The sequence below is a fragment of the Poeciliopsis prolifica genome, unplaced genomic scaffold, assembly GCF_027474105.1.
Source record: "Poeciliopsis prolifica strain line A6 unplaced genomic scaffold, Auburn_PproV2 SCAFFOLD001, whole genome shotgun sequence".
Lineage (NCBI taxonomy): Eukaryota > Metazoa > Chordata > Actinopteri > Cyprinodontiformes > Poeciliidae > Poeciliopsis > Poeciliopsis prolifica.
In genome coordinates, this window is record NW_026562376.1 from 7,832,739 (window position 1) to 7,975,567 (window position 142,829).

At 37.7% G+C, this 142,829-nt stretch overlaps 10 protein-coding genes across 13 annotated transcripts; 6 read left to right on the forward strand and 4 right to left on the reverse strand.

The window, feature by feature from the left end:
• Positions 1–3,002: 3,002 nt before the first annotated feature.
• Positions 3,003–23,641, reverse strand: dapk2b (death-associated protein kinase 2b). The gene is made up of 12 exons (XM_055037565.1): positions 23,508–23,641; positions 22,831–23,001; positions 14,596–14,817; positions 12,753–12,891; positions 10,822–10,951; positions 10,479–10,527; positions 10,361–10,387; positions 10,123–10,275; positions 8,699–8,744; positions 5,076–5,165; positions 4,885–4,965; positions 3,003–3,969 (listed from the first exon to the last, which is right to left on the reverse strand). The coding sequence occupies exons 2-12, from the start codon at positions 22,905–22,907 to the stop codon at positions 3,892–3,894; spliced, it is 1,092 nt and encodes a 363-aa protein (XP_054893540.1). The 5' UTR covers positions 22,908–23,001; positions 23,508–23,641; the 3' UTR covers positions 3,003–3,891.
• A 212-nt stretch (positions 23,642–23,853) lies between these two features.
• tbc1d2b (TBC1 domain family, member 2B) lies at positions 23,854–39,990 on the reverse strand. The gene is made up of 13 exons (XM_055038697.1): positions 39,577–39,990; positions 36,911–37,061; positions 33,231–33,378; positions 31,704–31,858; positions 31,363–31,616; positions 29,244–29,654; positions 29,028–29,138; positions 28,743–28,936; positions 27,445–27,939; positions 27,244–27,361; positions 26,728–26,913; positions 26,323–26,444; positions 23,854–25,856 (listed from the first exon to the last, which is right to left on the reverse strand). Exons 1-13 carry the CDS (start codon positions 39,916–39,918, stop codon positions 25,661–25,663), a joined length of 2,883 nt encoding a protein of 960 aa, XP_054894672.1. The 5' UTR covers positions 39,919–39,990; the 3' UTR covers positions 23,854–25,660.
• Positions 39,991–43,745: 3,755 nt separating this feature from the next.
• On the forward strand, positions 43,746–47,242 carry LOC129365518 (hematopoietic SH2 domain-containing protein homolog). The gene is made up of 8 exons (XM_055038761.1): positions 43,746–43,890; positions 43,971–44,113; positions 44,515–44,681; positions 45,193–45,282; positions 45,590–45,752; positions 45,842–45,976; positions 46,300–46,956; positions 47,051–47,242. The coding sequence occupies exons 1-8, from the start codon at positions 43,746–43,748 to the stop codon at positions 47,093–47,095; spliced, it is 1,545 nt and encodes a 514-aa protein (XP_054894736.1). The 3' UTR covers positions 47,096–47,242.
• Positions 47,243–50,348: 3,106 nt separating this feature from the next.
• On the reverse strand, positions 50,349–66,199 carry cib2 (calcium and integrin binding family member 2). 2 transcript variants are annotated; one of them, XM_055038936.1, is made up of 6 exons: positions 66,113–66,199; positions 53,006–53,040; positions 51,793–51,904; positions 51,198–51,345; positions 50,902–51,097; positions 50,349–50,795 (listed from the first exon to the last, which is right to left on the reverse strand). In XM_055038936.1, the coding sequence occupies exons 1-6, from the start codon at positions 66,158–66,160 to the stop codon at positions 50,774–50,776; spliced, it is 561 nt and encodes a 186-aa protein (XP_054894911.1). In that variant the 5' UTR covers positions 66,161–66,199; the 3' UTR covers positions 50,349–50,773. The 2 variants fall into 2 exon arrangements, with proteins under 2 accessions (XP_054894911.1, XP_054894901.1); XM_055038926.1 differs by lacking the exon at positions 66,113–66,199 and adding an exon at positions 54,652–55,113.
• Positions 55,319–58,813, forward strand: lrrc61 (leucine rich repeat containing 61). The gene is made up of 9 exons (XM_055038888.1): positions 55,319–55,555; positions 56,459–56,554; positions 56,623–56,769; positions 56,871–56,931; positions 57,258–57,343; positions 57,429–57,494; positions 57,600–57,668; positions 57,799–57,924; positions 58,156–58,813. The coding sequence occupies exons 1-9, from the start codon at positions 55,528–55,530 to the stop codon at positions 58,260–58,262; spliced, it is 786 nt and encodes a 261-aa protein (XP_054894863.1). The 5' UTR covers positions 55,319–55,527; the 3' UTR covers positions 58,263–58,813.
• idh3a (isocitrate dehydrogenase (NAD(+)) 3 catalytic subunit alpha) lies at positions 59,207–64,941 on the forward strand. 3 transcript variants are annotated; one of them, XM_055038828.1, is made up of 11 exons: positions 59,207–59,289; positions 60,795–60,869; positions 61,008–61,091; positions 61,242–61,356; positions 61,514–61,701; positions 61,863–61,996; positions 62,083–62,185; positions 63,043–63,107; positions 63,310–63,394; positions 63,575–63,727; positions 63,811–64,941. In XM_055038828.1, exons 1-11 carry the CDS (start codon positions 59,275–59,277, stop codon positions 63,892–63,894), a joined length of 1,101 nt encoding a protein of 366 aa, XP_054894803.1. In that variant the 5' UTR covers positions 59,207–59,274; the 3' UTR covers positions 63,895–64,941. The 3 variants fall into 3 exon arrangements, with proteins under 3 accessions (XP_054894803.1, XP_054894812.1, XP_054894820.1); XM_055038837.1 differs by having other exon boundaries at positions 59,218–59,289; positions 60,807–60,869; XM_055038845.1 differs by having other exon boundaries at positions 59,251–59,289; positions 60,743–60,869.
• A 1,175-nt stretch (positions 66,200–67,374) lies between the features above and the next one.
• dnaja (DnaJ heat shock protein family (Hsp40) member A) lies at positions 67,375–70,675 on the forward strand. Its single transcript, XM_055038818.1, has 8 exons — positions 67,375–67,510; positions 67,831–67,970; positions 68,796–68,970; positions 69,066–69,170; positions 69,264–69,491; positions 69,586–69,816; positions 69,906–70,006; positions 70,104–70,675. The coding sequence occupies exons 2-8, from the start codon at positions 67,839–67,841 to the stop codon at positions 70,317–70,319; spliced, it is 1,188 nt and encodes a 395-aa protein (XP_054894793.1). The 5' UTR covers positions 67,375–67,510; positions 67,831–67,838; the 3' UTR covers positions 70,320–70,675.
• Positions 70,676–71,996: 1,321 nt separating this feature from the next.
• LOC129365604 (ras-related protein Rab-8B-like) lies at positions 71,997–75,546 on the forward strand. The gene is made up of 8 exons (XM_055038916.1): positions 71,997–72,251; positions 73,383–73,443; positions 73,543–73,603; positions 73,689–73,766; positions 73,905–73,994; positions 74,083–74,148; positions 74,732–74,782; positions 74,864–75,546. The coding sequence occupies exons 1-8, from the start codon at positions 72,128–72,130 to the stop codon at positions 74,954–74,956; spliced, it is 624 nt and encodes a 207-aa protein (XP_054894891.1). The 5' UTR covers positions 71,997–72,127; the 3' UTR covers positions 74,957–75,546.
• A 399-nt stretch (positions 75,547–75,945) lies between these two features.
• Positions 75,946–95,136, reverse strand: LOC129365624 (transient receptor potential cation channel subfamily M member 1-like). Its single transcript, XM_055038950.1, has 27 exons — positions 94,932–95,136; positions 88,025–88,101; positions 87,175–87,370; positions 86,883–87,096; positions 86,465–86,589; positions 86,214–86,385; positions 85,436–85,610; positions 85,219–85,342; positions 83,161–83,233; positions 82,632–82,732; positions 82,132–82,305; positions 81,897–82,031; positions 81,716–81,766; positions 81,460–81,600; positions 81,346–81,375; positions 80,959–81,251; positions 80,629–80,857; positions 80,409–80,540; positions 80,195–80,326; positions 79,977–80,105; positions 79,643–79,894; positions 79,383–79,557; positions 78,248–78,268; positions 78,006–78,150; positions 77,698–77,903; positions 77,455–77,587; positions 75,946–77,376 (listed from the first exon to the last, which is right to left on the reverse strand). The coding sequence occupies exons 1-27, from the start codon at positions 95,001–95,003 to the stop codon at positions 76,080–76,082; spliced, it is 5,004 nt and encodes a 1,667-aa protein (XP_054894925.1). The 5' UTR covers positions 95,004–95,136; the 3' UTR covers positions 75,946–76,079.
• Positions 95,137–119,687: 24,551 nt separating this feature from the next.
• On the forward strand, positions 119,688–142,666 carry klf13 (Kruppel-like factor 13). The gene is made up of 2 exons (XM_055038900.1): positions 119,688–120,566; positions 135,820–142,666. Exons 1-2 carry the CDS (start codon positions 120,089–120,091, stop codon positions 136,125–136,127), a joined length of 786 nt encoding a protein of 261 aa, XP_054894875.1. The 5' UTR covers positions 119,688–120,088; the 3' UTR covers positions 136,128–142,666.
• The last annotated feature ends 163 nt before the right edge of the window (positions 142,667–142,829 follow it).

The following is a 142,829-nucleotide window of genomic DNA, read 5'->3' on the forward strand; positions in this document are numbered from 1 at the left end:
AAACAGAAGCTGGTGTCAGTCATGTCCTAATTTACCAACTGGATGTTTTTCTCTGAAGACATATAGGGAATGTGGTGTACTGTTAGTCATCCTGGGCGCCACAGATTCACAGCTTTAACTAAAGGTCCATTTCTCAAGTCTCATATTTTGTCCTGAAAGGGAGCAGTAGTCATCCTCCATGCAGTAATGAGCAATCCTTGTCACCTCCCTCGAGTCTAATTGTGCAGGTACCAGTGAGGCAGATCACAGAAGATGAAGCGCAGTGGGAAATGAGATCACTACCACAGAAATGCCACTCAGCGTTCAAGAGAACAGAAGACACTCCTCGCCCTCCCCTTCATTTGCCCACTCCCATTTTGTCTTATTTCCAAGAATAAGTAGGCAGACTGTGCTCTCGTAGGTATGAATAATGGAAGCTGCCGGCAGCAGGAGCTCATTTCCAGTGAGTGATCATCACACCGATGTAAGACCTAATGATCACACAGACAAGGAGAGAGGCTGGCATGCATGATTAACACGGTCAGTTCTGTCTCCAGAGCCACGCTGCCTCTGCTGTCACATCATCAGACCACTCTGAGTGCACAGCATCAAAAGCATCCAGGAAAGTATGTCTGATCATGAATCACTGAACTCAGCACATGGGAGCAAATAAAACAATCATTAATTCTAAATAAAATTTTATGAAATATTTACATTATCCAATATCTTCATAGGTAATTTACAAATATATTATCTATGTTATTTTCCCTTTTTTGTGGCTATGTCAAAAGAACATATGATTTAGATTTTTTTCTGCATTTATTAATATTTCATTTAAATAATACACAAAAACTTATTTACTAAGTTGTGACACATTCGGCTTTTGGTCACTAGGTGGCACTGTTGTACAAAAAAAAAGAAAGCATCTACGTAGAGAACGTTCCCTCTTCCTTACAATTATGTCAAGCTGACTTTGAAGATACACATCTCTCAAAATAAATATAATCGATTTTATAATTTATTTAATAAGGTTTTGATAAAAATATTCACAGGTATATTTTCTTTTTTTTTTTTTTTTGGTGTATTCTGATTTAGAGTCTGATGTTCACAACAGCATTTTTACAGAGCGTAGTGAAGGTTTGACTCATGCTGAAAATAGGAGATCTCGCAATATGAGCTGATGACAAAGCTGTGTCAAACTCTGCTCTAAAGACATCCTGAAGGACATGGTTTTGAGTTGCACTGAGGTTTTTGATGGCACGCTTTATTTGTCTGCCGGGATAAGCCATGCTTCCAGTCATATTGACATAAGTCTGCTGGAATCCCACAGAAGTGATCCCAGCACACCAGCTGTGACTCATGTTACCATGAGATGCCTCGGACTGAACTGTAGCGGCTGACTGGAAAGCTCGTCATCTGAATCTAACCCAGTGACAAAGACCTGAGCTCATATATCAGCGAGAGGAGAATGAAACATTTACATTAAGCTGTCTGCTTCATCAGGCGTTGTACAGATGATAGGCCTGAGCAGGCAACAAATGTTCTCTCTTATCTCATCTCATGCCAGTAACTCGCCAGCTGTCATTACAGAGTACCAGAACCTGCTAACAAACCAACGCTATGTCCAGGCAGTCATTACAGAAAGGCTTTAACTGCTTTTCATTCGGCGATGCAGGCGGATTCTTAAATCTACCCAAGAAATCAATTAACAATTATTTAGTTGTTAAAAAATGTTTAAATTAAAGCATACAAATTTAAAAACGTGTGACTTTTTATGGTGAAATTTGTGCTAAAATAATTTCAAGGTTAATTGTTTCTTAATTGGGTACTCATGGTTCTTTTGGACAATTTTGGGGGGTTGTGATCCATTCTTAAATAATCCTGTGCTCTGCATTTAACACAACTTCTTCCAAAGTTGTGAGTAAACAATTAATTAAATTGGACAAAGGTTTTCTTTTATTAATAATTACTTTGAAATGCCCTGATTTGTTTGTGTTGTGGACTAACGTCTTCGTATATGTTGTCCATGCCTCCTTGTCCACCATGTCACATGCAATAGGATAAACAAATTCCATGTACTTCTCTGTACGGTGTACTGATTTCTTTGTTATTAGATCAAAGTGCCAGATTAAAAGTTTGCTTTTCTTTTTCCTTTTGAGAGAACCACAACAGCAAAATCCACCATAGAAACTCTTACAACAGAGAGTATGGAAAAAGCAAACAGGAGAAAGATCAAGGCTAAGTCTGAGCTCTCTGTGCAGAAATCCACAGGGGTTCTTGTGAGGAACTGCTTCAGTAAGTTTGTCACAGTTAGTAAAGTGTCTTCTTTGAAATACTACCTAAAAATCATGTGATGTATGAAAACAATGCCATTTTTATTTGCTTTTTCAACCTGTTGTTATGAAGTTGAGTCTTTCACTCAAACCAGTTTTTTCAAATACAACTTAGAGAAACTTCACCTCTCACAGATGCCAGAGAATTTATGAAACCTGGAAAATTGGAAAAGGGAATATTATATTGATGCCAGACTTCACAGATTTATGTTAATCTCTTTTCTTAAATATTTCTTTAGCTTATGTTCATGCAGGCACATGACTGGGCTGTTTTCAGTAGCATTTCCTGCTGTTTTTCACTGGGCAAACATACGACTCCATAATGTGTCTGAGTAGACCAACAATGCAGCAGGATTCTGAACAATTTCGCAGTAAATCTACATACAAGGCTGATGAAGCCGAAACTGGCCACAACAAGCTGATCCACTTGTTGGTTTCTCACTATTTGTACAAACTGGCCTACTTTATGCCATCGCCAACTTGTATTTAGTTCAGGTCGATTTATCCGTTCAATCTCCTTCAACCCAGCTGAGCCCAAACACCCTTGATGATGTGACAATAAATAGCTGAGAGAAAGTAAAAAAGCTGGAGATATAAACATGCAAATGTTCCAATACCCCTCATGTTTGATGTGTGTGTGTGTAAAACTATTGTTCAATTACATGCTTTTGACCACACTTTTACATAACATTAAAAGGAAAGTATTCTTCAGTTTTATTACACAAAATATCAGTTCATACAGGTACAGCATGAAATGTGTTTAAAACTATAAAAGCCCAGATGAAAGTCAAAGTAAACTTAAGACATTTGTTGGAGCTACAGAGCTTCTATGTACACCATAAATACATAACAATATAACGATAATTAAAACAGCAAAATTAGCTTCACATATAAAGATTTATATGGCATCTTTATGTACAAGTAAGGAAAAAAAGTGTTTTTTAATACGATAATTTACAAGTATACAGTAAACAGGTGGTTCTGTATACAAGCTCAAGAATTATTGCTGAGCTCGCAAAATGTACAGGACAACAGTAAACACTATTTGTGCAGACAGGGCTGCGTCTAAGCAGAAAAACATGTAAACATTTGGTTACAAAGATCTGCTACCAATATGTGATGCTCCGAGGGCTAAAACTTTGAAATTCCCAATACTTCGGATAGCAGCACCAACATGTAACCAGTGAAAGAAAACGGCAAGAAAAAAAACAACAAACAAGAAAACAAACATGTGACTCTATCAATAGACAACAGCTGAAGCACTTTTTGAGGCTGCAGTCATGAGAGGAACCCCTTTGCATTCTTGTGCAAGTGTGAAAAGTTCCTGTCAACAGTATAGCTGCTGTAAATATTCTTCTGCCAGATAGCATCTTCGATTAAGATGCGGCTGTAATTCGTGTCACACGCAGCAGAATGTGTGCTCATTTTGTCAAAAACTAACCCAGACGTTGCCTTAAACAGCCGTAACTCAAACACATCCGGTTGCTGCACAACTACTGTGTGCTTCAAAAAAAAAAAATAAAATAAAATGGTGCAGAGTCACTGTTTTACACCTGAAATAGGGCTTAACCAGTACCCTTCAGGAAGTACTGCTTCTCTTTCTGGTCTTAGGCCTCCTCTTGAGAATTTCCTCCTCTTGGTCACTTTCACAATCCCTCTGATTCAAACAAAAAGAAAAAAAAGTTGTTTGCATCATTGATAATGTGACAGCAGCAGAGTTTAGAAATAAAAATATGATCTTTTTTAAGGAAAATACAGAATTATAACTTAAACTATTGTATTCTAATCCATGTAACAATGTTTCTGCATTACTGCTGCACATATCTTCACATTTGAACCGCATGAAACTATGTATTGAGATGCCCTAAGGTTCTTCCAAAGAAACATCTATAGTACATCGGTAGGCATATATGTACTCAGATATAGACTAGTGAAGACGCAAGTAAAGAAAAGAATTTCACCATCTGCACCAAAGAATGTCTAATGTATCTGAAAAATATATTTTTCAGAAGAAAACTTTTCTCAATTAAACAAATATACAAAAGTTACTGGGTATTTTTTTTATCCACTCCAGTTTAGTACCATTTCTCAGAATACAAATTCTTGCTTAAATATTTGTTGTTTTGTATTTAATTAGATACAGCCAGATTTTTTGGCAAATATTTATTTGTTGAGGAGGCAAAATAAATATGCTTGCCTCTTTTGTTTAAAACAATCTCATCTTATGCAGAGTGGAATTTTTTTTATTTGTTCAGTGTGAGATTCCACATCTTCATCACTATTGCAGACAAATTCGTCCTTGTGTAATTACAAGATCATAATTATGTTTGGTAAGATTGCTGATCTTAAATTAAAAAGAAAGATGCTTCTAGATACATGTATGCAAGATTAGGTTAGGTAAACCACGCAACACTATTTCCAGTCTCTGACAGAAGCAAAGCCTTTGGATGTGAAATAACAGATTATATATGAGAGCAACAGCAGTCTAAACTTGCATCAGCAAAGTCTGGAGGCAGCTTTCCAAAATTATTTCTCTGCTGCAAATGGTGAACCCTGGCAACGTTCTCCTCACCTGATCCTCTTCAGGCAGCTTCTGACCCTTCTTCATGATCCTCGTTAAGTGGTTGCACAAAGCCACGATTCGAAAGGACAGCTGAACACATCATAAAAAAAAGATATGCAATAACAAAATTAACCAGGTGCAACATTTTCTACTGATGATTTAAGAATTAAATCTGAGTTGAATCCTCATCATGGAATTACCTTCCAGCGTCGTCTTGCATACTGCCTTTTGAAGTTCTCCAAGTTGACCACTGAAAGCCTCTTCACCATCGCTTGCCTGGAATTAAGAGGCTAAAGACACACAACATGGGATGACATGACAAAGAAAATATGTGAATATTAAATGTTTTATTCTCCTAGCATCACATGTTAACAGCAAGGGTCGTGCTAAAATTGCTGTTCATAAATGAGTTTATAGTTAAAAAAAAAACGAACCATTTCATTTCAGAGTTAAAGAAAGAAGACACAAGAATGTGAGGAAAACAAATTAAAGTAGAATTAAAGAAATATATTTATGCACCAGAGATCTTATAATGGGTGATGGATTCTTGTCATCTCCATGAAAGAAATACGAAAGGTAAACAGTTTTAACACTGAACAAAAGTGCAAGTTTAAATAAATGAAAAGCAAAAATAACATGTTTTAACAAATCTTTAAGAAACAATAATTACCATCAAGTAAAATAAATAAATACATAAATAAAATAGGAAAAAAATAACTTTCTGACATCATTAAATTAAGAAAAGTGCTTGATTTTGTGCTCAATGTGAAATACTTTCATTTTTAAAGAACCAACATCATTACAAGTTTTAAAAGCATTTCAGAAACAAACTGTAAATCTATGAAAAGACAAGAATTTCTAACAATGTCTGAGTTCAAGCTGGCACCATTAGGAAATTAGATAAGCTTATTTTTGGACAGGGAGCTGAGCCTGTTAGTAGCTGGTGTGGGTTCGAGCCTGATGTGAGACAGACGAGCTGAGACAAGGAGCGCAAATGAGTGATAACGAACTGAACCCATCAGTGAACAGATAGAGAAAACCAAGCCACTTCTTCAACTGATAAACCTAAACATTGCTCAACTTTGTATAAATAGTCTATTTCCAATATGTTCTCATTCATCTCATGTTTATCAACTTCTATACCTGCAAGACCAAATGTTAACAAGTGATACAGAGAGTTCAATCAAATTAAAAGAAGTAGTAGCTTTAAATAGTTTTTAGAATAGAGGAATTAAGAATATTTAAAATCAATGAGACAAGTCAGCTGCAGATGCAAAACCTAAACTCACATCCAGCTATGGTGACACCAGCTACTCATGACATTCCTGGAAATTTCTGGTAAAATCATTTCTTTAGAACTTAACACCATATAAATATTTAAATAAATAATACAGGCAGGCTGTCTTTGTGCTACTTCCTACCTGTTCATTTATATTCAAAGAAACTGAATGAGTAACCATTTTCTCTTTTAGTTTATCATGAAAGCAAAAAACAAAAGTTTTTTTTTTCACAAAATTCTTGTACCAAAAAAGTGTTTCTAACATATATTAATTAACTTTTATACCTTCATCCAGAACCATGGTTCTAAAACTGTAATGCAAGTATCAACACCTGCAATAATTTTTCATTCAGTGGAAATTTTGTCATTGATCATTGACAACAAATTAACGGAAATGAAGAAACAACTCAAAAAGAAATATGACCAGGTGCTGGTGACTTTGTTCCATTTATACCAAACCCAACTTTGCTCTTCAAAACCTTATAAAGGTTTTGAATTCAGCCAAATTTGACTGAATATGTTGAGAGTATGAGATAAATCCCTTTCACACTTGTACAGTAGTTTTGACATTAGGGACCTTCTTGGTTAATTATTCTAATCTCAGTTTAGATTACGGCTAAAAAATTGAACATGTGATTGAGCGGCTTTCTTCATCTAAACAGGCACTGCCAGATGATAACATAGTTCTTTCTTATTTGCTGTTTGGTGTTAAGAATGTTTGGTCGTTTCATGCCAGACTTCTTGGGAACAAACTGGGATGTTAGCAATCATTCCTACTTGCCAGGAAGAAGTTTTTTCAGTAACATTAAGGGGTATTTTTATAGTTTATAGGTATTTTATGTCTCCAATCCATGAGCAGGAGCTTGCCTAAGGTTAAGTTTTTTACTTCTTACTTTTTTTTACTTCTGAAGATCAGAAGTAAAAAGGATTTGACATTAATGTAAGGCTATCTTAAAGCTATGATAATTACTGAGCATGTTGTAGAGACAAATAAGAGTATGCTTAATATAGATGGGATCAGTTTCAGAATCTGCTGCACTTTAAGAAACTTTTTCCATGTAGTAAGTTTAAACAACATCATAAACATTAAAAAAAAAAAAAAATCTGATTGGCTGTCTTTTTAAATTGCTGAGTATGCCATGTTTTACTGCTGTTATCTCAGGTTAAAAACGACTTAACATTTCCTGAGGTGGCACTTTATAAAATGTTGGAGGACAATTTGTCAAGAAAGAAAATTTGCAGGCATTCAGATTCATAAAAAAAAAAAACTTTAGCTTTTAGATCCCATGAGGATTTTTTAAGAATAATATATCTGGCTTCATTCCTACATTAGGCAGACTCTCATGCATGGTTTGGCCTCTGGACACAGTTCAGGTCCGCAGGACTCCTGCAGCAGAGTCTGGTTTACGTCTGCACTCAGACCGCCGTTCTGGATCCTCCATTAAGTCCCTTAGGAGTTGACAGAGATCCCAGTTCAGCTGCAGCCTCATAATGTCCAGTTGGCTCTGCCTGATGTTCTCCAGAGTGACATTTTATCACCATGATGTCCTCCATTTTACAACTGCCTCCATTTTACAAAATTCAAAGTGAGTCTGAGAGGGAAGTTTCCTCACAGCTTTGCTCTGCCCCTTGTACTAGGCCTCCAGGATGTAGATGGAGGACTGCTTCCACGTCACATTGCAATGTGCTGTGGGGACCCTGCACTTCCAAAGGCCCCTTCTCCATGAAGCCGATGTGCCTCACCACACAAGCAAAGCACTCCACATTAACGTATGTGTTGTTTTGAGGCAAGCTGCAGTGTGACTGGATGCTGTACTCCTTCAGATGTTTGCTTTCCAGCTTTTCGGTTTTCTTCTTGGCTGAAGACACATTGCCATCCTCCTCCGTTTGGCCGCAGGACTTAAGAAGGATTGAAGGAGGAAGGGGGGAACACTGAGTGAGAGGCAGTCACACAGATCCATCTTGAAAACACACACTGTGGTGAAAATCCCAGTAGATGAACCACAGTGGTGATTAGTGCATGAAGATGGTAAAAACACAGCAAACGTTCTTTATGAGTGCATAATGTTTTCTGGTTTCATGCTCTGATCCAAACAGGACGGTGGGACTTTACAGCAAAAAAAAAAAAAAAAAAAAAAAACACAGTCCACATGCATGACAGCAACCATTGTGAGGGAACTTCCTCAATGTCGCAGGCTTTTGCATTTACTCGCCACCAAAATCTGTGATATCTGGTTTCGGTTCGAACATATTTAGACAAAGAGACTTTTCACACAGCCTCAGGGTCTATATGATGCCGTGGGTGTGAGTTGTGAAGGGTGAAATAAATATCCCAGGTCGGAGTGAAGACCAGAAGCATACACAAGCCGCGGGTGCAAACTCGGGGACTCTGAGACTGCAGTCAAACATCTTTGAAATTTAAATGATAAATCTATGAGTAATGACTCCGTTACCCGGACAAGGCATTTGACATTAGCAACCTCCTTTGTTTCATTTTCAATAAGCCATGAGTAGAACAACAGCAAACACGAGTCCACCACATACCTTAATCCACGGGTGATTCAAGGCTTCTTGGATAGTCATTCGTTTTCTGAAATTGTCAGAAAAAGGGCAGCTGAGTAAATAAATCTGTCACACACTAGTCTGTCACACACTAGTCTGTCACACATTAGTCTGTCATGCATTACAATTAAACTCTCTAAAGAGTTCAGTCAGATGAAAAAGCTCTCAGGAATATCATGTTTCCAAAAGGATTATTTAAATGGAAACAGATGTTAGAAATGATATCATGCAAATAAAGATAAGTATTATTTTGTCTATGATAGTTAGCTTATGTTTCTGCCGCAGTTTGTTTTACTGACACCATACATAATATTGTCATAAACTCAAAGTACACAATGTGTGTACAACTTAAATTTCTTCATATTAATGTGACATTTTGAACTCATATATAGACATGCTCCATTGGAAATTAATGTGACCACTACAGGGTTATGCATGATTGAGAAGTGGAATAAGAAGGTTAAATAGTTTTTTTTTGATGAATAAAAACTCTGAAAAGTGTGCATTCAAATTAATTTCCACAGCATGATGCTGCCACCTATTCTCATTGGAGAGTATGTGTTTGGGATGGTTTGCAGTTTTCTGCCCAAATAATTTTGCATCAGACGTAGGTGGACACTATTCGTTAGATGACTAGTGAAGACAGCTTAGTGCATTTTATTTAAGGGAATCAGAATGCAGAGAACTGAAGACAAGTACTAACTTCATTTTTCAGATTTTGTCACATCTTTTTTGAAAACATGGATATTTTACATGATATAAAATGTGTGGTGCATTTGTCAAACTTATACAAGGCTCCTGGATAAAAACTTGTTAGAGTCTAAAAAATATTATACTTGGCCTAAAGTTCACTTTCCATAAGACATACCCGTAAACATACAACCAGATCAAAAATACAATGGTTTCAAAGCATATTCATGTGTTGGAATGGTACTGTCAAATTCCAGAGCGGTATTTAGCTGATCATCTGTGGCAAGCGTTAAATATGCTTTTCATCCAGTCTGACTGATCTTATTTTAGAAAAGAAAAGAGAACACATTCAATTTACAGAAGATGGTACAGAGATACCTTGAAAGACATTCCGCTGTTCCTGCAGTGAAATGTTCCTTCTTCAAAGTGTTGACTCAAACAGGATGAATATAAATTTGCTCTGCAGTTTTTAGATTTTTAATCGTTAAACACTTTTCACATGAAGTATTATTTTCCATGCCAGAATCATGCACCACCATGTGCCACATAAAAGCCTAATAAAACACACTGAAGTTTGCAGTTGAATGTGAAATCATTCATATGGAATTAATACTTTGGCAAAGCACTGTGTGCCATGAATCTGGACTGACTGATGTTTGACAGCAGATCCCCTGTAACATGTCGGATTGTCCCTCAGCTGTTTGCCATTGTTTTACCTCGTGTCCTTTTCCAGTAGCTGCCTGATGAAGCTCTTGGCCAGCTCGCTGGTATTACTGAAAAACTCTTCATCAAAGTCGTAGTCCACCGCTGAGATGTTTCCCAACGTTTCCTGCTTTGTTTCACCGAGGAAAGGCGAGATGCCGCTCAAACTGAAACAACAGCACAGAGGTATTTACACACTGACCAGGACCTTCTCCACATAATCCCCTCCGACACACTGAGATACCAACTCACAGAATGTAGGTGATGACTCCGATGCTCCTGTGAAAACAGCACAAGATTAATCCAAAGTTATGCACAGCGGCTTGTTGAGTGGAAGCCAGCAGGGTCAGACATAATTAGAGGCTCTCACCACATGTCTGCCTCCAGTCCTAGCTGCTCATAGTTTACTATCTCCGGAGCTGAAAATAGACAGAGCAAACTTAACTTTGCAGACTACAAATCAGGGGTCCCCCAAAGTCGGTCCTCGAGGGCCAACATCCTGCGTGTTTCAGTTCTCTCCCTGATTTAACGCTCCTGGATCAATTCCTGGTGCGTTCAGTTTGGGGACCCCTGGACACTACCACCAAGGAGAGAACTAAAGCATGCAGGATGCCGGCCCTCGAGGACTGACTTTGGGGACCCCTGCTACAAATCGCCAGGCGACAAGCAATTGGAGATCGAAAATATTCCAGAAGGTAAAAAAAATCTCTTACCCACAAATTCAGGTGTTCCAAAAATGTTTTTGAAATCTGCCCCAGGTTTTATTTTGTGTGCCAGTCCAAAGTCTATGAGTTTAATGCGCGGTAAAGGGACACTCCTGTCCAGCAGCATTATGTTTTCAGGCTACAAGACAAGCACAACAAAAGCAGATGTTTTTTAACAGATTTTTCTTTTTTGTTTGTTTGTTTTGCTGCTAAGATGAGATAATGAGTGAACAGGTAGTCAACTCAAGTTACCTGGATAAAACTGCCTTTATATGTATGCATTAAAGAAAAGCAGGTATTTGTGTTAGTGCAAATTATACAACACATTTTCAAAGGTTCTTGTATCTATTAGCTCACTACAGTTTTGCTACAGAGCGTCATTTTATGCATTTTATGATATGCATGAAATGCGTAATCACATAATCACATGGAAATCTTAGAGATGCAAATATTCTAAGCACAAACTGGAAGGCGGTTTGTAGGCCTCTCGGTTTGCTGCTTTTTCCACACAGGATGCCAGCAAAGGTTGGTTGAGTAATGTGATACAATTTTGGTCAGATTCTGCAAATATTTCTCAATTCAAAAGCTGTTTACTCTTTGTGGCCTATGTAAAAAAAAAAAAGGTTTGTATATAGCTCTGACACATGAGAAAAGTGGCTCAGAAAGCTCCATTTCAACAAAAAAAAGAGATACATTTTAATCCCCACATATAAAAAACAAAACAAAAAAAAACATCCATTTTAACCATTATCCAATGAAGAATTTTTTTGAAAATGAAAATTTAGCTGAACAAATCTTGGCTTTTTTTTTTATTTTTGGGTGGAATCTGAAAGTTTAATCCCGGCTGTATTTAGCAGAATGAGGGAAAATGTGGAAGTTGGGGTTGGAAGTACTTTTCCTGATTTCCTGAGCAGAGTCTGCCAGCAGCTAGGCATCCTTTTCATCAAATACCCCATAGCTGCTGAAGCATATTGGGTAACAAGATGCATTTACAAAAGAGCAAGCAATGAATCACTGTGTTGCAAACTGAAAAGCCATTGTGTGGACTGATGCTTTTTCATAAGGGCGATACGGCTCAGAGCCTATCAGCTGTTCCCAAAGCAAGTTAACTGCGTCCCATTTTTATGAGCCCAGAACTATGCATAGTGTAAGCAATATAATAAAATATGACTTTATTCATAAAAGAGGATCAATATTGATTTGCAACTTTTAAAAATATAAAATGTTTCGAATGATGAACTGGAACTGGATTACTCCCCTCCCCGGAGAGTCATTTAAACTTTATTTTATCCATTTTTAAGAGGAGAGACTCAACCAAGGGGGCCATAATATGACCCAAACTGGACTGATTGTGAGGTGAAATCGCTGGGTGTTCCTCAGTTGTTAAACACTTCCAGCGTCTTATTTCTGCCTTTATGGGAAAGGCATCTAAATTGTATGTCTGTATCACATTTGGAAATGCAAAAAAAATGTGAGGGGGGAATAAATAACTACAAATCATCCTCTTTCTGCCTTCCAAACATAATACACTTTAGCATTGCTTCAGTGGAAAATGAAGGACCAGCTGGATTTATCATGACTGAAAGGTTGAGGTTTAGGTTCAATATACATGAGCACTCTCTCACTTTAGATGCAGAAAATAAAAAAGTGAAAAGGAGAGAAAAGAAATGGCCAGCAATTTTAACAAACCTGCGTGGGCGACCCGGATCTCTGAGAGAGAAAAGATAATCTTGTGGTGTTGCTATCTGACAGTCTAAATGCTTACCACCCCAAAACAGGAAGGATATGTATTTCAGAGTGGTGAGACATTGCCTCAGAAAAATTAAAGACTTGCTAGTTGAATTTCGCACAAAGTTCTCAAAGCTCCAGACAACATAAATCTTGTTGAGGGAAAGGATTTAATTGTGGGTAAAATCTAATAGTGATGGAACATACTGTACCTTTAAGTCAAAATGTGCAATCCCCTTCGAATGGAGGTACTGCACCCCGTCTAGTATCTGTTTAATAAACTGAGTGGCCTCCTCCTCACAGAGAGACTCTTTCTGAGCCAGGAAATCAAAGAGCTCCCCTCCGGAGACCCTGCAAACACACAGACATGTACACACTTACTTATTGTGGACTCAGATAATCAAGAGCAAGGGCCTCTGCACTCATTTATCTAAAGTGTGCTCTCAGGAGCTGGATGCCCAACTTCTGGATGCCTTAGATACAGAATATATGTTTGTTGTATCAACTCGGAAGACATTAACTCTACATATAAATCACCGTTTTCCCTCCATAAACCTAATGAAAAGGGTTATGGTGGTTTATGCATAAACAGAGAACAATCTTGCAGTTAACAACCTGTTCAGTCTGTGAGTCACTCAACAATAATTGGATTGGTTTTTTCTCTGCTCCTAATTAGGCTCTACATTTTCCCAGGCCCTCATTGGACACAAAAGGGGCCTGCTGGGACATAGGCATTATTTTCTTTGTCAGACCATTTGGTTCCATCTCACACACATGATCGTTTCCAGTCAAAGGCTTTAAACAAACAACAGCTTCAGCAAACAGTTCAAACAGTTAGCAAACACCAACGTTCAAGGCCAGTGAATTGCGCTAGTTATTCAACTTAGGAATAGATTTTTTTAAGAGATTGCTCTGGCACTGATAAACATTTGAATCCTTCTACATTCTGTCTCATGACAACATTCCAACAATCATTTTATTATGATTTTGCATGACAGACCAACACAACATGATGCATTGTGAAATGTTAGGTCAGTAACCAATTTGCAAATAAAAATCTGCAAAGTGTGGGTTTCAATTACTAAATTATTTTCAGTACAAAACATATCCATCAACAGTGACCTCATTAGTACATATAGTCCACCTGTTTGTCATTTAATCTCAGTATAAAGTGATCTGTTGTATGAAAACTTAAACATAAGGCCAGGAGGGCAAAAGCATCAATCAAACTATCAGCCAATGACAAATCTGGAGGAGCAGCAGAGTTTGATGGAGGGACAATCTTTATCCAGGATAACAATCGTCATTCAGGCCTAGAATCTCACCTTAACGGGGAAGTGATTGCTGAAAGATGGCTGTCATAAATCGTGTTTAAAGTTTGCTGCTAGCCTCGGGGAGGGCAAAGCAAACATCTGAAAGAAGTTACTCTGATCAGATAAGACCAAAATTCAGTTTCTTGGTACACATGGCAAGAAACAAACATGCAGTACACCCCATCATCACAATAAAACATGGAGGTGACAGCATCATGTTGTCGGGATATGTTTTATCAACAGGGACAGGGAAGCTAGTCGGAATTGTATTAGAAGCTGGATGAGGCTAAACTTGGGCCAGTCCTGGAAGAAAACCTGCAAATGCTTGACTGAGGTGACAGTTCACCTTTCATCAGGACAACAACCCTGAAATACAAGCAGAGCTACTGTGGTTGGGGTTAAATTCAAGCAGTATTAGAATGGTCAGGTCAACATTTACGTCAAAATTTAGGATCCGAATTGCACTGCTCTCCATTCAGTCATGGTATTTTTTGCAAAAGCTTCACATGCAAAGCTTTGTGCACATTTATTTGCAAAACTTTGGGGGGCAAACACAAAATCCCCTTGAATAGTAATTGAAAGTGCTGCTTAACACATAATAAATGCACTAAAAATAAACTTTATCTATGCAATGTCAAAATGTGAAAAAAACTGAGCATGTACATCTGAAGCTAATTTGTTTTAACCAAAAGAACAGAAGCATATAAGCCACAATGGCTGACTGAATCGTGCAGTGACTCACAGTTCGAGGATGAGCACCACGTCTGTGCGATTCTCATACACGTCATGCAGCTCTACAATGTTTGGGTGTTGGATCTCCTGCAGGATGTCCACTTCTCTCTCAATCTCCTCTCTTTTCACGCCCCGTCTGCTGACTCGACTCTGGCGCTTCTTGATGAACTTGGCAGCATACGCAGTGCCTGTGCTCTTCTCTTTACAACGCCTGACGACTGCAAACTGCCCACTGTGGACACAAAGGAAAAAAAGCAAGATTATTAATAATTAGCATGATAAATATGTTCAGTCGTTTGGTATATAAGTTTGGAGCAGGTGCCATTTTATGACAACAGGACATGGCTAACCAAATACTGAGCAGGAACCCGTGTGTCAAAAAAGTCTGAAATATTCTGATGTAGTTCATTACTTCCTGTTTCCTGATGAGACAGAGAACAATCAACCAGGCTGATTGTGTGGACAGAGTCTCTCACCTCCTACTTCATCCAACTTCCTGCCAAAGCTCTTCCTTCTTTTCCAGCATCTAGTCCACTGAAAGAATCCCACAAACTCTGAACAGAGGTGCAGCTTTCAGACTATCCACAATTGGTTCATTGTGTTTTTGATGTGTTTTGCTGCTGAATTCTGACCCTTAATGGATGAGCTGACTGCTCCTTTTTACTTGGTTATACGTCTAACCTTTGCTGTCATGTGCATCCGTAAGGTCTTTTCAGTCACCAACATAATGAACTACATGTATGAAAAGATTTCCAACACAACATCCAGTTAACATTATATAGGAAGCCTAAGACTTTGTTTTGAGGGGATTCTCAGACTAAAGTAATCCCGCTGCCACTCCTGCTGCTTCAGTCATATCCTGTTGCTGTGGACTGACCGCCTGACTCTATACATCCCGACTGGGAAAACAAACCTCTGGGTCACTCGGCCATTGTTGTTCGGTCACACAAAATATGAGAGGAGTACATGGGCATGTTTATGAAAAAATGCTTGTATCTTTTGCAAATGTTGTACACACCTAATAAAGTCATTTTTTGTTACTGATGGGCTAAATTGCATATCTGCTAAGAGCTGGAGTATCAAATTTACAGATTTATTTACACAATATTTATGAATTAAACATTTTCTTTTGAGATGGTGCACCTGAAGGCGACCTTACATCAGGCAAAATACTGACTATCAATCACAATACTGTAGTCATAGTTCATGAGTCTTCACAGAGTTTTTCTGTTTTCTCATATGCTTCATGTTATTTTATTTTTTAATGAGGCTGATAATGACTAAGATATCAAGTAATACTTAAACTGCTCCTCCACTCTTGTAATCGTTTATTCTGAGTATCGTGATTGTTTGTACCTCGTCAGACCAGCAGAATCTGTTGCTTGTGCTACACTGATGCCTATCATTTTCTATAATTTTAGCATTCATAACGAACCTCCCACGTAGCAATGGCTAGTTTTACATAACACTGTGGTTCTACTTGGAAGCAAAAGAATACTGGCTCCAGACTTACTCCATTTTGGAATAATAAAAGTTGTTTTGAGAGATAAATTCAACTCCTTAATCTGTGGAAAAATGTTCCGGTTTCTAGTGGTTTGCTGGTATAACAAACCACGAGAAATGACTATTTCCTGTCTGAGCTGATGAAAGTCAAGAACTTTGTTTCCCACCACATTTTAAATGTGTTTAGATCACGAGATGATGTGTTACTTGGTGTGTCCCTCTGTTAACATGTCCTCTATTTGCTGCAGAGTGGGATGGGTTTGATAGGCAGGTATGGCTGAGAAGGTTTCTCACACAGTAGCAGCTGTGGCTAAACCTTCTTGTGTACCTTCAGTAAGTGCTTACACAGGCAACACTGGTGCATCTCAGAGGAAATGAATACAAAGCAAACATTGTGGCATAAAGTTACAGCTGATTCTTTGAGTCCTCTTCAACCACAATGTTGTGTGAGAGTTGCTGTTTTACAGACACACCCAGCCCAGCTCTTATTCACTGCTGAAAAGACTCCTCTGTGAACCTCCCACCTAGAAAATAACAAAATGCTAACTAGAATTACTTAAGCACCTGATGGGAGAAGAATTGAAAGTTCACATTATGCATCACAGAATGAAGCATGACTGCAAACTAAACAGCTTACAAACCCAAGATTTTAACAAGTTCCATTTCTGGTATTTTGGTGGCTCTTAGTGGCTAATTGCTACGTACTGCAATTAGTCACTCTAACCATTATAATAAGTAGAATTTTCCAAAAGGATGACTTGTTCAAGCACATAGATCTTTCCTTTCAGCACAAGCAAACAAACACAGAAGTGCAATGGGAAGTGTTTCAAACATTCCCAGTATAGTGAGAAACAGAGGGAGGAAAAACTATCATGCTGGGTTTCATATACAACTTAAGTCAAACCGAAGTTGTTCTGACTGCAAACTGGAAGACCATCCGGATATGCTAAATGTTGTGTAATTCATAACCTAACCACAATTTGACATAGAAGCTAATAAAAGTTTACTCTGTTGCATTTTTCAGTATTCTGACAAAATTTTGCAGTGTTATATTGGAGCTTTTACAATATTCCAATCATGTAGCGGCCATGCTGGATTATGAAGTTGAAATGGGGGACAAACATTTGACTTTCCTACCTGGAATTTCAATTTTATTCTTTTTCTTTTTCATCTTTACTATGTGCCTTTTGTTAATAACACAAAATGTTGTAAACCAATTAATGTTTACCTCAGAATACCAAACAGAAAACATCTAAGTCCTGTTGGGTTGCTGTTTTGTGATATTCTGGGGAATCTTTAGACATACTGATTGGGTTAGCATTCTCACTCTTGGTATACCAAAATTCACCATTAGACAGGTGAAGACATTAATGGGTGTTCTACCTGTGAGTCTGTTGAAGAGGAATGCATTTCAACTGTTGATTTGAGCTGCAGATTATTTTCAAGAAGTCTTTCTATTAAAGCCCTAAAGCTATGGCTTCTTTTGAAGGTTTGTATTTCACGTGGACATGTTTCAGCACAGAACACAAGGGAAAGTGAGGATTTAAATTACAACATTGCCCCAGAAACTGTTGCATATACATGCCTCATTGGAAAAATAACCACAGAGTGGTTGGATGGGGACTAAAGCAGTTTGGAAACTCAAACACTCTCTCTGTATGATCTGTTCGCAGGCCATCTCCACCCCTGGGCCCTCCCTGAAAGGCTGACCCTGATATTGAAGACCATCATTATGTGTGAACTGAGGAGGAGGGGATTAGACCTAAGGAATTTCTTCTGCAAAAGCATCAAATGGCCTGAGGGGAGGAAGTGTCACATGGCGAGCAATCCAAGGAATCTCCTCAAAGTGGATAAGCTTGAGATTGACAAATGCCATTAAAATATGAGAAAGTGTCCAAACCAGGTGTCAATGTACAGGCTTTGTTAAAGTGTGGTTACAAAGTGTAGAGTAACAGCAGAGAGAGGAGCGGTGGTGGCAATGTTGTTTGTCTTTGTATTTAAGCCGGTCAGTGTGGCTGAAAGTGTCACGTCGCTCCATAGTTTCCATTTCCAACAGCTGACGGGCCATTATCCGCAGACAAGGTGGAGAGAATGCTCGGACAAGCGGCGCCGACGAGACATCAAATGTACTTCTCAGCTGAGTAACTGCTGGTTTTGCATGACAAAGACAGTCAGAATGATAGCTGATCAAAAAAAACGATCATTTCTGTCATCTGCACACCAAATGTTGAGGTGCTCTGGGGGAAACACATGAATATCTTCTAATGGGCGTAAAAACGCTAAAATAGACTAACAGACACATATTTGCTCTAAAAATTGTATCTTTTGATGTTCTACACCCTGAAAATGTTCATAATGTCTTCAGAATGATTAATTATCAGAGGAGCTGCAGCGCTGCGTATGAACTGACCTCTGTCAAACAGGAACTTTAGGAATTCCAGAAAGTTCTACATGTAGTGTGTTTTTTTTTTTACTCAAAAGCAGCAATGTCTGTATTCCAGAGAAAACTACACACACTCTTTTTCTACTCCTCACAAAAATACATGCTTGCTGACTGGAGTAAAGATATATGGTGTGCAGCAGAGCTTTGTCACAACCATATGTAAATTCTTGTTTATTCATGACATCTGAGTCTGAAATGTGTGTTGCTGCATCATAAGTGTGATTTGCTACTTCTTCAAACTGACAATGCTTCTCTAGTTAGTTTCTTTTCCTGAACCTTGTCTTGTGTGGCAGGACAGAAATACAGTTTCCTGTAAATAGTTGCTTAAGAAATACATAGTTTGCATCTTATTTTATTTCTGTAACAACTGCATTTGTGGTTTTGCATAAACAACAGCATATAAAATAGTTATTTTAATTGTGATATTTATCCATCATCTCATATGACCAACCAAGTTTAGTATGAAATATGATTATAAATACAAAAAACTCAAAAACATTCATATTTGTCTCAGGAAGGAGTAAAGGGGAGGGACACCATTGCGTCCTTCCACGCTCAGGAAGAGAAAACTCACTCCAGATACAGTTTTCTGAAATAATTCAGTGGGTTTAAAAACATAACTTTTAGGCCCTTGACTAGACCACACTAAACGACACAAGAAATATAAACAAAATAATGGAGGTTATTTTGAGGAAAAAACATAACATTAATATTAAGATCGTCACTGACCAATATTTTCTTCAACAATTCTTTTATCATAAGAACAGCAAACGCTAAGAAAAACTTACCTCTTTCCCCTGACTTTTAGAGAAAGTAAAGGGACTGCTGTGAAGTGTTGCTATTGTGGTTTAATACATTTGACTTTTTCCAACAAATCAATTAGAAGAAATTTGTTCAGATAATTCCATCTCTTACTGAATATCTCCTCAAGTGATCTCTTCTTAATCATATAATAAAAAACAAACTGTGAGGCCCTCTTCTGTGATAAAGGGCCTCACAGAATTACTAAATTAGTAGAAAACGATGGGAATCAGTTGCTGCAGCTTTCACAGTCACCAGATCTTGACCAAGTTGTGTACTTTGGAGAAGAAGTGACTAATAAACCCCGCAGACAGAGTAATGTTGTTTGGACGAATGTTTTATCCCTCAAGATGCATTCCAGAGACTTGCAAAATCACAGCTAAGCTGTGCTGACGTTGTTCTGGCAGAAAGTGGTGACCCAACACATTATTAGGAGGTGATTTATGGATGGTCCCTACGGATTAGTGTTTATGTCAGCTTGAATAACAGAGTTGGATCTGTACATAAAAGATCTGTACATATAGCCATGTGTAGAATACTGCTTGTATAAAACAGTGTCAAACCTGTCAGGATGTTGTCAAAGAGCAACGGCCAAATTTATAGTGACGTCAGTCAGGATTTCATCATGAACAGAAAAGTTTAGACATCTTTTCTTCCTGTTTAGGCATGCAAAGAGAAAGGGTGCTTCTCTTTTATGACAGCAGCTCACCAAGTTTTTGTTGTCTCATCCAACCTTTTTCTTGATATAACAGCACAACTAGTTTCATGATGACGGGCTGGTTTCCAGTCTCAAAGTACAGCAAGTGAATCACTAACTATTTCAAAACTCATACAGAAATCTGTGATAATGTTTTAAAGATTTAAAGAGGGTTTAATAAGATGCCAGAGAAAGTGTCATGGTGATCAGGGTTTTATCCAGCTGTGAGAACATAGGTAAATACAACAATGCTCCTCCCCTAAAAGTGGTGAGTTGGCTGGGAATCGAAAGGCTACTACACTTTCACTCCCTTACCTGCAGACATATTCAGCTTTCCAAACAAACAGTCATTCTGTGTAAAATAAAAGATCGCCACCCATCATTCTTACCAAGTTAAGCAAAAAAATACATCCATAATCAGACAATCTTCAGCTGGAGTGGCTCAAACCAGTGACTGAGTGTTACTGGTTATTCAAATCAGTGATCGCACTAAATGAAATGCAATCTCATAACAATGACCATTTGTATATATCAATAATTTAATTAATAATAGATATAGATGACACTGGCAACACTGAGGGAAGAAAACTAAATTCTACATTTTAAATGTTGGTAACATTTACATAATAGATAAAAATGAAACTTATTGTTCACAGGGCTAACCCATTTTCCTTCTGACATTTGCTTTTGTTACAGCACACGAAGCAGGGAAATGTGATGTTATTACATAGATGACAAAACAGTGACAATGCCTCACATCAAACGACTTACACCTTCAAGCTTGGGTTTGTTCAGGGGAAAGAACACAACTGCCCTCAGTGGTGCAAAACACCACCCAAAGTAGACCAGAATGATGAATTATCAACCCACTACCTCGTAGCTCAACATCTCCATAGAGCACACAACCTACTGATCCCCCAAAGTTTACCTTTCGGTTATCTTATTCAACCGTTCCAACACCTGAGGAACAGTTACTCAAGTGGAAAGCTCTGAGTCATTAAATGTACGCAATGTTGATTCATTGATTCATTTTATTTGGGAAATTGTCACACCTATGAGGTGTAAAACAGAGTTGGCAACTTATTGTGTCTCTTTAAATTTTTTTGTTTTCACTTTCTGTGGTTTTCACCACAGGATTCCAGGTTCTCATGACTGTTCTTCAGAGCATGTCTCAAGATAAATTCAGAGCAGAATTCTCATGCTTCAGCACAACTGAACGCACAGTTTACACAGTTTTACAAAACGCACATCCTTGTCAGTAATGTAGATTTTTTTCAGCTGATCTCAAAAGAAAACTTACTCTTGTAAAAATGACCTAGATATATATGTGTGTGTGTGTGTGTGTGTGTGTGTTTTGTATTCAGTTCTTTAAATTTTAACAAAACTTGTAAGCTAAACTTTCTCACATTGTGCAACATAAAGGCCACAGACTTTTTTTTTCTTTGGTGAGGTGTGGGGGTACTTTGTAGACAAAAACAAAGTAGATCATAGTAATTGTGAAGTGAAAGGAAAATGAAACACCAATGTCTAGCATGCACACGTATCTAGCTCCTCTTATCAATACTTGTTGAAACCACCTTTCTGCACTTCTGCAGAAGTAGAAGACATGGCTGGTATTTCTACCAGTTTTGCACATCAGAGACTAAAATCCTTGTGCATTTTTTGCAAAATAGATCAAACTCAGTCACAGTTAAACTGGAACATCTAAGTATTTTAAGTATTGCTGCAGCTTCTGAAATGGATTTAGGTCTGGGTTTTGACTTAATTATTTTCAATGCGCTATTGAAAACTGGAATTAATTATTTTATTACTGCTGGATACATCTGATCGCTACGCTTTTCATAATTTATTTAAAAAAAGAAAAAAAAAAGAAAAAGTTTAAAAACCATGTATCATTCACATTCAAATTCAAAAATTCCATTCTGCGTCACAAATATCCATTCCTTCTTTGCCCATCTAAAACTGAAAACAGGCTGAGGTTTGTGTTTGTAGCCTGAAAAAGTTGAAGGAGTATGAGTAATTTCTGAGTATGAGTAATTTCTTGTTTTGCTGTAAATATTATCGGTTTGCAGTTATCTGTGGAAAATTCCAGAGATAAGTGATTGGGTAATTACTCATAAATCATTTATTACTTTCCACAGTTATTAATGACCTAAATATGATCTTTAAACTATACATTCCATGTTGGCATGAAATTGGTTGCTTTGTTAGACATTCTTCTTCCTTCAGTGTAAACATACAACTGGTGCAGCCGAGACAAAGATGTTTTGGAGGAAATGGCCATGAAAAAACATTAAGACACAGTGTGTTTACTTGGATTAACAACGAAAAGGTTAGAGGTCACCATCCGTTTACATCCACTCTATCAGTTCCTGCACATTCTGCAAGTACAAAATGGATATGTGGCTTCCTCAGTGAGTCTATATTGTTCTATGAGAACTTCCTTAAATTCATTTCCCCAGGATATAGTTAGGTTTGCTTCAAAAATATTTGTAAATGTTGTACCCAGAAATCATCTCTGATAAAAGTAATAATAATAATTAATTATCCCAAACACATCCTGTTTGTCTGACTGTGTTTGCATGTCAACCTTTATCTCAAGTAGTAAACTCCAACCCATTCAGTCACTGTGACACTCCCCAGCTCAAGTTTAAACAGGCCAGCTGTGTGCATACTTTCATACACTGAGCCACACAGCCCACAGAGACCTCAACCACACACACATGCACACATCCAGAATGCCATTTAAAGAGCAGGGAGGAAATACCTTCCTCTTCACACAACTTTGAGGGATTCCTCACCTTCCCAGTTCTTCTCCCATGTCATAGAAGTCCTCTACGTTCTCCTGCTTGAATACCGCCATGCCAGGTGTCCTCATTGATGTGGCGGCCTCTTTGACATGTGCTGCAGAAGCCTGTGGATCAGTCTCCCTTGGAGCAGTCTTCCTATTTATCAACTCCACAGGTTCAACCCTGTTGGTGAAGAAAGAGTGTTCATGTTGGTCTCTGACTGAAGGCATAACATTTTTCTACCACATGTTCCAGCTTGCTATAGCTGCACCTATTTCCCCCTTACAGCAGAAAACACATCAACTTGACCGGCAAAGTTGATGCAAAACAATGTCAGTTACAAATGATCTATAACATAGGAGTATTACCAGTTGGACAAAATAGGAATGTTTAGTTCTTGCGATTATAAAAGGATTAGAGACGAAAAGAGGATTTCTGCATAATTAGGGCAAGGCCTCTGCCTTGTTTGTGTTTGTGCCACATTTTATCTGGCACAAACATAAACTGATTAAAAATACAAGGCCTTTCTGGGTCTTTTGATTGAAAATCTAAAGACAAACTGGAAACAAATGGTGTACCTTGTCTGTGAACAGATTGGTACAAGCAAATACAAACTGAAAAGCCACAAACTTCCTGTCTGGTTCAGTTTCACAAACTGCCATCGATCAAATACACGCTTGAGGTTGTACCTTCAGTAAGATGGAGAGAAGAGGATAAAACCTGCATCAGATCCCACGTCTCCTACAGCCGGTGCGGTCCTCTCATAGGTGCAGCAGCTGAGGCAGAAACCTGGTCCTCTGGCTCCTCTGCTGCTCTGTCACCAACCCACACGGCCCATCAGGCTTTGTTTCTACACAAGCCCCTCCCCTCACAAACCCGTCTATACTGATCTGTTATGAAAGTATAGCGTGCAGCAGAAGAGAGGCAGGCAATCAGCAACGATCACCGCATATGTGCTGTTTGGTCTGACAGGTTTTTTGAGGAACTGAAAAAAAGGTTTCTATCTGCATCCCAGAAGCAAATAAAACCAGATGCTCATGTCAGAACGTTTTATTGAACTGGTTTTACAAAAGCAAAAAAATATACTTTTACAATTCCCATCTAAAATCTGACAGATTAAGAGAGACTTACATAAAAAAAGTTGAAGTGCCCTGTAATATTCTGAGTTTTCTTAATGCGTTTGTGCAATACACAGCCAAAAAACATGAGAAAAAAGAGGAAATGCAGAAGCCGAGATAGCTTATTTAAACTTGCAACAGACTGAAAAGGTTTTGTACAGAGCAACTAGTTACTAGTTGTAAAAAATGAATAAAAAAATTTATCTAAATAATTGGGAAATGATCTCATGAGAAGCCTGCTCTCATAAGCATGTTTGAGGATAGCAAAAAGAAAAACATTCAAACATTTTTCAATGTTCTACATTTGATTTAAAACTGTAACCAGGTCAGATCCAGATACTGCAGCAGAGAACAGCAGCTGATCTCTGTAAATGGATTAAAGTAAGTAAAAAGATTTAAAGAAACTTTCTCATCTTCCTTACAATGAATACCATCTATCAAGGTTTTCACAGTTGATTAGCCAAACACACACATACTAGTTCTAATTCCTAAACAAATGGTTGGGATATCAAGTTGTACATAGCGATCAGCAATAAGATCCTTCAAATTCTGAAAGTACCTGAATGTGGATCAACATGCAAGATTTTCCTTTTATTGTCCTCAATTTTAAGAAAAAAATGCTTCCCTCATTCATTAAGAATCACAATTCAGTTTTTATAAAATCAGTACCAAGGCAGACTTTTTAACTCTTTCCAATGATAACATTTCTTCACCAGAGTACTGTATCTATAAAATTGAGTGATGACTTGAGAGACGTTGCACTGCCACTCAATGGACAACAATAGCAAATACAACAGAATTTTTTTCTGAGGTTAGGTTCAGAGTAAAGAAATGCAGAAAAAACAAAACAAAAAGAAAGTTTCTGCAAAGTAAGGATATTTCATTAAAAAATACAGACAAAGCTGTCAGACTTGAAAAACAATATCCAATTTTCTCTGAATTATTTTTTTTATGCAAGAGAGAGATGCGAGTGAAAAAGTAATCAACTCCATGATGCAGCTTTAAAACAATTACTTTTTAAAATACCCACATGATACAAATATTGAACACAAATATTAAAGGACCGATTAATGGAACAATACTGGCTCTCAGTCATAAACATTAATTCTACCTGCCATTTCTGCAACTGAAAGAAAAATATATTGTTTTTAGCTCTTCCGTTCATTTCGTCTTTTTAGATTTGAGCAAATTGTTGGAATGAAACTTTAAAACCTAAGAAACGTTTTAGCAAAAACATTTCAGTTACAGCATGAATAATTCAAGTACATCATAAGAAAAGAAGACAAAGAATCCTTTACAAGAAATAAAAAAGATTATCAATCAAACAAAGAAAGGAAGCAAAGCACAGAATAAAAATAGAGATTTCTTTTGTGTAAATAAAGAATAAAGAAAAAAGGAATTTCTTCAAAAGATATAAAAATGCTTGAAAATACTGTTTCGGACTGCATGGTTTGGCAATATAGAAATGCAAACAGCTGGCAATAAACAACATAAACAAAAACAGCAAAAATACTTTACACAATAAAAAAAATTGGCAGGAATACTGACACAATGTGTTTTATTCTTTGATTTCAGTTCATTATTCCATTTTTGATGCAGAGACCAACTCCGACGCCAAAACTCGGAAAATAAAACCCTTCAGCAGCTGTAAAGCGTGGCTTTTCTCTGTGGAGAAGCTCCCTTTGTCTTCATTCTTAAAGCGACACAGCCTGGAAATAAAAAGCTCAGTTATCCTCCTCATCGTCGCTGACAAAGCTCCGTCGATCCAGACTCGTCTCCCTCTCCTTCAGGAATGTCTGTCTGATGGCCTCCAGCTCCGTCAGCTCCAGGCGAACCTTCTCCAGGTGGAAGGACCGGCGGTTCTGGATTTGCCTCATGGGGAACGGGTTCATGTCCACGAAAGCAATGTTCATCAGCTTCCTGGAAAACAAAACAAAAAAAATATTTCTGATTAAAGTATTTTAAACCACAGATAATATTATCCTCTTAGTTTTTGGGTTCCTCTCTAAATTACAAGCCTGGATGTGAACTCTCTTATCTCAGATACATGAATGGAAATCGCCTGCCTACAGCACCCTCTGCTGGTGAGCACCATTGGTATCCAATAATCTCACAAGCAGCTGGATTTTTTTCCAATTCCCTCATACAGAACAAAGCTGAACTCTTGCAATTTGAGATAGAAGTGAAAAATATTTATGAAATTGTGGAAAATTATAATTATTTAACATTTCAATCAATGCTGCACACTTAAAAAAATTGATCACAGTATACCTCTTTTTTGTCTGTTCGTGCACAGAAAGGAGAACTGAGTTATCGTTTTCGTTCTTAAAGCTTGAGAAACATTTCTAAACAATGCAAAACCTTCCTGATATCAAAGTGACCTGACCTTGAGTCCAGGATTGTGCGTGTAAAGTATCGAAGGTATTTAAAGATGGCCGTCGTATCCTGCAGCTTCAAAAACTCTTCTTCTTGGTACTTGAAGAGGGCGAGAGCAAATCGAAATATGATCTGTAAAAGGAAAAAAAAAAAAGAAAAACATCGCATGACTTTCTGTTTGCACCTCTATGTTTAGAAAAAAAAAAAAAAAGCTGTTAAACTGTCCACAAGCTGAAAGACAACAATCTTTCTCTACGGTGAATTTCACAAGTTTCACACAAAGTCTTCACAGACTCACAGTAATTAAAAGGTGTTAGTCTAACTGCAATGTTTCCTTTACCCCTTTAACAGGGCTCTGCGGCTCCAGAACCATAATGATAAAAAATAAATAAATAAAATCTTTTCCATGTCTCACCTTTGGCCCCTCGAACAGGAAAGCATCCCAGATCTTGAACAGGATGTCGCTCACTACGCTGTCCACAAACACCACCAGGAACCAGTTGAAGGTGATGAGGGAGAAATCCACCTTGTGCTGCTCAAAGTGGAGGTGAAGGCGCGGCAACTTCTCACTCATCAGGTCCTTGAACACACGCTGGTCGACCTGCAGGAAGCAGACATTCACATTATGCAGAAGTTAGAGTTCGAATCTAAGAGTGGAAACTAATCAGCCGACAAATAAATATGAAAGCACTCAAAAAAATCTAGTTAGGGCTGAAAAGATTAATCAGATTAGTCGATTACTGATTTTCTTATTTGTAAAGGAATTGAATTACTCACTTATTTACATTTTTTATGCATTTCTGATACTGGACCAAAAATAAAAAGATGTGCCGATTTTTTTATCTGATTAATCGTCAGAATGATCGATAACTGAAATGACCATTCATTTCAGCCTGACAATAAAACTCTTAACATAAATAAACTAAGTTACCTGAGAGCCCAGCAGAGTTTTTGTGTAATAATCTCTTGGCATGAAGACTTCTACGATGGCTACAAGAGTCCAAAAGGCATCTTCTTGGTCTAGATAAAGTAAGGCAATAGCTGCTAGCCTAAAAAAACACATAATAAATAGGAATCATTAAAAAAGCCAGCAAATAATAGAAACCGAGAAGTGCCAGATGTGGTCCGGTACCTGTTGAGACCCTGACAGTAGCCGATGTCTGGATTCCTCCAGGAAAAGGCCACCAGGACGTTCCGCAGCTTGTGGATCCCGCCTGCGCTCGGCGAGGCGTAGTGCTTGTTGTTGGGCAACGTCCGGAGCAAGTCCAGCTCGATCTGCTTGGACGCCGGGTTGGGCCGATCCCGCGCCACGTTCAGCAGTGTCTCGTAATAATCCGGGGCCAAGTGGTCGCGGAACTTCTTGACGTGGGAGGTGACGCACCAGCGCCACACGATGGAGCGATGTTTGTGCGGCACGCCGCAGCGGATCAGAGCCTTGAGTTCGGGGGAACGCACCAGGTCTCTGTTCATGGTGCTGGCCAGAAAGTTCTCCCACTTCACCCCAACTGAAACCTCCTGGTCGGTCATGGACAGGGACTTCAGCTCTAAGGCCCTCACCTTTGCAACCAGCTTCTCCTCTTCCTCCTCTTCCTCTGGGACCGTTTTGAAGCCATACACATCATATTCACTGACAGAGAGAGAAAATAAAATGAATCACCTTCAATCAGCAAACACATAAAAAAATAAAAACAAAATAGAGAAGCTCAAACGTAGAAACTAAAAGCTTCTCGGGGTGGCTTTGAATATATAATAATACATTTGAACCATGACAACATGTCTAAGCTTGTCTGGAAGTAACAGCAAATAATGACTAAAAAACACCAAGCAGCAGACAGAGTTTCTCCAGTCACGAATATTTGTATGGAGCTATAAATTAAAGTAGAACAGGTCCTGGGGCTGCACCATCCTCGTCTTTGAGAAACAGATTTCTTCCTCATAGATTTCAGGTGAAACACAAACAAAATCAGACAAGCTCTGGTCAGAATTTCTCTCTCAAATCTTTTCACATTTCTAACATTAAAACCACCAGATCCTGTGCGTTTCAGTGGGATGTTGTGTGAAAAAAAAAAAGAAAAACACATAATTTGGAAGTGAAAAAATAATGACACATGGTTTACAACTTTTTTTTTCCTCCAAAAAATCTTAAAAGTGCACTGTGTATTTTCTTTCATCCAACTTCAAACAATACTTTAAAGAAGCGGCTCGCGCTGTAATTGCTGCTCCAAGTATTTTGAGGAAAGGCTCATCATTGCACTTTTCTACAAAGCCCAGATTTATCAACTGCACTTCTAATCTCCAAACTGAGCTGAGGAGCTCTGTAGTTTCTCCATCCATGGCTCTCAAGGCCGCTCCTTTGCTCAATACTCTCCTTGCCCAGCATGTCATTTTGAAACTGAAAGGAAGAACCTAAAACTAGCAAACAATTGATACCTGACTGAATTTGGTTTGAAGATTTGGTGTTCGTTCTGGTCTGGGCTCTCCACCTGCAGGGCATCCTCCAGTAATCTGGAAATGACTTCCCGGGCCGGGTCCTGCTCCGACGAACAGACCGGCTTTCTCACCTCCTGAAGCAGCACCAAATATTTACTCTCCACCTGACAGAGTTTGGCCTCCAGAGCTGTGCACTGCGACAAGGGTGGGAATAATAGTTTTCATTTCTCACACATTCAGATTTGTGAAGATCGAGATGAACTTATGCACGTTTAGAGTTTTTACCTTTGCTTCTAAAGCCTTTTCCCGGACCTCTGCATTCCTGCGCATGACAGTCAACTCCAGGATCTCTTTGTTCAGAAACTTGTTTTGGGATTTGTAGCCTTGAAGACTGTCCTAATATTGAAAATAAAAAAAGCAAAAATGTTTACCAGTGAGATTTAAAATAAAACATCTTTTTGATTTTGTTTCCCCATCTGGTTTAAGAATCGTCTTCTGCACCTTCAGGATGCTCAGTTCCTGCTGAGGTGGCGGAGAACCAGCGTCGCTCACATTCCCGCTCTGCTCAGAGTTTTCCTGCGACAGCTTCACGATGACCTGATCTTTGGCCTGGATGGTCTCCATCAGCATCCCCAGCTGGTCATTAATTTCCCCCACCTTGATTTTCAGGCCCTTCAGCTCCTGCTGCAGGCTCTCCTTCTCCAAAGAGAGCCGCTCCATGTGTCCACATAGCGACTGGACCTGTGTGTCTCGCTCCTGGAGGACCGCCTCCAGCTGGGTGACGTCCTCCTGGGTCACGACCGGACCGGGAGCCTGCTCCTGGGCCTCGGACGGATCCGGAGGTGCTCGCCACATGCTGGGCCTCTCAAACTGGGAGGTTCTGAGAGTCTGCTGCAGGAGCCGCACCAGCTCCTACAGGGGCAGGAAGAGGAGATCTTTTTGGAATCAACAAAACAAGAAGCTTAAACTGTGAAAACATGGAATCTATGGCAAGCAATCAACTACATGTATTTTGGTAGGTAAAAAATATAGAGAAAGTCACAGTGATGAGATAATTTTCATGCTCTCCTGTAGTTGTAGCCATCTGTGTTTCTATTAGGCTGGCATTCTAAGACGCAACATAAAATACTATTACTACCTTATTTGGAATCATCAGTATCTCAAAGCATCCTACCTTATTAATACATCACAACATCAAGTCTTATAATGTGTGTTGAACTCAAGGCCCGTGGGCCAAATCTGGGCCACCAAAAACTATTTATGTGGCCTCTAGGTTTTTCGAGGGCCACATAAATAGAACCTTATGTTGACTGTTGTGTGCTTAATTATTGATCAACCAAATAAAATCATTTTTGCTTTGTAAAGTGCCAAATTACAACAATGTAAGAATGTTAATTATTAAATTTTAAGAAGTACTCTTTCAATGAAGGGAAGGCTGTAATATTTCAATACTTTGTAACAGGTAGTTTTATCAGAGCATTCAGCCACAACCTGACCTTTAAGAACATTTGTGATCTTGATGTGACCTGAAATGAAAATGAGTTTGACATCTGTGTCTAAACGGTAAAAATATGTGCTCAAATCCCAAAAAAGCACTGAGGTACATGAAGTGCATCAAGGTGTGAATTTCTTTTGGGTATTATAATGAGGGTTCCTATACATTTTTCAATAAAAAATGTACAATTTTCTTCATAAAATATAACTCAAGAAAATAACGTAGCATCCTACAATACATACACACTCTTTGAAACATAGTTTGTAAACTTTGGTACATTTACTTCATTTTCTAAAATAAAAAAAACCCATTTAGTATCTTTGCCATCTTAACCAGACCATGTGTCAGACAAGTGGACTGTTCTTCATTAACAAGCAGAGTGATTCTTAACACGACAAGATACAAAGTTATTGACCACAAGGGAAAACCTTTCCGTCTATGTTTCAGCCCTCACTTACACCAAACAAGAAAACAGGACACGAAGAGCAGGATCTCAAATACAAGCAGTAGGTTTACAGCCTGGGAGAACTCGGAGTAGAGTTCCTGCTTTTTTTCTTAAGAAAAAAAAAAAGAACCAGTTGAGCTAGTTAAGACTAGCTCAACTGTGACTTCTACTCCTTAGAAACTTTTACTGGTCAATATAATCTTTGTGTTATGTATTTTTAATTATTTATTTTTTTATTAAAAAAACTGTTTTGAAAGTTGTAATGCAACACATAAAAAGGAAATGAACAATAATGTGGCTGCAAGGGTGTGGAGGGGTAAAAACAATTCATAGCATCAGCTCTGAAAGAGTTAACTTGAGAAAATGTGATGTCTCCTTTAATAGGAGTCACTTCTAGCTAAAGCAACCAATCAGCTGTGGATGAATTTAAAAAAAAATAAAAAAGAGAACAGGAAGAAATGGAAAGAAATGCACCAGCTGTGATTGTTTTCGACAGAACTGCTGTTTCCTTATTTCAGACTGAAGCCTGACTAATCACTCCCAGTCTTCCTGTATCAGTGAGAGATGAAATGACACCCAACCTTTTAGTCTGACATGGCAAGACTGGGTGTGTGAAAGCACAATGAAAACTTTGAATGAAAAGAAGTCTGTTAAAACAGTACAAAGACGAATAAGCTCACCTTCTGGCTGGCCAGCTCCTCCCGGAGTTTGATTTGTTCCTGCTGCATCTGGTTCATCTCATCCTGCTGGTTCTGGAGGCGGAGCTGCATTTCCAAAGATTTGCTGCCATTGCATTCCCCCGTCGGACTCCCGGAACCGCGTCTCTCCACGCCCCGTCCGAACTTCCCCGGTCCCCGCACGTCTCGGAGCAAGAGCCTCTGAGGTCGTTGACGGTTTCGCACAAAATCAAAGGTGAACGCCGAGCCAAAAGAATCTGAGCAACAAGAGGAGCAGATGCAGAGAGGAATGCTAGAGCAGAATTCATCTCCAAGCTGTCGAGGATGAGCGAGAGTGGACTCACGTCTCTGTGTGTCCAGATGAGGTTTCTGTTCGGGGAAGTCCTTAGGAGGAGCGTCCAACATCTCCCACTCCTCTGAGCTGCTGTTGTGGTTGCTGGTGTAAAACACGCTGCGTCTGTTCTCCACTCGGCCTGGACGCAGATTAGACATGGAGTTCCTGAAAAAAAAAAAAAAAAAGAGGAGAAACCAATTTAAACTCGACTTTCTGCAACTTTGTGACAGTTACTAGGCTGAGTCGAAGTTCTAAATGTTAGCCGAGGAAATGAAGCTGCAGAAAAATAACACAGATCCCTCAAACCAATCCAACTAAATGATGACCTCATTTCCACAAAATATCCTTCTAGTGTAAAACAATACAGAGCACTTCAATTAAATATTTATACACTTTCAGCTTATTCATATTTAGTCAAGTTCCAAACAAAAACTTTATTTCTTCAGATTTTATGTCACAGACCAACACAAAGTTATATAAAATTATATTTGATATCCAAGCAACTTTACTCTGATCTGTGCAAATAAAAATGCAATGCAACCAACTGCCTTTAGAAATAATTTAGTCAATAAATAGAGTAAAACAATATGTATCAATGTCTATTCTCTACATAAAAAATTCTGTTCTGTGATGATTAAAGCAACAGCAGTAACAAAACATCCTTAGCTTTGAATCACATATAGCACTGTTCAATCTGCCATGGGAAAACAAAACAGAACGATAGATTAAGTGCAAACTGATCAAGACATGGTCAGCAAAAACTGTCAGGTCAGAAAATAATAATAATAATTTGGTGAAAGAATAATTATCACCAAATTTTGTGGAAGAGCAACAAGAAGAAAACTGCTTTGAAAAATGTTATGAGAAGCACCAACTTGTGCAGTGCTAGTAGATACATACTGAAAAAGACTTGCATAAAGAAATTGAAAGATAAGTAAAAAGTTTTGATTTATTTTGTATTGACAAAAGTAAAATAATTAAATGAAAACCATGCATTTTAGATTTTTATGGGTAAACAAACTCTGAAAACATTTATGTGCTGCTCTGTGTTAACAAAATTACGTGTTTGATGATGTGAAAAACATGTTGAAAAGTTCAATATTACCTCAGTAAGGAACTTTCTATTCATCTTCATACTGAATTAATAAGAAACTAGCAGCATTTGACTCTGATGTACAAACACTTTGTCACAACATGAAAACGTAATACATGCTTGCATCAACCTGCTTGCCTAAACATGCTTGCATGTTTAGGTATCAAATCTTTTGAGCAAATGTGTCTACATACTAGGAAGAGGAACTCTTGATTGTTGAATAGTTGATATACTAGTGAACTACAGATGTGACTACTTCCTCTACTACCGTTGGCCTCAGGCAGAACCAAAGTGATATTCTTCCCTCAATTAGAGACACAAACCAAACAGAGCCTGCAATAACTTGGGAGCAAGCCCACAAAAAAAACCCTGAATTGTGTAATAAAAAACAGCTGGAGGTACAAATCATGCTTTGAAGAGCCTTCACTAAGCTTTCAGCCTTACCTGAGCTCTGTACCAAAGTTTTTGAGGGAGAAGGGCCCTCTGGCTGACTGGATTCCCACCATTCCTCCTGCATCCATGTCTGTGTCCATAGCAAAGTCGCTACGGACTTTCTCCATGCTGTCACTGAGCTTCTCAATGAAGAAAGCATCTGAAAATCAAAACAGAGTTTGTTAGAATCAACTAAGTGCAATAGTCCAACCGCTTCATCTCGGGGAAATGTACCTATGGGTAAAAGGATGCAGTAAGTTTGAGTTAAATAAGGAAAGCTAATTATGTTTCAACTTTCTGACATCCGGCAGAATGACTCAAATCAGATATTCGAGTTTCTTGCAAAAGTGTATCGAAACATTTCATGAAGGATTAAGAATGTATAACAAAAAAGGGAAAAAAAACCCAAAAGAACAAAGTTGTTTGATAAAACTGTCTAGAAACTCTGAGATTTCAGTCTGCTTAAATCTTCAAACTAAGTCAACAACTAAACAGCCCTGTTTCGTTTTACACGTCATAGTCTGATATTATGTAATCAATAACCTTTGCTGATATAACAAAACTTTTCACCTAAACCAAGATGCGAGTAAATACAGCAGGCATTGCAGACATTCCGGTAAGCTTCACAGGTCACATATTTCAACAGAGCTAAGAAAAAAAAAAGTGTACTTGTGTCAAAATTCAGAGAACACAGGATATGAGGATGCAAATCTATCACTTCGCAGACTGAGAAACATCGAGGTACGATAAACCGGAAGCAATAAACAACAAGTGTCTCTTCAAAATATTAGTGGGTGTGTGATTAAGTGCAACACATGCTCTATTCCAGAATAATCGTGATTCTAATATTAATCATTAAAAGCATTGTTATTATGATTTGTGTGGCTTCTCAATTGGACCTTCACAGTTCTCTGCAGCTGTAACCAAAGTTGCACTTAACCCCAACGTGCACAGATCAGATCCACAAAGCAACAGTTGCTGGTCCACAAAGTCTTCAGTAACCATTGCTTGAGTTTCACTTTTTTTTATTATTGCGTCCATTGTAAAAACAGTCAGATAAAGAGCAACAGTTTTTTACTTCACGGTTGACTATATTTTATGATATTTTTACTGCCAATTGAGAGTGAGAGTACAATATTTTTTTCTTCAGCTGAAATTGTTCTAGATGAACAACAACTCAATCAATATCAAAAACTACTAGAAAAGAAATCCTGCCAACATAATAAATACAGCAGCCTTAAAATTATTTCAGCTTTTCCATTATTTATACTGATAGCAACTCGTAGTGCACTAATTCATCGGCCGAGTTCTGATAACCTCGGGTGATCAGCAATCAATACATATATGTGAAACCAATCTTATACATCTCTGCAAAGGTCTGAAAAGAAGAATAAAAGGTCTAGTTTAACCTATTATGCAAGTTTTGTTTTTTTCACAAGTGTCATATTAAATACTAAGTGAAGAATTTTTTTTTTAGTCTAGTTAATTTAGTAGTTTGGAAAGCAATGCTTTTCATTTATATTTGAGAGCACTGCCTCATGTATGGACAGAACAAGTTTGTATTGTTTCACAGGTATCATTAGATATTCTTCAATGAAACTGGAATGTTTTATCGAGATCTGTGATTGATCAGAAAACTGCAATTGGTGCACACCCAATAACCATGTATCAAGTAAAAGTTTAAGATAAAATAAAACTGCTGTGTATGTCAATATGCTAAGTACATCAAGACTGAGTAGATATGTGTAGAAACAAACTTCTCTGTGAACACACCAACACACACTATGCTGTTTTAACATCAAATAACTCAAGTAAATACAAAAAGTTTCAAATTTATTATTTCATGAGTTAAACCAGTCTGACCTCTGCAAAAAAGTTATTTGTCCTTAACCTAATAATTGTTTGAGTCCCTTTGGCTCTAACAACAATCAGTAAAGGCCAATAATTGACAAGGAGACTTTTACATTCCATGGAATAATTTTCTTTAAGATTGGAGGGATTTTGTGTATTAACAAGCTGTTATTATACACAGTCACACTACCACCATATTACTTAACCATGGGTTTGATGCAATAGGATACATTAGATGCAATAGGATGAACGCCTTAATTTTAAACGAGCTTCTTGCATTTACACTGACAGTGTTTGACAATGACATTTGTTTTAAACATAGAAATGTTGTACTTCCTCACAACATTGCAGGAAGTGGTAACTGATGCTGATTGAAGCTGATCAATTCCCTAAAATGCTAGTTATTATTATTTCAATATATGCTAATAAAAAGCTTCCTTCTTTTATGTATTTTGTATTAAAATGAATTAATTATTCTAAAAATTACATATTGTTAACAATATACTATAGAGTTATATCATCCATAAAATATTTAGCAATGACTTTTGTATTTTTTTAAAAAGCCAAAGATCTCATAAAAAAATCACTTCAGAAGTTTTGACTTGCGTTAAGCTCAATTCATGTCCAACTTGCTAGACTAAACACCCTTACAAAAGCCAAGATGAGGAAAGGTATTTGAACATTTTGAAGACAAAGATAAGAACAGAGAACACTCTAGAAAGGGCAAAACATGAGAATTATTTGCATGGAAACAGGAAAGAAGACAGGATTCATAGTTCAGATCACTCAGCTGAATGATAAAATATCTCCCCCCATAAATCCATGGTGCTTAAACAACAACAAATGACAAGACTCTATAGGTAAAAGGACAATTTAAACACATTTTCATCCACAGGTGTTTGAGTATAGTCAATAATTTTTTCACACTCAGGCTCAGATAGTTTAGTGTAACTCAAATGCTTTATTTTAATGTAACAACAAAGTATACTCTGCTACAAAAAAGTTAACTTAAAAAGCTAAAAACAGAAATAATGAATGTGCACAAGAATTTGCCTTAAATACATTATTATGATCTGTTTCGGAAGATCAGCAACATGGTTCAATTCTTCATAATCTACTTTTTTCATGACACAAATTATTAGAAAAATCTCAAATCATAGTGAGCATAAAACAATGTTAACTCAATTATCTTTCTAGTAAACTCTAGAAGAACTGCAGAACTTAAAATATTATGATTTGTAATGGTCAAATCCACATAGTTTTGATAATCTAATTCATAGATGACCTAGACAGGGACCAGAAGCAAATAATTTTGCTATTGACTAGCTCTGATCGGTCAGCAACTCAGAAGCTAAAAATTCAATAAACCCCACCCCCTGTTATCAATTCATTCTCACACCAACACTCTTCAATGTAGAAGTTAAAACTGCAGAAAGAAATCTAAAAAGTAACCCATTTTCAGTGTTAGTGAGGCATTTAAAATGAAATCAGCGGAATAATTAGCTGTAAGAAGCTTTGAGGAGGAAAACTGCATTTGAATTTGATGACATGAAACATCAGTAACTCCACCCAGGTAAAATGTCAGCGTCATTAAGCAAAAACCCAGCTCTAATATCATTGATGTCAATTCACCTTTCTTTGTCTCTTACATTCTAATTCTTTAAGGGCCTCACATTCCAACACATTCTTTCCAGAGAAACACAAAAACCCTCAAACCAAATATTTCCAATAGTTCCATTTGCAGCAGAAAGTAAATATTAATCTGCTGCCAACAGGAGGTCACAGTCACCTGATGTGTGAGAATGGTGGGGCCATTGATGAATGTGTGTGTTCGTGCCTACCGCTGTCTTTGCCCACAAGGCCGGAGGGAGGGTAGGCCTGCGTGGGAGAACTCCAGCTGTCTCTCTTCCCTGTGCCTCTGGTGTTGCTGTACTCCCAACGCTTCTGCTGCAACTCCTGGAGCCAGTAATGCATCACCTGTCTGCTGGGGGCCTGGAAACAAGTGCACAGACCCACACTCATTCACATATATGGGATAAATAGAAACCTTCCCTTTCAAATGTTGCAGTCCAGCATTTTAAATAGGCATAGAGCAGTTTGCAGCATCAACGGAAAACCTTTTATACATACACATTTATTTTTTTGTTTATTTATTTTTTCAAAGTCAGATTCAAAAGAACTAAAATTTGTCAGAGAAAGTTTTGGCCAGCTACTTGGCACGAGAAAGAGTGATACTTTCTCCCCCACCTGTTGTTGCAAACAACAGGTGATTTTGTTTTTCTTGTTTACAAGAAACACAAAATCACCTGATTGAAAAGTTTTGGTAGAGAACCTGATGTAGTCTCACTAAGCATTTTTAGTAAAGTATCAAAATTAAAAGAGTATTATCTAAAATAAAATAAAAAACCTCTAAGTAAGCTTATTTCATCATTATTAAGCTACTGATGAGAAAGATCAACCCCTCCAGACTGAAATGTATTTTCCTGAAACAAAAAGTTGTTTTGCTACAAATTTTCCCAGAATTTTGACTCAGGCATTGTGCATACTGCTGCAGGAAGAATAACCAGAGTGATTGTTATTCTGTCCACACTCTCTAGACATAAAATTCAACAAGTTACAGCCATTGGACTTTGAACTTGGTAGCTTTAAGTAAAATTTTAAGTTAAAATTGTGGATATTTTCACTCATCCAGTTGAGTTAATAAAAGTAATAGTCAGGTTTCTCTTTAGCCTTCCACGCTTAGAAAGTTAAAAAAAAATATTGTATGCAAGAGGAAAGTGCAGATAGCTTATTTCAATCCAGTTGACAACCATTGCGCAGCAATAGATGGGGGTGGGGCAGTGCAACATTATATGTTTCATAGCTAAAGAAAACTATAGTGCAAGTAATGTATTCTCTCATCCCACATTAAGAGGAGAATAAAACTGAATTGTGACCTGCAGTAACTCTTTAGTCTTGACACACCTTATTTGGCTTAAAATGAAAGCAGCGAGATCAAGTTTGTGATACCACTAAAACCTCAAATCCATATCTAATTTTAAAAAACAATGTTTCCACTCTGCAGTTACAATGATTAAAAAAAAAAAAAGTTGTGCATTTACAGTCCAGGAACTCTACAAATAACAAGTTACTCTTTGGCTCAGTTGTGTGAAAGAGCAGAGAAGCTGGTTTCAGTCTCAGTTCCAGCCTCTAGCTGTACAATCTGTTTGGTATTAGCCAGTCAGACCATCTGCTGAAAAAGAAACTGGCTTTAGACAGTGGGAGCCAGGCCACCTGTCTTACTCACAGTCATATGACAGCAGAGAAGACTGAGGCAGCATCACATGAAGTGCTGTGACCAGTGAGCCCAACAATGAGTGTGTTAACATTCACTGTGAGTGTTAACCCAACTTTAACACTAACAAATACCAGAACCCCCTTTTTCAAAACTGCTGCTTTTACTCTAGTTAATTAACAGGCAAGCAGATACTGTCTGCATCGTCCCCTTCTAACGGCTTTTCATTTGATTATGTGGGTCATGGTTTCAAGAATTTCTAAGGCTAATAAAAGTAAATTCAAAGTAAAATCAAATATAGACAATATACTAGAGTCAGGATTTAACTCCAAAGTTTCATTTGGAAAAGAATGCAAGTTGAATGTTTCTTTATTTTTTTATTTTCACTAATGAGTAGAACATTTACCAATTTTTTTTTTATATTTCCCTACAATGTCTAAAAGAAAAAAATAGGTAAATTATTTTAAGTGCTGAAACTTTATTGCCACATAATTGACTCAAAAATGTAATGAAGTCCCGTCTCTACTTTTTTAAGTCTAATTGTGCATAGGAACATTTTACATATTTTAGTGAAAACGGAAATTGTTCATTGATTTCATCTTTGAAAATGCTGCTGTCGTCTTTAGTTATCTTTTTTATTTGTCCTACATGCAAGATCTTGTCACTATCTAAAAGTTCTGTGAGTCCTTTTCAGATTTATGTGTTTCCTTTGATAAACATTGGATATTTTAGTATCATGCCAAGTCTCATGATGTATTTATTTTACAAAAGTAAAGCAGAGATTGGTGTGGATGTCAGTGAAAAACATTGATTCACCGGAACTAATTCATTGTTTTCTTGCCAGCTGACTATAATGCAGGACATTATAGTTAATTTTTCACATCCAAATGTAAACATTAACAGAAAAACAGGGAGGTTTGTGGAAATGTGGAGGAGGATGGGCCGTCAAATGAAATTCTGCTTTGGGCCTCGTTGAATTTTTGGTCGGCTCTGAAAACACACGCACAATCAGCTGGTGAAGTTTCGGCCTGTGGTGGGTTATTTTCAACACAACTTCTCTAAAAAAATCTCTGCCACTCGACGTATTTCCACGAGTGTTTTAAAAGTAAAAAGAAAAGCAATTTGTTAGAAAGGGTGTGTCTGTAGCCTCTCCTGAGACAGAAAGGAAGCGACACATGACTAAAGCAATCATCTGCTGAGTGTTGTGATAGAACTGCTGAAATAAGTTTCTACCTTCAAGAGAAATTCTTTCCCAGCTGTGCGGATCTCGAACTGTCCCTCTTCCCCCTCCACGTCGTACATGAAGCAGACATCGCCGATATCAATGTGTCCGAGAGGCAGGGCATCTTGGGGAGTCTTGAAATAATACAAGTAACATTTCCTCGGGTCGTACACGAACCACCTCAGTTTGTAGCCCCTGAGAGGCCCCTTGCCGGAGAGTTTGTTCAAGTAGCCGCACAGCTTGGAGGCCTGCTCCTTCGCTCCCTCCACCTCGGCCACATCTAGAGACTTGAAGGACAGCAGCCGTGACGTTGTGCAGGAGCTCTCCCCGCTGCCATCCTCCTCTTCGTGCATCTTTCTTAGACGTTTCTTCTTCTTTTTGCAGCCCCACAGATGGCAACTCCTGGGTCCATCCGCATGACTGTTTTCCCCTAGAAAGGGGATGCTGGGAAATGTAGTTTGAAGTAGTTGTGACGTGTTAGTGAGAGGTACGCGCTCGCAGAGGGCTGTGCTACCGAAAAGCGCCACAGGGAGATGCTGTTTAATAAGGCAAGGAAAATAAAGCGACGGGGCGGAAACAGAGGGTAAACCCTTCTCTACTTTGTGTGAGAGATTAAATTTGGAAACTAAAGTTGATCTTTTATTTGAAAATGAGATATAGTCTCATTTTCAAGTAAAATGTTTCCAACCTCAGTATAAGTTTGAGCTTAACTTGTCCTCTAGATTTGGAGGAAATGTTAATCTACAACTTTTAGAGATCCATCATACCCAAGAAATCTCTTGAATTGACTTTTGTAACTGATTGTAAAAGTGCATAATTCCTATTAGGAACATCTACATGCAACTGGAGGCTCCTTTACCTGAATACGTTAATAGTCCCCCTAACAAAAACATGTCAGGGTCACCTGTTGCTTAAGTTGCATATTCACCATTAGCCTCAGTGCCTACATTTATCTAATACTTTAATTGTGTAGCTTTCAACACTATTTTATAGTTTTGCATTTAGGTGTTTTCATTAGTCAGGTGAATGAATGGATGTTGAATTGATGTTTGACAGTTTATATCTAGTGAATTAACTTGGCAATTGTTTTCACAATACCCATTATCTAAATGTATGTTGAATCTTTAAAATTGAAGGTCAACTGAATGACTGACAGGATAACATAGAACAATTCTCACGGTGTGAGCCAGATCTAGTAAGTTATTTTTTGTTTTATTTTTTCCACATATTCTTAGTATGTATGTTATGCATTCTAGTCATAAAAATTGCTATGAAAAAACAAACTAAGTGATAAGTACAAAATGGATATATTTTCTGCACATCATGTTTTCCCTTCTCCCACACTTCTGCAGCACCTGCATTGTCATTCCATCAATCACATGACAGAAAATACAGCTGCAAAACACAAAACATAAGGTATACACATGATAAAAGATAATTATGACGTCAAAAATTTCTTACATTGTGAACAGAACTGTAGTGGTATTTATAATTGATCTCTTTCCTTCTTGTAAAACCTTCAGCTGAAGATTAATGCTGCTTTGGAATAGATTTATTCATATCAAAGCTGCAATCTCTGATGTGGGCGTATACTCAATGTATGTATTTCACTGAATGACTCATAAGAGGAGAAGAATGAGAGTTCAAGCTGCCGGAACTCACTGTGAAGGTGAAACAAAAACACACTTAATTTATTCAGATGATTAATGGGTATAAACCTGTTGTACTAGGGTGTATGTGGGCCCCAGTACAGTGAGTAAACAGTAGGTGATTAGTGTTATGCTGGGAAATACACCTGTTGTTTTTCCCATTTTGAACCAGCGCTTTACAGTGAAAACCCCCAAACCATCTGTCCCTAATTAAAAGTTCCGATAATCCTCTGGTAAGATTTATATTCTAGCTACTTAGGAAAGCTTAAAGAATTCAGGAGGTTGTTTATTTTACCTCGAGACATGAAAAGCAGACAGACGGGATGCGGTTCAGTTGCTGTGACATTTTATGGGCGTCAAATTGTGACCTTTCAAGGATACACATCCCCCCTCTGAGAGGTGGGCTGTCATAAAACCACTGTAACCAAAATAGTTCAAACAGCTTCAAGAATGTTCATTTTATTTTTAGGAACCTTTTATATTCATTTTTAATCAGTTGATTTTTGACAAATCTTTTGCATAGCAATGTTTGTTCTAAGTTTGTTCTTTTCAAAGATGGATACAATGATAAGGATTGACCTCAAACCTCACATCTCCCCCAGAGGAGTGTGCTATGAATCACAAAGTGCTGTAAAACAGTCTGCACTGCTACCAGCATGTTAAAATTATAGGCTATGTTACTGTAGTAGTCGTTAGTCATACGTGGAACATAAGATACAGTTACTGACTTGATACTTTTCTTCACGTGTAACATAAACACTAATAATATCACAAGAAAATATGAGACCAGAATCAATTTAAGAAAATGTTTAAATAAAATTATTCTCTTATTATTGTCAGAAAAATGAGAATAATATACAGTACCAAAAAATAATCTTGTTACAAATCATTGCTAATAAATGACACCTGGTTTAATCCTGACAAATGGCCTTTAGAAATGGTAACAAGAAAATAACCTTAAAACCTTCATAACCATACTATCAAAAAAATTACTGATACCATACTTAACAAAATAACATGAATAAGTCATAAACCAATCATATTCAGAAGTTTGTTGCAACAAGAGAATTCTCTTTTAGAGACATTGTAAAGAACATCTGAAGAAGAAAATAAAAAATGTGTTTTTATTAAAATAACCAGTACACATAGGCTGCAAAAGCCTTTAAATGAGCTCACTGCAAATAAATGCACCATTAAAAAAAAAGCATGGTGAAGCATTAATACAGAACGTTTGTAAGAATCTGTGAAATGCTTTGGGGATAAAATTAGGTTTGATGAGATCCAAGTTTATTTCTTTCTGTTTATGTTCTGTGGAGGAACAGCACTGAACATCATCTCCAAACAGTCTCCAGAGCCTTTAAAATTTGAAGAATTTGTGTGGAGAAAAAAAAAATGGGTCAACATTGCTCCACTGTAAGCAAGTACAGTAAAAACTATTTTCTTTCTTGTAGATTTATTTTGTTTTTACTTTTTAACACTTGCATGCAACTGATCATCATATCATTTTAATATTAGACAACATAAGTAGCAGGCAAAATGCATCCCTAAATTAAACTAAGGTCATAAATTAATTAATTCAGAAAAAACAAACTATCCGAGCTACCTGCATCCTATTTGAAAGATGATTTATGCCTAAACGTAATGACTAGTGGTGCTACCTTTAGCGCAACATCAAAAGTGTTCACAATAACTGCTGATGAGTACTTAAAATTGAGGAATTTGGACCCGCTTTTTTGTACAGAATTATTCTACTGTAGCCACCCTAGAATACATTGAAACAACTGCATGTTTAAGGTCATACCACAACCTCCAAACTGTGTTTAAGTTCAGACTTTGACTAGACCACCCAATGTCAATACCTCCATTAGAAATATAGTTAGCAAGAAAATTACTGACGTGTTCAATACTTATTTTCCCTACTACGGGAGTAAAAGTGCTCGAGTTAAGTTGCCATTGTAGAAGCAAAGTTAAATCATGTGTTATTTTGTTCTCCATGACACAGAGTATTTCTGCCTTTTGGCTCTCCCCCACTGGGACTTCCTACCGTGCTTTACAGAGCTGAACCTAAATGATTCATGACAACAGTCAGAGCCATGGGGGGAATGAGTTATGCTTTTTTATGAGAACCTCAAAAGCAGACCGGGGAAAATGTCTAGTCTTTTCAGAAGCTTATTAAGCCCCATTGAAAACATATCAAACCTTCCTAAATATTTCCATCCCTCCATCTGTTTAGTCCTTCCTTACAAACTTGATCTGAATTCACAGCACCCCCCTGAAAAACACAGAAAAACACACTGACGCAACTTCTCATCCGTCACTACGGTAATCAGACGCTCCATGGGTAAAACATCTCCCCCCTTTCAAAGCAATGCATACGTTTGCTCACAAACCACTACATGTTACTTTCCGTTTCTCTTCAGGAAGCGTTTGCTTTGTTCAACCCTCAGCTCTCTTTGTTATGCAAATGACTGCCATGCTGTTGCTGAGTACCTCTGCTTTCCAGACCAGTGGAAAAATGTGTGTAATTGTAAATGTCATCTGTCTATATCTCTCAGTGTGGGGTCACAATCAAACCATTTTCAGTTGGAGATTTCAGAAGTTCAGAAGCTGACAGGAGAATTTTGTTTGCTGCAATGACAAGGGGTTCAAATCATACACTGGTAACCTTAAGGACAGGTATGTACTTCACTCACTGAGAACTATTTTACTGGAACACAATGTGAGCTTTACAGTGAATTTTTATTCATTTTCTTCAGGGATTGAGAGGAGCTGTTGTGCACTGTGTCAACAACAGAAAGCCAAATCTGAAAATATTTGCTACTTTTCACACTCAAGACAGAAGGAGAACTATCAGACGAAGACTCCCTGCATTAAGACACGTGTGAAGTTTTGTTTCAAGGTAAGAAATAAACTTGTCACTAGCAGCTTAAAGTTCATTTATGATTTAGCTATTTTAACCCGCCTGTATATATTACATCAGTTTTGTGAAAGGGTGATATAGGTCAGGCCTTTTCTATTTTAGGATATTTAACTATTGGTTAATGCTATTAAATTCTATATATAAACAGTAAGCAAATTGTGTACCATAATAGACAGGATGGGTTTATTTTTTCCCCTGTGACGTAGTCATGTAAAAAAAAAAAAAAAAAAACATACAACAAGAACATTGTGCTGCATTCAGGCTTTGAATGACGCCTCCTGGAAAATAAGCAAATTAGATTGTTAAAATACCGACTTGCTCTGAGCAGTGGGGAATAAATCCTGCTTGTGCTCATTGGACACCTGTGTTACTTTGAACAGGACAGAGTAAGGATGGAGCAAAGGGAGCCGACTATGGATCCTGCTGCTGAAGTTGCGGAGGGGAGGTTTAGAGAGTTGGCCACCAAGTGGTTCATAGATTCTCAACTGCCTCTTATTGTCAACAATGGCCTTTTCCCCACCTGGTTCCTGGGCTTCATCAGCAGAAAGTAAGTATTCACAGAAGATGTCCTGTTATTTTGCACATTTCACACCCATGTGTAATGTAAACTTGTTATTTTTAACAAAAGATTCTTGGTATTACTATTAGCTTTGTGTTTACATGCATGTTTAATTCTTTGATAGGTTTTAAATTGTAAAACAATAAAAATAAATAGAAGCTCAGAGAAGCAGTTATGTCCATACAAGCCACAGACATGTTATCTGTGATGGAAAGTGTCCACTTTACAGTACGCCCACATTCACTTTTTGCCCTTTCTTCTGGCAGACACTACACTCCTACATAAAAAGTATGTGGGACAATTACTTAAGTACAACCAGCGTCAGCTATTTCGAAAGGGCATATTGCGGAATGGGTTTTTCCTTTAAGACAGTGATACTTCCTAAGTGGAAATTTTTTGAAAGTGCTTTACTCTCCCAGAAAAAAAAAAAATTAAAATGTGTTACAAATGGGCTTAAAATTTGTCTTGGATTTTCACACTGTTCTTGGTCTGTCTACAGAGATGTTGAGGACATGCTTAGAGAAAAGGACCTTGGCTGTTTCCTGATTCGTCTCAGTGATAAAGCTATTGGATATATTCTGTCGTACAAGTGAGTACTGGTTTACTCCAATAAACCTGGTTTATTTATTTTAATTTTTTATTTTAAGAAGATTTTTTCTATAAAAGATAACTTCCTCACAAATTAACCCTGCTTCTTGGAATACTAAACAATACAAACAAGTAGCACCATAAACATCTCATCAAATATGCCTTTATTTTTAGCACTCCTTCCAAATCTTAGAAATTTCCAATGTAATTTTTTCAATGGTCACTTTTACCATTACTTAAAAAGTTCAAGTTATACATATAGTCTAATTGCAACAGCTTTCTAAAAATATCTTGTTTTTCTTTTGCAGAGGCAGAGATCGGTGTCGCCACTTTGTGATAAGCCAGAGCGAGACGGGACGGTTTATAGTGTGCGGAGACACAGAGGGACACAACACTTTGTTCGACCTAATAGAACACTATAAAACAAACCCTATTGAGCCCTTTGGAGAATATCTGACATCTCCATGCAACGTGAGTTTTTCACTCATTTATTTTTTTTTTTGAAGAAGAAGAAGAAGAAGATTTGATCACTGTCCTAACTTGTGTTTTTGTTCTTGTAGGATGTCAATGAGGACCTCTATGATATCATCCAGGTCAGCCCCAAAGAAAAACCGGCTGCTCCTCTCAGAGCAGCCAAGAAAGTACGTAAGCAGCAAATGAACTCAGCCACAGAGCAGGCACCAAGGACTCGAGAGGTGAGTCCAACAAATAAAAAAATAAAAGCAACATAAATATATATTTTCTACACTGTTATATTCTACCAATATTTTCTGTATGAATCGTAAGACATGAATATATACTTTTGACTTCTATTTATTTACATTCTTGTCAACTTCATTGTGTTTCAGTATTGTCTTTAATTGTGAATTTATGAGAAGAAAACTGCAATTTCATTGTTGTTTTTATTATGACAAATCTCTCTTGATCTAATTATATACTAACTTGTTTATCTGGAAACAAAAAAAAATTACACGATGGGCATCTTTTCAAATAAATGTTTTTGTCTTCTTAAAAATAGGAAGCGCCACCTTTGCCACGGAGGACCAGGCATGGTGAGAGCAACCCCGTCAGTGAGAATGATCGGGTTCTGTATGCTCAGCTTAGGAAGCAAACATCTAGAGCCCATTACACCTCCAGGGACAAGTCCCCCAGCTCAAATCAAGGCAAAGTCGAGAGGCTGAACACTAAAGAAAACAGCAGCAGGTGTAGTCCTTTATCTGATCCTGAATCTCTCTACTCTGAGCTCAACGCGCTTGACAGCAAGAGCATGTCCCTGCCTCTGCTGGACAACATCTCTGATGGCGAGCAATGTTATAGACTAAGAGTACCTCCTGACACACCGCCACGACTTTCCCCGAGGCCAGTCCGGCAGGCCTCCGGCGGCATCTCGCAGTTAAACAGCAGCCACAGCCTGGAGGGCCTGAGCGACCACTCGGTCTATCATCTGGCTGGCAGCCACAGCCCAACAGCATCTGAAACTGCATCATCCACAGAGCAGCTCGATGATTCCCTGTATGCTGAAGTCTCCATCGAAGCCCCTGTCATTGACAACGACAACACTTATGAGATCCTCCCCAACCACGAGGAGCCCATCAAGCCCAAAGCCAACAGTAACACTCAAGAGCGTGGGGAGGAGACCAAACGCAAATGTAACCATGTATCCTGGGGGATAAAGGTGAGTTGCAAGCTTTTCTTTCAGTACTTCTTCATTTATCATTTATTTTGTCTTATTTTTTAATATTGACAGGTTATATATTTACTTTTTCCAGAATGACAAATGGAAATGGCTCTTCCCCGAGACCAAGAGGAAGTGACAAACCAACTAATGAAGAAAAAAGGCTTACCTAATTCCACTTATCTAACACTATTTTGCTACTTCTGTTGTATATTTGCTTTCAATGTACAAATTTATTTAAAACCGATCAAAGTTACCCATGTATGTCTGATTGAATTTATTAAAACTGTTGAAAATGTATAAAATTGTTTTATTAAGCCCATTTCAGTAAATTAGACATTCAAATCACCTTTTTAGAGCTACAACTGAACTGCTGTGATAAATAATAAGCACTAAATACATGTTCATTTATGGGCATGTAACTGCAGAAGAAAAACAAATATTTAACAGAAACTTTTATGGAAATTGTCATCTGGAAGGGAAGAACAATCTGATATTTTTTGTGGGGGAGAAAAAATACATTTGACAATACATGTCAAATGTATTGCTTCACATGAGTTGCTGGAGTTGTTTTACCTTTAATCCATATTAATGAGACAGCTTGGCCATTTGAAAAGCAAGGTTAATGACAGATGACCTCTGCTTCCTAATAAGAAAACACAAATGCAAAATGCTGGGCTGTTAAGGAACGGCAGAGGCATTTCTATGTGTAGATATCAGAATGCAAATAACTGCTGAATTCAAACGTAGGTGAAATTCCTCCCAGTGTTATCAAAACTCTTTCAGTGTATGGTTTGCTCTTGCCATGTGGTGCCCTTACTGTTTAGCCCTCCATAGGTGGCAGCAGAAGCGTTCTTGTAATTCATGGCCTCGTGTGGGCACGTTCAGAGAAATGCAGTGCACTCACTGGGGAAAATTTGCTGAAAGGCGTGCAGCTGATATTTAAAAATGTTTTTGCTGCCATCAGAGTTTCACTTATTTTCAGAGGAAACTAATTTCCATAAAGATTTTTAAAAGTCCACATTTCCTTATGGGGAAAATAAGCAGAAGGATCTAAAATGCCTTTTAGTATCTTTTATCAGGTGCTTTTTTTCACTTTACTTTTCTAGTTACTGCTTTAGTGGGGCCTATAAACAACAATAAAGCTCATCATATTCATGCCCATGTGCCTGCATGAATTTGTGCAGACATACGACTGAGTGTATCTGCACTTAAACAGCAATACATCTGCTGCAGTGTTGCATTTGGAACAGAAATTTTAGAAATTAGAATGTAAGGTGTTTCCCCTATAGTCCTCTAAAGGAAACCAGGGTATGTTAAACTGCCGAAATGTTAATCATTCAGTTTTTGTGACCTTTCCTCCCTGCTCTTTCACAACTAAGAACTGCATGACAGAATGTCACTATTAAGAAAATTAATAACAGTGTAAAGTTGTAGCAGATCATTACGAAATAAGTCTGTGATTGCGCAACAGTGGAAAACAAGTGGTGTGAAGCTGCAATGGATCATTATTGCATAAGTTCCTCATTAAGCAATAGTGGTATCTATAAAGTGTATTAAGAAATACACTTCATCCACATCAAATTCACATAACATAAAACACTTCACATAGAAATGCTGGTTGATTTATTCTGTCCTTTACTAATGTGACTAAGTCTTGGTCACTCAGACTCATGTTGGTCACTCAGGAGTGAATCTCCTCACCATCAACTTTCTGTGTCCCCTATGGTTTATGTGTAAAATGTCTTATGGCTTCATTGGGTTAGCAATCTTTCTAGTCTTCTATGCAATGTGTGAGTTTTTTTCTTTTTTGGTGTCAGAAACCTTTACTCATAGTCCCATTGTAACATTGCATTGTAGCTTTTTGCTGATGATCTCAGTAAAACCAGTAATTATCGAGGCTTCTGAATATTTGATAATAAAAAGAATAATTATAATTGGGAGATAAGAGTGATCTATTTACTGCCCTCTCAAAAGAGTTTAACTCAGACAAATACAACCGTTTGGACTAAAGATTTATAGAACTACCTAATGGTCATACATAAATATCCAGAAACAAAGTGGGCTTGATACAGAGTGCACAGAATCAACACAGAACACTGTGCTCAATACATATGTAATGCAAATCTGTAGCACCAAAACCAACACCTGGTAATCATCAACCATTATAGGTAAGACCGTTTCCTCGTATTCCAATGAGATCGTCTTTGTGTGCAGGATTTAAGAATGTGTTTGAATACTGGGGCAGATCATTCCTGACTACATCCTCTTGAAGTAAAATTATGTTAATTCCTAACAGAAAGCAGCTGTCCAAACCAATGTGACAGTAGATGAAAATATTCATTTGCTTTCTAGCAGAAAAGGAAAATGTCCAGGAAAAAGTTTATGAACATAAGCTCAAGCATACTAGTTTTACACACAAAACTAAAACTAAAGTGCACTAGCAAGTTTGCCTTTGACTGATTCAGGGGGGTACAACCATTCAGTAGGCTTGGGGAAAAGTTAGTTAATGTATTTATTTTTATAAACAATTTCATGTGGTATGATAAATTGATGATGATGATCTTTGCTGATGATGTTATGCTGTAAAAGAAAAAGATGAATATACTTTTTCAACTATTCATTCTTCAACTCATTCATCACTCATTAGCTTTAATTAAGTCCATTTCAGATTTTGTTCTATAATCTGCATTATTTCTTTACACCTCACATCATCCAAAAGATCTGGATTAAGGATGGTTCACCAATATTTTTGCCTGATCTGAGAAATTTTCCATGGGGATGGTACTTATCTTAGCATTAAATTTGAAAAAGCAGTGAATACATTTGGATAGTCAGCAAAAGAATAATGCAACACAATATTTCATTAGAAGCAAAGGAAAAACCCCTCACATATCTACAAAATTGCTCAAGTGAATCCTGCAAACATAAGCCACGCCCATTTGGTTCCTGCAAATCCCAGCTGCATGTTCAGAAAGCACACTGTGCCTATGAGCTTACCAGATCAACGAGAATGATATGAAAGGGCAAAGGGATTAAAGACCATATATGGGGAGCAACATTCTGGATTCAAAATATTTATTTTAATTGGTGGCATATAATGTTGAAATTTTCAGGTAGCCAGAATATTTTTTGATCAGCTGTAAGTCATAATCATCATGGTCATTAGAAAATGCTTGAAATACATCAACATTTATTTCAGTAACTTAATTTACGAAGGGAAATAAATTTTTAGATTCATTACACAGTCCAACATTTTTAAGCTTTTATTTCATACAGCTAATAAAAACATTTTTGATTAAACTACACCATCAGACCAATAAAATATAATTTACATACATAAATTGATGCTTTTTTTAAAATGATTTGAATCTGAATAATTTTTTATTTTCAAAAAGGGTCGTTTAACATCGCTTCTGTCAAATTGTTAAATGTAGATACACTCCAGTACCTTCCCATCATCAGCATTTGAATGTGTGAGTGAAGAGAAATGGCTCATTTTATTGTAAAACATCTTTATAGATCCTAATAAAACCCTATATAAGTCACATGTCATTTCACTTAATTCTATTTTCAATCTGTCAAAAGAGACTCTTTAGAAGACAGATTATTTTTACTGAACATGACTAGATAGGCTTTTGATGCAACTATACACTTTTACTTTAAATTTATTATTGTAGGTTTTCTTTAGATAAGACCACATTAAAAAGAGTTTACTGTCTAACTGAAGATCAGAGTAGTGATGTGGCAGGGATAGCTCTGGTTCAGTCCCCAGGTTTATGAAGCTGCTGACATCAAAATGGTCAAACCATCCATCTCAGATACGGATATGAAAGGTGCTGGAAGAGTATAGAAAACAGCAGTGTTAATTTCAATTAATACAAATGTTTTTTGGAGAAACAACTCTACAATATGGGGTTAAAACATTATTTAAGCTAGCATTACCTTAAAAAATCTGGAGCCCTGGAGATCATGTTTTCAAAGTCAGTGTAGGAGAGTTTATTGTCTCCATCCAAATCTGCCTCCTCAATGGCTTTCTCACACACCAATTCAACCTCCTCAGGAGTCAACTCCTCCTTTGTCAGCTTATTTAAAGTCTTCTCAAGATCCTCCTTGCACAGGTAATTATCCACATTGTAATCTAATAAGGAAATAAATCTAAGTGAATTACATCAAAACATAATTTCATACAATTAAATTGTATAAAAAGGCATAAAAGCCTTTTTACAAGTTGTTATTACCATATATCTTAAAGGCATATATGGCTTTAAGTTCCCTTGGAGCCATTTCACTGAGGACTGAAAACATATCTACAAATTCATTGAAACTGAGGTTCCCCATCCCATCCTCGGAGAATGACTCCACAATCCGATTGCGGAATGGGTTTTCCTGCACCAGGCAAAAATATTCAGAGTAATGCAAATGACGTTAAGCAAAAATATAATGAACATTTTCTCATTTCATATTAGAATAAATTATGATTTTAGTTGATGAATAGTTTGGTAAGACATTAACTTCATAAATCAAGAGTTTTGGAAACAGGCATGTGATTTTGCATACTGCATTTATTGAATTTTGCTGACCAAAAACTTCAGAAGATGCTATTCAAACCAATCTGGCCCAAAATGAAAAGGTATTTTAATCAAAAATGCTTAACTTAGGACTGGTTTCTTTAGGCTTTATACAATAAGATTACGCTGATAAAAATGTATGGTTAAAATGAATTGTCTTATGTAAGTCAACAGTTCAGAATGCAGATGAAATTTTAAGAAAGAACAAAATGACATACATAACATGTTTTGAAAAAGCTTTTAAAAACAATTATCTTTGTTTCACCTTTAATTCTGGCATGTCGACAATCAGCGCTAAAGGCAGTTTACAATCCGGTTCATTGGTGTAGTCCATTGGTACAAGATGTGGAGCCAACTCATGATATCTGCTGTGCAACCTAAGGTTAAACGCAAAGCAGATTGGAACAAATATAATTTATAATTTGTAAAATATACCGTAAGGCATCATTCCCCTTCTTTCCACCCATTGTGTTAATAGTAACGTCAGTCAAACCACCAAAGCTACTACAGCTTTGACCTTCCTTGCAAGGCTGTCTCTTAAGTTTAGGAGTGTGTGTAGTATTTTTTATCCTTCATTTCAAAGTATATTTGGTAGATAAGAAGGCATGGCTCTCTGCATATGACAAGGTAATTCAGGTCTGTTAGACCAGGAAGAAATGTATGCCACACCTTTCAAGCACTGTCATTGATGGAACATTCTTTTTAAGGGAAAGTTGGCGATGCAAATTTTGTCTGTTTCCTTTGCCAAAAAGGAACTTACAGAAACCCATTGAGTAATATTTACATCAGTTACCATGTGGATTACAAAGCAGATTACAAGTGAGAGACAACATTCAAGCTTCTTATGGTAACACACCTTTATGTGAGTTTTGGGTGATAAATTTGGTCAAACTGCAGAGTAAAAGGCAACAGAAGAAGAGGGTAAAGTAAATCCGGCTTAAGTTTGTCAATGTTTTGGGAAACAGAAAAGGCAGAGTTCTTGGAAGACATCATTGAATCAACTTAATAGGAACCTTACCTCAGAACTACTCAAAATGTATCTTTTTCAACATAAATAGTAACTGAAGTCTATTCAACAAATTAATATTTCATAAGGTACCTTTATCAACAAAGGTACCAAGATTCTCATAATATTCTGGTTAATCCATTATTTTCCAGCTGGAAACTATCATCTTGGACTTTGAAAAGTATTTCTCATAAATCTTTAGAAAATTGGTAGAACATCTAAGATAACTTACACAGGATCCCGCAGGCAGATTTAGGCAATAAAGTTTTGAGGGGAAAACAATCTGGAAAGGTCATTGTTTATTGTAGAACCTTGTTTAACAAGGAAACTTTAACATACATTTTACATACAGGCTAACATAATCACTGATTTCATGGTCGAAACATGTGGTCAAATGTTTAGTCTGGTGATCGTCAGAACAAGAACATTGCCAATCAATCAGAACCAAACAATACAAAGAAAAATATCTTACCGCAAAATTTCTTTGCGAGTGAAAAATGTGCAGTCCTGCAATAAGAGTAGAAGATTAAAGCTCAACAGAAATAAAGTATATATGTCAATCAGACATATATAGGACTGGTTTCTATATATGTCATGTTATGTTTTTGGAAACATAACATTTCCAAAAATGCAGCTCTTGTGTTGTATTGGTGTTGCAGCATTTAGTGTCTATAAAAAGTGCTCCAAGAAAGGAACAGCGATGACCTGAGCCCCTGCTGCACGTAGAAGGCAAAGAGGTCATATTATTATGCCTCATTAACTGATACATATTTTTTTAATGACATATTGTTTGAAGTAGCCTATAGCATCAGCCTGCATCAATCACTCAGTGACCCATCTATCAAATCATATTAAATACAGATTTTCTAAATGTAGCATTGGCCTCAAACGAGGGTCCTCAAGGCCTTGTTCTGCAACTTTTAAATGACCCTCTGCTTCAAGACACCTGGCTTGAACTCATTAGCAGAGCTCTGTAGAGATTAAATGCATGCTAGTGAGGCATTTAATTCAAGAGTATAAGACAAGTAACATATCTTAAAGTTGCAGAGCTCTGATCCTTGAGAACTGCAGTTTGAGACCGCCAATAAAAAAGCTTGACCAGGTGTTTAGTTTCTCTAAAGCGCTGATGGCTGTGAGAGTACACACAGCAACATGATCTGCTGTTGTCTAACATGCATGTGTTGGCACATGTAATATCCAATAGCCCAACAGAAGAACGCCTTGGTTTACGTCAACCTTTTGTACTGTCTGATCTGTGTTCGCAGGTGTAAGAAACAGCACATAATACAGCTGAGAATTTCTAGAACGAAGTGTAGTGTAGTTGTCTGGAGTATAACAGTGATTGTGTCCTAGACCAGATGATTTAGCTTAGTAACAGTATGTATCCTATGTTTGTGTAAATGCTTCTGAAGCTCAGAAAGACACTCGAGCTGTAGGGGTAAGAGCCTGAAAATCTGAATAGAAAGACAAATAGAATAGAAGGACAAAACAAAGAGCAATGGGATTCTAAGAGGAATTTTAAAAGAGCCACTATAGTAACCAGAGCAACTCTTGAGAACTAAGCTGAGTCCTGAGAGTAGAGTTTCACAGTATATCACTGGCTTGGCATCAATTTTTAATCCCACAGCAAATCACAAGGTGAACTATTGCACAAGGAATGATGTATTATCAGACTGATACTTGGATTACTAATTTAACTGGATTTTTTTTTCATACGAGTTGTGTCCATTCTTCAATGTCAAGTCTAATTTGAATGTCAAGTCAATCAGATCATTGTAAATCATTTCTTCAGTGAACAAGAAGCTTAGAATACAATGTAATTAATTTTAGATACCAATTTCCTATTCTCAGTTTTCAATATGAAAAACAAACAAAAAAAAAATAAAACGATATAAACAGGTATAGATATTGCCCAACATTTAAAAAAAAATTACAGCAAATAAAATGAAGTATAAATCTTCACTTTTTCAATGTTATTTTTCTCTCATTGTCATCTTGTTCATAAAAGACTAAAGAGCAGGGACAATTGCATTGATAAGGACATTTCTTATAAGGACGTTATGCATCACTTTCCTCTGTCCTCCATCATAATACAAAAAAAGCATGCATTCATCTTACCTGATAAGCATCAAGTTGCTCATCTGTGAATATTGTTTGTTTATTACCCATCTTTATCAAGTAATTTGTTGCTTGTACACATTCAAAGCAAAGAACGCCCACCACCTTTTCTCAGAGAAAGGCATTTAGGGAGTCGGTGGAGTCAAAGTCTCCACACAAGTTGAGCCAAGTATTGTTGCAAGAACTTAAAAAAGATTGTTGTTGATGTCCATTCAGGATATTCCTGCCATGAGAGCAAACATTCACCGGAAAATGAATGAAAAGAGACAGTAGAGCAGGAGTCTTGTCACAGTTGCGGCAGAGGAGTGGACTTTTCTGCAAACCCTGTTGAGCGCAAACTGATCTGCTTCACCAGGTGGTGTTTCCAACAGGATGCAGACAAACCAATCAGACAACCCAGAGGCAGATAAATAAGTAAGCATGAACTAGAACCTGCTGCCAACAAGGTTGATGTAACAGCAAAGAAGGTGCTTTAGATAAGAACTTCTATTGAACTATCACACTATTTTATAAATACTGAAAAAAAAATATTCTATGTATATAAAAATATACATAATTTTTTAAAATAAAAAAATCATTTTTATAAAAAAAAACCTGTTGCACCTGAAGTAAAATAAATCAGTTCATCTTCAGCTCTTTAACTCAGAGATGATCGCTTCCCTGCAAACTCTCCCCCCGTTGAGCTGCAGAGGCTGGTGTGATGTCCGTCTCTAATCCACCTGCCTGTCATTACAGCACCAATGAGCGTGTCCTTATCCCACCTCTGGACAAATGATAATTTCACGCTCCGTAAATAATTCCTGTCTTAATTTGCGCTGCTTTAATTGTCACCCTTTGTGACATTTGTTTGATTTCTAACTGTCAAAGTTGCCCAGCATGGACTGTAAGCGAGAAAAGGAGCACGGTAAGTTTCACTGATAGCTTGTTGCTACGTTACTGTGTTAGCCTCTAGTAGCCTGTGCTAACTGAAGCTAACTGTGTCCAGAGGGGAAAAAAATAAGCTAACAACGCGTCTGTGCTTGTTATTCTTCCTGTTGCTTCATCATCTCTAGAGAAAAGAAAAGAAATAAACATGAGCTCTGCTACTATTTTATTTTACACATCCGCTCTCTTTTTATATGTTTGAATGATTATCATAATTTTTCCTAGCTGCTGCCATAGGAACGACGCTCACTGTTAGCACAAATGTAGCTAACGTTATTTAATGTTGCTGCTCGGTGACCGTAAAGAAAGTTAACATTTCTCATGTATTTCTTCTCAAAGATAAGACATAATTGGTGCTCCTATTTTTTTTTTTTTTTTTACCAATATTTTTTGATGCTTTTATTTCCTCTTGTTTACAATTCAGTAAGCTAAATTCAAAAAATAAAATAACGGACTGGTATTTACATGTAAAAAGACACCATCCTCGTTATCTAAGGTTCAATGAGTGAGGAGAATTCATGTGTAGGACTCAGAGTGCCTTCAGCACAGTAAAGCAAACATAACTCCCTCAGCTGTTACTCATGCATGCTAGTGGGATTATAATATTACACAACAGTGAGCACATCAGCACATCTGTCTGTTGTGACCCTCTCCTTTGGAGCTATCAGTAAAATGCTCTGTGTGCTGTCAGAAAAAAAAAAAATAATATGCTGCTTCTATTTAAAGTTTCTTTTCCCCTTGCTGTTAACAGAACAAACAGTGCTTCCAGCATTTTCTTTTGCATCGCTGAGTCAATTATAGGATCTGTAGTTGTACTGCATATTTAAGAATAGAAAGTGAATGTGCTTTGTTTTGTACGATCTTGTCACTCTGGTTCCCTCAGATGCAGAGTGTGAGAAGATAACCGCTGTGCTGCTGAAGTCACGGACAGGAGAATTTGATTTGGAATCCATTCTTTTTCTGAAACTCAGAGTTCTTGGTAAGGATTAGTGCATGTAGTGTTTATGTTCACTCAGTTAGTATTAAAATGTGCTTTTTGTCTTGAAGGTATACATGACCTTGGATGCATTGGGGAATGTGTAAATTTGGAGAGGCTGGACCTATTTGGGAACAGTGTCACAAATCTAGGACCTCTATCATCTCTTCGTCTTCTTTCTGTGCTTAATTTGTCTTCTAACAGAATCTCTAATATAGGTAAGGCAAACAAGCTTTATTTATTTATTTATTTATTTATTTTTCCAGAATTACATTGTGTGAAATTTATTTTTGTTCTCTGTTTTTGGTTGTTTTCCCAGAGCCACTTCGTAGTTGTGAAAATTTACAAACTTTAAATTTAGCTGGTAATGTCATATCCAGGTATGTTACAAATTTACATGCTAATAGTATTGTAAAATGATATTTTAATATTCCATAAAAATAAATCAAAGAAAAATAAATCAAAGCTGTTCATTTGAATTGCTGGTTAATGTCACTAGCTGCAATTATAAATTGGATAAAGTTTTTCTGTCATTATTCTAGTTTTAAAATGTATACAAATAAGCTAGTTTTTACTTCAACTCATTTTATAAATGCTGAAACTTTTTTATTATAATATTTAGATTTTGTCACTTAATAATTAAGGTCTATGCTAAATTAGACATTTTTTTAAAATTACTTGCTTCTAATGTACTGTTTTTTGACAGCACTGAGAGCCTACATTGCCTTGTTTCTCTGAAAAAGCTAGAAAACATACGTCTGAGAGACAACACTTACAATTACAGTAACCCAGGTAATTTATGGGAAATTTATTTGCAATTCCAGTAAATGAAAGATGGTGATTAATGTTTGGTATGTTGCTGCTTTGGTTTTGTCAGTGTGCAGGAGCGCATCGTACAGAGCTATTGTACTTGAGATGTTCCCGAACATCAAGGTTCTGGATGGTAAGATTTATTTTTCTGTGATTCTTTATCTTGGCAGTATTATTAGTTCTGAAGTCATTGCTTTATTTGGCTGAATATACTTATATTATCTGTTTTAAATTACAGGAGAGAGAGTTGTTGGACGAGGAAGTGAATTGTACCAGTTATGCAAAGACATTGATGACACCATAAAAGGTCATTTGTTTTTGTTTTTTTTGTTTGCTGCAAATATACTTCTATTCAATAACCAACAACAGTCTTACATGAATGTATTTTTAATGCAATGTTTTTGTAAAATATTGTTAATTTTTCTCTAAATGATCAGCTGGTTCATACAAGAATGGGCAGCTCATTGAACATACTGATTGCAAGCCATGGGTAGAAGATGGTTACTGGGAGATAAAGCGATCAAACAATGCCATTATTGAAGAAGCCTACAAACAGTTCAATGGTGAGGTTCACTGTGTTTTTTTTTATATTATTTGTGCTGATATTACAAGTGCTCCTGAGTAGATTAAATGAGTATCAAAAGCTCATCCAAAAATATTTACAATTGTGTATATAATGAATCTCCTTTGAGTTTCACTTTTAAAAATAAATAACAGTATTGAGCTAACTTCACAGTGTCATTCTAATGAATTAATGTCACCTGTCCATGTAATTGTCTTTTTTTTTACTCTAGATGTTCTTCATGAATGCAGACTCTTGAACAACAGAGCCACTCATGTGATTTCCCAGACTCAGAGATCAATGAGCTTGAAGAAGCAGCCAAAGCAATACACCATCTGAATTGGGCTATTTTGTACAAACCTTTTATGTAACTTTCAGCCACCTTTTTTGCTTTGTAATGATGTACTATGACAGATGTACTGTAGCTTTTTTCAAACAACCATGCTATATCCAAATGCTTTTTAAATATCGTTGCCTGACACACGTGCTCCATGCCGCAGTGTGTGAACTTCGCTGTTACTGTATTCATCCTATGCATTGGTTGACAGAATAAATATGGAGGCAGTTTGAAAACCTTGACCCATACTGATGCCCCTCAGTTTGGCTCATTGATGTCTTAACTTGCACAGTGTGCATTTTGTACAATGCTGTAGCTGGAAGTATTGCTGATAGCTATGCTGCTCATTAGAATTTGTATTGGTCTTTGCTTACAGGGTGTCCTTAATTTTATGTTGCTGGTTAATTTAAAGAGTAAATTGTGTCCTCTATTGTGTATTTTTGTTGTGCATATGCAAAGATTGACTGATTGATTGTTGGCTCTTTTTACTTGTTTTTTTTATAGGGTTTCTCTGTGCAACCAACTTGCTGAAAATACATTATTTATAAGCCTGTCGATGTGTATTTAATTCTGAGTTTATTTATAATAAATTCAGATAAGATGCATACCTATATCACCCACTTTACGATCAGAGCAAAATATGTATATTGTGATGAATTTGTTAAAACAAATATGGTCTTTGTAAGTCATAAGGCATTCCCACATATAATGCCATGCTGCCACCTGCTGGTGATTGTCCAATATGCTTATAACTAACCTAACACAGACGTTAGACACGTATTGGTCATTTTTGATATTTATTTGTAATAAAAAAGTTGACATTTAGTTTACTGCTTTTCCTTATTGAAGAAGGTAATTATTTGAACTACTATAAAGGTACAGTCATTGGTTTGTATTTTAGCAGATTATGTTTATTTTGAAAACCGGAAGTTTGCGCTACGTCTTTTCCAGCTTGTCAAGTGCCGCCGCCGCTCCTCAGAGCTTGACGTCGTCTACCTCACGATTGCAGGAAACATGTGGAGGTCAACGGTATGCGTCCATAAAATTTACCTCACTGTCTTATGCAATTCACTAAATCTTTTATGCTTCGTGTCAGATTTTTGAAAGCTGCTTTCAATCTGAAAAAGGAAGATAAAGCTACGAGGATGATTACACTTATTGAAAATGAGCTACAGCTTGATGGTTACTATAGTAAACAGAATCTTGCTAGTTTTACCTAGGTAGCTGCTACACTGACTACATGGTTCATCTGCTCTTCTGCAGATCATTTTGGGAGCTGTTTCTATTGAAGATAATTTTCTTGTTAGACCTAAAACCATATAGCAACACATGTCTACTGTCTACAGATTATTCATCTGCTAGCAAAGTCTGGTTTTTATATCAATGGCAAGGACAAAATCAAACCACAGCAAGCAAGTTTAGTCCACTTGCTAACTGTCCTTGCTGTTGCAGCTTCATCACAGCAATCAGATGGAGGTTTTTGCAGTTAGTTTATGGTGGCCAAAACAAATTGCTGAGTGTCATCTCTTCCTCGACAGAACTGTAAACATGCAATATTTCAAGCCAAAACAAAGAGTACAAAGTGTTTCATTGTGATGTTGAAAATGAGTTGACGCCAACAAATTGCAAGGAATATTAGCAGCAATTAAATCATAATCTAGTCATAATATCATGAACACTACTGTCAAGTAAATTCTCTTTTTATCGGCCAGAAGACTAAAAATAAATATTTATCCTCACATTGAATTGGAAGTCATTTAGACTCACTGGGCAACTTATTAGATACACCTGTTTAATTGTGTAGGAACACACATTTCAAATAAACCATTTATGTGGCAGCATTTGCAACAAACAAAACCTTGAAGATGTGTACTGCTCAGAATGAGACATGAATGTGTCTCAGCTCAATTTATCTCAAATTGTCTTCTGAACATGTCAATAAAATCTCCAACGGCGTTCACAGTAACTGCATCTTAGTTAAATAACACCTTATGGATGTGATGAGACTTGACATTTTCAGCCAATATTTGATGTTCTCAAGTCAATATGGGCTAAAAAATCAGAGGAATGTTCCTGTCCACTTGTATTTTTGCCATGAAGGATTGAAGGAGTTTTGATGGCCAGTATAACCCAACAAAGTATGAAAAAAGTTGTCTCTAATAAAGAAGACAGTGAGTTTCTACACCAATAAACAAATAAGGAGCATGGCACACTTAAATTGGAGTGTGGCTGGATTAACATCCTTGTCTTGCACAAGTATTTGCTGGAGTTTGATTCTCTAGTTGTTTAACCATACTGTCATCACAGCAAAAGAGAGGCACTGATTCTGCAGTACTATGGAAGTCTTTTTGGGGATGTTAATGATATTCTTTCACATAATATTCCTGGTTTTGATTTCTGTTTTTGTTTTTTCTTTTGATGATGCTGCTGACGGTTGCTTTCTTTTTGGTTGCTGAAAATAATAACCCCCTTCAATAATTAGCATGAATTATTGAAGGGGGTTTCTTGTTTTGTTTGGATTTTTTTGCTTGAAGTTCTCTTTGCAGGCATCACGTGGAGTTGCTGCTTTGAAGAATGAGCTTCTACAATCCAGGAGTTTCATCCGTGGGGTATTTACTTTTTTTTTTTTTTTTTTTTTCAAATTTACTTTAGAGTACTACAATCTTTTTGTTTGTTTGTTTTAATGTTTAATACATATGGGTGAACACAATTTTTATTTTGGTCTTTGTCACTCTTTTTCCATGCAGATGAAAACTGTTACATTAATCCCCGGTGATGGCATCGGTCCAGAGATCTCTGAGGCTGTCATGAAGATATTTCAAGTAGCTGAAGTTGGTTATTTACTTTTTTTTTTCTACTGATTTTTGACAGACAGGATCATTGTGAGAAATATAGTATTTTTTTATGCTGCTCAAGCTATGTGATATGCATCATCTAAGAAAATAGTGTTGTGCTTGTTGTTTGCATATCTTCTAAACTAGGTTCCCGTCGAGTGGGAAGAAAGAAACGTGACAGCTATACAGGGACCAGGTGGAAAGTGGATGATCCCTTCTGATGCCAAGGAATCTATGGATAAAACAAAACTCGGTCTGAAAGGTAATCTAGACCCTTTTTGCAACAAAGCCGAGTTTTCTACACATTTTCCCACATAAAAAAAGATTGCTCTACTTTATTCAGTTTCACACATTTGTTGAAAGTGAATTTTAAATAATACGTTTATTTGGGGAATATTTTCCACTATTTCGATCTGCAGGTCCTTTGAAAACACCAATAGCTGCAGGTCATCCCTCCATGAATCTGCTTCTGAGAAAGACGTTTGACCTCTATGCTAATGTGCGCCCTTGCGTCTCCCTTGAGGGTTATGACACGCCTTATACTGATGTGAACCTGGTTACCATCAGAGAAAACACTGAGGGAGAATATAGTGGGATTGAACATGTGGTAAAACTCTTAAACCACTTTTTTGATTAGAGCTATTTTATTTCATTACTTTTAATATCAAAACAACACAACTCACTGTTATCTTTACTTACAATAATTTACTATTAAGTTTCATTAGGCGTTAGTCATGTTCATTTTTAATGATGCACCTCTACTTTCAGATTGTTGATGGAGTTGTGCAGAGTATTAAGCTTATCACGGAGCAAGCCAGCCAGCGCATTGCAGAGTATGCTTTTGAATATGCAAAAAACAATCAGAGGACCAGCGTTACCGCTGTTCACAAGGCTAATATCATGTATGCTACTTTTCTCTACAGATGCCATCAAAGATTGTTATGCTAAAAATGCTAAATGACTGTCCAATGTTTGCTCATCTTTTCAGGCGAATGTCAGATGGACTTTTCCTGCGAAAGTGCAGAGAGGCTGCAGAGAAGCACAAAGATATAAAATTCACAGAGATGTACTTGGATACTGTGTGCCTTAATGTAAGTTCCAGCAATTTCTATTATGAATCAAGTTAGTTTTTCTTGTTTTATTTAAGCCTTAGCTGGTATTAGATACTCATTGTGTATAGTGTTACAGAATATTTATAGCAACAATTTTTCAATATCTAATTGATTTAATTTAAAACAGAAAAGTAATAGATATTTCTAACATTGCTGACAATGGTATTAAAAGTATTTAATGAATACCAGAAGCTATCCTTTAAATATGCTTATTGTGGAGAATATTAGTCTTTTTGCTATAGTTTTAAAACATACAACAACAGGTGGCACTCTTTAACTCCTTTTAAATAAATTATAAAATATAGCCTTTCAGCCAGCTGACCTGCAGTGCCTAGCAGCATGATGAGGGGAGGATGTTCCATCCAGAGTGCAAAAATCCCAGTCACTCCAGCAGTGTCTCTTGTATCTTATTAAAAGATATTAAAACTAAACACGGCATGATGAAGACGTTTTTGTGGTTCTGAAATTACAACTTTGCTAGACATTGATAACCAGCCTATGTAGAGCCCTTTTTAGTCAACAGAAGATGACTAAAAGGGCTCTACATAGGCCAAACAAATTGCAACGTATTACCACAAGAGGGAGTAATAACTCTATGTGTCACATAAATGTAATGGATAATGCAAACTTCAAATAGAGACGAGGACTGCAAGAACTTTGTTGAAATAAGATAAATAAGTGATACATCGTTTTACTACAAGGAAATGGTTAAAGGATACTTATTTTGCATGTGTCAGAACAACTTGCAACATTTGATTCCCATACAATCCATGTGTATTTCCGTGGCACTCTTGATATCTGCAATTAGAGGCAACATTGTCAAAATACTCCTACAGATGGTCCAGGATCCCTCGCAGTTTGATGTCCTGGTGATGCCAAATTTGTATGGAGACATCTTGAGGTAATTACATGATAAGTTCTTCCTTTAAAGTTTTACAAATCAGAAAAAATTAAAACTTGAGGATCCGGTCAGAAAATTTGGTGATATTTGTTGACTTAATCAGAAATAATAAATGAAAAATAATTACAAGTGACAAAAAGTAAACCTTATCAGAATATAACAAAAACACATTTACATGTGTTGTTTTTTCTACTCGTTGCAGTGATCTCTGTGCTGGATTAATCGGAGGTTTGGGAGTGACGCCAAGTGGAAACATTGGTGCCCAGGGGGTGGCCATATTTGAGTCGGTACGTTGCTTTATATTTTATTACACATATTTTTATCTAACATAATTAAAGTCAGATAATTAGAAAAAAAATCCAACTGCTGAACTAAATTTAGGACAGTAAGATTTGCTTCCATTTTTTTTTTATTTTCAATTACATCAACCATGGCAGTTGACTGTTTTTTTTCTTTCCTTCTGCCAGGTTCATGGAACTGCTCCAGATATTGCAGGAAAAGATCTTGCGAACCCCACTGCCCTGCTGCTCAGTGCCATCATGATGCTGCGCCACATGGGCTTACATAAGCACGCCCAGAAAATTGAAACTGCTTGCTTTAACACCATTCAGGACAAAACGGTAATTCACTTTGAAAGACAACTTGCTGTGAGTGTATTAATAATGTGATGCTCCTCCTAAAGTTTTTCATAATTTTCTTCAAGGTTCTAACCAAAGACTTGGGAGGAAAGGCCAAGTGCTCAGAGTTCACAAAAGAAATTTGTCAAAGAGTTCGGGACCTGGAGTAAAAGGAGCTTGTGAGGCTTCTCATAACGTGTCAGTATAAAATCACGTTGCACTGTATGACTTCATGTTAAAACTTTCACCCAGAACATGTATTTAAAATTCTGGTGCTTATGAACTTAAATGTTTAGATTGCAGCACCTTACAAAGAATTGATTTCACCACCTCATGAAGAACATGCTAAATAAGATTTTTGAGGATGACTGTACATTAATCTTTAATGTGTTTAAAACTCACTTTAAAATAAGCGGGACAGTCATGATAAACAGGTCGTAAGTCTTCCATTATGGCGCTCAGACAGTAGGCACTTGATACTAGTGGGAACAAAAGGCTTCCTTATGCACAAAATCTCATCATTTTGCACATGGTATATTTTTAAACCACTAGGTGTTGTAATTCCAAATTGAATATGCAGAGCACAGTCCAACAGAAATGTGAAACTTTAACCTGTTTTTATTTCTGTCTAGCTTGCTATTAAAGTCATCTGACAAAATTTTTATATATCCAATCTAAACTTTTCTAATATTTAAATGCATTTTTTTGTGTGTGTACAAAAAAGGGAAAATAACTAAAATGTTCTAATTTTAGGGTTACATTCGTTAAGGAAAATGAGAGTTTGATTAAATTCAGAATAAGCACTGAAATTACACAATTTGTAATATTTTTAGAAACATAACACTGGATGTAAAAGTGGAATAGTTGTGTAATAGCTTGTTGTTTGAGTTTCATTACAAATATGGACAAATTACTCAGACTAATAATCTAAAAACATTTCATATTGTCAATTTTTATCTTTGTGTCCCTTCCTTTGTTCAGCTCTTTGAGTTATTTATGTTCTTGTTTGAAAAATGCAATTTAAATAAAGTTGAATTGAATTAATTACATGTTTAACTACAACATTAGGTCTTGAATGTTCTAGGTCTTAAACGAATGGTTAAAAATTACACTTGTTTGAAAATGTCTTATGAAAGTATGAATACAAAGATAGGAAGTTCGAGACCATTTTGACAGACTTGAAGAAAATGTCTCTTTAGAATAAAAAAAAAAAACATTTGAATGATTAAGGCCTCAAATACGAACTAGCCGGAGTGTCTTTTTTTCATCAGATTTCCTAAAACATTTTGAATACTGGGTTCTAAGTTCTTATATTGTCTTACAATGTTAATAAACAGTATTTACATTAAAATATGTCTGTTTGATTATAGCTCTCTCCAAAATTTGCTCTCTGTTCACCTTAAACTATTTTGCACTTTGCTCTTCACCCACTGCCCTTTTGATACAGACAGGAATCATGTGAAGACATTTGAGAAGGTAACTTAAAATAACCCCCAAGGAGTGCTAGCAGCTAAACTTCACAGTCATGAAGAGCTCCATACATAAGCTTGATGCAAATCAGATTGTTAATTCAGTGAACTCCGGACCTCTACTTTGTCATAATGTATCCAATTGAGAAGAAACTCTCTGTGGCCGCTTTAAAAAGCTTTTGCACTTTTGCAAAAACACATTTCCACTTTTCCCATTCATTTCTGCCAGCAATGCATGCTGGTTCCTATTCTTTGCAACTTTGATATAAATTATTACATGCTTGAAGCACTGTTGGATTTATGTCCGATACACATAGGTTAAATCTGAAAAATACAGTCCTTTCCACAAAAGGAAAATTATGCAGATGTCTGCAAAAAGCTTAGTCTGGTTTTATTTATAATTTCAGCACTGACCCTAGCGTCCGAGTTAACTTTTACTTCAGCTCATTTTTAGCAGGGATTGGCAACATGCAGTGAGCTGCAAGGATCAAGCTGATTCTTGCTTATCAAACAGAAAATTGTTTTTATTGCTTTCATTTAACCAGTCAAGAGTTGAAAATAATCTTGTAGTAGCTCCAACAGCTGTCTTTGCTATTTGCATTTTTTCCAAGGACATCAGTACTTCGCTCAAGTGTAAGCTAACCAGCCGAGTCACTTTAGTTACACCTGCATATCTCAGATACCATCTGTCTGAGTGGCAGAAGTTGGTTAACAGTATTCAGGGAACATTTTGTACCTTCTGATGTTCCAGCAGGACTCCCAGTGTAACAGAGCAAATAAACATGTCCTCACTATAGGATTACTGTCTTATACTTTGAAGCAGTGACTATCCTGCTTGTTCAGGTGTTTTAATGACAGAGGATTGTTAACTAAAATTTTATTTCTATTTGTTGTCCATTTATTGTGTATATCCACTTACCCTTGAAGAGCTGCAGATGCCAATCGCTGGGCAATAGGCAGTGTACATCCTGGAAAGGTCACCAGTCCATCACAGGGCAACTTAAAGACATTGGACAAATAATGATGCTCACACACTCATACCTGGGAGCTATTTAGAGAGACCTGTTAACCTAATAGTGATATTTTTAGATTGTTTGGGGGGAGGGGGAAGAGCCGGAGAGTCTGAACCCACACATACTCAGGGAGAACATGCAAACTCCATGCAAAAAGACCCCAGACCTGGATTCAAACCCAGGACCTTCTAGCTGCAAGGCAAAAATGTGTTACCAACTGTGCTATTGACTGTGCCTTTGATTTGTAAAAAAATAAATGGGTGCTAGTGAAATTTCTTCTTTTTATACATCCATGCCGTTTCAGTCCAATCTGCATACGTACTTAGCAAATAATTTTAGTGTCCATCTAATCTTTGTTTTTATTTCAGCATATCCATCTAATTTTCAATGTTTCCACTGAGTGCAGATAATCCCAGAGGTAGCAAGGCCTCCTTGCCATCATCAGTTTTAGTTCCCTCCACATATTCTCTGTCGGTCAGATTTAAGTAAGGACTGGGCCACTCCAAAACATAATAATTCCAGCAATAAAAACATGTGGGTACATCTAACAGATTTCTTGAAATCTAAATCTGGCAGAGTGGTAATTTTGAGAAACATTTCCAATGCACTAAATGCAGTAATTATTATTTTTTTTGCTATTTATTGCAGCATGAGGCGAATACTTTTAAAATAAGTGCAAAGGTTCCAGAAAGAAAAAAAAGGTCTAGAAGTAAACTTGAGTACTTTTACAACAATGTAAAAAGTGATGTCTCATCTTAAGAAGCAATATATTTGGAGAAAATAACAGCAGCAATATGTCTGACTGTTTTGATTATATTACTGAGGAAATCAGCATTGTCTGTGTTACAATGATGAGTTTGCGAGACTGATTTGAAGCTTGAAGACAAATAACCTTAAAACCTCTCTAAAACAGTTCTATTTAACTGTTTGTTGCTGAATTTATCTTCATTTAACAGCAACACTATCCTCCTATTCCCCTCTGTCAGAGCGGCGTTGCATAATATTCTTTGAAAGACCTTCACCTATTGCCCCGTATTTGAAGACAGAAATTAGGTCAAGCCATTCGAGAAGCCGGTTTGAGAGCGCCACCCCCCTCGCGCGCCATCTTTTTTTTTTTTTTTTTTTTTTTTTGCGTTCTGGTATTTTCTAGACTCTACGTAAGTCTACGACACATCCGGGTGCCGCTGCTCGGAGCTCTCCAGAAACTTCTGCACAGGGTTCGACTATAAAAAGGAGCCGTGTCCTCTTCGCCTAGTGTCAGTTAAACAGCTCTTCGTCAGGGTGAGATCAAGAAAATACAGCAAGTAAGTGGGATAGCTTTATTTTTTCACTGATCTTTATAAAGCTGTGTAGCGGGTACATTAAGGAAGTTTAATCAAGCTCAGTGGTAAGAGTAAACTGCTGTTTTTAGTATCATCTAACCAAATTTTAACGTTAAGTTTAATATGCAGTCTGGTTAGTTCATTTTTGTGTATTAAAACTGAAAGAGGAAATTCTATTTTAAATATCATCTTTATTAGAGGACACATTCACAACTTGTTCAATTTTCTTTTGACATTTTTATTCCGAGCCGGGTAATACAACGGAATTAAATAGAAGCTGTTTTATTTATTTATTTTCACAGTAGTCACCATGGTACACGAAACTGGTTACTACGATCTGTTGGGGGTCAGCCCAAAAGCCTCGACGGACGAAATTAAAAAAGCCTACAGAAAACTAGCACTGAAATATCACCCGGACAAGAATCCCAATGAAGGCGAAAAGGTAAGCGATAAATGCAGAGATTGCTCTAATGCGTGCAAATGTTCAGTTACTGGACCGTTGCTTTCCGTTTTTAAACCTCCTTGTTGAGAGACGAGACAGAAGGAACTTTCTGGAAGCATCCAGAAAGTTCTGCTTCTGTGTTAACACTGGGGGAGATTAGACCAGAGTGGAAGAGCGAACAGTTCTGAAGTACACACATTGTAGCACATGACTTTTTAATCCATTTATGGGTTTGTTTTTTTAATTTAAATTAGGTCTCAGGAATTGCTTTTTAAACAGCTGCAGTTTTTTAAAAGCTAAAATCCTGGGGTAATTTCTGTTTCCCAGTCTAAATAGAAATCTATAAAAAACAAACAACAACAAAAAAATAAACTTGTGATATAAAACCACAAATGACTTAATTGAAAGAAGTTTTGAGGGGATTTTCCTCAGTCTCCAGATTATCTTTAATAAATGGTGATGGTTACAAATTGATGTGGGACAGTGTGCTAGAAAACTTTAAATAACAGAACACTGTGGTGGATTTAGAGAAACCTCTTATAAAAGGCAAATTAAACACAATGTCATATCAAAACCACTGTGTTCAACTCCTGATATTTTAAGTATAAATAAAGAGCTGGTTTTTTGACGGGAAGGCTGATCAGGTAGCACACTAATTTATCAAAACCACCTCCATAGTTTAACTGATAGAAATATAAATGCTGTTATAAAATCCAGTATTAAAGAAGAATCAGCTGTCTTTCTCTAGCAGAGAAAAAAAAAGTATGTGTAACATGTATAACTGCAAGATTAAAGTCACTTAAAGCTTTCTCTTTTGTTTTTCAGTTCAAGCTCATCTCTCATGCCTACGAGGTGCTGTCTGATCCAAAGAAGAGGGACCTATATGACCAAGGAGGGGAACAAGCTATTAAAGAGGGAGGCATGAACTCTGGGGCTTCGCCAATGGATGTGTTTGACATGTTCTTTGGAGGTGGAGGTCGAATGCAGAGAGAGAGAAGAGGTGGGATAAAATTACGAAGTCTAAGAACTCCAACTTGGATGTGATGCACTTTGAATATTTAGATTTTAAATTGCATTTAAATTTTTTCCTTGAAGGAAAAAATGTTGTTCACCAGCTTGGGGTCACACTAGAAGAAATGTACAATGGTTCTACTAGGAAGCTTGGACTTCAGAAGAATGTAATTTGTGAAAAATGTGACGGTAAGTGTTAGACCTTTTTTAGGATACTTTTTAAAAAGTCCCAAAACTGTTTCTCAAGACAGAAAATAAATGTGTCTTGGTTTCATTTTAAAGGTTATGGTGGTAAAAAAGGAGCTTTGGAGAAGTGTTCGACTTGCAAAGGCAGAGGAGTACAAATCAGAGTGCAACAGATTGGGCCGGGCATGATTCAGCAGACCCAGAGCATGTGTCACGATTGCCAGGGACAGGGGGAGAAGTTTAACGCAAAGGACCGCTGTAAGAACTGCAACGGACACAAACTGGAGCGCAAGAAGAAAATTCTTGAAGTTCACATTGACAAAGGCAAGTTATTATGACTTGAAATATGCAAGGGTAAAGTAATCCAATATAATTTAGACTAGGAACTTGGATAAAACCTTGATTTTAATTGTTCCAGGTATGAAAGATGGCCAGAAAATTACATTTCACGGAGAGGGTGACCAGGAACCGGGACTAGAACCTGGAGATGTTGTCATTGTCCTGGATCAGAAGGAGCACCCGCTTTTCCAGAGGCAAGGAGATGATCTGGTAATGAAGATGGACATCAAACTTGTAGAGGCCCTGTGTGGTTTCAGAAAGACCGTCCGGACATTAGACAACAGATCACTCATCATCAGCACAATGCCAGGTACAGCATTTCTTTTGGTTGACCAGCTATCTTTACCTGCTTTGCTGCTGTTGGGTTTATAGATGTATTCACTTTTTGTTCTCTTTCAGGAGAAGTCATCAAGCACAATGACATCAAATGTGTTCAAAATGAGGGCATGCCTATCTACCGGGATCCCTATGAAAGAGGAATGCTCATCATTCAGTTCCAGGTGAGTTTCTTAATGCATTTTACAAAACCGACACAAATTTTAAGTAGAACTTTTGTGGCGTATGAAGCAACTGGCTGATCACATTTTCTGCTTTCAGGTGGAGTTCCCAGAAAACCACTGGCTCCCAGAGCATCTCATGTTCCAGCTGGAAAGACTGCTTCCTCCCAGAGAGGATGTGATGATAACAGATGACATGGAGGAGGTGGACCTCTGTGAGGTTGATCTCAGTTCACAACAGAAACGCTACCACAGAGAAGCCTATGAAGAGGAAGAAGAGGGTCCTAGAGGCGGAGTGCAATGTCAGACACAGTGATTGTAATCTAGATTCCAGTTCTTGGTTTTGAAAAGGTTTGATTCACTTTACTTTCAAAGTACGGACTTAAAAGAAAAGGACAACTTGAAAACAACACAGCTGCCAATTTTTGATTTTTATATGTTCGTTTGACACCAACATGTAACTGAGGAAGTGGTCTGTTTTACAAATTGTATTTTCTTGTCACTGTTTCTGTATTTTAAGAATTGTTTTTCTTTCACTTGTTTGTATGTATTATCAATTCTTCACTCATTCTTTGTTTTCAGAGGCTTTAAGGATGATTCGTATGCTTTCTGTGAAGGTAACGTCAACCGTGACACATTTGGGGTCATTTAATAAAAGTATAGGGATCTTCATCTGGAAGTCGTTTTTAATTTCTTATATTTTACAAACAAGTTTCAACATGCATGTCATCACACCACTAGTTTGCACATTGTATTCTTTCCTAGTTTGTTTCTGATAAGCAGATGGCCTGAAGGACAAACCTTTCAGGACAAAAAATAAGTGAAGGTGAAGGAAACCTTAATCCAAGTCCAGTCTAAAGTATAATAACCAATGAATTGTCTAAAAAGCCTTTTTAAATGAATGTTACTCAAGGAAGATGCTTTACTTATTTATTTTTAATCAGACTAAAATATTTAAAACCCAATGTCTCCCTAAAGGTTGGAATCCTGAGCAAAGCAGCTGCAGCACAAGACCAAAGTTAATTTCTATTAAAACAACTCCAGACTCAAAAACCTTATAAAGATTTAACGTTTTGTCTCATTTGCAGTTGTTTACAGAAAAAATAAGGTTGGGAAAGTCAGGGTACACTACCTATGTGCAAAACAATTAGAATGTAGTAACTGCCAGAAAGAAGAAACTAATGATATCACACGTCTCGCTTAACTTAATAATTTTATTCTGTGCTTTACATTGATATTAAATAGATAATATTAATAACTAATTAGTTTGAACATGTTGCATTCGAAAACATGTTTCACACAGGAAGACCATTGATGGCAAACCCACCTCTGGACTCCATTTGTAATGAAAATAATAATGGACCTCTGTAAATAGGTGCCCAATAAAAACATGATTTTAATTTAAAGCTCAATAATATAGCACTTGCACTGATATGGTTTTGAGACGGTAGAAGTATTTGGTGTTGGCTCCTCTTGGACCAGTCAGTTTCAGTCTCTTGGAATAACTAACAGAAATTCATTTTAAGATCAGTATTGTGAGAATCAGTCACAATAGCTAAAATTTTAATTGCTTATAGCTTTTTAAAATACTGTTCTTGTGTGTTCTTGTTGTACTTGCAAAGTCAGAGCTCTAAAAGCAACCCAAGGTTCAGTTTCCTGTATATAGCTAGATAGAATGTAGAGAAGTGTCAATGAGATGTAGTGCCAGCTTGAAACCAATCACCACTGATTTCTAGCTTATTATACCAGTGACACTTTGCACTGTAAAGTATCTACTTGTGAAAATTTATATTTTGCTTTTTGACAAACAAAACGTATAGAAATACGTGTTAACGTGTCAGACTGTAATCTGCAGCAAAACAAATAGTAAATCTGCCCCCTCTCATCTCAGGTGCGACTATTTCCACCTTCGTATCCCTTTAAGTCGCCGTTTTGTTTGAAACTTCATATCCCACAAAGCAAAGCGAAATCAATTACGTCAACACCTCCGGTACCGGTTTTGCTGTGCAGCCAGTCCACCCCGATTCGGCAGCCGACTGCTGAGGATATCCACCCAGGCGGACTCCGCCTGCTCCTAGCGGCATTTTGTAAAGACCTAAACACTGGACTCTATTATTTTTTAAAATGGCGAAAACGTACGACTACCTCTTCAAACTGTTGCTTATCGGAGACAGCGGCGTCGGTAAGACATGTCTGCTGTTCAGATTCAGCGAGGACTCCTTCAACACCACCTTCATATCCACAATAGGTGAGTATCCCGAGGACGCCTCAAGGGAAAAAAAAAATACACATTTTAAACTTAAAAATGGTTTAATGAGCCTTCGACAAGACTCTGGCTGTAGTAACTTTCGTAAAATAGCACCTTTAATGCATATCACGGAGACCTGCTTTGTGTTAATGATCTGTGAGGGTTTTAAAACCAGACAATGGACGTGAGAGGAAAATGGTAATGATTCTTTCCTGTAAGCTTAAGTCCATCAATTAGGTTCAATACATATATTTCAAGTTTGATTATATGTATAAAAATACACATTTGGAATTTTTTTTTTTTTCCTCAGACTTTATCCTACATTAATAAACTAAACCTGGCATGGATTCCAGCTGTTAGACCATCAATTCACCACTCTTTCCAGATGGAAAACATAAAATTGAAGTTGGCAATTGATTTAAATTCTAGTCAGTTCTTTCAGCAGCCAATCAATAGCTACAAATTGTGAACTAACTTCACTTTGCATAGAAAAATCATGGTATTCCCTCTTGAAACTCTTTACAAACTATACTTAAGAAACTCTGAGGTGAAAAAGCTAAATGTGAATTCATCATTACACAAATTCATGTCTTGCTGCCAATCACGTTTTGAAAAACAGTAAACAAGGTTTGGAGATGTGCTTCATTTTAGGGGAGAGTTGGTTATTACAAGAGTATTTTAAACTTATTTCAACACACCTAATGTAATTGTATAATAATACAAGTAACATGGAATCGCTAAGCATTTTATACTCTCCAACCTTGTATTTTTAACCTAATTTAGGGAGGTCAAAGCCTTAGTTAAGAAGGTCAAAGCTCTCCTCACCCATAGTAATTTGCACCATCCAACATCCATCCATCCGTCCGTCCGTCCAACCAAACAACCAACTGTGCATCTGGGTATCTGTCTCATCAAAATGTAATGTTTGTCACTGGTTTCTCAATTGTTGTATGTAGCTTTTCTGACTTCTTATGCTTGTGTTTTAATTATGTAAAGCACTTTGAACTGCCTTTTTTCTCAAATGTGCTACGCCAATGTACTTGATTGATTGAAAAATACAGCATTTTGACATGAAAAATATGTAGGAATCCTGGATTCTTTTTCTAAGCCCATTTGTTTGCTTCAACACAGGGATTGACTTCAAGATCAGAACCATAGAATTGGATGGGAAACGAGTTAAACTCCAGATTTGGTAACTGAACCTTTTGAGAGTTTAAACCTGAAGGGGAAAAAAGACTAACTGTATGAATGTAGCCATATCTTGTTTTGTTTTTTTAATTGATGTTCTCAGGGACACTGCGGGACAGGAGAGGTTTCGCACCATCACCACAGCTTACTACAGAGGAGCAATGGTAGGTTTTCAGTCTGTTCACTGTGAATCTACCATGCATTTTCATTACAGGGTTCAGAAACTTCAGAAGTTTTTCTCATCTGTAGGGTATTATGTTAGTCTATGACATCAGCAACGAGAAGTCCTTTGACAACATAAAAAACTGGATTAGAAACATTGAAGAGGTAACCTCACCTTACATAACAATGTAAAATATTTTTTTTTCTAAAGGCTGATTAAGAATTGTCAAAATTCTTGTGCATTACCTTTGTTTTTACTCTCAACAATCTATTTCTTTAAATGATCCATTTCAATATTTTTAGCATGCCTCCTCTGATGTGGAGAAAATGATCTTGGGTAACAAATGTGACATGACTGACAGGAGACAAGTGTCGAAAGACCGGGGTGAAAAAGTGAGTCTCCATTATTCACCAACACTAAAAACATTTCTTGAAAGCAAATGCAATTTTGAAATAAATACTTTTATTTAATCTCCCTCAGCTGGCTATTGATTATGGAGTGAAGTTCTTAGAAACTAGCGCAAAGTCTGGCTTAAATGTAGAAGAGGTAAGTCAAACATTTGAGCTTGATAAAAGCAATAGTGCCCCTTGTATTTATGCATTTTGTACAAACTGTACTTACACAAACTTTGCAAAATAAATATCCCAGGCTTAGTTAGATTGAATGTCTCTGTGCACCAGATTTTATATCTTGTTGCAGAATCTTAATTGGACTTAGGTCCAATGTATACCATTCGGTTTTAGCTCTGGTTATATGTTTAAGGTCACTATTTTGCTGGAAGGTGAGTCGGTCACCTTTTTAAGTGTTAGAGTGTTTACCTCTAACACTTAAAAAAATGACATAATTTTATTATTAGGTTTTTTTGTGAGGGCAATTGGTTGCACTGTATTTTATTTAGGACGACCAGAGAAAAGGGGACTGAATGCAAATAAATACCGCACTTTTCAGATTTTTATTTTTTATGAATACCTGTTTACATTTCATATTTATGGTCTACTTTATAGTGGTTCAGGTGCATGAAATTGAAATTGTTCTGAAGTTTTTAATATGAAAAGTTGTTCATTAATACACATAATATAAATTATCTCCATAATAATTAAAATTTTTTATTCTCTTTTTTCCCTCTCAGGCCTTTTATACTATTGCAAGAGACATATTGAACAATCTGTGCTCAAAGACGGTAGGTAGTGAAGACTTTCTTAAAAAAAGATGCTGCTGTTTTTCTTAATAACGTGCAATTTGTTGCTTCTTTGACTGGTAGACTGACAGTAGTGGTGGAGGAACTGGAAAACCGGTGAAGATTACCGATAAGAAGTCAAAGAGAATTAAATTCTTCAAGTGTTCACTTCTCTAAGCAACAGGCGGACAGTTGTCACATTTCTATCGTGACCTTGCTTATTTTAGAGGACTCCTTCCTGTCGGACTTCCTCGCTGCAGCAGCACTGCTCTTGCACACGCGGTCTTACTGCCACCTGAGGTCTTGGGCAGTCGAGATGCTGCCCTGATTTGCTGATCAGAAGAGTATCGATGGAGACTGAAGGCCTAATACTTTGTGTCTGTTCATACAAAAGACTTGTGCAGGGGTTTGTAGCTTTTCCTGCAGTGTCTGCTTGCAGTGGGCAATTTTTCTGCTCCCATTTATAATATAAAAATACATAGGTTGCACATTGTTGTCTTATTATTTTACATACTGTAGCACCATTTTTATAAGATATATACTACCTATTACAAGAATTCCTATGAAGATGCTTTGAGATATCAGGTTTAAGCATTGATTGTATGTGTCTGTGAAGTTTATGTATGTTACCAAGCTTTTGGCCTTATGTTGCACTGACATTAGTTTTGCTGCTAAGGAGAATTGTGATAGAAATTAGAATAGAAAAAAATAAGCATAGAAAAGCAACTTGTATTAGAATATTTATTTATTTTTTTTCATGGAACCTACATTTATAGATGTTTCAGTGTCAAAAGGAAACTGTGGAAGGAGTGTTTTTTTTCTCAGAAGCAGGATTGAATTCACAGTGTTATTTATACAAGTGTATTGTTTTTGCATGAAAGCAGTAGGGAGATGCCAATGAGGGCTCATTACTAAGCACACAGTATCTGACAAAAGAAAGTGTTTACAGATAGTATTTGAAAATGTCAACCATATATAGAATGTTTTGCTGTTCACAATGTATATGCATGTATTTTTCTTATGTTCTTTTTACTGAAACCGACAATATTTAGTAGATTTTCATTCACATTTCCTCTCCATGAAAACATATAATTGGGAAAAAAAGCTGTGATGTGACTGGTAGTCTTTGTAAGTTTTCATATGTTACACCCACAGAAAAGAGCAGCAGTAAAGGAAAAAAAAATCTTTAGAAATGTCTTGTGATTTTTCTTCAACCCATTAACATTTAACAAATAATTTTACCATCACTATCTATTTCTTGTCTTGGTTTTATAATCCAAGTGTTTTTTCTTGATTGCTTTTATTTCTTGTCTTGCAAACCCTCCTCTGTTTTTCCCACCTTCATCATCTTCATGTCTTCTTCCCGTCCAAGGGATGACTCTCTGCTTGCTTCGGTAAGATCTCGCTCACTGCTGGAGGCTCTTGGCTCTTTTAAGAACACCATGGGCTTTACTTTTCTGTCGCTGGCGTTGCAGCTCTTTGACCTGTGAGACCGCATATACCTTTCATCGGCTACAGTCAGGTAGTCGGTACCATCCGAGGGGTGTCTTTTGGGCTTTGTTATTTTGCGGTCTTCGTCTTGCGCCGTTTCTGTTTGTCCTATCTCACTATCTGAAGGAACTACATTTGTGTGATTCATTTCTAACTCTTCAGGTGAAGCAGCAGTTTGAAACTGCTGAGCGAGGGTTTTGACTGATGATGCTTTTCCACTAGGATGGACCTGATGTTTTAAATCTGCTGGTGTTTGAGTTGTATAACCTGCTTCAACTGGATCATAGATGATGCTGCTGATAGCCCTCTTCCTAGAGATGGGAGACATTTGGCTTTCAACTGGAAGATCTCTTAAAGATTTTGCCCTCCTTGGAGAAGAGGAAGGCGCTTCCAGAGGTTTTGCTTCCGTTGTAGGCTCAACAGATTTCTCTGGTTTATCAGGAGGGTGGACAGTGATGGTGCTCCTAGATCTTCTCTTTGTTAAAGGAGATGAGGGATGGTCTTCAGCAGGGAAGTATTTCAGGGACTTTGCCCTTTTGGCAGGCGATAAAGGTTTTAACCTGTTTTGGTCTGACAGTTTGTCCAGAAACATTGTGCTGCCTTGCTTTATGTTGGTTATGGTCTCTTGGCTTGAAGCCCCAGATGAAAGCTTCTGTTCACATGGAGATATGAGAATGTCCACACATGAGCTGGGTCGCGATCTCTCCAAACCACCAACCTCTAGCGTCTGTGCTACGTTGAGAGCACAAGTGCTCGAGGCTTGACGGACACTCCGCTCTCTCTCTAGGCCTACTTTCTCATCCGTGTCCTTCTGCCTTGTCGCAAACTCTTCCATGTCCATATGGAAGCGGTAGAGACTGTAGCCATCTGCGCTGTTAATACTGCCCTGCCGGAGAAGAGTGGAATGATCACACACAGATGAGTTTCTAGAGAAGGTTCTGGTTAGCTCCAGTTTGTCCAGCCCTGCAATCTTTTCCAGTGCAGAAGCCATACGTCCGTGCAGCTCTTCCAGCTGGGCCAGACGCAGGTCTACTGTCTGCAAAGATGCTTTCATGGTGTTCTCCCTTTCATTGACCTCCTCCAGACGCATTGACATGTTCTCAACTCTGCAGGTAAGATGAGAGAGGGAGCATAAAACAGCTGTAATTGGAAGTACAAAAAGTACAACTGAGAATGCATTTTACCTCTCTGAAGTAACCTTGATGCGTTCATCACTTGAAGACTGTTGCTCGTCTTCCTTTTCCCGGAAATATTCCTCCACGCACTGTTCCTCAAACTCATATAGATTTTTTAGCTCCTCTGGATTTAGTCTGAGCTCTGCAAGAAACATTAGAACACAAAATTAGTCAGAACTTTAACGTAATCAACAGAAATATTTTCTGGTAAAACAAGATGTTCCTAATTTTGTTCAAATGAAGGAAACTAACTGAGGCCCCGATCCTTCTCATCAAGCTCTCCTTCCTTATTTTTCCTGACACAACGCCGGAAAAGCCTGTTGAAGAGGATGTAGAGGTGACTCAGGATGATGAGAGGCGGAGGCAGGATAGGGCGGTCGTGGAAAGTCATGATTAGCTGGTATCTTTGAAACTTCCAGACCTGGTTGGAGATGGACTTGACTTCAAAGAAAGTGTTGCTTTAAGATAGAAAAGATAAAAAAAAAGACTGTCATTTTAACTTTGAAGATGTTTCAGTTAGTCAATCTTTTTTATTTTTTATTTTTATTTTTTTTTTTTACTTGAAGACGGCAATGAGCAAGTTAACCAGAAGGATGTTTGCCACGAGAAGATAACAAGCCATAATTGCAGGCGTGAGCCATGCACCAGGGATGCATGGAGGAAGCTTTTTCCCATCTTCGTCATATAAATGTTCTCCACACGGAGCTGTGAGGAGAGAGGTGTGAAAATTAGCTTTGCTATTAAACAAAGTTCAGCAGCAAACTGATTAGATATGAGAATCCATGATTTAAAGACTACTTACGATTAATTTCCATTGCATAGACTTATGAAAATACAAAGAAACAATTGCAGAAGAACAGAGAAAAAGTTAAAATCAATGTAAAAGAAATCGTGTTTTTGATTTCTGTCAAGGTGAAGTTGGTATATGAAAAAGAAAAAAATCACACTAAAGCACTTCCATCAAATTGAGTGTTTATGAATGTTCTTGCATGATGTTTAACTGACATTTTTGAGTTAAATCACATAACTAGTTAACAGTTTAAATTAGCAATATACAGCAGCAACATAATAATTTTTAAATTTTATAAACCAAAGATTAATTGAAAGCATATGCATCAGCAGAGTTTTAACAGTCAGACAGTCTTCATTCATTGAGTTTCTAAATTAGGTTTATTCCAGGTGACAAACATTTCTACAGCCTTGTGTCACAGCGTGAGCAAATATTTGACCTTAATGATTTTGAGATCAATGTCATAGGCAGAGGAGAACAAAGCATATTAGTTAAGAATAGAAATTCCAGAAATCAAGACCAGCTTCTTTTTTGGAAAAGAATATGAAAGCATTACGGTATATATATATATATATATATATATATATATATATATATATATATATATATATATATATATATATATATATATATATATATATATATATATATATATATATATATATATATAGCTCTCCACAACTGTTAAACATTTACAGAATACTGCTAAAATTATTTTTGCAGGAAAATGCTTGAGCAAATGTGCAAACTAAATGTTTCTTTTTTTGAAATTTATGTCATACATATTTTTTTTTGTCATTACTGGGTTTAAATAATTAAAAAACATTACATGTTATTTGCTGATTGCTAATTTTGACTGTGTATTGATGTCTTCAACTTGACAGAAGCAGTTTTCACAAAAAAACAAATCTTAATGGCTGATGATTGTTAGTGAGAAGACATGTATTGTCTGTTCTGTTCCTGTTCTATGCAGCATTATTGCCATAAATGCCATAAGAATTGTCACAAATCTGCCAGCAGAGGGAGCCAAAGTATGGAGTGTACCATTTTGTACACAACGAAGTGTCAACTTTACTGAAATTTTAAAAGACACTGATCATCTGCCCAGAATCAGGAAACAGAATCTTACTATGAATTCTAGTCTTACGGTCTATCGAGTCCGCAAAAACCTCCCCATAGATCATCCAGTAGGGCATGTAGAAGATATTCCTGGCCAGGCGCCACGTCGGCTCCTCATCTGGATGAAGGATGGCTTGCCGAGCCACGCCAAAGCTCATCAGTACCACCAGCATGATCACGACAAAGTACATCATGTCAATCATCTGAAGGAAAAAGAAGCAAACACACTTGAGCTCAGTTTGCTCTTTTTATACCTGGAAAGATTCTGTATGATGTCACCATGTTTACCATTTTCCCTATCATCATTACGTATGGTCCCAGATACTTGTTGACTCCAAAGATGTCCAGCACACGAATATACCAGAAGATGATATCTATGCAGTAGATGACTCTGCCATAGCCCATGTATGGTTCCGGCTGAAGCCGCAGCATCAGCGCCAGAAGGAAGGTAGAGATGGCAGCAAGGTCTGTGATGTTCCAGTAGTCTTCCATCCAAACACTTATCTTCTGCTTCAGCTTTCCTGGTTCTGACATCAGTATCTAGACACCAAGATTTACAAGTTAACATTGAACCAATCAATGTTTAAATATTCAAATTTTTTTAGGAGGGCCATTTAAGCACCTGTCGAACTTTTTCTGTGCCAAGAGTGAGGATGTATGCAATGACTGTCCACTCTTGTATAGATGGCCATCGCTCCATTTTCACAAGGATGATGTAATTATACAACATCAAATAACCCAGATAGGAAATCTAATGGGGAAAGAATAAATATTTAAAATAATCTTTATTCAGAAACTTTTAATATGTTTGATCTTTGAGTAAGTTTTAGTTGAACTTACGGTGTTGAACCAGAATTTGGTAAAAGGGGCATCATAAAATTCAAAGAACCTTTTTGCAATAGGAATTTTGCGCACATTAGCATTGCCCTCCTCCTCATCTCCTTTGCGGGAAGTCCCGTCGTTGTTAGGGTCCTACAACATAAATGCAAAGTCTTGTCATCTTTCATCATGGCAATAACAGAATGTGAAACTAATCATCAGCATAAACTCTGACCTTGCTGGACTTTGCATCATCGTCCTTGTCTTTTCCCTCTTCTTTTTCTCCAGGTTTTTGATAAGAAGTGTCCTCCCCAATTCGGAAGTCCAGGAGCATAATCAGTGGGGGGAATATAATTCCCAGAATAACCTAGGTTGGACATCATCAATCTGGTTACATGGTTATTTTTAAACAAGTTTCCAAAACTGCTTAGCAAAAAAGCTATTTAAGAATCCACCTTGAGGCCAGGATTTTTTCCAATCCTCAAACAGCCCATCCACATGTCAGTGAGCAACATTTGGCTGCAGGTATGAGCGATAAAATCCCGCTGTTTTGCAGCCACCGCCAGCTTCAGACAGGTCGAGTTGCTCCAGTTGACAAGCTCGTATGTTAGGAGTTTCATGGCTACTTGTTCGTCGCGCTTGTAGGACTGATCCAACAGCTCATAAGCTAGTTGCCCAAATTCTCTGAAAAAAGGTGACAGCTGTAAACATTAAGTAAACAAGCAAAAACCAAAAACATTTTAAGTGTATGTTTTTATTTCAATGTTTCACTCTGCAGCACTGACTTGGAATTGTTCTCCAGGTCTTGGGATATGTCGTCCACCAGTTCACTTTCGGAGCACTCGTGGGCCATGGCCTTATACAGTTTACAAGCCACCAGCGCCTTCGCCATGGCCTCCTCCCCACGCTGCCAAAGAAACAGCCCCATCTTCTGCCGCTTTAAAAGAACTGCCCATAGCATCAGCTCGTGGAACGGGTACTTGAATCGACAGACCTCTGGGTCGTCCACATCTATTTCCACCTCTTCTTCCTTCTTCTTTTTGGCCTTTTTCTTGCCTTTTGGTCTTGGTTCATCATCCTAAAAAAAAAAAAAAAATCAAAAATCAAACTTATATTCAAGCATTTTGTTGTAGCTGTTAAATAAACAAACTAAAAGGAGTTTTCAACCTCACCTCCATTCCCAGGAGCTTCAAAGCTTTTGGCTGCACAAGAGAAAAAAGTGATCTACTGTTAATGAAAATTACTCTGAGTGGATCACTCGTCTATTATCTTCCATCTATGCGTACCCTTTTTAGGCCGTATAGATTATTGTAGAGGTTACGGAAAGCCTTTCTTGTATAGTTGCTTCTGTAAGCTCCACCCATGAGGTATTCCAACACCAGACCAATATCAATCAAAGTGATCTGATAATCTGGAGGAAGATTTCCCTAGAGAATCAAAAGTTATGTTAAAGATATTTAGGACTTTCAAAATATTTAGTATAGCCTGAAATATTAATGGAATTTTGATTCTACATTATTGAATTTGTGAAATATAATTTACCTTTTTAACATCTCGAACCACAGCATGCAGTGTATTTGCAGGGCCAAGTTTCTGAGAAAATGAATGATTGGAAGAAGGTTAGTAATGTTGTTTCTGCACCTTTTAGTCATACTTTTGCCACAGATCTCAATGAGAATTCTCAAATTTGCTCTCTGTGCATGTCTTCGTATTTTAGACCCACAGTGTTGTACAGCTCCTCCAGTCTAGGGATGGTGAGGAAATGATGAATGTTGACCCCGTTCTCAAGCAGCAATTTGACAAAGTCCACTCTGTCCAGCACCAGAGCATCCATCATTGCCTGCTCCAAAGAGTTCACCTAGCACACAAGTAAGGTATGGAACATAGTCACTAATATAGCCTTTTATGTTATGTTTCCTCATTTTCCATTAAATGTTTCCTTCAATCTTCATTCTCACCCAGCGAATTAGCTCCAGCTTTCTGGGGTCTGTCTCCTCAGGAGGTTCAGGTTTGGCCTTTCCTTTTCCCTTCCCCTTTTTGGCCCGAACCTTGCTGCGTGGAGCGCTGGCTGGACTCTTTGGCTTTTCCTGAGTTGTGGCAGCACTAGTTGTGCTGGCAATGGCTCCAGCAGGCTGACAGGAAGTAAAATTAAAGAAAAATGCTGTTGTCTCTCTTTTGAGTAGTAAAAAACATCAATCATTTTTGCAGTCTTCCTCTAATTTGATTCGACCATTTTGCTTTTTAACATTGGAAATTTAAAAGAATGTTTTATCTCACCGGTCTATCTTTAAGAGAGAATAAGCTCTCCTGACTGAGCTTTCATCAACCCCACTTAAGGCTGTTTCCCTTTTCGTCCACACCATATCCATATTTCATAACTTAAATGCCATTTATAATAAGCAATGAAGCCGCTGTGGAAAATTTTGTATTGATTGGTTAATATACACGGACCACTCACTGGTAAGTTGTGCCCGTAAACGAAAATATGATTGCGGGCAATATCCACTCGGTTCCAGGCCAGGGCCAGACTGAGCTGGTCTGCTGCGGATGCATTAGTGCCTGATGCAAACAAACAATCAAAAGCAGAGAGAACATGTGAAAACCAGGTCAATGCTGCCTGCAGTAATAAAAAATATTGCTGTGAAGTTATTCTGCAAATACAGCACTGGTCAACATGATTCAGGACTGCTAACTTTAAAACTTGCAACCATTCATAGATTTTTTTTCAGTTCAGTTTATGAAACCAAATACTGAACTTTAATGTAAAATATCAACTGGCTACGAATTAAATTAATAGTGAGTTAAAGCTGGAACTGTTTGGCAAGTCTCTAGTGTTTCTGAGGATATTGTAACTCTAACTGAATATTTTCAGCTCAGATGATACTTGATTGGTGCGTCATTTGAATGAATAATAGTCTATAATTTCTGGGAAGATGGCTTCTCTGACTTAGGATTTGTAAAAAAGTAGTCGACCAACACAAGAATACCTTTTAACAAGGCAGTCAGAATAGCCATTTCAATATCCTGCTGCCCCTCAGAGCCCATTCGAAAAACAGTGATCTACATGCAGGAAAGGAGAAAAAGAGAGTAGTTTAATAATGATTTAATAGTTCAACGGAAAACCGAACTAAATTACCTTAGAGATAATAATGTTTCTAGAAAGTATTTTCCCACTCACTTCTGGTTTTAACCAGAACTTCAGACTTCTACATTCTTTGTCCATCCTTATGAAAACAATCAGCCACTTTTCTCAGCAAGGAGGAATAGCACTCGCTTTGTTAGAGATTCAGCTGTATCCAACAATATTATGCAGACTATTCTGTCACATGCATTCATAGCAGATTGAATTAGAGTTGCCTGAACACTGACACTGCACACCAGGCCACGAGATAGGTTAACAATAAGCATCACACAACAGTTTAAACACTGTAAACATTTTTTGTACATTCAATTGCCAGTTGTCTGTTTGCTTATTAAATAAAAGTGTCTTACTATTTCTGCATTTTCATCAGTTTAATCCAGCTGCTTCAAGTGGTGCACTTATCATAGAATGAAAGGATTGTATCAGGTCAACACACTTTCACCTGCACTTAAAACATCGCAGCATCAGATTGTGTATATCCTACAGTGATATGATCTTTGAAAAAGCTGTTTAAGTTGCTTATCCTGGTCTGACAGAGAATTATGCTGCCTAAAACATCAGAGTGTGTTGGAGGAGTGATAGCACTCTGAAAGTCAAAGGAGGATTAGCGACATAGAACCTCTCCTGTATCTGTGTGCAACATGCTTTCTATAAACACATAAACTAAGTGCTTCCACCAAGCAAGATGGAGGGTACACTGATTTTCCTCATCTAGATCTATATGGTTTATCAAGGCTTTATATGCTGGGTAATCTTCATCGCATCACGTGTGAGGATTCTACTCCAGATGCTCTTTTTGCAAATGTGTTTTGCGAACATTTTTGTAATTATGATTAATTTAGTGCACATTCAAAGCTTGGTCAATGCTACATTCAGGGTCTTGGAAAGGTGTTCATATTTCCTTTGAACCTTTTCACATTTAATATGGTACAATCACACACTTTATTGTATTGTATGCTTTTTTTTTTGAGGGGTGGGGGTTCATGTGAGACTGATTACAGCTGCAAGCATTTTGAGTGTCTCCAAAAGCTTTGCACATCTAGAGCCTGAAAGCTTTGCATATACTTTTTTGCAAAAGAGCTTAATCTCAGGGGACGGAAAGTGTTTGAATTTAACAAATTTCAAGCCTAGCCACGAATTCTTGATTGAGTTTAAGTCTTAATTTTGACTTGGCCATTGTAATACGTAAATAGGCTCTGTGTTTAAGGTCAATTCTGTGGTGTAAAGTGAACCTTCACCCCTGCTTAAGACTTTTGCAACCTTAAACATATTTTCTGCCCAGTTTTTATCTCCCTGCTGCATAGCTTTGTATGTTGGGCACAAAGTTGAGTTTTGGTATTGGCACAATCTTCCACGATTGTTCAGTAATGTTTTCTGTCAAACCCATGAAGCTTTTATGTAGCAGCTGTATTTGAATTATATTTAAGTGGACTCTGTTTACTAATTAAGTGACCTCTGCTGTCCTTTGGTTGCACTGGATTTTACTTAAGATGTATACAAATTTATAATATGTTTTTCAGATTTTCATTTGTAAAAAGCTTGGAAAACTATGTCTAATTTTTAATTTGTTTTACCTCAACTTCAAAGCACTGCATAACATTGAATATATCACAAATGTCTTAAATATGGGGAAGATTTTGGTTGTAAAGTCATAAAATGTGAAGAAGGTAGAGGGATAAAAGTATATTTTCAAATAATTTTAGAAAAAGGATTTAATTGCTGACATGATCCAAAAAGCTAAAAACACAATTTATTTATTTAGATATACTCAGATGAGTGAAATGGATATATGAATGACAATGGACACTGGATGATCTCAGAAATGTTTATTTTGTGACAAACACACAATATTCCCACATGAAAGATGATTTCAAACATGAATAATATCTCCGCTGTTACTCACCAACTCCCTTTTTTTCATGCACTCCATTACCATGAGCAGGATCTGCTGAGACTGGCTTTTGCTATAATTAAATGTCTTCTGGATCGTGACTAAGAGCTGGTCTCGGACGTCATCGTTAACCAGCCTTCAGGAGAGGATTGATAAATCATATTTAAAACTTCTTTGACCCAAGAATACCACCAAGGTGTTGTAAGAGACGAATTGTCTGAGATCTCACCCTCCATCCTCTGAAAACTTGTGCGCGAAGGATATGATGTCTGAGGCTCGGCCGCTGCCATCACAGACCACCACGGGGATGGGAGGCTCATCCCTTAGACTTTCTAAGGTGATGGAGATGACATTGGGACCTCCCTCCACTATCAAACACACAAGAGGAACACCCTGACCCAAACCTGGAACACATGAAAACAAAGAGTCAACTCAGACACTAAAAAAAAAAAACAAAAAAAAAAAACAAATTTCATGTGATGGAGGAAGAAGGGAGTGAAGTCAGTGGTGACAGCTGAGCATCCCTTTGCTGTCCCTGCCTTATCGAAGTTCCAGGCATAGGATGACAAAGGGAAGCCCACGGGTCACAGGGGAGCTCTCCAACAACTTGTCCTTTAAGAACCTCACTCACACTCACAAGTTCTGCATATAAGCCCACATTTGTGTGAGCTCCAGCAGTCTGTTGGGTTTTTATCTAAACCCTCAAACTCATTCTCAAAGCATAGATGTATGCACCACGCCCTATTCTTTTACCTCTGTATTTTAGAAACAGTGTTACATTGCCACATTTGGGCTTTGTATAGTTACAATATTTTGGGTCAATGTTTTTGCATGGATGACATTTCTAGACACAACACTATGTTTACATTTTCTTATGTGGACAAAGGATAAAGACATTAAAAACTAATAGTTAATTATTAATTGAAGATAATTTGAGTGCACCACTAGGACATCTAAATAATCTCTGACCAAGAGGCCCACAATCTTCTGAATCCACCCCTGCTTACGAGTGTTGATCTTCTGCAAGGAGATGTGCTTCTCCAACAGTCGACGGAGTTTGACCTCAGAGCCGTACTTCCCACAGGTTCCATTGTCGGTGAGGATGAAATGAGAATGACTGCTGTTGAGCACTGCCAGCTTACTCAGTGGGTTTGCCATTGATTGATAGGGTCTGGTTACCTAGAAAAGCAATGGAGAGGAAATTGTCAAACAGCGTTATCAAAGAAACAACAAAAAAAAAAAGAAATTCTGTTCTTACATCTTTTCCAATGAGATCCTCTTTGTTCTCCAAGATGCCCCAAGGAGCAATCCCTATTGCACAGACCTTCCCCCGGGACTTGGATGAATGGTCCTTTAAGGCATCCCCAACGTGACGGATCACGCCTAGAGTAAGATTACCAAAACAGATTACGATGAATAAAACCTTTTTCCAGAAACCTCATGGGGCTTCGTCATGGGACATACTTTGGCAAAATCCACACGAATTGCAATTTGTGCTAAATTTCCAAGCAATGGCTCTAATTATAGAGCTTAAATCTGTGACAATGTGCTTAATAAACCTCTTCCCTCAGGAAATTGCAGTCGAGGTGTTATGCAATGACATTTTAGAGTCAAGGTAATCTTCTGATGTCACAATCTGGTATTTATTTAATGAACAGTGAAAGCATTCGAATAACCTGTGTTCACTCCACCCGTGAAGATCCAAGCTCCCGTGGTAACGGCTGCTTTTATCAGGCCTTTACCAAACACTTGCTTGAGTTTGGGTTGGAGGTCAAAGTTCTGGAGACCCCCATGCACTGAAATGAGCAAAGTGGGCAGCTCCAGCTGCCAGTCCTTCACCATCAGATGCAGGAGGCTGTCAGGCTTGGTGTCATAAGAAACGCGAATGTACTGCGGAAGAAAATTATTTCAGTTGGTTGTGTTTGCTTTAAACTGCATGACAAATGGGGAACATCTCAAGTCACTCACCATTGCCTTGTTAATAAATCCCCCTCCCTGAAACTCAATGATCCCATAAGAGTCTGTAGGGTAGGTCCTGGTGTGCTTCACCACACTCCATTTATCATTCGGTGTCTCAATTTGCACCAGTGGGGTCGCCTCTGCTATGGAATTGGCGCCAGGAGGGATGGCCACATGTTGAGTCACCAGCTGACCACAGGCACATCTGCAGCAGATGCATTCCTTGTGAATTAAGAAATGCTTTGACTTTTTCCCTCAAAGACTTGTGAAAGAAATGACCTGTATAAAACGAGCCTTTTCCTGAAATGTTCTTTGAAAATATGCACTGCTTGTCAGCAGCACATAAGTAAGTTTGTAAAATCTCCAATAAGGGTACTTTAAGCTTTATGAGCACTAAATAATTTAGAAAACCAATTGTACACTACAGAGAACAAATGTCTAACAGAAAATAGATGTAGAATTGAATAAATATGAACTCATTATCATTACAGGTCATGGTTATGGTTCATTGTCTTTTATTAATGAGTGAAAAGTGGCCTTGTCAATCTGACAGTTTTTTCTTAAATGTCAGCTTCTGACCAATAAAGTTACAACGGACAAGATTTCTTATTTTATTCTATTCAACTCTTCTGAACAAGATCAACAACAAATAATTAGATTTTATTTATTCTTAAGAACTGTTTTGGCAGCATAAACCTGGTTTGATATCACTGAATATATTTGACAAATCTTAACATCACACACTTCCTTTTCCATAATATTAAATTCAAGAAGTTCTGATCTAAACATTTGTAAATAATTTCAAATCCTTGTTGAAAACCTGACTTGTCACAAAATTCTTTTAATTTTATTTTTTTACCTGGTTGGGTCCTTGCTGGGAAATATGTGAACACATTCCCTTTTCAGGAATGTCCTCTCAATCCAAGCTTTCTGTGCCTGCGAAGACAAAGCATGACAGAACCTAAGTGAGAATTACATGCTATCATTGCTTTCCCAGGAGATCAGCCTCAGTGATCTGCCTGAATTTAAGTTGCACTTTATCAAATCCTCTTAGTTGTAATCCCTGGTTAAAAGATGCTGATAGTTTGAAATGTTCAAAGAAAGCATAAATAACTGACAGGAGAAAATATTTCAGCCTGAAATAGAGTGAATACAGTTAGTAGTGGATTTTGATCCAGTGGCTCCAGCTTAGAAGAAAACCAATCAGTTTTATTTTAATAGCGCAGGATGTTGCAGAGTGAGAACTTAATGCAAGTTAAAAAAAGAAGTATTCCACACATTTCTTGTTCTCTAGGGTGGATCAAAGTTTCCCAGAACATGAAGCATGTTTTCTTTCTGTCTTTCTCTACCCCACACACACCTCAAGAGCTTTTTATAATAGTTGCAGTCCAATCAAATCTGCTGATTAATCTGCTGCAATACCTTCCAGGAAATCAATAAGAAATAAAATTCAGGCAGAACAAGAAGTATTAAAATATGTTAAAGCATCTCCAGCTGAGTCACATGACAAAGAATTAGAAGCCATGCACAAACTCTGCTGGTGTCTTGTGACTTGTCACAAGTTCCTCAGACACAAACTGCTGTCTCCCTGCCTCAGCACCTCAAACTCACATTTATTAAAAAATTAAAGGTTGAGGCTTTTAGTTTGGTTCTTCCCACACTTTTTTTAGGTGTTCTAAACCAGTGGATACATAATGGTTTATTAGTTTTATTTTTGTAATTGAAATGAAAGATATTTCGCCTGCTTATCAGCAACTCATTGTATTTTACTGTTTTTTTCCCTTTGAATCTTCTTGGCTTGCAGTATTGTCATGCATCATTAAACAACCAGAGCTACTGCGGTGCTGCCTACTCATATTTAACTCGTCTGAATTCACTCTTCAGCAGGGTCTACAGAGCAAATTACATCCCAGTCTATTAGGTATTTCTGAAATATTGTTATAAATTAAGTTTGTAAATAGACTTACACACAGCCCTTGTTGTAGCCTTACAGTCCCTTTCTCCGGTACTACAACATGTTACGGTTTGAGAAGTGAAGAGAAGACTGCTGCTCCTTTGGTTGAGCCTTCCTCTCGTGCTGCATACCCTGCCAAGCTCTCCCATTGAATCCCACCGGACATGAAACTTCTTCACTTTATGAGGGCCGCCTAATATGATGAGCATGTGAGCAAGGTCTTTGTTCGCCCAAGTCCCATGACTCCAGTTCAAGGTAATCCTTTTGGGAGTCCCATGACCCCCTTCTGCATGCCCACGGGGTATTTTCATCCTTGGCTTGAAACAAGGCACAATAAATCTACTTTGATAACCAGCCCCTAATCTCCCAATTTGTTTAAACCTCATTTCTTTGGTTTCCCCCTGCACTTCTGTGGATGATCTTGTGCATGTGTCTGGGGAAGATGGCACAGAACACCTAAACAAGTTGGTCAGAGACTCTTCAGGTTTTCATCTGAAAATCTTCAACCCCCCTCATTACCAGCCCTTTCCCCCCAAACTCCCTTGATTTCAACTTCATTTGCATAATTGAGAGAATTGGATGCAGACATACTTTTGTGGGATGCCTTGTTAAAGAATGACTGGTTTCCAGACAGGTCCAAGGTCAGTCAATGCTAATTGCAGTTAATCTCTATTTCCACACACCACATTTTTAAGGAGAAAAGTGAAAAAATAGCAAATATATTCACACCCCTTGAGTTTGCTCACATTTACTCAACTTACAAACACTCATCGCCCTGTTCTTTGACAAATAGAACATGGTGACTAAACACAGATCCATACCAGCCTTTTCCAACTTGTTAAAAAACAATTAGGTTTTTTAATCATCCTGTCCACAGTTTAGCACTGCTTTGTTTTTACAAAGAATGTGCTTAAACTATGGCAAAAGAAGGTGAAATAAGGTTAAAAACCTTAAAACAATCCTGCATTAAATGTATTCTGTCAACACTGTCATACGATCTCCTTTTATGGGTAAAGAGAGCAGTTCGAGTCTGACCGATCTGATGATAGAAAACATCATCAGAAAACCCCAACATCCACAGACTTCACCTGTTTTTGTCCTGCTCAAGTTTAAGCCATTGTTCATTTCAGCACAGCAAAAGTAAAGCGCATTTTCAGAAGGGGATATTTGGTGAGTAATGACGCATTTATTTCAGCTTATTTAAACTCATTAACCACAGCAACTAAAGCCAGAATCCATTCAGCCAGCAAAACTGCTGCCCTCATTAGGAGCTCACCTTTAGCGCTTAACCAACAAAGACCCTGGAGAATTTTGATGTTGCATGAACAGATTGTGTAGTCAAGACTTAACGCTAGCGTCGAAACAAAACCCAACATTCATTCTGGAGGGCACGCTTTTCTGGGAAGACATTTGCCTAAAACAAAAGGAAAGTTGTGCAAGTTGAACATGATAAGTTCTCGTTTGTTGAAAGAGATGAATATTAAAAACTATTAAACTACAGTTTTATAGGTTGTACGAATAATTTTTTGTTCTCTTGAAACTGTGACTCCCGACCCTATTAACAGCCCTCACATGCTTCTCTATAACTTTTTTCCCACTTACTTACAAATTGTAGATTTTCTGTACATGCTCAAACACATACAGGCCGCATAGGCAGCATGCCATCCATTCTCTTCCTTTTTTTTATTTTATTGAAATCACATGGTGTTGGTCTCCTGACCCGCAGCTTAGCAGCTAATTTGTTTCAGTGAAGCTACAATTGCACCATTGAACCCCTAAAAGCCATTGGAACAAGTTGTAATGATTCATTTCAAGCTACTATTGGAACCCCATTGAAGTGAAAGATAAAAACAACTAATTGCTCTGCTTTGATTGGCAATGGGGTTAGAGCTTAATGAGCTGTGGCACAAAGAAAACACACATAGCTGTAATAGATGTGCTGGACATAAAAAGCTTTCTTTTATAAGGATTGACTTGAGGGTAGAAGATTTTTGCAATGATTTTTACATTTCTTAGGTTTTGAAACTTTAGTTTGGCAAATTGGTACCCACTGTGAGGCAGGCTGTTTTTAGACAGCCATGCTTGTAAATGAACTCATTGTCCTCCAGAGTTTGAAAATCCATTTAGGCGTCACGAGTCCGACATGTCACTGATTATCCCCAAGAGTCAGAGGAGTCATAAGACATGTTTCAGAGGTGCTGTTTTTCCTCCAAAGATAGAAAGGCAGAAATAAATGAAATTATAAAAACAGAAAATAACTGAATTTTGAAATACTATGTAAGTACGCAACATATCTTTTTGAACTGATGTGATGATAAAAGTGGAAAATTATGAAAATATAGGATATGAGGGGGAACGGTGCACAACAGTTTTCAGTTCTTATTTTGCTTTTATGTAAACATTTAGGAGACTTATAGCCAGTCTCAGTGAAACTAGTAGTAGTTTGTATTTTTGGAGTAAAGATAGATTAAAAATAATAATAATGATTTAAGCTGCGTAATTAAATTTTTTATATGAAAGTTCATTTTTAGCTCTGCTGCTAGTTACTACTTGTTAAAAAACGTACAGCTTGTCAACACAAAATGCCTGTGTTTCCTTCCTAGTTTGAAGGGTATTTATGACAACTAGTCCTTTGGAGTATCCTTACGCATAAGATCTGAGGGTGGAATGCAGTTCATATTAAAACAGCAGCTCTGGAAAGTTATTCTGGCATCCTGCAAATAAATTCAAACAGAAACTATCTACAAACTCATAAGTTCAATGGATGCAAGAATTGTGCAGGTGATATCAGAGATGGGGTCCTATGTTAACATGTAACTCGATCTGTTGAGATGTTTTTGATTGAAATAGCTTTTGATTTTACCACATGTGAACACTTAATGCTGCACATTCAAAGAATGGCCGTTTGCAGTTCTTTATAATCCATAAAATGTTTAGAAAATCTGCTGTGCACAATAATTTGGAACAATGCATTTTGAGTTTTTTAGTTTTGATACTGTTCTCATGGGGAGCTTTGTTCAGTAAAATTTTATTTATACTGTAATAGTTCATGACTTGAAAAATATACTGACCATCATTTGCTTTGACCATTTAAGAAAAGCTGAGAAAATATCACTTGCATAATAATTTGGAACACGGTGTAATTTGTTATCGAGGTTCAATTAAACATTCCCCACCAAAACATTTTAATCACTGGAACACAAAACCAGTCTCCATTCTTGAAGGATATGATGTCAAGATATTTTGAGAAGCTGTAGTTATGCAACACCATTGCAGTTAAAGTGTGTATGATGGAGCATCTGTTTAACTTCCTGTTCAGTATATTTGTGCGATAAAATACAAGTAGATTTCCACAGTATGCATAAATGTAATGCATTTTACACTTGTGTATTAAGTTTGATTATGCTAAAAGTGCTTATTTCTATTCGATGAATATTGAATTCATATTAATATTTTTCTACATGTTTTCTTTGGTCATCCAAATTTGTCATGTGTTCCAGGTAATGTAATCTGATTTACATTTAATGATTAGTTTAATCCCTTTGCAAACCTTCAAATTTAACCTAAAAGTTCCTATTTTTCATTAGAACAAAAATAATTTTAAGTTATAAAAGTTGAGCACAACAACCATATTGCTTTTGTTTAGCATAAAGGAACCTTTTTGTAATGCTGGCACATTTAAAGATTTTTAATTTTCATGAGCTTTCTTCACACAAAGAGCCTGCTGTGCCTCAGCCTGAAACACTGAAACCTCGCTATCAAGATGTGAGCCCTTAAGCTTTTTAACGCTCTTTGGCCCTCACCTGACCTGAGCCTGACTCTTACATCACACACAGTCATATGAGGCTGAAAATCACTGGGTTTGTTAATCAAATTTCCACTGACTGACCTGCCTTTGTGTATTTGAACAATGTAAACGATTAATTTGCTCATAAAATTTATCCCAGAATTTTGCCCACTGTCAGACTAGAGGATTTTTAGATGTACTTCTTTCTTTCATAATGCAAGTTTAACCTTTTTCTTAGAATAGGATGAATAGAGATGAACGCTTTCCTAATTTCATTAATGGCAACAGGGTAATATAGTCTGAGCACACTTAGCTGAATGTGCTTAGTGATGCAGAACTGTGCCTAATGCTTCCAACAAGCACAACATCTGCCCTCATTTTTTTAATTTGTTACTTTTTTCAATCTAATTTCTAAATGACAAGAATGAAAAATAATTTGTGGCTCATACCATGAAGCACCATAAATTATAGTTATTTTGGAATAGAAAAGTAAACCTACATTGAAAGCAACCAAAATATGTTACCAGAAAAATATTGAACGTGGCACTTTGTTGATTTTTGATACCATTAATATCACAGAACTGTTCACTTTAGAGCATAGTTTAAGTTTGCCAAGTGCAAAACCTTATATAAAAGCTTGAGCAAAGTATTCTAATTTGGTTGCACCAGAACATTTAAAATATTGCTAAAATATTCATAAAAAGAGCATGGTTTATCATAATCTGTTTTCCTTAATGCCTAATGATCACGTCTACCCTTTGATGTTTAACTTTTCGACATTGACTGAATGATTCAAAAAGCATGAAATGAGCCCTCATGGAGTTCTAAACCACATGAGGGCTCTTTGTGGCATTCTGGCACAACTGTGTTCCTCCACAAAATCAGCAAAAAATGGGCTTATTTGTTGATTTGCTCTCTCTTAGTCCATGAAAAATATACAAGCTAGATCCTTCATGCTTTCAATGATGTGAACTGAAGCGTATTAATCACATGAAAGCAGAGTTTAGAAAGAGTCTGCAATCTGTCATGACTCCACAGAGGGACCATTTTAAAGGATTAAAGTTGTGTTCAGGGGAAACTAGATGTTCATTTTTAAACACCACTTTAGAGGGTTTTGAATCAAAATACTGACCTTATAGCCATACTTCTACCCAAATAATCTGAATCATCTTGCATTTCTGTGAAAGAGTTTTTTGTTTTCATGGTGTGATAACAAGTCTGATCACATGTGGATTCCAGTGTTTTGTGCTGGAGTCTGCCTTTTTTTTAAATTCAGCCCTATTTATTCAAAATAAGGCTCATATGAAATCCAGTCCAACAAACTCCCATTCAGCTGTCGCCTGTTTAGTAAATTAAGTAAATATGTGTGACATGACCACAATGTAAATACATCTATATTGTGAAGCCCTCTGAGGTTTGTTAGAGAACATTAGTGAACAAACAGAATCATGGAGAACTCTGAGGAATTAAGGAATAAAGCTTTGAGCATTTCATGGAACACTGTTCAACCTATTGACTGAAAAATCATAAGAAAAAGTTCCTTTCTTTGGACGACATGAAAATTTTTTTTTTTTTTTTTTAGGAAAACTAACACTGAACACACGATCCAAACATGGCGGTAGCAACATCATGCTATAGGGTGACATTACATTTGATGTGCAAAATGTAATGTTGACTGTGTTTGTATTTTTGTGTTTTTATGATGTAAGGCCCTTTGAAATCCCTTGATGCTGAAAGGTGCAGTACAAATAAAATTTGATTGATTCATGTTTTCAGGAGAAACATGAAATATGGTCAGAGTTGATTAGCACTTTTTTTTAGCTTCTGTGTTTTTGTCTATTGCATGAAATCCTAATAAGATAGGATTAAACTTTTGACTGTAACATGATAATATGTAAAAAAAAGTTCAATAGGTAAAAGTAATTTGCCTAATGACTGCAGGTTACTAAAACCAGACAATATCAAATCCAGATGACAACTTTAAAAGCACTGAAAATAACCTATTTTTTGCAGGCTTCCTCTTACCTTTTGTGAGCCAGATGTGCTACGTTTGAGGGAGGATCTTTTAAAAGTGCCAGCCTGACCCTTAGTGTCCATCTTGAAAGCTTTAGCACAGAAGAGGGATCCTCAATGAGCTTCAGCCACAAAGCTGAGGCATGACTGCCACCTCTAAATTCAAACTTCAAAATAATTAGGCCTGTGATTCTCCATCAGTGCAGGTCTGAGTGCTTCTCTCCCCTCTCTGCAGCTTTCACTCAACTGACAAGACAGATATTCCAGCCAGGGATATAAATCACTTGATGACACACTTGACACATAGACCCTTTTCTACTGCTGAGTATCCCATAATCAGGCTTAATGCAGCCAGCTCTTGAGTCCTCAGAATCTAATGGATAGAGATTTAATAAATGGTTATTGAAGGTAAATCTGCTTTGGCACACCACAACACTGAAAAACGCTGAGAGGGGCCGTGAAAGCTGTGATGCTGGTGTTAACTGGCCGAGAGCAGACAGTTGTTTCACCAGATGAGGATCCCAGCTCCATGTGTCTGGAAGGGCAGACAGTCAGGACTCAGCAGGGTGCAGGTGAACAGACAGGGAACAATACCTTGCATCTACTCAAAAGCAGTTCCACTGTAGTAGCTGTACTGGATTATTTGTGCAGGTTTTCACGCAAAAATGTTCTGAACTGATATATTACATTAAATTATGTTCCCATGTGTTTCAGTATGTTCAAATTCCATTGCTTTTGATGAACATGGACAGTGAGAAGCTCATCACAGAGTATTTTTTGAAGTTTGTCTTGCTCCAAGTGAACGAAATATTGTATATTCACCAGCGCTGATTACTAGCCTTTGTGAGAATGTGAAAACCAAGACTAAAACGTAAAACTAATGTAATTTTATTTTATTGTTTCAGAAGAAGCACTGTTCCAGTTGAAAAAGTAGATATTCAATAACTCCCTCTGCTGGACACACATTGTCATGATCTTATGAAAATATAAGCATTCAGTTGTGGTTTATAGTGACAATGATCACACCACGTCACTTTTGCACATTTTTGTCATCTTACAACAGCAAATTTTAAAGTGGAAGGAAAAAGAAGTGTTTTTCAAACATAATATGTTGATTCATATACAACAATCAGAAAAGTGTTGCTTGATACAGTATTATGATGTTTGTTAGAGAACAGCAGGGAATAAACAATCTTATGACCAAAGAACAGAACTCACAGGTCAGATATAGACCTGTGAACATTTTTTGAGGGCTGGTTGGAAAACTATGACTCAGGTTTTTAATATTTTAGGAAGCACTGTTCAGTCTGTTACTTAATAAAATGGGAGTGGCATATTTTCAACCCTTCCAAGACATAGCCACAAGAGCTCACCTCTACAGTTAGACCTAAAAGTGTTCTGATCAGATGAGACCAACATGAAACATTTTACCCTAAATGCAAAATGGTAAATGTGGAGGAAAGCATGAATAGACTTTCCCACAATGCAGCATTCTGGTGACAGGATAACATTGTGTTGTCACTTTTTTTCCTCAGAAGGAATCAGGAAGTTGGGCAGAGGAAGAAGTAACAGAATACGGAGCAATACTGGAAAAAAACATGGTAGAGTGGAGGTTCACCTTCCAGAAAGACTCTAATCAAAAATGTTTCAGATCAAAACTTGTGTGTTAGAATGACCCAGTCAAAGTTCTGTCTGTAATCTAATTGAGTATTTTGGGCAAGGCTCTACATCCATTCGAGTGAGCTTTAATTTAAGAAAGAATGCCAGCCTCTTGATGTATGTAGTTGGTCGAGACATTCTTCACTTGCAGCTAGTGAAAGATGGTTCTACAAAGTGTAAACTAAAGAGGGACTGAAAACAAATGCATATGCCACTCTTTCAATTTGTTTTATTCGTAGCAAATAACTTACAAGAATGTCTTATTTTCCTTCCACTTTACAATTATGCAATATTGGCAAACTGGCTTGCCATATAGATCCCCTTTGGTAATGATCACAAGCATTTCATGCAAACCACTGGCGGATGACTTCCTTGGTTTGGTGTGTCGAATGCATCTGAGAGTCGGGCTGAATGCGTCTCATCATGGATAATGTAATTTCTCCTTGTAAGCAGACACAGATGAGCTTTATTACCTGTCAGTGGCTTTGCATTGGTCAGTGGAGGAGATTAGTTAGACCCAGTGAAGAGTGGGACACATGGGGGGAGGAATATTCACTGCAATATGTGGCAACATAAAAATATATACAATTGGGGATGATGGAGGCCACTACTGTAAACATATAAACAAAGATAGTTAAACAGAAGGGAACTTTCACATTTAGCCTGGCATCTTTTGGTTATGTGAATTAAATAATATGAGTAATTGAATTCAAAATTTCAAGACTTTAAGTTTTACTTTTCCATTAATCAAATTGTTTGTGGTTTGAGTTCATATGTTGTCTAACAGTTGACTTTGATGATCACAAATATTATAGTCAGTAAACTGAAACTTCATAAATGTTAATAAGTTAAAGTCAAAAACTTCATATTAAAACTTTTATAAGCAACGCAAAATTGAAATAAATTTAGCACTATAGAAACCTCCTACCAAATGTAAAAAAATAGTAAGTTTATCTACAAGAATTTGTTTTTCATTAAACCTTAACCTCTTACTTAGATTTATGTTAATAAATGATACACCTGCCTCGTATTAATTATTAGCAAATGCACCTGTATCACTTCCTGATTATTGCAACATTCAGACTCAACTAATCTTTCAATTCTTTGTTTTTTTTTTTCAAATTTCTTTTGTCTTCTAATTATTTATGATGTTTTTTTGTGCTACTTCGGTCTTTTAATCATTGATTGGTTCCACTCTATAAAGCAACAAATGGCTTGGATTTCTTCTAATTCATAACTTTTATACTTTTCCTGAACAATTTACTATAGCAATTAGGGTTTTAAGAACAGTTTTTTCTTCTGAAACCTTTATTCTTGAAAACCAAAAAAAGGCTCACCTACAGGACTATTCCATGCAAGAACTGCCTCTGTGTGAACCGATTCAGTGATATTCATTAATTCAGCAACACCCAGATTTTCTTAGATTTATTCTAAGACTATTGCTTTTCTAATGCTTCTGCAAATAATAATTTCTCAACAGTTGTTTCTGCATCTGTTCTGCTAATCCGTTTCACTTGAAGCATTAAGAGAGCATTGATGCAATGAGTGCTACCTGTTTCAACAGACAAGAACACTAAAAACAAGGACAGTTCTCCACTGCAGCCACTAGAGGGCACCGTGTTCAAAGGGAAGGAGTGAGTTTGTTCAGTGCTGGCCCCTGCTTGTTATGATCAGCTGTCTCAAAAGTTGTACTGCTTCAAAGGTTAAATACATAAAAATGAAATTTGCATGCTCAAGCAGAAAAAATGGGTCTGGATTTATATGTTTGACGTTTACTACAGTGTCCCTGCTTGCTCCTCATAATGCGAGGCTCAGTTTACCTTCTCGTGTTTTATTTGACGATTTGTAAACACGTGCTTGACTCATCTCATCATTTATACCAGATGGCATAAGGCCAGCAGCTGGAAAAGTTTTTTTAGAAACTGCTTCCACATGTGATTCCAAGAGGGAATACTGCTCCTTTCAGGAAGGAGAGATGATCCTTGTAGAAGCTGTTCTTTGTTTTGGTGAAATGTCTACTAGTACAGCCTCGAGCAAGGAAACCCAAATATTGAAGTGTACAGAACAGTACCACAGAAACTTGTTTTTGGGAAGGTGGAGGGTTCACCACACCAAACAAAGGTATGAGATGTTTTTTTGTGTGTGTGTGCACCCTTGCTTTTATCAAGCTGATCAACACTGACCTACAGGAACAACTCAGTAAAAGTTGTTTGTTTCTGACCTGGTGATCAGCCAATGTTTGTCCTGGTTGCTAAGGAAATAGACAACACCCTCACTGGCGTTTTGGTGCTTCAGGTGTGTTCAGTCCCCTTGTGCTGCCCAGCAGGAAGAAAACACGCTCATCTGATAATACAGTGCACAATGTTGGAAATATAGATAAGGAGTACAAAACATTCAGAGAAAAAATATTGCATCGCATAGATGATGACCTTTATGACTATTGACATTTTCTTCTGTCTTAACTGATGAAGGCGGGAACTTCGGTGAAGGAAGTGATGCTTGGAGATTTGGGTCATGTACTGACCTGTTCCCTACATGTGCTCTTCATGAGTTCCCAGAAAGTATTCAGGTCTTCGCATGTAATTATAACCTATACAGCATAATAAGATAAAAGCCATGTGCCCAGAACCCAAAATAAAACCAAATTAGAGGGTGACTTTACATATCCTTAGAATTTTGTTGAATTATCTTTTACATGTGCAATGTGTAATGAGTGAGTGTTTCTGTTCCTTTTCCCCCCACAATAACTGCAACTTATCAGATTTAGATTTTCATTGTGCAATAAAAGTTTTAAAAGGATAATAAAATACTTATCCCAAATCCATCCAGGCTGATGGGAGGGTGATAACTTTACCTAATTGAACTGCTTCTCAGTCTAAATTTCAGACTTATTCCATTTTCTGGCAAAAAAAAAAAAAGTTTTACATTTTCTCATTTTCCTTTTTTTGGACGTATAACAATTCATCCATCCTTTGTGTATACCTGCTTGTCCTACAAGAGTTACAGGGAGGGAAAGGTAGAGCACTCACTGGACAGATTGCTAGTTCATCACAGGGTAAAACCACAAAACACATGATAAACAACCATGCACACACACACACTCATGCCTAAGGGCAATTTCAAGTAACTAGTTTATCAAACACTTCTGTTTTTGGATTGTGGGGCGAACCAAGAGAGAACCCACACATGCATAGCGAAAAGATGCAAACTCCATACAGAAACATCTCAGACATGCAGGAACTTCTCGTTGCAAGGCAACACTGCTGCCCACACTGCCAAAGTGCATCCACATATAAAAGCATCAGGTATAATTTGTGGCTGTTACTAAGAAATCAAGGAAACATTTAAATAAATAAACTAGTTGTACTAAATGTAATTTTAAAAGCAGTAAAGTTCATTCACGTGCCACAAATCCTTTTTTGTGGAGCGCTTTGTGAGTTTCTCATTTCTCACTTTTCATTGAATAAAAGGCTATTAATTAAAAATAACAAAAAAGTTATTTTAATCAGCTGTACAGAGGAGATTGGAATTCGATTGCTAAGTAATATGTTCAAGGAGACTAAAATCTAATGCAATCATTCATTTGGTGGTGGTTGATCTGTACTCTCACGTCAGCACAAACAAGACTTTACGGAAGTAGAAAGGAGGAGGTGTGACAGACGCTAGGCCTCCATGTGGCTAACAGTTTCCCAGATGAACACACAGGCTTCTGTAGACTGCTCTGTCTGCTTGTGTTCACAGTCTGGCTCATTACACACCGCTATAGCAAGGATGTTCCTGGAAAGCCTTTTTCCCTGGAGAAATGGGTTCCATGAATCTCATACTTTATCATGTAGCTGACATACTTAACTCTATTCCATTTTTTTCCGCTGGCGTAAGGAATTTTCAGCATCGACAGAATGGAGGCCCACACAAAGGTTAAACAGGGAATCCATATATTGTACTAGGACCATAAAACAAGCTGAAGGAAGTTCCCCCAACTGCTGTCTTCATTTCACAATCTGCCCCTAACAGAAATACAAAGTAGCTCCTTCCTTTGATCATAAGAGTTTCATAAGTCTACATGTTTGTGAGAACTGAGTCTGTACTTTCCCAGAGCAGTGAAGCAGAACAGTTGCCTCAATCCTGCGCTCAGCTGCGTAAACGTCCAGAATCAGGTCACAGGCCAACATCCAAACACCCCAAAGTGGGATTTGAACTTAAAAGCCTTATTTCCGAAACACTTTTCCCGACCTCCTAATGGAACCACACAGATTTACAGGAAAGAAAATATGAATAATCTGATTTGGTCTGAAGTAACACTCTGGAGATTGAGGATGGGAGCAGACAGCTAGACCAACAAAAGGCCCAAAACTGCTGATCATCACTTCTGCACCAGGAACTAAAGCCACATGGTAAAATTGTCTTTGCGTCAGAGCGTGACCACAGTATAGCAGATGCAAATAAATGTCAGAACACCATGAAACAAGTAAAAATCAATAATTGGTGCAGTGCTTGTTTGATTTTCCCATCAGCTTAAGAGCTGGTGTGAAGAAGGATTACTGAGCATTATGAGCCCAAAAAACAGTCAATGTTTTCAGTTCTCCAGCTGCTATTAATGCTGTGGTGGCTCTTTGTAGTCCACCAAAATGTTTCTGTTAAAGGGTCACACATAAACATCCGTGTGTGGCGAGAGACAACCAAGAGCTCAGAGTACTTTGTTCCAACTTCAACTCATGCTGAATTCCAGGATTCAAAAAAGTCCAGACATTTTGATAGGTTCATTTTTATGACACAGCAGTGGATGTGGACTCTGGTGATGAACACATGTGAACATACAGAATGAAAAACATCTGGAGTTGCATCACATTATTGTCAGAATGTACTTGATACATTCTGACAATAATGTGCCAATTTTAATTTCAGCAAACACTAACTTTCTCACAAGGTAGGATATCTAAAGATATTTTGAAGGGAATTCTAGATTTACAATTTCACATTTCAGATAGAAATACAGAATTGATAGAATTCACTTGTATTAGATGACTTCCTTGCAGAAACTCACTTTTAAGTTTTTGGCTTTACTTAAACAATAGGTTTGAGGACAGAATTATCTCATGATCTGATCCATTCATCCTTTCCAAAACTAGTTTCCTGTGTACTAGTTTCCATATCCTGCTGGAACATCTGGCTTTGCCCAAAGTTAAACCCATCAAATCATTGATATGTGGTGGAGTTAATTAAATTGGGAATAGTTGCTCTCCTTCATTTTGTCACTTATTTATGAAATGCTCTACTACCACCGGCAGCCTTATTTTACACCTTATTGTAACATAATTTTAGAGACATCATCCTCACCACATTTGCTACCGCCACTACATTTTATGATGAGAATGCTTTTTTTTCCAGCAAGGACAGAAAATCTAATCAGAGATGCTGGAAACAAACCTGGAAGAAATTGTGATAAAGGTAAATAGTTGAGATCAACTCACCTTCCAGCAGGACAACAACCAAACATGCACCCAGAACTACAATGGAACGGTTTTTATTAAAATAAATACATGGCCTAATCAATGTCAATACCCAATTCCAGCTAATGATCTGTAAAAAGATATGGACTGATATGAATATGATTACTGATCAAATTATTATATTTTTTTCCATACAATTTTTAAATTACAAACAGCAATGAAAGTCAATGAAAGTCAACAAAAAATGTTTTTTGTCAAAACTGATATTGCCTTACATAATATTACCATTGTTTCAGACATTTCTATTTCTTTTTCTATCGGAAACAAACTTTTTTGTTGAATGCAAATAATATTAAATCTGAATTGGGCAGGAGAATAAAAATGTAGAACTTAAATGTATGTAAGTCTATGTAATTTCCATTTATGCTTTAAGTTTCCAGAGTGAATGCCATTTAATTCTGGAAAGTAAATTGTTCAAATACTTTAATTAAAAGCATGTGTAAACTTCAAACTAGCACTGTAATAAAACTACTTCATTATTCTGTTTATGCGACTGTTATGAAACTTGTCTCCACTGGGTAAATCGGCAAACAAACACCTGTTAAAGAAAGCTGCAGACAACAGAGGCTTTCCATTGATTGTCTCGGCTGTGCTGCAGAACACACAGACCCGAGTAAAAACACGTTGACGGGCACCTATCTAATCCTGCTGATCATAGCAGCATCGTCATTATCTGTGGGCTCCTGGCAGTGACTGTAATTAGAACTGTCTTGCATGATCTGAAACACAGATGGTATTGGTGAGCCTAAGCAAATACCATAGGGCTAATCTGTTGAGGCAGTGGCAGCAGATGAACCAGTGAAGAACTGAACTGAGCTAATGCCCAGCACAATGAGCCAACCTAAACTGTCTGCAGTCATTTCTAGTAGATTCAGTGTCTCATGTTAAATATGGACTTGGACCAATGGATTTTCATGGAAATGTAGGTGTGTGAAATGAATAAAACCAATTATGGCTAAAAAACAAATCTTATGTAGGCTTGCTCTCTGGAATGTGTTCAGTCAAAGCAAGCCCCGCAAACTAGTTTTCACAGCCTTTAGTTTTATGCCCAATGTGGCTGCACCACTCACAAAACATTCTGGAAGCTACAGGTGCAAATTATGTATTAGAATCAGTGATGGCCTGTATCCTTTAAACCAGTGGCAACTAATAGTGTTATACAACTTCTATTTATGAACATGTTTGAGCTCAAAAAATGGAAGAGAGTGAGTTTTTATTGGCTTGTATTGATAACAATAATAGGCAGCAAATTGTAATTCCCTTAGATTTTTCACCCTGCAACCAGAACAGACTTAAATCTAGTGTGGCATAATCCCTGGGAATTTGGCATTTGGGTACTGTAAATGTGTTACATTATAGATGTATCTCAAGCTGTCAAAATTAAGTTAAATTGCACACAAAAATTTTAAGCAGTGCAGTTTTGGCAGATTTGTCCTCTGCCAAATTACATATATTTCGACACTTGCAGGGAGTCATTGTTTTACAGAAATGTATCTAAGAGAAAGAATAAAGGTGAGACCATAGAGAAAGATTGTTTACAGTCATTAAAATCTGAGGGGAAAAGTGTTCTAAAAATCGATATCTTATGTTGAAGAAACCGTATGTAACATCTTACGTGACGACCTATTGCCCCCAATTTTCACATTACAAAGCTTTAGTGTTATTTTGGGACGTTTTACTTGGTACTGATCTGATGGGAAAAGAATACCACAAGAACAAAGACAACAGTTGCTGTAAAACCATGCAGCCACATTAGGTCTGGAAGATATGCACAGATAGATCATTGTGGCCAAGACACAATCTCAGTCTGTGAGCTTTTTGTTTTCATGCCTGTAAACTAACTAAAGATTTCCCGCATTAAGTCAAAAAGAAAGTCGCTGCAGAGGCTTCACACTGCTGATGACCTATATTCAACTTGCCATGTCAGCCCAGAAAGTCAGGCTGGGCATGACTTTCCTGCAGACGGGAGACTCCCAGAGAACATAGCAACAGAAACACTCCTCCCACCTCTCCAGCCCTGGCTGGGGCTGGAGCGATGCGGGCCAGGCCGGCAGCGGGCTCGTTGCGTTCAGCCCCTGCTTCAGCTTTTTTTTTTTTTTTTTTCAGGAGGAGGGGGACTGGTTTATGCTTTATTGTGCATTGTATGCCATAGCTTTTCAGTTCTCCAACGCTGTGCAAAGGCCAAAGACTAAAAGTGCAGGATGCGTGATTTCAGGGAAGCCAAATGGTGTTGCTGATGTGCGCAAATCCGAGCAGCTCTTTATTAAAACTTCAGTGCGCTTCCTGATTGACTTGTTGTCATGGACAGACTCCTTAATAACAACGTGAGCAGCAGTTTAAAAGCGGTAATCACGCTGGCTGCCCACACCCGCAGACAGCTGGTGGAGAATGATGACTACCTGTTTGTTTTGGAGCGGAGCATGTTGTTGGCACAGTTTACGGCTCCGTTGCGTGCCTAGCAGAGCGGACCGCCACAGATTGGTGACGCAAGGGGAACTATTAATATCTAAGGAACGGGATGTTCTCGTTACGGCGCCGGGGTCACTTGAGGATAAACAGTCCCCTATAATCGGTGTCACTGTGGCGAGGCAGAAGCGATGGATTGACGAGTTTTCTTTCTTTTCTTTTCTTTTTTGCCCCCCGCTCTGGGGGGGGCTCACGCACCAGAAGCATCTCCGCGGTCAAGCGGGTTCATGCGTCGAGCTGCGGGGGTTTGTGCGTGGAGCCTCGCCCACTTATGAACCCAGTGACACCAGTGCACACACTGGTAGGAGCCATGAAAACAGCCATGTGATGTTAGAACACCTCTGTGGAAATCGTTTGTTTTGAAATTCAGCCCGGCTGTTTTTCGTTTGAACTTTCTTTGCACCGCAGTGTTTGAAGAGGGCGCCGAAATAAGAACAGCCTATTCTCCCCCATTTTAAAATTGCAATTCTGTCATGCATCTTAAATGTGCACAGGTAAAAGTTGTCAAATGCAAACTTCATATTGGAGTTTCAACAAAGACAACAGTTCAGGAGTAGAACATTGCAGTGTTTATGCTATTCAGATATTTCTTCTGTTTTTTTTTTTTTTTTTTTTTAAACAAAACTTAAAGGTGCAGATTTTAACACCAGATCAACATAACCAAAGTTGCAAGAAAATCAAATTTTGGACTGGTGAGTTCAGATTCACAAGCCTTACCAATGCCTGGTTTCTGCCAAACTTTAGAACCAGTAAATGACTGACCAGTAAATACATAATTTGCCTCAGTGAAAGTCTGTTCTTAATTCAATAATAATCAATACTTTCCTGGAGATATTCTTTGGACTGAAGAGACAAAACTGAAACTTTTGAAAATTGACATCAAAACTAACAGCCAAGACAAGATTTGAGAAATGCTTTAGTTTGGAGAACCATGAATTTATAAGTACATCTAGAAGGAGAATCTCACACTGTGAGTTGTTACCTTAAGCTCAAGTGTATTTAAGCTAATCAATTAGGGTAATTCAGACTGAGACATTGGATAAGCAAAATCGATGGTGACTATGTTAAGTACAACAATTCTGCAAGGAAGAAAAGGTCAAATTTCTTTAAAGACTTACTTTACGCAGTACAGTAAAACATATTCTTATTATTTTCTGTATGTAAATGCATACAGAAAAGCATTGTCTGGTGTTCCAATGCTGCTGAAGAAAGTATACAAATGCTAAAAAACCACATATTTAATTCACAAGAAAATGTTACGTTGTGTTCCTTTTTTTTCCAGTCACATCTCTTCATAAGTTGCACGTAATGCGGTGGATATGTTTCTGCATACTCTAACAAAGCAGGAGCAAAAATCAAACAACTTCCTTAGAAACAACCACAATAACAAAACAGAGCAGAACAACCTTCTAGCCCTTCAGAATGTGTTTCATTTTACATAAAAATGGAGTTCAAAAGTAAATAAGTCATTGCATTTTATAAGAACAGATACATAGCTAATTTTTAAAAATATTTAATACATCAAATGTATGTTTAATTTACCTGATTATGTCATGGTTTATTAGTATGTGGTTATTTGCTGAAACACCTCATGGATCTGTCAGCTCAAACATTGTAATCAGGATTATTAACACTGTTTTTATTATTGTAATTGGTCTGAAACTAAACTGTTCTGTATATTGACCAATCAGCTCCTAGGATCCAATAATTAAATTCTGTACTAATTGTTTATGAATTTAACAGATGAGATGATGCACTTTTAACAAATTAATTTCACATGTAGATTTTTATATTTACACTTAATTACTGAGACTTTTAAATCACGCAAAAATGCATTTAATTATACATTTATTAAAGCAATTTATTTTATTTATATTTAAATTTTAACATATAAAAAAAATAATTATTTAATAAATTAGTTATTTATCACATTGTGACCCTTTTGGCCATTGATACTTTTAATTTTGATGTATTTTTACCATAAAAAAGTATTTTATGCCTTCTATTTTTTCAATACTTCATCTTCCACGTGTGTGAAAGTGAAAAATAATTCTCAGTTTCTCATGTATTGCTTGTTTCACCTTTATATCGATGTTCTGATGGAGTTCTTTTTCAGTGTGTAATGGCTTTCGTTTTCATCAATGTTTATTCCCGGTGGGTTACATGTCATTTACACTAAGTGCTTCCACTGAATGGCTCTGAAAAAAAGAAGTTAGTTGTCCCTACAGCATCAAATAGTGCAAGCTGATGCAGACTCTGCAGCCTGAATTCTGTGTTTCAGAATCAGGTTCCCTCGATGGCTGCCGAGTGCCCCAAGCCCCCGACATCCACACACTGGAGAGATCCATGCAGTTTGAACAGAGTTGCTGCCACCGAGCAAATGAAAGGAAAAACAAAACTGTGTCGCCTTCACTTTGCTCTTTTGAGTGGCATTGTGTGGAAGAGACAAAGCCCCCACGCTGTGGTGAGGATCAACAATGATGGCAGTACCAAGTCATCGTGGCTCAGCATCAGCCTGGGGTCAGCTGACTGACGCAGTTATTGTGAACTCAGCTCAGTTACATACATAAGGGTCGTCACGTTTGCGTCACATGAGAAAATAAGTGTCTTATTTTTTGAAGTTATGCAAAGGAGTACAACAGGGTCTGTCAGCGATGACGGGCAGCGCTCTGTTCTTTGTGGCGGCAGCAGCATGGCGGGGGATGCAGGCAGGATTAACATAGTGGTGAAAAAAGCAGCTTCTGTTATGTGCCTGTTATGTGGCTGAACGTTGAGAGCCTGAAGGCAGAGGGAAGACAACCGAATTCAACTTTTAGGCCAAAAATCTCCCAGCACAGATCAGACTCATCTCCTTCTTCTGTAAAACAGAAGAGGGAGATGTCTTGTTTTCTGGAAAACAGAAAACAAGACAGATGGCAAAAACATGTTGCGCTTTATCACACAAACTACTGACACTACTTAAGGAACTCTGACCTGACCACTTTCAAGCATTGTGTGTAAATAAGAGTACAGGATAAATAACAAGGGAATTCAGAGAAAGTACTTGAAATAAAATACCACAGCTTTCCTTTACCGAAAATCAGAAGAAGCCAAAGACATTTACCAAATGTGTATAAGCAGTGACATTTCATATGTGTCATGTTTTTCTTATCGCATGCCCCTCTCTCAAGCACTGCTGAATCATAAGTTTACAGCTTCACTTGAATCTTGTACTAAAAAAAAAAAAAAAAAATTCTTTTTCTTCAAAAGTTGATTAGAGGACTTTTTATACTTCAGTCAGCTACAGTTAAGCCAAGAATCTTTTCCATCCTTGGCAGATTTAGATTTAAAATTGTTGTTATCTCCATAACCCCGAGGCTCAACGGACTCCTTGCCAGGACTCTCATCTTTTGATCGCGTCATGGTTCTCTTCAGATTCAAGTCAGAACGTTGGCTGAACCACACCAAAAGGTTGATGTTACTTCCAGTCAAAACACATAAGATGATAAAATAAAAATATAGTTTTAAATCTCAATCTCAGTACTATAAGTAATTTTGGGATTAACTTTATGAAATCTATTCAGCACCATCTTTGCTGCTAATCTTTTAGTCAGTCTGTGTACTTCTTAAGAGTCTTTCATTGTGTGGGGCATCAAATTCAACAAATAAAAGAAAACGTAACACAATATCCATCCATCCATTTTCTGTACACCCTTGTGCCTAGAACATTGGGAGGGGTGCTGGTGTCTATCTCCTGCGAACGTTTCAGGCGAGAGGCGGGGTACAGCCTGGACAGGTTGCTAAACACAACATAAACCAAAAAAATATTCAGACAGAGCATTATATATTGTTTTAGTCAGCTAACAACATTGTAACTTATCTTAAGCCATTCAAGAGCAATTAAACCTTCAGAGTGTCAGGATGAATAAAACTAATCAAATATTTATTTTTTATTTATTATAGTTTGATGGAACATGCAGCTAGCAAGGACAAGAAAAAAGAAAAATTTTTACTTCACATACTTTATTCAACAGACACGATTTTCTCGCTGGCAAATAAGACTCAACCTTTTCTGTTTAAGGTCATTTTGTATAATCCAAATTATTATTTATGTGAGATTGTCAGAGAAGTTGGTTATATTCAGTGTATGGTTTGAACCACAAGTAACAAAGTCCACATTAGAAGAATGGATTGGTTGAAGGGAAAGTACAAGTATTTTCACAAAATCTCAATTTGTCCTGTGTTCACCATCTTTTATGAAATTCAGTATGTTTGTTTTAAACTGGTCTTTAATCTAAGTTAGACTAAAAATCTAGTTAACTGTTTCCACTTATTTCATACATTCATTTCTACATTTATCTACTGAAAATATCTGACAATTCAAGTGGAACTGAGTTTTAAAATTTCTTTTGGTCAAACTAAGGTTTCAACCACCGCAAACTCAGAATGGGAAATCTGAAAATGTCCAAAAATGCCAGAACAAATGACTCTTTCCGGTAAGAAAATGGGCTGGTGTTGAGCATTTTTGATTTGTTAATAAATTGGATCATGTGGCAATGAATATGAGATTCCTACATTTCTCAGCTAAATAAATATTCAGCCAAGTTTTTTTGGATGACACAATATGGAGGTTGAGAATTAGAGAGAAAAGTCTTTTTGTTCATGCCTGACACATGACAGTATTTGTCATGTGTCAGGCCTTTGCCCACACCTACATTTTTGCCATCTGATGAGGATCTAAAGACAGTTGAATCTTGATAACAACCCAGTCACACTGTAACCAGTAAATCCTGCTGAGCGGCAGACAGGCAGACAGGCCTCACTTCGATACAATTACATGTAGTTTGAACTTGTTTTCTTGTTTCGGCTACACCTGACGGATTCATCAGAGATTACTGCATTCACAATCTGGTGTTCCTTTCGTTTCCTGGTCAAAGGAACAAAGAACAACCTTTCACTCGCACTCCAATGAAACACAAACATGTGGTCAGGTGGGCGGGTGTAAGCTCTGTGTTTACTCACTTGTATTAAACTTACATGTTTAGACTTTAGCACCTGCGTGTCTTTTGTATGACTAATCTTATTTTCTCTTCAGGTGAAAATATGATCTTGTTTTGTCATTATTAGTCATGAGGCCCAACTGCTGATCTCTAGTGTGTTATTAACGATGACTAAGATTGAAGAGGAGCAACACAAAATAGAAAGTGTGTATTTTCATACCCTCACTCTGGTATCTCACTACTCTGCTGTCCCGACTCACAGTGTCTAAATTACAAAAAAACTGATGTCAGATAAGAAAATGTGACATTACCACAAGTACTAGCTTTATAACTAGTACTGAAAACAGTTTTAAGTGCTTTATTACTTCTTCTGCTATGATAAGTCAGTTTTGCTTTCAGAGATTTTTGACAAGTGCCTTTTTACAGGCAACAGTGGCTTAAAGGAAATGGTGAGAAATTGTTGAAGTTAATAAATTATCGGGTTTATGAGCAGTTACATTTTAATTTAAAGCAACCATGGTGGCAAGGAGATGCTTAACTGTAGAACATTGGGTCAAAGTTGTAATTTGACTGAAACTTTGGTCCCTTAACAGTAAAACCATCCACATATCTTTATGGCTTTAGATATACACTCTGCATTAAAAAAATTAGTATTTTAATCATGGCACCTGTTTTATTGTTTTGAATATGTTACCATTTATTTGAGAGAACCCCTGTGCTCATCTATGGTGCTGCAAAAAACAATTTATTTCTTCTGTTTTTGCTTTTGTGGCTCACACTACACTTGTCAGATAAAACAAATTTTAAAATTGGACAAAGATGGTTTGAGTTAGTACAGAAAGTATTGGGGACACACAGAGTGCCCTATCCCTTTTTGTGTAAATATATCTGTTTTACCTGCTTGGATGCATGAACTGGAGCACAAGATATTGTTAAACTATGAGGAAATTTCACCGGTTTGTGGTTTGCAACGCAAATGCAGTTCAGTTGGTTGACGTCATTCCTCAATTCAAGGTTTGACACTAAAGTAAAATTGAAAACCAGTTTCCTTTGTAACACAGCCACATATTTTTATTGACTTGAAAAACCCATTATGAGGTCAACAGGTCAGTGGACTGAGTGTTTGCTATGTTTCTTTTTCTGATAAACCTACATTTTGTTTAAGTGGTTTGTTTTTGGTTCTCACTTTGTTCAAAATTTAAACTAAGATTTCAGTCTTTTATCAGCCTTAGATAAAATTTTATATATATTTTGTAATTTCACATGAAATATGCCATAAAAAGTATGCCATATATATATATATATATATATATATATATATATATATATATATATATATATATATATATATATATATATATATACATATATATAAAAAAAATTCCCTTCTCACCCACCGCGGGTGGTTCTTATCCTCTGAGCTCGGGTCCTCTACCAGAGGCCTGGGAGCTTGAGGGTTCTGCGCAGTATCTTGGCTGTGCCAAGGACTGCACATTTCTGGACTGAGATGTCTGATGTTGTTCCTGGGATCTGTTGTAGCCACTGCTCCAGTTTGGGGGTTACTGCCCCGAGGGCCCCGATGACCACAGGCACCACTGTGGTCTTCACCTTCCAGGCCCTCTCCAGTTCCTCCTGAGGCCCTGGTATTTATCTAGTTTCTCGTGCTCCTTTTTCCTGATGTTGCAATCACTTGGTATTGCTACATCTACCACAACGGCTTTCCTCTGATGTTTATCCACTACGACAATGTCTGGTTGGTTCGCCATTACCATTTTGTCTGTCTGGATCTGGAAGTCCCACATGATCTTAGCTCTGGCGTTCTCCACCACCTTTGGGGTGTTTCCCACTTTGATCTTGGGGTTTCCAGTCCATATTCTGCACAGATGTTTCTGTACACTATGCCTGCCACTTGGTTATGTCGTTCCATGTACGCTTTCCCTGCAAGTATCTTGCACCCTGCTGTGATGTGCTGGACTGTCTCAGGGGCCTCCTTGCACAACCTACACCTTGGGTCTTGTCTGGTGTGGTAGATCTGGGCCTCTATTGCTCTGGTGTTTAGGGCCTGTTCCTGGGCTGCCAGGATGAGGGCCTCTGTGCTGTCCTTGAGTCCAGCTTTTTCCAGCCATTGGTAGGATTTACTGATATCAGCCACTTGGGTTATTTGCTGGTGGTACATCCCATGTAGGGGTTTGTCCTCCCATGATGGTATCTCTGGCACCTCAACCTCCGTTCCCTGTTGTCTGAGACATTCACTGAGCACATTGTCTGTTGAGGCTTTGTCTCTGATGTATTTATGGATCTTAGTTGTTTCGTCCTGGACAGTGGTTCTCACACTCACTAGTCCTCTGCCTCCTTCCTTGCGGCTCGTGTACAGTCTCAGGGTGCTGGATTTGGGATGGAACCCTCCATGCAGTGTATATATATATATATATATATATATATATATATATATATATATATATATATATATACACTTGCTTACAACAGTTGACAACTAAATTGACAAATAGCAAAAAAAAATAAATAAATAAAGTGTATGAATAAAGATGTCATTAATGTTAAAAATCTTGTGGTTTCTTGTTGCATTTGACATAATTTGTGTTATTTTAACAAAAAATTTATTTTATAGCACTCAGGAATGTGCAACGTAAAGACGTGAATTTAAATTGAATCATGTTCCTTAGTTTTTCTAAAAGCTTTGCTTTTTTAAAGGACTTTTTTTTTTTATGAGTTTCACTTCCTTGCACACTGCAGGGATTTTTGCACCCAGAAACAGCAACTGCATAGTACTACTTTAAAGTTTGGCAACAATGTCTTTCTTTACTCAAACTTTATCATGTCTCACAGAGTTCAGTATGTTCCACTGATCACCACAACCTTTTGCCAAGAACAGAAAACCTCATTTAAACTCATTTGTGTTTGTGGCTTTTATAGCAATTTCCTCTGTTGGAGGAGGGGATCTTCTTTTTGTTCTGCCACCAGAGCTTTGACACAACAGTCCAAGCAGCCTGATTGTTACAGTGGTCAGACTGCCCTCTGCTCCCACAGAGGATCTTTTCCACTGCAAACAGACGTGCAGAGGCCAATCAAATCGCTTTTCTTGCCTGAGAACATTATGTCAGTGCCAGACAGTGTGTTGTTTGGACACTGCGCACCGGGTGTTGGTGCTAGGATTTGGGAACATACAAAAGGTCTCTTGAATCATCACAATGCTCCAGCTCCTCTTTGAATTTGAGTTTAAAGATCACTTTTACCACTGCCTTTGACTTCACTGAGAATCAGTTCTATAATGTTCTCTTCTCTCTGTCTCGCTTGACTTTCTTGCGCTTGACGCCCATCGGTAGTTGATAAACACTCAGTTTCTGCACAGCTCTGGGAAGCAACTCTGTGAAAGAGGAACTATACCCTCTTGCTATGCTCTCATTAGAAAAGATTGCTAGAGCATCGGATGAAACACAAGAACGCCACGTTTTGGGTTTTTTTTGTGGTGAAAGAATATGCAAAATAATACAGCCAGATGGCCCTCTGAATGCCACATTGCTTTGCTCACACTGAACACTGGGAACTTCACTATGTGAGCTTTTGTGCACAATACAGAAAATGTGTATTCATCCTCACACAAGGATTTCAGCAGCTGCAGGAAAACAGGCTTTTTTGGAAAAGCATGAGTTGAATCCTCTTAAAAACTTTTTTTGTACCAAGTTTGGCTTCACTGACTTTTAAACATGAAAAAGAGAAAATAAGATTATCAGATTTTGCCATGCAAGGAGAGAAAGCAAGTAAATGTTTACTAAGGGCCAACTTGACACTAAAGTATGGAAAAACAAGCGTGTGCGTCACTTTAATCAGTACTGTTGACTGAATTACGACTTTTTTTTTAATTGAATGACTTTACTGTGTCATGACTTCAGCGTTTCTGCTCCACCTTCTGCGCTGATTGCTCATCACTCTCACCTGCACTGTGCTGCTCCCTATTTATACAGCTGATTTTCTCCAGCTCAGTGCGAGATTGTCTGTTGCCCTTGTAACAGCTTTCAAGCCATTGTTTCATGTCCCAAGGAGTTTTCTGGTTTACTGATCCTGCCTGTTTGTTGACCTTAGATTCTGCCCTGTCCTTCGGCTGCTGAAAGTACTCTGATCTCCTGTTAAAGAACCCTGCCTGTCGCCGACCCTGCCTCCTGCTTGCTGTTTGCTGGATTATCTGTGCCTGTTGCTCTCCTGTGCATGACCCTGGATCGTCTCTCTACTCTGTCTCTGGTTTGTGGACTTTGTCCCTGTGGTCTGTTTGTTCTCTGAGCCCCCAAGACTGTCTGTTGTCCTGTCATCCTACTTCGTCCCACCCCCGGCTGGATCCCTGTCCCCTGTGGATCCCTCCTCCCTTATCTGCTCATTTTTTTCCCACCCCGTTCAGTCCCATCTAAATTATTATTTTTTGTCATTAAAACTTCTGATTTAACTTTATCCTGTGTTGGCTGCGTTTTGGGTTCTGGCTTAGTTTGCTTACCATTACATACTGTGTTACTTCACTTTTTTAATATTAAAAAGCATAAAATCCATTAAAGGCTCAATTTATTTTACCTAATAGTTCAATCAAACTTATGAAAATCAAGTTTCACCACCTATGTCACAGCCTAGTAACTAGAAAGCCATCAAGCTGCAGTGCTTTGTAGCTTTCCTCTTTTCTTTCAGTAATGGTGTCACTTGTCTCTTGCTGGAGGATAAACTAAGGAAGACTGTGTTTGTGGCTCCTGGCTGGATTTCATTTGGCTCAGACCAATGAGCTGCTCAGAGCAGGGGTTTGAATCAAATTGCTGGTTTGCTGAATCACAGCAATGCTTTTCCAAAAATGCACAACACATGCATTTAGAAGGACATTTCACACTAAGATATGATAAAAGACTGAGACTTCACAAAGTTATTTTGGATTCATTAACACATACATTCATCAGGCACTTCATTAGGTTTGTCTGTTCAATTCTATATTTGAAATCTGAAACCGTGGCTCTGATCCATACAGTATCTTGCCTGATATCAGCAGATAAGGTTGGTCCTCTTGGTTTAATATTGTGCAATGCTACTAACAGTGACAGAGGACCCCTTCCTCTCAACATACTAGATATTTGGAAAACTGTTTGGTGATGAAAACCCTACCTCCTAAAGTTTACTGCAACAGCCAAATTACTTGCTGGCTCCCCAGAAGAAATTTGGCTTGTTAATGTGGACAGCAACATATTTTAAAATTGTCCTTTTTGGACGGTGATTTCTTCCTGCATCATCTGAGCTCCTGGGCTTCCATGAAGAATTAAATTGTATTTATAGTGCTTTCCAGTTCAGGAATGGGGAGTGACCTTGGTTGTCACTGTGTTGTGCCTGAACATCATAGCTAACCTTAACATAATGATTTACTTAGTTGAACTAGAGCTCTTGGAATCTGAAGTGGCTTAGGCTCCAAAGGACTTTTCCAACTTGTGGAAATCTATAATTATCCTTCTTAAATTGTTACAGAGATGCTTTTTTCTGAGCAGTGGTTCTTCCAATGTAGGTTATCTAATAAAATTAATCATAGTTTAACACCAGCAGACCACACTACCATCAGCATCGGATAGCTCATTAGAAGCCAATTTGCATTGGTTAGAAGACTTTCTTGAGCCTTCAGAGTCACTGAAGGATTTTTCTGAATGTATGTTTATTTTTGAATTGTATAGTCTGGCCATTTATTAAGAAAATCACTAGTAGATTTAAACTTATCCCAAAAAGATCTTGTTTTCAAAACCCCAGCATTTTTTTATGCATGATCATCTGACCCTGGAAAAGGAACACAACAGTTACATCACCAGAAAAGCTCCAAATTAATATGACCTTAATTCCCACAATGAGAGTCTTTAAAGTTCTGACCACACCCATATACTTATATGTCTATTCTGTCGAGAACATAATTAAACTCATTTGAGATCTTGTGGTGGAGGATTATTTTCTCTCTGGGGAATCTTAACAGAATAAAACCAATAATTTGGCAGCAGTAAATGTTTCAGCGCTCTTCTGGTCTGCTACTGCAAGTCTCAGAATCCTTCCTGTGTGCAAAACTGTTCCAAAAAGATGACACGATGCACGTAAAACTTTTGTAAGCAAAATTTCATTTATTCAGCACCTTTCAATATAAATCACAAAGTTTTAACAAAAGATCTATCTTCATCAATCAACAAAGACACAGGACAATATTACATAAAAAAACAGCATAAAAAGTCTTAGTAGTCAGAGGAAGGAGATTTCAAAGTTTTGCAGACACAGAAGAGAATGACTCTTTTTCCTTTGGTTTTAAATCTTGTATGGAAGACTATCAGCAGGCTTTGATGACAGGATCTGAAGGCTCTAATGGAGGTGTAATGATGTAGTAGTCCAGTATTGTAGACCGGTGTCTGATGATGTAAAGCAATTTACATCATCAAAACAATTTACCCTGAAGTGCACTCAATAATCAACCAGGAGGCAATGAAGTTGCATTACTAATGGAGTCATGTGACAAAGTTTTTAAGATCTAGTCTGAAGCATAGCTGCCGCATTTTGTACGGACTACAGCCGGTCTTAGTTTAACAGCTGAAAAGTGCACCGCAATAATCCAGCCAAAACAAAAAAAAAAAACAAAAAAAAAAGGAATTACAATTTCCATCTCAAGTTGGAAAACAACTGGGCTAAATTTGGCAATGTTTCACCAATAGTAAAAACAGGATTGATCCAACAATTCTACATGATTCTCAAGTGTAAAACCAGGTTCAAATGTTATTCTCAGGTTTATTTTTGGTTTTTTTTTTAACAGAAGATTCATCTCAATAAGCAAGGGGCTGAAGAATCTGCTTTACCTTCATATCTGTGGAACACCAAATATGAAATGACAGGAAGGGTATGTGTAAGTCGATGATTTCTCTTAATGATACAATGCACTTCTGTGTTATAAGTGTTTTCATTCATTATTTTTCTCTTCATGATAAGGACAAATTCATTGCTAACTCTGTAGCCTGCTATCTGTTTAAGATAAAGTAGACAAAAGACAAATTACAAATTTGTCATCAACTCAACACATCTCTACAATAAGTCTATAACTTTTAATACATTTACAACAGGTGATTATGTTACAATTTGGTGGTAGAAGAAAGGCTCTCATCAAACTCCCAGATGATCAAATACAGATGTTTGCATTAACCTTTATTAATGTGGAGTTTGTCCTGGTGACTGGAAGGCCACATGTAGAATCTCTCTTTATTTTTGTTTAAACCAGCAAATGTAAAGAATGATGTGACATAAAAGCTTGTGTAATTCATCTGTCACTTATTAACTTGATAGAGCTGCGGTTGTAAGACTTTTCATAACAACCTCAGTAATTGCTGTTTTTCATGAATCACTATGATGGCAACCATTTTAGAACAGCAGTTCTTAAGGAATGTTGTCATGTGATGGGTTGTCATTAATGCAAAAAAGAGGAGTAAAAACACTTTTTCATTGAATTATTACATTTAATTGAAGGATGTAATTTAATCATGCTTTGCTTGTATTTGAACTTCCAAGTTACAGAGGTAAACAAAAGTTGCCATTTGTAGTGGCAAAGTTGGAGGATTTTCACCATTCCAGCGCCACTAAAGCCAAGTACCATCAACAGATCTCATACCACAGCTGCAGAAACATGGAGGCTGCTGCACAATCTCCATTTTATATGTTATTTAACTTGTGCAGAAAGATAAAAGTGGTCTGAAAAAGTTCAGTTTATCAATCTTTGGCAGGCATTGAGGGACTTTCAGGCTGAATATTTCACTAACTCAGCTGTGCTCTCAAATCCATTCATTTGTACTGGATGCTCTGTGCAACAAAGGTTTTGCGTTGCGTGAAACAAAGCTCAAGTGGCGCACAGCTCCCACTTTGCTGTGTAGGTGTGAGCAGATTAGTGGAGCTTGTATTGCACTCTTTCCAAAGCTGGAATTTGCTCAAATTTAACCGTGGTGTGTGGCCGACTGTGTGGTTGGTGGATACTTGTGCAGCCAATGGAGACGAGTATCTAACTATCTCATATCTCACAACAAAATGTTCATTTTTATTGATGGTTTTAGCACAATAAAAATGCATTTGCAGATAAAATATGGCCATCTTCTACTTCTAATTATGAAATTTCCACTTTTTAAAACTGTACTCTGCTGCGGTTTAATAGAGAGTGGCACCATCAGGGGTATTTTCAGTTTAGCAAAAACACCCAAGAGAAGATCAGCGAATGCTGCATTCAGGAAAGTCTTTATCAGATTTTCAGTCTGAAAGCCACTTTATCAGGAAAGTAAATGAATTTGTAGGAATAGACGAGCCACCGTATGTCCTACTACATATCGTAAACAAACCCAGTAAGTGCTTATCTTGCCTCAAGGAGCATCATTCAACTTTAGAAATGTAAAAATGAAGAATATTCTTTCTGAAATTCCATTATTTTAGATTATTTTATATCTTTATGACAAGAGACTCAGATTTAACCAAATCTTTATGGCAGATTCTGTGCCCATAGAAACTATGGAAAGCTTCCTTCCTTGCAAAATAAACATTTTTGTTGCATGTTGAATGCAACCATATTGAATGCCACTCAAGTTGAATGTACCAGTGGTGCAGTTGGTCAAGTTAAAAATGTGTTTTGACTTGACAACTGTCTTTACTTTCTTACTTGAACTAGAATTTTGTTTGTCCTCTTTGGGCTGGTTGCAGATTAGCATGGGGTTCCTGCCCTCTTAATATTTAACTACAAATATTGCAACTATAAAGACACAACCACACCCACAGGGTTAATACACAAATTTATTTTTGCACTTTCTGACCTAAACATTCACATAAAGTACATTTACTTTTGCCACATTGACATTCTGATAAAATTTAACTCACGAAATTTGAGTAAAATATGAACTCAAGTCACTGGAACTGTACATTACATTTTGAGATGTTCATTCATTAGAAATTGGAAAATTTTCAACTTTTCTTCTTTTTTTCTATTTGAATCAAATTCCATGTTTTCCAGTCTTATTACTGCAAATAAACTATAAATCTGACTGGTCAAGCTCCAACCAAATAAGCAGAGCATTAATCACAGAGTTTTGGCCTTTGAGGTTTAGTGTCTTGCAATTTTTGGATGTGTCCCTTGTCCAGCACATTATAATCAAATGACTGAATGATTTCCTCATATGCACAAATTCTACAGAGTCTCGTTAATTACTCAATATGTAATTGATGCAGAGGTGCATCTATTTGTACCAGGTCTTTGTGTATTTTGAAGGGTGCTTATGAAAAGTGTCATTATTATCATTATTATTGTTAATGAAAACCAGGTATATTTTTTCTTCCACTTTGCAGACTTTATGTTGCTGCATATGAACATGATGGGATGTTTATATGTTAACTTGTCTAGAAAAATAGAAGTGGTCTGACAAAGTTCTGTTTATCAGTCTTTGGCAGGCTGAATATTTCACCAACTCTGCTGTGCTCTCAAATCCATTCATTTGTACTGCATGCTCTGTTCAACAAAGGTTTTGCGTCGCATGAAACGCAACGTAAAACCTTTGTGGGATGTTCAATAGAATTGAACATGATGCAGCATAATGTTCTGTGAGGTTGGAGGTAGTAAAAATGCTGAAAAAAAAATCTTCAAGTGTTAGGAATACTTTTGAAAACACACCAAACCTGACTTGCATGAGTGTATGGTGTTAAGGTCAGTTAAGGTCTGTGCTTTGATTCTTCTTTTTTAAGAGATGACCTCTGTGACCTGGGTCGCACAAAGAGGTCACGTGACATTGAATGATCTTGAAATTTCCCTCGTGATATCCCTCGGCCCATTTGATCATAAATGCGTCCATCAAGTAAGAGATATCTGGTCACGAGTTTCTACTGCATCAGTGTGGCTGTCTCGACAATTCCTAGCGGCAGGTAGAGGGCTGCATCCTCTATGCAGCCTCTGGACGCATAGAAACAGTGCAGCTGAAACTTTCTAGTAACTCGTGTTGCTCGGAGCACTTGGGGACAAGCTGTACCCAATGAATGAGCCACTCCTCTGACGATGCTGCCGAGCGCTGCCCGGCTCGACACGCCCCCAGCATGGATACAGCAAGCTGGAGCAGGCGCTAGGGAGACGCGCTCACTGTGCTGGAGACAGTCTAAAGCCGCAATGGGAGTTAACGCATCCAAGTTTCAAGAGTTCCTGCTACCGGTGTCGCTGCACTAAACAAAGACTCCGATTTCTGCTTTCTCCCTCCCTTTCTTTCTCTCTCTCTCTCTCGCTTTCTCTCTCCCCCTCTCTTTCTGTGTGTGAGAGAGATCTTCTCTGCGCTTTTTTTTTTGTTTGGTGCGAGGCGTTTCTCGCACAGGATGTTGATGATTTTGGAAAGCCGGGTAAGATCATAAAGTCAGTTCTCTCTGATGAGAACGACCTCCACCTCACCGCCACTACACAAAGGGAAGCACGGTGCAAGTGTTTTTATTTTTTATTTTTAAACAACCTCCTTCTCGCGGATTTATTTCATATTTTTTTATTTTTTTTGCCCGAATGTCATTAAGAAGCAGAGGAGGCTGTTTCAAAGACAGAATGGATCACTTTGCAGCAGAGTGCCTTGTTTCAATGTCCAGCCGTGCAGTTGTTCACCCCCCTAAGGGCAACAGGGAGATTAAACCGGAGATCCCAACCTCTTCCAGGACAGGGGAAGAAATAAAGGAGCCCCTGGTGAAGGAGAACTCCTCGATTTTCGTGGTGGCGAGGATCCTGGCGGATTTTAACCAGCAGACACCCAACGGCGTTGCCGAGCAGGCAAAGATAAAGGAGGAGAGCACGCCGAACCTGAGAGAGGATGGAAACTCTGCCACACCTACCGCCACCTCCGATCCTGCGCTCAGACAAAGAGGCAAGAGATCGAGAGGTCGGACAGAGCAGGAGCCACCTCAGAAAAAGCACAAATGCAACTATTCTGGCTGTGAAAAAGTTTATGGCAAATCCTCCCACCTCAAAGCTCATCTAAGGACACACACAGGTCAGTTCGATCGGATGCAGGTGTTGAATGCTGCTTTATTGTGTTCCCGTTTCACACGAGAGTGAAAGAAAACTGAGAATACTGTCTGATCTAAATAAGGTGTACATTAAAACTGCTTTACTATTGGCGAAATTCAAGAATCCACCCAAAATAAATACAACCATCGCGCTCGTGTTGCATAGCTTCATAATGATACATGCATCGCTCTGAGTTACATAAACTTTATAATGTCCTTTTAATTTCTGGGAAGGGAGGCTTGAAAACAGTGCCACTCCCACTCAAGTCTTTAAGCTTTGTCCTCCCCCGCCCCTCCTCTTCCTCCCCACTGAACACACGCACGCACATCCACCACCGCATTGGACAGTATGTTCAAACTGAAACTGCGGTGTACACGTAGAGAACTACATAAGTTACGTTTCCTGAAGAAGATTGCTCCTTTTGAAAAAAAAGAAAGAAAATGATAAAAAATAAATGGTTTGCTTCAAAGCAGCATGAGTTTCTAAAAAAAAAAAAACAAAAAACAAAACATGTAGCCATTGATGCGCAGAATCAGTCAAGTGTGCATGGGCATGCAGGAAGTTTGCAGAATCAGTCCAAAAAGTCCAATAAATCAACAGTGTGTCGCATGTGACCTTCCCACACACACACACACACACACAAAAATGACCGTACCTCCAGCTTTTAGCGCTTTGCATTCCACAGGACAGGACACTGAAGAAGGGAGGGGAGATACAAATCGACTGAAATTGGGGGTTGATAAGAGCTGTGCAGTCAGTCGCCTGTCTGCCCACAGCCCTTTGTTATGATGTGCCACACCCCCGCTAGACAGACTTGCCAGCTGATCTGGCCAGCAACAGACTCAGCTAGCTGAGCCTCGACTGAGGAGTCTCACTGCCGAATCCTGGTGATGGGAGCGCTGCAACTCACACACCTCATCTTTTCGCTCCTCTTCTGCACACGCATGCACATGCATCATCTTGACAGGGCTGAGAAGAAAACTGAGCTCTCTGGATCACAGGATAAGCACCTTGCATGAGCGTGACCCACATTTGAGTCACTTGCTGCAGAAACGTGCAAGCATGAAAAAGCATCTCCAACATATGTAGGACACCCTCATCTTCAAGGCATTTTTTTATCCATAATAACAAAACAACAGTTGGGTGTTTTGTTACACACCTTAGTCTGAGTCCTAATTTTAACAATTTCTTTCCTACAGCGGTTAGCTTGTGTAGTGGTTACGAGAAATGGGACACTCCTTCAAGTAGCTGATTCATCATCAGTTCCTACTGATTTCTGCCAGACTGAATAAAGCAAGCAGTCTAAATAGCCACTCACATGTCATACTTTTTAAATATTTATTCAGGAAGAATAAGAAGTAGGCTTTGGGTCAATTTGCCCCTGTCAAAACCCATTGTATTCTTCCTCATAGTTTAGTGTATTCATAAATCATGGAAATAAGTAATTATAAAAATGTGCAAATCTCACATATAATTTAATTCAGTTGTTTGTTAGAAGAAATTTGGATTACACTCCACTTATATTGGATTTTGGTTCTAATCTTTAGACAATAAAATGTAACAGAGAACAAATTGGCTAACCTCCAATTGATTATATGTTATATATTTGTGTTTATAAAACATATTATCACATTAGTGTACAGGTGACTAATAGAAGAACATGAAAAATGACTTTGAATCGTTTCTAACGTGGGCAGTAAATGTCCCAAGGTTCATCGGCGAGACTTTGAACACAGACACCTGAAAAAAAATACCAACCATTTCTTACATAGTTGTTACAAAACAGCTAATTTCAGTACAATAGTCTTCAAAGTTGAGAGGTATTCCTTCCTATACTGATAAAGTTTGGAGGGATATGTATGTATAATTAAAATGCACAAACACTTTTTCACACTGTTAATTATTGCATATGCAGATTAGCAATAATTAACAATGAAACCACATGTAATACAATGACATCACAATGGTCATTGTGCCATGAAAAATATGTTAACCGGGAGTCCATTTTCAGAGGATAGAAAGCCCTCCTCCTGCTTTACAGAAAGCTTTGGAATGCCACACCCCTAAAAACAACTCTATTGGAAAAAAATGGAATTCAGCCTTTGTCTTTCCTTCGTCTCAAACTCATCTCCCCGTCTGATTTGTGTCACTTTATTGGTAGGTTTATCAGCGTGGAGATATAATATTCAGTGAAAACAAAAAGAACAGACCAGCCTTAAACACATTGGGAGACCAAATGCTTGAGGATTCTCTCTGTGGCTGGTACAGAGTCATTTACTATTGATAGGAGCGAACTTTTAGTCTTAATCCAGTGGAGCCGACTGCCGGCTGTTAAATCACCATTTGTTAAGAAAACGCTAAAGGAGAGAAACGTGGCTTATAATTACAACAACGAAGATTGTGTCTATTGTAATTACTGTTTTGTTTTGTTTTAGTGAAGCTTTACCACAGCTCATTATTCGTTTTGCCTTTCAAGCCTTTTCTTTTGTCTTGTTGCTCAGCTTGTGTCCTTTAATTTGTGCTAATAAGGATGGTTTGTTTTGATTTAATTGGTAAGTTCCAGAAACTCCTAATTTTGCTGCCTTTTCTCAGAGAAAGCTCCAGCCTTGCTTCCAGCAGTCAGTTCCCCCCTCCATCAGCCCAGACCATGTGAGTTTAGTGCGGTTTTATTGCTCCGTGCTAGCCCTGCCCTCGTCTCCGTGCCTAATAAGCGTTTCCTTTCGCCTGCCTCTCTGTTTGGATATGCTCCGTCGTCTGGCTTGCTCCACTGGGCAGTGTCCTATAAATTCTGATAATAATGACCCTCTCTTCCCGTTTTACTGGGCAGGTCCAAAATGTGGGTCATCTGAGTATAGCAGGGCTGCCTCAACCAATCTTAGCATGTTTTCATGGAGTCAGACTCTGGCAGCCTGCTTCCTTTCAGCCCATACTAGCAGAATCACGAGAGAACGGATCCCAGCCTAGTCAGGTTCAGCCAAGTGCTGATTTCTAATTGAAGGAGAAACACTATAGACAACAAACAAAGAGCCAGGGACAAGATGTTCCCTCTGGCTTCTGACACTCAGGTTTGCCAGGTTTATTTTTTATTTTTTTCTTGTACAGGCCTTTAAAAAGAGCAGTCTGTTTTTATGTTTGTTTGTTTTTCTCTCTCTCTCTCTCTTTTTTATAAAATGTTCATAACAAATAAAAAAAAAAAAAAAACGTGGTCTAGTACATTTAAATTTTATAATGTTATTTGAAAATTCCTGAAACAACATGTAATTATCACTTCTAGTTTGTTTAAATATGTTGCAAACTGTTAATGGGTTTGTAAAAGGCCAGTTCCTCAAAACATGAACAAAACCAAAGCATTTATTTTTTGGTTCTAATTTGGTTTAGCTCCTTACGTTCTTTGTATTAAATATTCTAATTCTTCTCTTTCTTAAGATGTAAATACACATTTCTTCTTTGGTCTGTGATTTGAAATCTTGGAACTTTAAGTTTGTATGTATAAACAGTTACCGTTTGAGGGGACCCCCTCATTGGAGATAAATAGGTTTCATTTTACGTTTCCTTTTGTTCACACTGGGTTCAACAGGGACATCCTGAGTGTAGCACACACAGGAGCACACACTGAATTTAAATCACTCATTATACTGCATTGAGTTTGATGCTTAGGAATCCAGAGCAGTTTAGGGGTCCAAGGTTACCAGACGGCTTTTGTTTGGTATCCTTATGTTAGAGGTGGAGCCATTTTATTCACTGCAAGCATCCTGTAAAACATAAAAAAAGCAAAAAAAAATGTGGTGAGTTCAGACTGATTTACAAAAAGAATGAGTAGTGGTCTATATTTTTTCAAGATTCATTTAAATTTTCTCTTGTTTTAATGTATTATACCCACCCAGTGGTGTGTTATGATTTTAAGTGAAGTCTCATTAAACATCCCGTCATCATGTTATGCACACTGCCATCTCCAGAAAACTGATGGCCCCTCGCTCTTCTTCCAACCAAGCCCCCCACAGTCAGATCTTACAAAAGCCCATCTTTTCAGGGTACAATACACATGTGAAACCTGCTGGTCACACAGAAGGGGATGGGGCCAATATTTCTTAACGACAAAGAGTCTAATGACATATTTTACAGTTGGGTTAATGTTTTTTTCTTAACCTCTTTTGTGTTCTGCTTTGGTACCGCTAATGGTTGTAAAATCCTTTACTGTCCTAAACAATAAGTGGTACCACCTGGAAGCACAGCCACAGCCTGGTTCTTCAAATGTGCTACCTATTTTTAGTCAAATAACTCTGGGTAATGACATTTTTACATGGGAAATTATCCCAAATTCCACATGGAAAAAGCAGCAGGAGTCCCTCATTATATATGCTTCATCCCTGCCAGTGGTTTTATATTTGGCTGAACTGTAAGACAGAGTGCTCAGTGTTCCTGTGTGGTTGGTGGCAGTGATGAGGTATCAGGGTGGAGATTGGGTTTTTCTGAATCCATTCTTGGCATGCTAATGGGTAAAAATAATAAATAAATACTGAGGGGCTGAAGAGTTCAGTCTGCCTAACTGACCAGCAGCAGGACTTCCACCAAATAATGCTGTCATACAACACATTATGAAATCTTTGAATCACAGTCAGATATTTAGATAATGATGTCAGATTTTGCTGCTGCTACATTAATGACATAGCTAGAATTTTTATATAGGGCCTATTCATGTAGAAAATGGCTCTGGACAAGAAGCATAACCTATAAGGGCCAAGATAAGTTTCATAATTTCAAATGGTTTTTTTTAATACCCCTTAGGCCAACTATGATCTAAGTATGGTTTCCCTCAGATTTTGTCTTTATGGTCAGTATTGCCTTTAGCCAGACCATATGGATCAGATATACAAAGCGTATTGTGAGCCCAGGCCCACATCATCATGTATGTGTATTGGAACCAGGTATAGGACCCCACACAGTACAGAGAGGAACATCCGTTTATGCAGCAACATAATATTAAAATGGAAATGTTTACAGTGCTTTGTGCTTCTCACTATTTTGCAATGGCAATTGAGTTGAAAATTGTATGGTAATTTGTAAATTTAAGTGGGTCTCATGCAAGAAACCCATGGTGAGTTCAGGGCTACTTTGTCTTTGGACAAAGTAGCATGATTGGGTAATCAGCATGAGCAAAATCCATTTTAAGGCCACATAGGCAGTACTCTTTCCAACTCCTTTTGAAGGATTTTGAGGTAGGTTAGTATTTATGTCATATTTTGTAATCATGACTGTGAGCCTGTGGACATTTATGTATGAGGCTCACACGAGTAGAGAATGGGCTGATAATGACCCCCAGATGGTATTTTTCATTGGTTAGTTATTGACCCAATTTTAACCACCAATTAAATGTTAATACAGTGCAGCCCGGATAATAAATGGGGTAGAGTTATGTCAGGCAACTGAATTTCTTGATACACATTTGAGACTCGACAATAACCTCAGACCCACACAAGAAACCTGTTATTTCCTATTTTCACCCATTAAGAAAAGAAAAATCCATATGGGAGTCATGTCCATATATGGTCTAGCCCTTTATCTATTTGGCTACTTGGTTCTGTTAACATTTTGAAATATTCTATGTATTGTCCTTTTCTTTATTTTCTATTTGAAATTGGGCTTAAAATATGATCATGAACAAACACCCTAAGCTTTTTGTAATTGAAGTCAAATTTTACTGAGTTATAGAAAAGTCAACATTACAAATAGGAAAGATGGAGACTCCTGAACCAGCCTGATCTCATTATCCAGTTAGCATGTCCAAGGAGGAATAAGCTTTAATTTCACTCCTGATTTTGTATAATATTGAATCAGAAACATGTTTTAGTAAAATCTGCTTAAAACAATTAACTTAAATGTATTGATTTAAGAAAATGTTATTAGCTGGTATTGCTGAAAGAAATTTGCGCCACAACAATTAGTATGCCTTGTCTGCACGTTAACTTTCATTAGTTTAGTTGAAATTACAGTTTCACGTTGGAAAACTTTTGCTATACATGTTCAAATGTGCCTTTGTTGCAGTGTATATTTTGCTATTCTGCTGTGAACCAAGAGTGTGTGTCATTATAACTGGTTGGCCAAGTGGAGCAGTACTTTGTATCCACAGAAACAAGGTATTAGTTCAATCTACTTGATCCTCATGGTGATAATAAAGCCAGAGTGGAGCCACCATCTTGCCTGGTAATCGTCTGGTGCAGGGTTACTGTCCCACTGAAGATATCTTGAAAGCGTTTCTTGGTACATATGGTGACCATATGTTATTCTACATGTGCTGATAGCGGATCAGATTCTTGATAAAGAAGCATTATATTCTAAATATGACTGTGAATGAAGCAGTCAAGCATGCAGCGCTGACAATCATAGTGCTGAATGGCCTCTGTCAGCCCCTGCCCTGACTGTGGTGTTTTCAGTGGCCCCCAGGGTTCATGTATTCTTTAGTTAGCTGTGGAGTAACTCTATAAAAGCTGCTCTGTCCTCCACCAGCCTCTCCCATTGCTTTCCTGCCTGTGAAGCGTAGTAGGTGCTGAAGCGGTTTGTGTTGAGAGATCAAGATCTGGCCACGTCTTGTGGTGTGGGGTTGATTGGAATAGAGGGATACAGACCTGTGGAAGACTGTGAGTTTTTCTCCACAACCACAGTATGAAAACTGCTACATGTCGCATGTGATGAAGGGATCTGCAGCACAAAGACAGAATGTACAGTGGAGTGTGGCAGGATGGGGGCGGGGTTATAAACCAGTGTATTCACTGTCAGTGCCATCTATTAATGTAGGTCATTTATTCAGCTGCATCTACAGTGAATTTGATTAAGGCTTGTGGGTGCACAACCTTAGGAGCAGAACCCTCTTCGCTCAGAAACTTACACTGTGTCTCTGTCTTGTGAATAGCTGGTTGAATAAGAGATCAACTTCAGCCACTTTCGGTGGGAGTAGTTTATCTCAAATCTTTGCGTCTCAGTTCGCTCCTCTACAGTATCTTACAAAACCAGTAGTACCTCTGGATCTTTTCATCTTTGGCACCTTCATCTTTGGCATTCTTGGATGATGGAACCAAAAGTCCTCTAGAAAAGTTGAAAGCTTAGAATATTGTTTTATAACCTAACCTTATATAACCTTATATAGCTGCTGTAAAGTTCTTTTCAACTTTATCTCTGACCTATTTGTTGTGTTCCTTGGTCTATGTGGTGCGGTTTGTTTTCTAATGTTCCCCAACAAACCTCTGAAACCTTCTCTGAACATATGTTCTTGTATAGAGTTTAAATTACACACAGGTGGTCTCTGTTTTTCTAATTAAGTGACTTCTAAAGTCTGCTGATGAGACTTTGGGGTTAGCAAAGTACAGGGGGCTGAAAGCAATTGTATGGTACACAATTAACATTTTAAAATGTTAAATCAATTAAATTCAGTTTGTTACATGGTGGCACAAAAGGTAGGTCCTGAGTTTCTCAGCCAGGGGTCTTAATGCATGGAATTTGGATGCTCTTGACATCGCACATGATTTCTCTCTGGTCTGTTCTGGTTTCCTCCCACAGTCTAAAATCATCATTTTTAAGTTGCTTGAATGCTCTAAATTATCTTAAAGCTGGGCATCCACTGTGCAATATTTGTGCCATTTTAAGTCAATTTTCTCATTGTGTGATAATTTTTGAGGTCAGATCGAGTTTCGGTTAAATCATATGTTGAGCTGTTGTGTAGTACATGGGAACTCAACGCTGAACATCTCAATTCTCACTCTTAATCAACAATCTTAGGATGTCAGAAAAATCAAACCTGTTTGAAATTCTGTTGACCCCTCGTGAAAGTATGGCACAAGTAAAGCAATGCCTCAAGTCAAATTAATATTAACACAGAAAAGGGGGTGAAAAAGGAGCAGTTTTTAAACACTTGTTACACTTTTCTCCACACGGAGCGCCAAGCATTGCCAAAGATGTTTGTTTTTGTTGGACATTATCTCATTCTCGGGTGTGTTTTCCTTCGCTTCTGGATTTTTTCTCCTCCTTCTTTATTGCAGTTCTGAATTCAAGAGACTGACTTGTTGCACACATATGTACGGTCTGAGCAGTCAGGTTGTACACTGTGAGAACAATTTGTGAGCTATGAATTATTGAACCCTATGATGTAGTCATACGGTTTGAGTGGGAGCTGAATGAATTACTCAAAATATAGTGAAGTGTATGTCCAGCTTTAGGAGATATACCACTTATACCACAAGTACAAGAAGTTGTACACAATGTATAGACTGAAAAAAATATGTAATCATGTGTCTTTATTCTTCTACATAACAATTATGCAGTACTTTGTGTCTGCCCATCTCAACATATCATTTATTATTATTTATAAATAATTTTTTTAGTGCCCATGGAGGATGTTGATTTTATGGGCGCAACAGTGTCAAAAATGTCATGTGAACTGGCATCATCCTGCTTGACAATTGTAGACAATGATTGGGCATCACTGTGGAGTCACTGTAAACACCCTTTAATGACAACAGCTATTTGTCTGCTGTCGGTTAACTTGGCTTTGAAGCATAACGCTGCCCGCAACACATCTAATGCCGTGTCCTCAGCTCTAACACAGTGAATGAGTGTTGGAGAATCTAATGAGATGGTCAATGCAGACTGCCTTTCCCTAAATAGTTGGATGGATGAAGTAATGTGTGTCGAAGTGTGAGCAGAAATCAGAGTCCCGCTTAACTCACCTTCATGGCTGTATGTGAATGTCAATAGGCCTGCAAGCTGGCCGGTGGGAGAGAGTTACGACTAGTGGGAGCAGCCAGTCCGACTGAAACGCATTACAAGAGAGCCACTCCTGCTGGGAGAAAGGCTGCCGCTATTGTTCTCAATGTGACAGCTACCAGCTCTTGAATAGAAGCAAGCTAGGTAGGAGCCTGTCAATGAAGGCAAAAGATGATAAATCAGGGAACATAAATGTTTCTGAAACACCTGACGTCACCTTAGGTGTTCCTGCAGAGTTTGTTTGCAACTTACTCTCAATTAAGGTGCAAAAAAAAACATGTTACTACTTAGTGTTTTTTTTTCTTGCTAATTTGTCTTCTCTCCCACCAAGTTAGTCTCTCATAGGCGTGCAGACGGATAAGCAGTCGTTCTGATCACAGATGTGTTTCGACTCAAACTGTGTCTTTCTGCAGACCACAAAACGTTTGCATGCCTGTGTTGTTATTTTTGCACATCCAGAGCCTGTGTATGCTGCTTTGTGAACAATGAAAGGAGGAGCTGCAGAAGCCTTAATGTATATTTTTTTTGTCTTGCCCCCACATGTTAACATTTATATCGTCTTGGCATGTGATAGTGCGTGTAAAGGGAAAGAGGGCGGGTGCGGTGTGTTAACCCCGTCTGCTCCAGCAGTTTGTGGCAATGAGGGACTCGGTGATCATTTTGGTGTTCTTCAAAGTCAAGCGAATGGTCTGTCTGCTGGCTCCTAGCTGGTTGCAGGTTATAGTGTTGTAAACATGAGACAAAATTATTGGGTTGTGCTCAGCTCTACCACTGGAGTGAGTGTCCCTCTCATTTCATGTTGCCAAGCTGGCTGTTCCACTAAAATGACACAAATGTGGAGGAAGTCCAACTCCTATAAGGTACTGCCTGCATTCTTGCTAGAATAATTTGTTCCCTTCTTGAGACATTTGCTTTTGCAGCTTCATGTTTAAAGAAATGCTTAAGGGTTTTGTCATCTGAGCTCCGTCAAAAGGTTAGAAGCAGTGAATATGCTACCTAAAGTAGATTACTGCCATGGCATCCTTCAAGTTATTTTTGTTCAAACTCAAGTTAAATCCTCAATGAGTGAAATTTCCATTTTGACATTGCAGATGTGCCATTTAATCTACTTACAGCACAGAAGGTGTTAATTCAAGTCATTAACCTTATGCCAAACTTAGCACCTAAAAACTACACATATTAATTATTTTCTAAATATTGTACATGCAAAAAGTTTTCAAATTTAAGCATTTATTTTAGAAGCCTAGTAGGTTAAAATATTTACCTTACGAAAAATATAATACAAGTTAATTTCCTGTTAATTTCTGAATTAACAGGATGTACTTTTATTATGAAGAATCTGAGGTGTCTTTGGACTGCTGCCCTAATTTAACTGTATTAGAATAAAATGTCAAAATTAAGCTGTACTTATTTTGCAATAACCTGGCCTGAAGTTATTTAAAGCACATTTCAGTTTTTGAGGCATTCATGTGGTCCTTATTATGATACTAACAATCACAATTTGAACCAGTCATTTTCTTTTGCGAAAGGGACAATTAGTCATTACCTCAAATTGTTAACAACTACTGGCTTACTTTGATTCCTGATAACTTGAGAGAGTGGTTGTTCATGGGACTTAAATCCCAGACTTATGGAAAGAGTCTAGGTCAAGCATTAAGCCTTTGTTTTTGCAATTTATGAGTGACTCATGAAGACCCACCTTTGGCATTGTCTTTTTGTAGGAATCGAGGTTTATGTGCAGTTCATATTGAGAGGTTTTTAAAGAGAAGACAATGACTATTTTAATAAAATAAAATTGTCAAGTCTGGTAGCCTTCATCACCATTTTCTGACCCAGTAGACATTTTTTTGTGTGTGTCTTGTTTAGTTTTTATTATTATTATTATTATTATTATTATTATTATTATTATTATTATTATTATTATTATTATTTACAATAATAATAATAATAATAATAATAATTATTATTATTATTACAATAATAATAATAATAATAATAATAATAATAATAATAATAATAATAATAATAAAACACCAGTTAACTTTTCACAATAATTTAGTTTGTTAAAACACTTGAAGTAAACACAATAGCAGTATAAAAGTGTGCAAAATACCAATCCCATTAACTATTCTGGCATCTTTGACTTATAAGACAGATGTCTGCTTCGGACTTGTACGGAGTAATTGTTTGTTATGTTAATCTGGGTTTATGTTAAATAAAGATCTCAGGACCGTTTTCAGCTACAGGGAAGATAATAGCTGCTAAAATCCTTTAACCAAAACTCCACTATGCCAAAGTATCCAAAAAAATTTGTATCCAGGTTGTAACTGAGCAGAAAACAGAAAGTTAACTTCAAGGTGATCTTTGAATAATGTTCAGAAACTGTAATTTTCCCTATCCCCCAACCAAGGAATTTACTCTTGCTCACTTCTGGAAGGTAGTCACATGGAGTTTTTCAGGTGTACGCTGTGTGCCTGTGCCTGAGAATGCAACAGGAATTTTATCTATATTTAGCTGAAATGCTGGTAGCCGTTGTTGGAGCAGGTGATCAAGTTAAGTTACTGCACCGGTGCCTGCGTCAAAGAGAGATTTGATCTCGCCTTTCCAGATAGAGTCCTTTACACCTCAGGGACAGATTCCATTTCTCTCGAGCGTTTTCTGCAGAAACCACTGAGATATGAATGAGTTGAGGACGGAAGGACGAGCTGCTTATTTACTGACCCACTGGACTCAGTGAGAACAGTTATATAACTGCAACACCTGTGACATAATCACACCACCTTTGAGTGGGGGGGTTAGTGGGGGACACTAGTGCTTAGCAGAGGTGGTTTTTGCGTGCATGATGTAACTCACTTTATGGGTAACTGGGTCACTGTGTTCGTTTGAGAGAAGCTTCCCTCCTGTCTCCCTCCACCAGCCCCTCCTTTTGCCCTCGCCCTCTGCAACTGACACGTTCTGCGAAAGGCAAACCATGCATGTGGCAAGCTGCCAGGGATGGGATAACCAATCGGTGGGGCCTGACATCACAGTCGCCACGCTGCCCCGCTGTGGGAGGACTCTAACTGGATGGGAAGAAAGGCAAGCTCTGGTCACATTCTTTTTCCAGCAGAGATGCTGAGTAATCGCTGCAGTCTACAAAAATAGCATGGACAGTGACATCCCAACGGTGCACGCAGTGTTATCATTTTCATTCAAAGCATCTAAACATGCACGGGAAGGGTTTTTGTTTTGTAGTGTAACAAGTGAGTACATGATAAATCTTTTCAAAATTTCTTTCATTTTTTTGTTTTTATGTAAAAACAAAAAACAAAACAGGTTGCAAAAAAGTGGCCACTCAGAATACTTTTTTGGAAGAACATCTTTTAATTAAATTTTAACAGTCTGCGATGCTGGGAGTGGATTAGCATTCCACTAATTTATCAATATTTGCTCTCTCTGCCCTGTAATCCAAAACTCCAATCTTCATTTTATTAATTCCGTCTTATGTGATAGTATGCGTGGACCCACAGTGATGTAGAAAGACAAATTCCTCTTCACTGATGCCTTCAGGTGTCTGCAGGATCGTTTATGCAACCAGGTTATTGCACTTTTTAAAATAATTTTCAACACTTGTCCCCTCACCAATTTTTTTAATAATGATTTTATGTGGCCCCATTTCATATCACAAAACCTTGGAATCTGCAGCATTAGTGTATGAGACCTACCGCATAGCAAAGCGTTGTTTTGGACTATGCCTGTCTTTAAAAACTGTAGTCTTTAAAGTCAAAAGCTTCTTAAAGTTTATTCAGAATGCGTTAGGGATTCTTCTAATTTACTGAAGTTAGATATCTGATGCTTCCACGATACGTTACTGTGTCAGGCCAACCAGACGGGGTAGCTCAGCTATTCATCTGTTAAAATATTAATGTTGGTTGGATCTGTTACTCTGGTGATTGACCCCTAAGCAGCTTGCAGAACTTGGCTCTACTTTTAGGGCAGTAACTCATTTTGCAGTGATAGGAGGGCAGCCCAATCTCCCTTCTGCTGCTGATATGATATTAAATCAGTCCAACATGACACACCTCAGTCAGATGAGTGTCTAGTAATTTAAACTCCATTTTAACCAGGCTTATTCCTTCTGTAGTTTCAACCTGGAAAATCAATGTGTTTTCACTAGTTCTCATAAAAAATACTCATTATGTCCATATGCAAATTTATATGCATCTGTTAGTGAGTTTAAATACATGAAGTGATGCATGAACCTGCAGGAACTGCAGTAGGCAGTTCCAGCTGTGTTTGTCTGGAGCTGAGGTAAGGCGTCAGAAGCAAGAACACAAGCCATACTGTCTAGACTTGCTCTGTCTGTCTGCATGTTTTGTAAGCATGCAAAAAAAAGGGGGTGGGGGACAGGAGGGATCTAGACTTGTAGTGAACCGAGTTCATGTTTTTGAGACTCTCTGGCATATGCTAGCGTATGAATGTTTGACGGTGAACAGTGCTTGTTTCCATTGTGGCCCACAGGGAAAACCAAAGAACAAAGAAAGCCCTTGGCGGCCATATTTTTTTTTCTTTTTGTGGCATCTATAAACATTTATGCTTCTCATTATATTTTCTCATTCATGCCTCAAACCATTGGCATAGGTTTGTATAATGATTGATAATTCTTATTCAAAGGAGAAACCCTAAATGTTTAAAAATTAAGTCATGTGCTCATTGGATATGTTATTTTATTATTTAGAAACTCAATGAATATGTAGAAAACAGCATGATCTATCAGGCACACTTTGTAGGTTGGTTTACAGAACGACAAAAACATGTCTGAGGTTGCATACAGGGGGTTTTAGTAGATTTGCTTAAATCCCCACCCCTCTTTGATTGCATGATGTAAGGGAGAATGTGTGAATTTCCATGTTCCAAAGCACAAATAGCTGCATGTTTGAAAATGGGTTGGGTAGTCATTGTGAGTGTAATTAGCATCTGGAGCTGTATAATTAAACTGTGTCTGCTAGTTCAGTGTCACGCCAGTTTGTTGGTAATTTATCACTACCAAAGCAGTTACAGCTTATTAGTTTTGTCATGTTTTCAGATAACTCTTTGATTTTTTTAATATCCTTCTTACAGCGTTATTAGATTGTAGGAATACCATTGTTTATTTATTCACAGCAAATGAGTCATCGCTCCTGGTGATGAGGTGTTTATCAGATTAAGATAACCAGTGTTATTATCAGGTTCCATATGGCTCACTCACATACACTCAAACTATTAGTGCTGCCAAGCAAGCCTGGTATACAAATTTAATCAAACATCAAATGAAAGCAGAGACCTGTTGTGGCCCATTTACTGCTAATCACACACAGTTTACATTCCTGCACGCTATTCTCCAAAAAAATATTCCACCTTTTTAGAAGTCAAATCATGTTTTGATTATGTTCTTTAAATCTCTAAACCAGTCATTTGTTTGTCACCACAGTTTTAAAAACACTAGCTTTATAATAGGAGCATATCTACATGTTTAAACATTTAGCACACATAGTGAATACATTATATTAAATACTAAAGAGAATGATTTAATTTTCACACTAAAAACAGCATGAGCAGAATAACCCATAAGTTGTTTTACAAATGAAGTGATGTTTGGGTTACCTTTACTGATTTTTAGGTTTACATTACTTCCAAAGTAAAACATGTGACTTTTTAAAAAACAAACAATCTGCTATTGGCTACGCAGAATTAATCAGTTAACAGCATGAATGTATGCCAACATTTCAGAACAGTAATATTTTAAACCAACCAATATTTCCACGATTTTACCATTTCTTGTTTCCCCTTGTGATAGAGATCTGATTGTCTGATTGAGTCATTGAATAGTTCAAAATGGCAGCCTCTAAAGAATCACAAGAATCCCACTGCTTTCTCCAGTAATCAAACAAAATGGATCACAATATTTTATTCAGCGATCGATTGACACTACCAATAGCACGAAACCAGTATTTTGGCAAAATAAATTACCCAGACGTGGCTTTGTGTGCATGTGTCTGTATGTGTATATGTGTGTACACTTAGCATGGGAACTTGAAATTTCTCAGTTTGGAAGCAAAAGTCACAGTGGAAGTTTCTATTGTACTTTAATGTTATTAGGGGTCATACAGGCTTTTTGAGCTTAAAAACAGTGCTGCCTCACTCAAACCTTACACAATGTACTTAATCTTCTTGTAACATTGGACTCAATGGAACAGATCCCACTTTGAAGGCTATCACCCCATTAAATGGTCATTATCATGTCTTATCTCTCCCCTGTGGCCATGAGGGGTCAACCTCTGTCTCTAAAGACCCTATATCAGACCCTATATCATCAGACACATCTCATTTGGCATGCAGCATTCTGCTGCCTTCTTCTCCTCATCTCTCTTCACAAAAGAAATTTCAATCATAATGAAACAATTTACCCAGACACTAGAAGGATCTAATTGTTACTCCACATTTCTCCTGTCTGTGTTCTGTAGGTGAACGGCCCTTTCCATGCACCTGGCCCGACTGCAGTAAAAAGTTTGCCCGTTCTGATGAGCTGGCCCGCCATTACCGCACCCACACGGGAGAGAAGAAGTTTGGCTGTCCACTTTGCGACAAGCGCTTCATGCGCAGCGACCACCTGATGAAGCATGCCAGGCGCCACTCAGATTTCCAGCCTGGCATGTTGAAGAAGCCCCACGGTGGCAACGCCACGCGCCCCAGTTCTCTCAGCGACTACAGCCGCTCGGATGCATCCAGTCCCACCATCAGCCCCACCCTCAGTCCAGCCAGCTCGCCTTAAACTGAAACCTGGTCGCACTTTTCAGGCCCACAGATGTGAGGCCTGCAATTTCATCATAACACTTCTGTTGCACAGTTGTCAGCAACCCGCTACCCCCCTCCTTTGCTATTCCTGCGCTTGCTGTGGTGTACCATACTGTACATAAGTGCTTATTGTAGTGCAATTACTTGTGTGATCCTAAAAGAAGATAATGCCTTTCCCAGATGGCGATATCTCCATTCTGTACCACATGTCTGTATTTTTTAAGCTTCTGACTATGGCTAGTTGTTTATTGTATATTCACAGTTTAGAAGAAGGAAAACAAAACAGACACCATCTTATGTCTTCTTAAAATGTTTTGATTTTAACAGATTTTTTATTGAATGGGTTAGGAGAAGGGGTTCACACACACACACACCTCAGGATTGAAGACAGTTGTTTTTCTGTAGTACCACAGTACTCAAGAGTACTCACATTGACTGCACAATATACTCATCACTTTATTCGAAAATTCAACGGGGAGTTGAATTTTACGCCCTGCTCAGGGATGGCCTTGTTAGCTTGAAAGAATGAACATGGTGAAGAGAAACATACAGTACATACTATACTCCAGCCTTACACTCAACACAATTTGCACTCTATGCTTTGTTTGTTGGCTTTCAGATTTGAAGAAATGCTGTCATTTTGCTAAGCTTCAGTTTGTGTTCTGTCCTACGTCTAAAGTGGAGGTCAAATGCAACTCTTCTTTTCTGAGAAAACAATCATTGAACCTGCCATGGAAAACAAATACATCAGTGCTAATACTTTTTGACATTACACTGGGTATTAGCTGTGTACTGCATTTAAAAGTTCTAGCAGTGCAAATTGTGTGAATCTACATTTTCGGGCGGATTGGGATTATATTGGGTTAATATATTTTTTATAAATGTACATAGATTTTAAAAAAACCCAACTGAACCTTTACACACTGAGAATGAAGTTTAAAAGCAGCTGTTGATGCCTAACAGTAACAGGGTTCCTGCAAGTTTCAGTAAGTTCAATGAAATGCTTTTGAAGACTATTTTGGTTTGCATTAAAGGCCTGATTTATAAGGAATACCTTACAAACCCATTTACTTAAAAGCTTGTAATAAGCTTAATTGTTAGCTTAAGAAACATAAACACAGCATTATTAACTTTAGTTGGTGTTTCCCAGCTCTTGGATGTGTGTTGAGTTCCTTTACATTAAGTCTACTCAACCCTTCAATGCATTTTTGGAGTTAATGAAGTACATGAAACTCTTTTAAAGTCAACAAATAACTCAGTTTCATGAGCTATAGTGTAATCTGTCAAAACAAACTAGAGATTATTATTGTCAAAACCATAAAATCTAGACAAGTGAGCAGGAGAATGAAAAGTCACTGGAGATGAAAGGTCAAAATTAGAAGGTCTGTGGAGTTCCCTGCAGTATATTGTAAGCTTCAGAGAAATTACTGATGTCAGGTTTTAGCCAAACTAAAATCCTTGTTTTCACACCAAACCTCTTTGAGTAAATACTTTCTTATGACGAAGGAGCTAGTTGTGGATAACAACAAGAATTCTTAGATTTTGATTATCTAAACATTCAATGTTAAGGCCAAATAATACTTTATGGGGTTTGAAGTTTTACCACAGCATGAAAACAATAACAAGCATAGCTATGGCTTAACTCATTAAGTGAGGTAAGGCATAGCTAAATGTATTTTAGGATTGAATCTGAAAAAAAAAAATCAGGCAAGATTTAAGATTTAAGGCCTAAACTTGAGATAGCTGAAAGTTGACCTTTTGAAAGCCTTGCAAAAACCCTGATTACCCTAATCAGCACACATTTCTCTTAAAATGGAGACAAAACAACTTCAGAAGCAGCGAGATATTTCCACCTCATCAAGCACATAGGAGAATGTACCAAAGAAGCGCTTCTTATTCAGTGCTGTCGAGAACATCGAAGGTAGAGTCACACACTCAGTCACTTCCTCCTGGCTCAAGTTCCCTGGAGGAAACAGCTGCACCCAAAAGAAGACATTCCCACCCTGCTGGAGGTAGTGCTAGGATGTTCTCAGCTGAATTACATTAGTATTGCCTAATTAGGAGGTCAGACGTTGGCTAGCGCAATTGTCTGATCTGAGCTGAGGGAACAAAGCAGATATCAGCAACAAACAGGCAAGAGAGGGCAGGTCTTGATAAAAGAGGAGAGGTTTTATCACAAGCCGAACAGCACAAAGGAGGAGACACACAGAAGCAGACACCCCCCCCATTTCCTCCTCCCTCCAACTGTAGAAACAGCCAGCAGAAAAATAGCTGTAATTGGTAGCTTGATCTGAACTGCAGGATAAGAGGAAATGTGTACGAACAAGAGCTGTTTGTAGACAGCACTAGCAGCGTGGGTGGGAAGTGCCTGACTCCATCCAAAGCACAAACAGAATTCCTTCTCATACAAGCCGGAGAATCAGATTTCACAATGCAGAGGAAACCGTCACTCTGGGCTTGCACTGATAAACCTGAGCTTCCAAACAGCTGCTTTCAAACTTCCTGTCTCTTTACAAGTTGGGAGGATTTGGGGACTTTCAAAGAGTTGCAAAAACATCAAAACCAACATCAACATATCAGCAAATTGCAGCGCTCACCAGACTAATGTCAACCCAGCATTTGAAGCTCAAATGTCACTATGAAAAAGCTGACAGACATGCCTCAGTAAGTTGGGCGAAAGTGGAAACAACCACCGCTATCAAAACTGCTGCACCCCTGCCGGTCTCTATGTTATGCCCGCACTTTTTAAGTGCTTCACTGCTGCATTTGGATCCACATCCATGTTATTCAGACTCCTTCAGACTTACTGCCATCAGAGCTAACTGGAGCTGTATCTTGCGTTCGACGCCACATGCATGTTAACTTTGCTCTGAAAGCGAGGAGTATTTCCTTTTTTTCCTTTGAGTTGGTCTGGCAGGTGTAAGTTCATGAATGTCAGGCCTTGTCCCTTTTCCTCAACTGCAGCCATCTTCTCTTTAAAGTCAAAATGAATCCCCCTCTCATTCTCCCCTATTTAGCTTGAAAAGCAATGAATTTATCTCAAAACACAATCCTTTGTATGATGTTAAAATAGTTTGCAGGCTGCAAGATGACACTTTGAATGCCACTGATCTGCAGCTCAAAGACAGAGGTGAGAGTTCACAAGTTTTTCTTGAAGTAACAACTGCTGTTGATCAGCTTACCTTCTGTATATTCCTGTTTTGGGTATAATTTTTTGACTTGGTTTAAAGTGCTCACTTGCAAAAAAGAAAAAAAAAAAGAAAAAAGGAGAACAAAATTACTCATTAATCAGTTTTTAATCTATAATCTGCACATTTTCCTCAGGGTCAACATCTGCCAAGCAGATATGGGACAGTTTGTGGATTTTGTTCTAAAACCAGTCGCCGCACACATCAGGCTGCCTGTGGCTGCCCATCGGTGGTCCTCGGTGCCCAGTGTTCACTGCTGGTCAGTGTGTGACCATGCTGGAAACACAGGACCACCTCAGTGCAGCCCTTTTCGCCTATTGCATGTCTTGATAACATCGCACAGTCCTGCTATCGATCCACTCTGAAGCTGTTTTAACTTATATTTCCATTTGAACAGAAAAGCCTGTACCTTCAGCCAGACTGCAAAAGTGACGTGTAGGCATCCACAGACAGAGCGTCTCAAAAACCTTTATTCTCACTGTAACTAATGTACTTGAATAATTCCAACACGCAAGGCCATTGAACACAATTTTGTCTGATTTTACTGTTCTTTGCTTTTGCTGTCCGAGCCTTTGAGAGAAAAAGGCATATAATCGCCTGAGTTGTTTTTTATTATTATTATTAATTTCTGATTTTTTTCGTCAGTTCATTTCAGTAACTGTTTTAGAGTTCATCAAAGCTCGAGCTTTGAGCTTGTTTATGTGTACATTAAAATTTTGTGCGCTATGAACAGGGTTTTTTTTCCCCCCTGAGTACTCTGTTGATGTCAGGGATGCGGGTAAATCCTGTTATCTGCAATTCCAAAAAGTTCCTTTAATTCATGAAATAAAAAAAAAAAATCTAAGCAAACTTTGGGGTGGATGGGGATTTCTGTTTGTTTTTACCTCTGTCTAAGTCAGTTTCAGATTCAGTGATTGATTTCTTTTTATCTTTCTTTAGATTATTTGAAATGTTTTCCATATTATTAGAGACCACAGAATTGTGAGTTAGCAATGTAGTCATTATTTGTATTATTATTATTATTATTATTATTATTATTATTATTATTATTATTATTATTATTATTATTATTATTGTTGTTGTTGTTGTTGTTGTGTGAGGTTGTTTTTATTTTTTGCAGAATTATACCTCTTGAGATAATTGAATTTTTATTTACTTTCATATCTTTTCAGAGCATCCATCATGTAGCTTATGTTTGCTTAATGAGTAGCAAAAAACAAATTGTTGATTTCATTTATTCCTACTTGAATGAAGAAGTAGACAAAGAGTTTTTTTTTTTTTTTTTTTTTTTTTTCTGTAAAAAACTAAAACAAAAACACTGGGCTGCATTTTACATAACCGTTCCATATTGCCGGGTCCTGCATGTAACTCAAAGTACAAGGAAAAAAAAATCTTTCCCAGAAAATATTTGTATATTTTTATTGTTTTATACTAAGAAGCTGTTTGAGTATCAAAGTGGTCCTAAGCATTTACATTCTTTTGACTTCAGATCCATATTTCTGCTGAAGATCACATAATTCTACATGCAAGGATTCTAAAATACCGATAATACATGTACAAATTCAAGCAGCAAGGTAACAACTGAAAGTTCACAATATATATTTAATTAAAGACATCAGTGTGTTACTGATCAAACATCGTCAGCAGAAGTACAAGCATGATCCACGCAATCGTGTGCCAAAACTATAGCTGTAACTTCTTAAAGAGGATACAAATGTCGAGCATAAATACTCTAGCTTTTATCAGACGTTATAAAAATAATAATCTTGTATAGTTTTATATAGTGTTTGACCTGTCAAATGTTATGTACAGGATTTGGTCAAGCAGTTCTGCTCTAAGTTAAATGTTTCTGTTCTTTATGCTTTATGTGAGCATTTTGCTTTGTGGAACTGTATTGTTATTGTCATTAATTTTGCTCCTTTTTGTTGTTGTTTCTGTTCAATGCTGAAGCAGTGTATATTGCTTACTGCAGCTGTTTTTAACATCTGAACAACTTTGATGATAGTCGCTTGTCCATTCCAAAGGATTTAAGATTGCATTTGCTCTGAAAGTGCTGCTCCCCTTGACCTGATATATATTGCTTTTTTTTTGGGTGTGTTTCTGAATACAAGTGTGTCCTGACAGTATACAAGGTACGTTTTCTAATGTCCCACATGCATTAGACTATGTTTAACCCAATTTGAATGAATACCTACAAAATGTAAAAGTTACAGAGCATGTCTTCCCACTTGACAAAGACCTAAAGCTTTTGCATTTCACAGTCGGGGTTTTTTCTTTTATTTGTATTTTTTAAGAGGCAGCCATATAGAGTTATAGAAGGGTTGTTGATCTTTGTTACCAAAGGCTCTGAAGGGAAAAGAATGAATGTTCGAGTAGTTTTGAGTCCAGCTCTGTTTTGACCGATGGAGTTCAAATTCAATGTGTTGTTCTAGTTGATAGATGGATGTCGTGCTTGACATGGACCTTTTTCTACATCTCAAGTAGACAACTTTTCTTTTCTTTTTCTTTACAAAGTAATTTGAATGAACTAAAGTCATTCAGTCACCCAAGCCAACGAACTCAGATTGAGTCTAAAATGAACGAGACAAAAAAAACAAAAAAAAAAAACAAGCAGATCCAAACTGTTGGTACTTTTAGTTTGAACTTGTCTGCTTGAAGAGACGGCGTGCAACATCTGTTGCTCACTGCAGAAAAAGTCTGTTGAATAATGTCTGTCCTTTAAGGATTAGCTCGTTTCAGGTTATGCAGCATACAGTGGTGTCAATGACCTCTTTGACAAACAGAGAGCCTCTCACCAGCCTTTTCGGTTCTGTTTCTTGTACCTGTTTGTCTTCAGTGTACCTCCTCAGTGTAATGTTGCTCTCTTGATACCTCTGTGTGTTTTTTCCTCTGCACCCTCACCATCAGTTGCCTGTTGTAGTGACTCCATGGTGCTGCTTCCCCCTCTTATAGCACCATTATAATCTGTTCTGTAAATATCTCTCAGCTCAGCTATGGCCAGTACATTCCTCTCAATGACCTCACTTAAAACCTTCAGGTGACTCTGTTATTCTATTTTTATTGTGTTTTGTTTTTCCTCAGCAAACCAAAATCACTACATTCAAGTATTACAGCTGTACAGTTCAATGAATTCAACACACATGTAATGTGCTGGTCTTAGCTGCTCTATTGTATCTTTTTATGGCATTATTTTTTACATGTTAGACAATATATTGTGACCATGTCCTATGCAAATATGAGAAATAACAGATTGTTGAATAATGTATGTTGTCATAACTTGTATGCATGAAATAGTGAGTTTACATTTGGAAATAAATTCATAAAATAAGCCACAATTATTAGCTTTGTCATATTTCCAAAAGGATAGTGAGTAACTAAGATTGAATTAAAGTTTAATTCAATCTCATCATACCTTGTAGCTTTTTTGGTGAACTGCTATTCAGACAAATCTTTCTAACAAAGAAGTAGATCTACAATATGCAAAAACAGTT

Coding starts and splice junctions, on each gene's coding strand:
- dapk2b (XM_055037565.1), bottom strand. CDS start 22,907: ATGAGGACACCTGGCATGGCGGTATTCAAGCAGGAGAACGTAGAGGAC. Junction 8,745..10,122: donor CTACTGGAAAAGGACACGAG/GTAAAACAATGG, acceptor TGACAATTTCAG/AAAACGAATGACTATCCAAG. Junction 3,970..4,884: donor AGCTGCCTGAAGAGGATCAG/GTGAGGAGAACG, acceptor TGTTTGAATCAG/AGGGATTGTGAAAGTGACCA.
- LOC129365518 (XM_055038761.1), top strand. CDS start 43,746: ATGTCATCTGTCTATATCTCTCAGTGTGGGGTCACAATCAAACCATTT. Junction 44,682..45,192: donor CTGGGCTTCATCAGCAGAAA/GTAAGTATTCAC, acceptor GTCTGTCTACAG/AGATGTTGAGGACATGCTTA. Junction 45,283..45,589: donor GGATATATTCTGTCGTACAA/GTGAGTACTGGT, acceptor TTTCTTTTGCAG/AGGCAGAGATCGGTGTCGCC.
- idh3a (XM_055038828.1), top strand. Junction 61,092..61,241: donor AGATATTTCAAGTAGCTGAA/GTTGGTTATTTA, acceptor CTTCTAAACTAG/GTTCCCGTCGAGTGGGAAGA. Junction 61,357..61,513: donor AACAAAACTCGGTCTGAAAG/GTAATCTAGACC, acceptor TTCGATCTGCAG/GTCCTTTGAAAACACCAATA.
- klf13 (XM_055038900.1), top strand. CDS start 120,089: ATGTCATTAAGAAGCAGAGGAGGCTGTTTCAAAGACAGAATGGATCAC. Junction 120,567..135,819: donor TCATCTAAGGACACACACAG/GTCAGTTCGATC, acceptor TGTGTTCTGTAG/GTGAACGGCCCTTTCCATGC.
- lrrc61 (XM_055038888.1), top strand. CDS start 55,528: ATGGACTGTAAGCGAGAAAAGGAGCACG. Junction 56,555..56,622: donor TCTGAAACTCAGAGTTCTTG/GTAAGGATTAGT, acceptor TTTGTCTTGAAG/GTATACATGACCTTGGATGC. Junction 57,344..57,428: donor TTACAATTACAGTAACCCAG/GTAATTTATGGG, acceptor TGGTTTTGTCAG/TGTGCAGGAGCGCATCGTAC.
- LOC129365604 (XM_055038916.1), top strand. CDS start 72,128: ATGGCGAAAACGTACGACTACCTCTTCAAACTGTTGCTTATCGGAGAC. Junction 73,444..73,542: donor CGAGTTAAACTCCAGATTTG/GTAACTGAACCT, acceptor TGATGTTCTCAG/GGACACTGCGGGACAGGAGA. Junction 74,783..74,863: donor ACAATCTGTGCTCAAAGACG/GTAGGTAGTGAA, acceptor TTTGACTGGTAG/ACTGACAGTAGTGGTGGAGG.
- LOC129365624 (XM_055038950.1), bottom strand. CDS start 95,003: ATGGACACTAAGGGTCAGGCTGGCACTTTTAAAAGATCCTCCCTCAAA. Junction 79,558..79,642: donor TAATGATGATAGGGAAAATG/GTAAACATGGTG, acceptor TTTTTCCTTCAG/ATGATTGACATGATGTACTT. Junction 77,904..78,005: donor TTGCTCATTGCCGTCTTCAA/GTAAAAAAAAAA, acceptor TCTATCTTAAAG/CAACACTTTCTTTGAAGTCA.
- cib2 (XM_055038926.1), bottom strand. CDS start 54,702: ATGGGTAATAAACAAACAATATTCACAGATGAGCAACTTGATGCTTAT. Junction 51,905..53,005: donor ACTCGCAAAGAAATTTTGCG/GTAAGATATTTT, acceptor GTTTAACCTTAG/GTTGCACAGCAGATATCATG. Junction 51,098..51,197: donor ATATGCCTTTAAGATATATG/GTAATAACAACT, acceptor TTTCCTTATTAG/ATTACAATGTGGATAATTAC.
- dnaja (XM_055038818.1), top strand. CDS start 67,839: ATGGTACACGAAACTGGTTACTACGATCTGTTGGGGGTCAGCCCAAAA. Junction 68,971..69,065: donor AATGCAGAGAGAGAGAAGAG/GTGGGATAAAAT, acceptor TTTTCCTTGAAG/GAAAAAATGTTGTTCACCAG. Junction 69,492..69,585: donor TGAAGTTCACATTGACAAAG/GCAAGTTATTAT, acceptor TAATTGTTCCAG/GTATGAAAGATGGCCAGAAA.
- tbc1d2b (XM_055038697.1), bottom strand. CDS start 39,918: ATGCACGAAGAGGAGGATGGCAGCGGGGAGAGCTCCTGCACAACGTCA. Junction 27,362..27,444: donor TACTGTCAGGGTCTCAACAG/GTACCGGACCAC, acceptor GTGTTTTTTTAG/GCTAGCAGCTATTGCCTTAC. Junction 26,445..26,727: donor TCCTGTTCGAGGGGCCAAAG/GTGAGACATGGA, acceptor TTCCTTTTACAG/ATCATATTTCGATTTGCTCT.